We start from the raw sequence: 137,857 nt of genomic DNA, 5'->3' as shown, positions 1-137,857 counted from the left end.
CGAATGCCTCTTACCTGTGTCAGCAATGCCAATGTCGATGACAGGTGCCTTGTGCTTTTTAGGGAAGTCCTCTGGGGTGGCTGTAAAGGTGTATCCCCCATCCTCCCTCTTGGTCATCTTGAAGACACGGAGGGTGTCCCCGTTGGCCAGCCAGACAATGAAGGCTCTAGAGACAGGTAGCAGACAAGTCACTCTCTCACTGGACAAAGAGGCTCTGTGTTCCAGGTCCTATGCTGGATTCTGGGGGAAGTCAATATCTCCCCTCATGCCCCACAGTCTAGCCTTACAACTTAAACCCTCAGTTCAAAATCTCATAAAACTACTCAAAGGGTAAGATTCCCATAGCTTTGACTCCTGCAGTTTCTCTCTAGGGTTTAGAAACCAAGGCTCATCTGGAAGCCAGGCCACGGTATTTCCGGGTAGGAAGAGACCTCCCCATTTCCTTGCTGTGTAGCAATACAGACCTCCAGGAGCCCCAGGTAGCACTCCAACTATGTGGATGCTCTTTCTGGTACCCCAGCAGAGCCCCTGGATCTGGGTTCCTCCTCGCTACCTCAAAGCAGATATGGGAGGGTCAAAGACTGGGGCTGGGCCTCTGCAGGCAAACCTGAGGCTCCGTCCTGTCCCACCTGCAGTCAGGGCTGAAGCGCACCAAGGTGGCGTGGTCCAGCTCCACATTGGCTCTCATGCTGCGGTGCTCCCGCTGTAGGAAGTCCTTGGTGCTCCAGATGCGGATGGTGCGATCATCTGCACAGGTGGCCAGGTATTTGCCATTGCTGCTAAAGTCCATGCAAGATATGTTCCCGCTGTGGCTCTGGGGGAAGGGTGGCAGGAAGTGTGAATGGGAGCTCCTTGGGGAGATGGTACCCCAAACCTGGAGCCGAGACTCTGGGGCCCTTTTGCCTGGATGAACAGTAAGCTGAGGTGGGGCTGCGAGGAGAGGGGACAAAATTGGGCATCCCCGCCGATTCTGATCAGAGGCAGAGGGTTCTGTAACATGCATGGAATACAACAGAGGAAAAGTCTGTGGGGCTGAGTCTCAAGACGCATGCTGTGCCGGATACCGCACGTACCTTCAGTGCTGCAGCCAGGAGGCGGTGGGTGAAGTTGTGTTGTTGAGGCTTCTCCTTGCGAATCCGCTGTTGCTGTTTCTGCTTCTTGGATCCTGAGGATTTGTCGGATGGAAATCCATTTGCTTTTTGGCCTATAGGGAAGGGCCATGTCGTTCATACAGTCACTCACTGAGAAGAACTTACTGCCCACCTGTGATTAGCCAAGCATTGAGGAGAACAGCAGATGAACCAGATATGGCCCTTGTCTTCGGAGAAGAGTGAGTGTGATATGGGCAAAAACAGAGGCTTTGGCTGGCCAGGTACGGTGGCTCATGCCTGTAATCCCAACACTTTGGGAAGCTGAGGCAGGAGGATCACGGAGCCCAGGAGTTTGAGGCTGCAGTGAGGTATGATCACAACACTACTGCACTCCAGCCTGAATGACAGAGCGAGACCCAGTCTCAAAAACAAACAAACAAACGAACAAACAAACAGAAAACAGAAACGAAACAGAGGCTTTGGTATCAGACCTGGGTTTGGATTCTGTCTCCTCTACCACTGACTGATTTTGAGGAGGCTGTTTACAGTAAGTCCACAGAGCACCTCCATGTGAAATGGAAAAGGCGCACTCTCTGAGTGGGGTGGTGCTGCTGAGTGCGTACACAGCATGGCCAGTGGAGTGTGGATCCTTGGCCAGATATCCCTACATAGGGAGTAATGTGCACAATTGATCTGGTGGCCCTGCTTTGGGTAAGTCAGTGAATTGCTCTGGACTTTTTTTTCCCCCATTTCTTTATTTCTGTCCTTTTTTTGGTGGGGGGAGACAGAGTCTTCTACGTCGCCCAGGCTGGAGTGCCATGGGGTCATCTCCACTCACTGCAACCTCTGCCTCCTGGGTTCAATTCTTGTGCCTCAGCCTCTCAAGTAGCTGGGACTACAGGTGTGTACCACCATGCCTGGCTAAATTTTTTTTTTTTGTTTGAGAAGGGAGTCTTGCCCTGTCACCCAGGCTGGAGTGCAATGGCATGATGTTGGCTCACTGCAACCTCCCCTTCTCAGTTCAAACGATTCTCCTGCCTCAGCCTCCTGAGTAGCTGAGATTACAGGCATGTACCACCATGCTTGGCTAATTTTTTGTATTTTTAGTAGAGATGGGGTTTCACCATGTTGGTCAGGCTGATCTGGAACTCCTGACCTTGTGATCCACCCATCTCAGCCTCCCAAAGTGCTGGGATTACAGGCATGAGCCTGGCCTTTTTTTGTTTTTTTTCAGTAGAGATGTGGTTTCACCATGTTGGCCAGGCTGGTCTCCAACTCCTGACTTAAAGGGATCCACCCACCTTGACCTCTCCAAGTGCTGGGATTATAGGTATGAGCCACCGTACCTGGCCCGACCTTGTTTTTCTTAAAAAGAGGTTGAGAACAGGGCATGGTGGCTCATGCCTGTGATCCCAGCACTTTGGGAGGCTGAGGAGGGAGGACTGCTTAAGCTCTGGAGTTCAAGACCAGCCTGGGTAATATAGTGAGACCCTGTCTCTACAGAAAACTTTTTTAAATTAGCTGGGCATGGAGGTATGGGCTTGTGGTCCCAGCTATTCGGGGGGCCGAGGAGGGAAAATTAATTGAGCCCAGGAGTTCGACTGCAGTGAGCTGTGATAGCGCCACTGCACTCCAGCCTGGGTGACAGAGCCAGATTCTGTCTCAAAAAAATAAAAATAAAAATAAGGGAGATTGAGCTGGATGAAATATCTACAAAGTGAAAAGCAAATGTACCAAACACAACCATTAAAGGCTCTACGGAGACCCGGTGCATTGGGTCACGCCTGTAATCCCAGGAATTTGGGAGGCTGAGGCAGGCGGATCATCTTGAGATCAGGAGTTTGAGACCAGCCTGGCCAGCATAGGGAAACTCTGTCTCTATTAAAAATACAAAGATTAGCTGGGCCTGGTGGCAGGTACCTGTAATCCCAGCTACTTGGGAGGCTGAGGCAGGAGAATTGCTTGAATTCTCCACCAGGAGGTAGAGGCTGCAGTGAGCTGAGATCACGCCACTATACTCCAGTACCTGAATCAGGAACTCAGGGATGAGAAGTCAACATGTGTTGAGCCCTGTGCTGGGGAGTGGAGCCAGCACTTTTGCATAAGATACTTAATGGAGTCACAAAGCTGCCATATGTTAAGTGACTGCAGATGCTCCCCAATTCCAACAGGAAAAAAGCTCATGAGCCCTGCACACAAACAGAGCCGTATAAACAGAGACACAAATAGAACCACACAGAGCCACACAAACAGAACCAAACAGAACCACACAGAGCCACACAAACAGAGCCACAATCTGTCTTCTGCTTCCTTCTCTCCAAGCTTATCTAACAAGTCCTCTCCTTACACTTAAGTCATACCAAATGCTGTTTGGGGACTCCTTGCCTTCCTGGGTATTGCCATTGGCAGGAATGTCTTTTTTCCTTGGCTGCCTGGCAAATTCTTCTTCTAGAACCATCCTTTGAGACCCTACACCACCTTATGTGTCCCTTCTCAGTAATGATTTCCCTAACAACCACCTCCCCCATCAAAGAGCAGGGCTGACCACTCTCCTCTCTAGTGTTTCCCGTTTCTAGTACTAATCTCTTCTATGAAACTTTTTTCAGAGACAGGCTCTCGCTCTGTCACCCAGGCTGGAGTGCAGTAGCACGATCGATCACAGCTCACTCCAGCCTTGAACTCCTGGACTCACACCCTCCTCCTGCCTCGGCCTCCTGTGTAGCTGGGATCACACCCTGATAATTTCTCGTAGAGATGGGGTCTTGCTATGTTGCCCAGGCTGGTCTCAAGCTCCTGGGCTCAAGCGATCTCCAAGCCTCGGCCTCCCAAAGTGCCGGGATTACAGGCACGAGCCACCGCGCCTTGCTTCAATGAAACTTATTTCACTGTGTTTTTCGCTCATATGTTTAGGTGGTCATAATCCAGATGTACTTCTCCTTTACTGGACTCCTTACAGAAAAAGACCCCAAAGCCTATCACAGGGTCCCAGATGCCCAGCAAAAGCTGCTGCACATCGCAAAACTGGTGCTTTTTCTGAGATCGCGGCCACAGAGGAGGTTGAAGAGTTTACGGTGCTCTCCTGGCCACCCCGGGGACGGCCTGGCCTCGGCCACCAAGAAAGCCGAAGCGCGGAGCCCAGGTTCGAGCCAGTTTCGCCCCAGGGGGTGCACCCAGCCCGGCCCGGCGTGGCGAGCCCCCGTCCCTGGAAGCGAAGCTCACTTCACCAGAGGAGAAACTGAAGCCCAGGGAGTCGCCGGGCCCCACAAGCCGCTGGCCCAAGCCGCGGGTCGGACCACGAGGAGGCCAGGAGCCGGAACCCCACGGGCCGCCCCCAACCGCCCCCGGCCCCACTTACAGGCGGGCCGGCCGCTCCTCTCCTCCGCGCGCAGCCACCCCCGCGCTACCGCCGCAGTCGCTATCAGGGCCAGCAGCCCAAGCAACAGCGACAATCCCAGGAGTTCCGGCATCTGCGAGAACTCCATGTTGGCGGAGTCGCTGCCACCTCAGCCAGTGACTACGCGGGCGTCCGCACGGCTCGGCGGGGCCGCGTACGCACGTGAGGGCGGGGCCTGGCCGTCGGGACGCCTCGAGCGGCGGCGCCTGGCAGTTAGAGCGCAGGGAAGCGGAGCCCGGTTGCTACAGCGCCTTGAAGGCGGGGCCAGGCCGTTAGAGCCTCTCAAGGGGCGGGACCCGGCTGTGAGAGAGCCTCGAGGGGCGGGGCCTGGCTGTGAAAGTGCCTCCAGGGGCGATGCCTGGCTGTGAGAGCTCCTTGAGGGGCGGGGCTTGGTGTTAGAGCGCCTCGAGGGGCGGAGCCTGGGTTAGAGCGTCTCGAGGGGCGGGGCCGGGTTGTTAGAACGTTTCCAGGGGCGGGGCCTAGAGTTAAAGCCTCTCGAGGGGCGGGACCTGGTTGTTGGAGCGCCTGGAGGGACAGAGCCTGGGTTAGAGCGTCTCGAGGGGTGGGGCCTGGAGTTAGAACGTTTCCAGGGGCGGGGCCTAGAGTTAAAGCCTCTCGAGGGGCGGAGCCGGGTTATTAGAGCACCTCGAGGGGCGGAGCTGGGTAGTTAGAGAGTCTCGAGGGGCAGTACCCAAAGATAGAGCGTCTCGAAGGGCGGGGCTGGGTTGTTAGAGCGTCTTGAAAGGCAGAACCCGGCGGTAGAGCGCCTCGAGGGGCAGGTGGCTTGGCGGCTGGGATTGCGTCGCGGTGGAGGGAGGAGGAAGGTGGGATTCGCAACCCCTGTTCATTCCTCCTCTTGAAGAGCTCACAGATAATCGTTTATCAAAGGCATTATTCCAGCGATCACCACACTGGATCCTTTCAAGGAAGAGGGGCAGGGATTATTATTCCCATTTAACGGTTAGGAAACATCAGCGGAAATTCAGATGGGCTTTTACTTTTTACTGCTGGTGGAGAAGGGGAAGAGTAGGCCGGGCGCGGGGTGTGGAACAGCCCCCGCAAAGACCTGAGCAGCTGGAATGTCGAAAATGGCTTAAAAGGTCTGCGGAAAGTTGAGCTCTGGCTCCATCCAACAAGCTGCTCATTACAGGGCGGGGTGGGGCAAAAGCTGTGTCTGAGAATTCAGACCTTTGGATGGACCTTTGTGTGAAAAGACCAAAGACAGAAAACCAGCAGTGGCTCTAAGGACACGAGAGGGAGGTGATGAGGGCCTGGATTTGGGGATGGCCTGGCAAGTGGAAAATTGAAAGAATTTTTAATAAATAGCTTCTTCTATTTATTTATTTATTATTTACTTTTGAGACGGAGTATCACTCTATTGCCCAGGCTGGAGTGCAGTGGCGCGTCCTGGCTCACTGCAACCTCCGCCTCTCGGGTACAAGTGATTTTCCTGCTTCAGCCTCCTAAGTAGCTGGGATTACAAACGTGCGCCACTACACCCAGCTAGTTTTTGTATTTTTTATAGAGACGGAGTTTCGCCATGTTTAGTCCAGGAGCTTCACACCAGCCTGCGCAACATAGTGAAACCCTGTCTAATAATAATACAAAAAGGCTGGGTATGGTGTAATCCCAGCACTTTGGGAAGCCAAGGTAGGCGGATCACCTGAGGCCAGGAGATCCGAGATTAGCCTGGCCAACATAGTGAAACCCCATCTGTACTGAAAATACAAAAATTAGCCGGGCATGTTGGTCCATGCCATGCCCGGTGGCGACAGAGTGAGATTCCATCTCAAAAAAAAAAAAAAAAAAAAAAATACAAAAAATTAGCCAGACATGGTGACACATACCTCTAGTCTCAGCTACCTGGCAGGATGAGGTGGCCGAATCACCTGAATCTAAGGCTGCAGTGAGCTGTGATCGTGCCATCGCACTCCAGCCTAAGCAACAAAGTGAGACCCTGTCTCAAAAAAAAAGGCTGGGCGCAGTGGCTCACATCTGTAATCCCAGCACTTTGGGAGGCCGAGGCAGGCAGATCATGAGGTCAGGAGATCGAGACCATCCTGGCCAACATAGTGAAACCCCATCTCTACCTAAATACAAAAAAATTGGCTAGGAGTGGTGGCATGTGCCTGTAGTCCCAGCTACTCAGGATGTTGAGGGAGGAGAATCGCTTCAACCTGGGAGGCAGAGATTGCAGTGAGCTGAGATCGAGCCACTGCACTCCACCCTGGTGACACAGCAAGACTCCATCTAAAAAAAAAAAAAAAGAAAGATCCACTGGGGTTCGAAAAAGTGAACAAGAAGATCCCATGGACTCTTCCTCTCAGTTTCCCCCAATAGTAACATCTTGCATAACTACAGTGCAATATCAAAACCAGGAACTTGACATTGATGCTATCTACAGAACTTAATTCAGATTCCACCAACAAGGAGACAATCTGAAAGACTTATTGGTAGAATTTGGATTGAACAGGCATGCTCCACGGGTGTCCCATCCTGAAGCCCAGAGCGAGTTGAAGTACGAGGGTTGGAGATTCCAGTTGCAAATGTTTCCATCCCCACCCGGGAGGCTGCCTTCCTGACAGTCCAGGCCCTCCAGCAATTAGAAGGACCCTCTGAGAAGAGCAGCTGCTGCAGAGGCTGGATGACAGACAGACACACCCGCAATCTTGGGGGAGGAAACAGATACAGTCGGAGAGTAAATGGAGCTCAAAAAAAAGGCTCATTTCCTTCCCTTTTGTGCTTTGCGGGAAACTGGCATGGACTCAGCTGTGGGCAGTGGGGTAGGGAGGGGTGCAGGGGGTGTCTAGAGCATCCTGAGGCTTTCCCTCCCTATATTGCTACTTAGAATTGTGGGCCCAGCCATAAACCACTTTTTCTACCATCTAGAGGCAAAACTACACTTTAAAAATTTTTTATTTATTTATTTTGAGACAGTCTCACTGGGTCACCCATGGTGGAATGCAATGGTATGATCTCAGCTCACTGCAACTTCTACCTCCCAGGCTGAAGTGATCCTTTTGCCTCAATCAATCCTATTGTCTCAGCCTCCCAAGTAGCTGGGACTACAGGCATGTCGCACCACACCCAGCTAATTGTGTGTCTGTGTGTGTGTCTGTGTGTGTATTTTATAGAGACAAGGTTTACAAGGTTTCACCATGTTGCTCATGCTGGTCTCCAACTCTGAACTCAAGTACTCCTCCCGCCTCGACCTCCCAAAGTGCTGGGATTACAGGTGTGAGCCACGAAGCCTGGCCAAAGATGTACTTTATTTTTTCTTTCTGAGATGGAGTCTTGCTCTGTCACCCAGGCTGCAGTGCAGTGGCGCCATCTTGGCTTACTGCAACCTCTGCCACCTGCGTTCAAGCAATTCTCCTGCCTCAACCTCCCTAGTAGCTGGGATTACAAGCACCTGCCACTGTGCCTGGATATTGTTTTTGTATTTTTAGTAGAGATGGGGTTTCACCATCTTGGTCAGGCTGCTCTTGAACTCCTGACTTCCTGATCCACCTGCCTCGGCCTCCCTAAGTGCTGGGATTACAGGTGTGAACCATCATGCCCAGCCAAAGATGCACTTTTAAGAGGAATTTCATTTACCAAGCATTTTGCATGTGACATTTATTGATCCAGGAGCATTTTTTTTTTTGAGACAGTTTCACTCTTGTTGCCCAGGCTGGAGTGCAATGACACGATCTCGGCTCACTGCAACCTCTGCCTCCTGGGTTCAAGTGATTCTCCTCCCTCCGGCCCCTGAGTAGCTGTGACTACAGGCATGCACCACCATGCCTGGCTAATATTGTATTTTTAGTAGAGACAGGGTTTTTCCATGTTGGTCAGGCTGGTCTTGAACTCCTGACTTTAGATGATCTGCAGGCCTTGGCCTCCCAAAGTGCTGGGATGAGGAGATTGATGCTCTAGGAAGTTAAGTGACTTTCCCAAGGTCACACAGGTGGAGAGTGAGCCTGGGGACAAATACACATCCTGTCTGGCCGCAATCTGTGGATGTGAGGCAAGAGGAAGGGACAGTAGCCTCTCTGTACAGCTCAGTTGAGGCTACCAAGTTCTTTCACATCCTTGAATTCAATTGGCCTTTAAGACAGGTCATGTTATAACTTTAATTTTTTTTTTTTTTAGACAGAGTTTCCCTCTGTTGCCCGGGATGGAGTGCAGTGGTGTCATCTCGACTTGCTGCAACCTCCACCTCCCGGGTTCAAGCAATTCTCCTGCCTCAGCCTCCCAAGTAGCTTGGACTACAGGCATGTGCCACCATGCCCAGCTAATTTTTTGTATTTTTAGTAGAAACGGGGTTTCACCATGTTAGTCAGGATGGTCTTGATCTCCTGACCTTGTGATCTGCCTGCCTCGGCCTCCCAAAGTGCTGACATTACAGGCGTGAGCCACTGTACCCGACTTACAACTTTTATTTTTAACCAGATGGAGAGAAACACTAGGCTCACAAAATAATTTGCCCAAGGTCAATAAGGAAGCAAGGGAAATAACCCAGAGTCGAAGCCAGGATCCATACTCAGGCAGGGCACTGTGGCTCATGCTGATAATCCCAGCGCTTTGGGAGGCCAAGGCAGGAGAATCACTTGAGACCAGGAATTTGAGACCAGCCTGGGCAACATAGTGAGACCCCATGTCTACAAAATAATAATAAAAAAAAATTAGGTGTGGTGGTGCACACCTGTGGTCCCAGCTACTCAGGAGGCTGAGGTAGGAAGATTGCTTGAGCCTAGGAGTTTGAAGCTGCAGTGAGCCATGATTGTGCCACTGCACTCCAACCTGTGCCACAGAGTGAGACCCTGTATCAAAAAAAGAAAAAATATCCATGCTCCTCCCAGCAAGCAACTCTGGCTGTGCTGTGGCCTTGCTCTTACTCTTAGGTTTTATGTACCCCAGTTGGAAGGTAAGATGGATATATGGAAGGACAACTGAGGACCCACAGAGGGACTCAGGAAAGCTGAGTGGATCAGGCAGCGGGAACTTGCCAGTGGATCCTGAGGGGCAGTGAGAGTTGGCTGTAGCTTCAGGGGTGGGCATTTAGACAGGTGAAGCAGAGAGCACGAGGGAGTGCTAGATGGGAAGCAAGAACCAGCCAAGGTACAGAGGTAGACGTAACTGATTCTGGCCAGATACGGTGTATCAAAAAAGTACCTGTAATCCCAGCACTTTGGGAGACCGAGCTGGGTGGATCATCTGAGGTCAGGGTTCAAGACCAGCCTGATCAATATGATGAAACCCCATCTCTACTAAAAATACAAAAATTAGCCAGGCGTGGTGGTGCACACCTATAGTCCCAGGTACTTGGGAGGCTCAGGCAGGAGAATCGTTTGAACCTAGGACGCAGAGGTTTCAATGAGCTGAGATCGCACCACTGCACTCCAGCCTGGGCAAGACTCCGTCTCAAAAAAAGTAGTAACTGATTCCTGGGCAGAACAGTGACTGACTAGGCCAGCCTGTGTGGGTGAGTGCTGCCTGAGGAAAGGAGACAGGAGGCCAGGCACAGCAGCTAATGCCTATAATTGCAGCCTTTGAGAGGCTGAGGCAGGAGGATCACTTGAGGCCAGGAGTTCGAGACCAGCCTGGGCAACTGTTGGAAACAGATGCTTGGTGCCAAAAAGAAAAATCAGCACTGAGACAAAGGATCTCTCAGCAAACAATTTTTACTTCCTGGACTGCAGGAATGGTACCCTCACTAGCCATCTTGCCATAGGAGTGCAATGAATAAAGGAAAAGCAGACATAGTTATCCCTTACGCATTTGGGGTTGTCCTTACTGCTGTTTCTGATCTCTGTTGGCTGGAGCCAGACCTCACAATCTAAACTAAAACCCGATTGGCTAACAAAACTTCTTTAAACAGATAAGGGGCATAGGTTGCGAGCTGGGACGTGCCTGTGAGCACGTCCAGCACAGATATCTTGGTTAAAGTACAAGGACGTAGAATATACTACGTGCCTGTAAGCATGGCATGTCTCACAGCTACATAGGATAGGGCTTAACAAAGAGTTATTAGCACACTTGTGATTTATTCTCTAACAGGAAATTTTGAAGAGGAACTTCTACTTCTCACTGCAACGTAGCAAGACTGCATTCCTATTAAAAAAAGAAATTAGCCAGGCGTGGTGGTGCACAGCTCTAGCCCCAGCTACTCAGGAGGCTAAAGCAGGAGGAAGATTGCTTGAGCCCAGGAGTTCAAGGCTGTGGTAAGCTGTGATCATGCCACTGCACTCCACCCAGGCAACAGAGGTGTCTCAAAAAGAAAAAAGAGAATTGAGAGTCTGAGGCAGGCGGGTCACCTAAGATCAGGAGTTTGAGACCAGCCTGGCCAACATGGTGAAACCCCATCTCTACTAAAAATATGAAAATTAGCCAGGCGAGGTGGTGCACATCTGTAATCCCAGCTACTCAGGAGGCTGAGGCAGGAGAATCGCTTGAACCCTGGAGGCAGAGGTTGCAGTGAGGTGACATCATGTCACTGCACTCCAGCCTGGGGGACAGGGGGAGACTCTTGTCTCAAAAAAAAAAAAAAAGAGAGAAAAAAGCAAACAGAAAAGAAAGGGAGACAGGAAACCCTAGGCTTGCCTCCCTCATGGGTTGATAACATCTTTTATTTTTATTTATTTATTTATTTTTTAGACTCGTGCTCTGTCGCCCAGGCTGGAGTGTAGCGGCCCGATCTCACCTCTGTAACCTCTGCCTCCCGGGTTCAAGCGATTCTCCTGCCTCAGCTCCCCGAGTAGCTGGGATTACAGGCACACACCACCATGCCCAGCTAATTTTTTTTTTTTTGTATCTTTAGTAGAGACGAGGTTTCACCATGTTGGCTAGGATGGTCTTGATCTCTTGTGATCCTCCCCCCTCAGCCTCCCACGGTGCTGGGATTACAGGCACAAGCCAGCAAGCCCGGCTGATCACACCTTTCAAGAGCAAAGCAAGATGGGTCCCAGGTACCGCTGGAGATTGAAGACTTTTGGGGATGTGAGGGGAGGGAGGCCATGAAAATGAGGCCAGAGGGATAGCAGGGTTCGATCACAAAGCACCTTGAACATCTGCTCTGAAGCCTGACCTTGTCAGAGCACAGGAGCTCCAACTTGCTTTGTCTGAAGTCCCCCCTACCTCTGGCCTCTCTACATTAGACAAAATGGTAACTTTCCACTTTGTTTAAGCAGTGGTTCTCCAAGTGGGGTCCCTGGACCAGCAGCACTAGGAATGCAAATTCTTTTTTTGAGACAGGGTCTTATCCTGTGGCCCAGGCTGGAATGCAGTGGTGCAATCACAGCTCACTGCAGCCTTGAACCCCTGGGCTTAAGTGATCTTCCTGCCTCGGCCTCCTGAGTAGCTGGGACTACAGGAATGCAAATTATTAAACTCCATCCCCAACCTGCTACTCGGTCAGAAATTCTGAAGGTGGGGCCCAGCAAACCGTATCTTTTTTTTTTTTTGGAGACAGAGGCTTGCTCTGTTGCCTGGGCTGGGAGTCCATTGGTGCAACCTCGGCTCACTCCAACCTCCGACTCCCAGGTTCAAGCAATTCTCCTGCCTCAGCCTCCCAAGTAGCTGGGACTACAGGCGTGCACCACCACACCTGGCTAATTTTTGTATTTGCTTTTTTTTTTTTTTTTTTGAGACAGAGTTTTGTTCTGTCACCCCGGCTGGAGTGCAATGGCGCCATCTCGCTCACTGCAACCTCCCACTCCTGAGTTCGAGTGATTCTCCTGCCTCAGCCTCCTGAGTAGCTTAGATTACAGGCGCACGCCACCATGCCCAGCTAATTTTTGTATAGTTAGTAGAGACGGGGTTTCACCATGCTGACCAAGCTGGTCTTGAACTCCCGACCTCAGGTGATCCATCCACCTTGGCCTCCCAAAGTGCTGGGATTACAGGCGTGAGCCACTGTGCCCGGCCCCAATTTTTGTATTTTTAGAGACAGAATTTCACCATGTTGGCCAGGTTGGTCTTGAACCCTTGACCTCAGGTGATCAGCCTGCTGCAGCCTCCCAAAGTGTTGGGATTACAGGTGTGCGCCACCATACCCAGCCCTCTAGCCGAACCTTGACAAGCCCTCTAGCTGATCCTGATGCAGGGTTCCGTTTAAGAAGCACTGATTTAAACTCATTTGAGCCCCCAGATGTAATTTGCAGCTCAAAGTCTCTATTTCAGTGGTTCTTAACCTTGGCTCCATATTGGAATCACTTTTAAAATGCTGATGTCTAAAAATACTGGCTGAGCATGGGGACTCATGTCTGTAATCACAGCACTTTGGGAGGCAGAGGTGGGAGGATCGCCTGAGGCCAGGAGTTTGAGCCAGCCTGGGCAACATGGTGAAACCCCATCTCTACTAACTATACAAAGTTTCCCTTTCTCTCTATAAGGAAAGCATAATAAAATAGACATCACACCCAAGGATTCTGATTTAAGTGGTCCAGATTGGACTGGCTCAAGAAGATTTTTTAAACCATACAAAGCCATGTACAGTGGCTCACACCTGTAATTCCAGCACTCTGGGAGGTGGAGGTGGGAGGATTGCTTGAGGCCAGAAGTTTGAGACCAGCCTCGGCAATATAGCAAGACAAAAAAAAAAAAAAAAGTCTATATAGTCCCTACGAAAAATTTAAAAACTAGCCAGGCCTGGTGGTGCATGCCTGTGGTCCCAGCTACTTGAGGGGCTGAAGTGGGAGGATTGCTTGACCCTGAGAGGTCAAGGCTGCAGTGAACTGTGATTGCACCACTGCACTCTGGTCTGGGTGACAGAGTGAGACCCTATCTCAAAAAAAAGAGTACGGCCACCCGGTTTGTTAATAATTAATGCACGTTTAAGTTCGAGAAGCTGCTCACTGTAAGGTACACAGGAGGCTAATGCACATGTAAGGAAAAAGCCATGTCCTGTTGGACCAGGGCGGTGGCTATGAAGAGAGATGTTCAATTGGCCAGGCTTCCGTCCTCAGTGACAGCTAGCACAGGGCAGCAGGATGTGGGGAGGCGCTGAAGATGATGGTTTCCAGCTTGCACAAGTGTCTGCGTGGTGGTGCCTGGTCAGGGGATGAGGCTCCCTGGGAGGACCAGGTTTGAGTGGGAAGATTGTGGAAGTGGAGTCCTGTGTTGGCTCTGTCAGTGTTCAGGGAGCTGCGGAACGTTCAGAGGGGGAAGTCAGGGTGGCAGTCAGACGTATATAGCTCTCGGGAGTCAGCGAGGCAGATACAGAGTCGTGGTCCTCGGCAGGGAGGCTGAAGGGGATGAGATGGCCCAGGGCTTGCCAGAGAGCAAGAAGGGAATAGCCAAGGAAAGGATGGGCTTAGGAAGAGGCTCCCACAGCAGGACCAGGGAGGGCACTGGAAGGAAGGAGGAAGGAGAGCCTGGTAAGAATTCTGTTTTGGTTTTTGTATTTTTGAGACAGCGTCTTGCTCTGTTGCCCAGGCTGGAGTGCAATGGCACAATCATAGCTCACTGCAGCCTTGAACTCCTGAGGTCAGCCTCCCGAGTAGCTGGGGGAACAGGCCCATGGCACCACACCCAGTTAATTTTTCTGTAGAGACAGTGTCTCACTATGTTGCTCAGGCTGGTCTCTAACTCCTGGCCTCAAGCGATCCTCCCACCTTCGCCTCCCAAAGTGCTCGGATTTCAGGTGTGAGCCACTGAGCCTGGCTGAGAATTCTGGACTCCCAGGGAAAGAGTGGGTTAAGACAGAGGCCCAAGGGCCGGGGGAAAAACTAGCAGAGCACTGTGAAGCGGGCGCTGGATTTCGCAAGGAGTGGGTCAGTCAGAGGTGAGCTCAGTGACAGCAGAGTCAGCGCAGGGGGGAGGCTGGGGTGTGAGGGTGTGTGGGGGCGCTGAAAGAGGAGAGGGAGGGAAAGAGGGAGAGTAGTTGACGCTTTCAAGGGAAGAAGCCATCTGGAAGGGACATGGGGTCAAGGCAATGTTTGATGAGGAACTTCTGGCTGCATGAGAGTGAAAACAGCGGCGTATACACAACTGGGACCCTTCTTTGCAGCGAGCCACGGCCAGCCTGTCTGCGGCAGCAAAGAGCATGCATGCGAGGCTGGGTGCACCTGCCGAGGTCGCTGTGCAGAAGCGGCCAACAGCAGACGCAGGCAGTCGGGTGGGCACCGCTGGGCTGCTCACCAGCCGAGCAAGCTTGAGGCAAGGAACCAAACCTGTTTGTGTCTTAGTTTTTCACCCGTAAAGTAGGGATGCTGATAATTATCACAACTCATTCTCACTCTTACATAGTGTTATATATTTATAATATATATTATGTATAATGCATATGATTATATAATATATATAATGCCCTGTCGCTTCCACACCCTGGTCCCAGCTCTGCCTTCTTCCAACTCTGAATAATAATGATATATTTGTAATATATGATTATATATTATAATATTTATATGTACACAATATAGTTATAATATAGAATCATATATTATGAATATATACTATATTATACATATTTATATAACAATATATAATTACATTATTAATTGTAGCATATAATAAATTATATATTATATATACATTATACATTATAAACAATTTATTTGTTAAAGCATTATAAATATAAATGTATATTTGATTTATAGTTTATATATAATCTTTATTATAATATATATTTTGTATATTTATATTTATAATATATAGTCATATATTTCCATAAATATATTACTATATATAGTAAATATAAAATACATATATTATTACATATAAAGATTATAGCAATTATAATATATAAATTAATATAATTAATATATATTCTATATATAAAGATTATATAGATAATATAAACATATAATCTATATAATCTTTATATATACTATATACAAAAATTCTATATAATCTCTATATATAGAATATTTATTAATCTTCATATACATAATATATAAAGATTATATATAAAAAATAAATTAAATATAATGTATGTTATATATTAAATATATAAACATATTTATATATTATGTGTAATATATATTATATAAATATATACTATATGAAATTTATATATGATACATAAAATATACTTATATTTTTATAATATATAATATATATATTTTATGTATCATATAATTTTATATAGTATATATTTTATGTACCATATATAAATTTTATATAGTATATGTTTACATATTAGATGTAATATATATTATATAAATATAAAAATATATATTTATATTTATATAAAATATATTTATAATATATAAAGATTATATATTAAATATAAAGATTATATTTACATATAGAATATATATAATTATCCCTATTTTACAGATTTAGAAATATATATATAAATCTGTAAATCTCTATATGTGTGTATTTACCCTTTTAGGTCCTCACAGCAAGCCTATGAGGTAGGTGTTGGGAGGACTGAGTTGATATATATAAAGTGGCCAGGTGTAGTGGTTCATGCCTGTAATCTCAGCACTTTGGGAGGCCAAGGCAGGAGGATCTCTTGAGCTCAGGAGTTCAAGACCAGCCTGGGCAACTTAGTGAGAATTTGTCTCTACTAAAAATAAGAATAACAAAAAAAATCTGAAGTGCTTCTAAGAGTGCTCAGCACATCATCCACACTAGTTCTGTGTGCAACGAGTCTCCTTCTGCATGAACGAGGGAAACTAAAAACCCATGGAAGATTCTTTAGGCTGTTTCAATCCTGCAAATGGGCCAGGCACGGTGGCTGTCACCTGTAATCCCAGCACTTCAGGAAGCCAAGGCCAAAGTGGGAGGATCGCTTGAGGCCGGGAGTTTGAGAGCAGCCTGGGCAACATAGCAAGACCCTGTCTCTACGAAAAATAAACATAAATCAATCAATCCTGCAAATGTCTGCAGAAGGTCTGAAATGTAAGAGGCTTCGACATGCCCGTCTGGAATGTCAGCTCCATGAAGAGAGAGAGACTGTAGTGAACAGCATCTGCAGAGCCGAGACCATGGTCGGCATGGCCTGGCTCGTAGCAGGCCCTCAGTAAATATTTGTTGGGCGGATAAACAGAAGGATGGGTGCATTATTGGGGCCGCTGACGCCTTCTACTCTAGCCCTATCTGAAGGATCCGGTTTTTTTTTTTTTTTTTTTTTTTTTTTGTAGGAAGGAAGATGCCAGTTTTATTTAAACACAAAACGTGCACATAAGCTGTCTACTCATTTTCTTCGCTGCGCAGCCTGGCATTGGGGTTGGTGACTCTGATGGCCAGCTGGGCAGCTCTTTCCACGATGGCTTTGCGGTTCTTGGAGGAAACATTGTGAGCAGTCTCAGCACAGTAAGATTTGTTGCACATCAGCAGCACTTCCAGCTCCTTGACGTTGTGGACCAGGAACTTCCGGAAGCCACTGGACAGCACGTGCTTTGTTTTCTTGTTGCTCCCATAACCAATGTTAGGCATCAAGATCTGGCCCTTGAACCTTCTACGAACCCTGTTGTCAATACCTCTGGGTTTCCGCCAGTTACGCTTAATTTTGACATATCGGTCTGACTGGTGCCGGATGAACTTCTTGGTTCTCTTTTTGACGATCTTGGGTTTCACAAGGGGTCTAAGGGCGGCCATGATGCCGAGGAGGAGATCGCTGCTACCTGCGTAGGCAGCGCCAAGGAAGAGGATCCGGTTTTTTAATTGTTCCTTTTTTTTTCTTTTGAGACGAAGTCTTGCTCTGTCACCCGAGGTGGAGTGTAGTAGCGAGGTCTCAGTTCACTGCAACCTCCGCCTCCCAGATTCAAGGGATTCTCCTGCCTCAGTCTCCTGAGTAGCTGGAATTACAGGCACCTGCCACTATGCCTGGCTAATTTTTTTGTATTTTTAGTAGAGATTGGGTTCACCATGTTGGTCAGGCTGGTCTCCAACTCCTGACCTCAGGTGATCCACCGGCCTCGGCCTCCCAAAGCCTCCCAAAGTGCTGGGATTACAGGTGTGAGCCGCCGCACCAGCCAGTATCAGTTTTTTTCTAACACATCCCAACTAAGCGGCCATCCACTCTCTGCTTGCATACCTCTCATGATAGGGAGATCACTACCCTCCCCACCTGCCCCACCTGCCCCACCAAGGGAGCATATTCTCCTTCTGGGTGGTTCCAGTGGATGCCCTGTCCAGTGGCCCTCCTTGGTCCCAGCTCTGCCTTATTCCAGCTCTGAAGGTGGCGAGCCTCTCCAGACCGTCTCCTGTGTACTCTCAACTCAGCACCTAGAGGGTTCCTGTAAAAAAGTTACCTCTGGCCAGACACTGTGGCTTATGCCTGTAATCTCAGCACTTCGGGAGGCCAAGGCAGGAGCATTGCTTTAACCCAAAAGTTCAAGACCAGCCTGGGCAACATTGCAAGACCCCGACTCTATTATTTTATTCTTTTTTTTTTTTTTTGAGATGGAGTCTTGCTCTGTCACCCAGGCTGAAGTGCAGTGGCATGATCTCGGCTCACAGCAACCCCCATTTCCCGGGTTCAAGTGATTCTCCTGCCTCAGCCTCCCAAGTAGCTGGGATTACAGGCATGCGCCACCATGCCCAGCTAATTTTTGTATTTTTAGTAGAGACGGGATTTTGCTGTTAGCTAGGCTGGTCTTGAATACCTCACCTCAGGTGATCTGCCTGCATCAGGCTCCCAAAATGCTGGGATTACAGGTGTGAGCCACTGCACTTGGCCACTGACTCTATTCTTGTAAAAATAAATTTTTTTTAAACTTACATCTGATCTTTTATTTATTTTTGTCTTTTGTATTATTGAGATAAGGTCTATGATCCTCCTGCCTTGGCCTCCCAGGGTGCTGGGATTACAGGTGTGAGCCACCGTGCCCAGACTTTTTTTTAGTTATTTGAAACAGGGTCTCACTCTGTTGCCAGCCTAGAGTGCAGTGGTGTGATCACAGCTCCCTGCAGCCTCGAACTCCTGGGCTCAAGCGATCCTCCCGCCTCAGCCTCCCAAGTAGCTGGGACTACAGGCGCTTGCCACCCACACATCTGATCTTGTCCCACCTCCACTCAAAGTCCTCCAGCTGCTGCCAGCTCAGAGTAAACCTCCAGGCCCTTTCCTGGCCCACAGGGCCATCTGGAAAGCCACCTCCCACCACCAGCGCGCTCTCTCTCCATCCCAGTGTGAGTGAGACACATCGACCATCACACCGACATGCCTGCAGACAGTTTTTGCTTTTATTGGTCAAGAATTCTTTACAAAACCCACACACACACATCCACACACACATGATGCCTGCCCTGCTGTTGTCACTCTGGCCCTGGTCTCTCCTGGGATCAGACCCTCCTGGCCTCTTCCAGGGGGAGCCATCCTGCAGACCCTCTGGGTCAGCAGTGAAGGAGCAGAGAGGGGGAACCTTCTTTTCTGCTTCTCTGCTCATGAATAGAGGTCCGTGACCCACCTGTGGGGGAGCTGGTGGAGGGGACAGAGAAACAGCCTCCTCTTCTTCCCACCGTTGAGCCCCCGGAGTTGCCAGCCTAGGCCCCCAATGTCACAGCTGCCAAGGCCTGGAGCTCATCTGCTGATTGAACCTTCCCCACCCCCATTTTGCAGATTGAAACAAAGAGGTCCAAAGACAGGGGACGAGTCTCCCAAGGTCATGGTGCTGGAGCACAGTGGCAGAGCAGGGACAGGGGCTCGGCTCTTGTTGGCCTCCAGGAGGTGGGAAGCATGAAACCTGGACCCTGTTCGACCCCCCAGGGAAGGGCAGAGCCAGGGCCTGGGGCAGGGAGGGAGTGCCCAGAGATTATCCCTGGAGCCCGTGCCCCAGGGCAGCTGAGTGAGCAGCAGGGTGTGGCCAGGACTATAAGGGTTTGCCAAGGGTGCCCTCTGTGACTGCACGTGTGGCTTGCTCAGGGATGCGCCCCGGGTCAGTCAGGATACTGGTTGATGTGCCCAGCTGGCGTAGAGAGTTCAGGACAGCTGGGAGGGAGACAGAGAGAGAGACACCTCCTGGGGTCAGGGCCCTCCCCTTGGACACTGGAACCAAAGGGACGGGGAGGTCCCAGCTGGCAAGACTGTCACCCCCTCCTAGAACCTCTGTGCAGGCATCTGGTGGATGGAGGAGCATCTGGGGTACAGGTGGTGGCTACAACCCCAGGCTGTGTTGAAGGCAAGCTGGATGTGGGGGTCTAAGCACGGCAGAACGCCACCCCACCCCTGAGGCTGGGACCCTCTAGCAGGCAGGGAGATGGCTCACGTACTTGGCCGGAGAGCAGGCAGAGAGCAGTACTGGTCCAGCCAGGCCAGCGAGGTCTGGCGGAGGGTGTGCACGCTTGCCGTGGACACCATCCCGTTGAAGGACTCGAACAGAGGCCGGATGAGGATGCTGAACTGGGCCCAGGTCAAGAAGCTGCCTGTGATCCAGCTGGTACCCCCACCCCATGTGGAGCCCTAATGCCCAGTTCAAACCCGGGGAAGAAAGGGCCTGCTAACACCGTCTAACCTTGAACCCCAGGGAGTCTTGCTGCAGCCCCTACTTCTTCTTTCTTTCTTTTTTTTTGAGACGGAGTTTCACTCTTGTTGCCCAGGCTGGAGTGAAGTGGCCTGATCTCAGCTCACTGCAACCTCCGCCTTTGGGATTCAAGCGATTCTCTTGCCTCAGCCTCCCAAGTAGCTGGGATTACAGGCATGCACCACCACGACTGGCTAATTTTGTATTTTTAGTAGAAACAAGGTTTCTCCATGTTGGTCAGGCTGGTCTGGAACTCCTGACCTCAGGTGATCCACCCACCTCAGCCTCCTAAAATGCTAGGATTACCCCAGCTCTCTGGCTCTCAGTCCCCTCCTCCTTGCCCCTCCTCAGCTCCTCCTCTGGGCTGAACCATCCCCCATCCCTGAGCTCCCTTCCCTGGCTCAGTCAAGAACTTGGTCCCTGAGCCAGGTCAGGGATTGGATTCCTAGTCTTCTCTAGGGCTCAATCTAGAGTTCAGGTTCTCCCAAACTGCCCTTGGGACTCCTGAAGTCAGGGCCGAGGCTCCCCTTACCCAAAGACTCCTTCCTCAGTTTCCCTCTCTGCTCCCAGCTTTCCATCCCGGGGCAATTCTGCAGCCCAAGATGGCCAGGGCATGGAAGCAGGGGGCAGAACAAGAGCCCGTCCCCTGGGAGCAGCTCTGAGCTGGCCCGGCCTGGAGAGCTAGGCCTACATCCCCGCACAGCCTCGTCTCATCCCACCACAGCCCCTGCAGCCCCCAGGCCATGCGCTCGAGGGAGGATACCACCCAGAACTTCCAGTTGTGCAGCGTACGGGTTCGGACGTAGTCATCAAACATGTCTCGCATCTGGTCAAAACGCTGGTGGGTGATGGGTACCCCTGTGGCGGGCAGCTGCTGCTGGCATAGGCTGGGGGCAGGGCGGGGGTCAGGGGCTGAGGGTCAGGCGGCATGTCCCCCTGGTCCCAGCACCTGCCTGGACCCTGCCTACTTAATGGCGGCGTTGAGCTCCTCGATCTCGTCCCGCAGCTGCTGGGCCTCCTCCTGCAAGCTCGCGCGCTCCTGCTGTAGCATGAGGATGTACTCGGCGGTCTTCTGCAGCGTGGTAGCTTTGCTCACCTGCAGACGCCACCAGGGGGGCTCAGGCAGGTGCTGGAGGCTGCACCCTGGGACCCACTGAGGCACTAGGATGGGAGGAGGCAGGAGTGTCTGGATCGCTCCCCTGTGATTGGGTCTTGGGTGGGGGGGATCCAGAAGGGGGCCCTATGGTTTTGGGGGTGCCAGCCTGGGTCTGGGGCTCACCTTGAGGCTGGGCTGCGCACTGAGTGTGCTCACAAGCCCATGAAGAGTGTCAAACCCCAGCTTGATGTTAAAGCGCCGCTTCTGCTCCGCGGAGATGTGTGTGATGCGCCGGTTCTCGGTCTCGGGGAGCAGAGAGGCGGGGGGCTGAGCCTGGGAAGGAGCCCGGGAGGGACTGGGGGAGGCAAACCGATCTTGGGGTTGGGGGTGGTGCCCACCTTGTTGCTGTCTGGACGGCCCCGGCTGAGGATGGGTTGCGGGGGAGAGACGCGGATGCTCAGAGTCCCAGGGCCTGGCATGGAGCTGAGGTCCCCTGACAGCCGCCGCTCACTGCCTGTAGGAGGGACAGACAGACCCAGAGAAAGACGGACCCAGGGGAAAGGTCCCCATCACCCCCTTCCTCTCATCCTGGCCCCAGACCCAGTCCCCTTCCTCCTCTTCCCCCCATCCCCTAGACTCCCCCAATCCCTACAACCCCTCTCTTTACCGCTGGGCACTGGGGGCGAGAGCCGCTCCACTTTGGGGACAAGCAGGGGCCTGGAAGGGACCAGCGTGGCCGGGCCTGGAGGTGGCCGGGGCGGTGTAGGGGCCGGGGTCGGGGGAAGGAATGTGCAGGGGAATTCAGGGACCTTCTCCTGCTGGGGTGGAGAAGGGCGGAGAGTCGTGGTGAAGCCCGTGGGCAGTGGCCCACCGCCCAGTGCCTGAGATCTTACCGGGGATCCTGGGGACTGGAGGAGGGTGCTGGCCACAGGAGGTGGCTCCAGGGATTGCTCTGGTTTGGCTGTGCAGGGCAGGACCGTGAGGCTGCTTGGGCTGGCCCACCCGAGGCCTCTCTCAAGACCCCAGCCTGCCCCTCCCAAGAGCCCACACCCCTTTTAGGTATGGGACCCACGTCCCTCATTCCTCAATGCTTTGTCCCTCGAACTGAACCTGCCCCTTCGCCTTCAGCTTCTGCCATAACCCCCGTCCTCCCCACCCCCTGACCTCCCTCCCTGGGCTTGCCTCTCCCCGTTGCTGGCCCTCCCATCTCACCTGCAGTGAGCAGCTGTGTGAGGCAGGGATTGCTGCTCCCTGCCGTGCTGGGGGGGCTGGCAGTGGCAGGGGCCAAGGTAGGGGGGCTGGCTTTCTGCCCCCTAGGGGATGGGGTGGGGGGCTTGCCTCTGGGGATCGAGAAGCAAGGCCCAAAGGCAGGCTCTGGATACCCCGAGGGCAGAAGCTCTATGGGGAAGGGGGTGGGGGCTGGGCTGGGCACAGGCTGCGGGGTGGATGGGAAGGCTGCAGGAGCAGGCAGCAGGGACACTCCCGGGGCAGGAGGGACAGTGGGGAAGGGAAACCTGGGAGAGAAGAGAGGCTCTTCCTGCAGCAAAGCAGCAGGTGGTGTCATGGGATGGAAGGGAGGTGGGGGGCAGGGCTCAAGGCCTGGCACCTTGGCAGGGTGAGGGTAATGCATCAGAGGTGGGGGTGCAGGAAGGGGTGGGAGCCTGGGCTTGGGGTCTTCAGGAAGGAGGAAATCAGAACTCAGGAAGGTACTGGAGTCCAAGGGGCCAGGGCAGCTGTTCCGAGCCTGGTTGTGGGGACAGACAGACACTTAGAGGGCAGGGGAGAGAGCCGACCCTGGCAGCCATCCAGGCTTCCCCTGCCCTGCCTTGGCTGAGCTCTGGACTGGGCACTGGGGAGAGATAGGAGAAATAAGTCCCACCTTCCGACACACACAGGAGTGTGTACACACACACGGAGCAGGGAAATTATGAGAGGAGGGAGTAGAATATATTTATGCACAACGCAGGCACAGCAGAGCATCAGTCTTCCTGCCCATCCATTTGTCTCCTGAATAACTTATCCATCCATTCAGTAACTTGTTCACCAGTGTATCCACCAACCCACCCATCCATTCATCATCCATCCAACCATCCAGTCATCATCCATCCATCCACTAACTTGTCCACCAATCCATCCACTAACCAACCCACCCATCCATTCATCATCCACCCATCCACTAACTTGTCACAAATCCATCCACCAACCACCCCTCCCATCCAGTCATCATCCATCCATCCACTAATTTATCCACTGATCATCCGCTAACCAACCCACCCATCCAGTCATCATCCATCCATCCACTAACTTGTCCACCAATCCATCCACTAACCAACCCACCCATCCATTCATCATCCACCCATCCACTAACTTGTCACCAATCCATCCACCAACCACCCCTCTCATCCAGTCATCATCCATCCATCCACTAATTTATCCACTGATCATCCACTAACCCACCCACTCATCCAGTCATTATCCTTCCATCCACTAACTTGCCCACAATCCATCCACCAACTCACCCACTCATCTTTTAATCATCTATTCATCCACTAACTGTCCACCAATCCATCCACTAGCCAATCCACCCATCTTTTCATCATCCATCCATCCACAACTTGTCCACCAGTCCACCCAACAACTAACCCACCCATCCATTCATCATCTATCCATCCACTAACTTGTCCACCAATCCATCCACCAACCAACCCTCCCATCCAGTCATCAATTGTCCATCTACTAATTCATCCGCCAATCTCTCCATCCACGCATCTTCCATTTATTCACCTACCTATTTATCAATCTATGAACTAGCTCATCTACCACTCTCTCCACCAGCCCACCAGATATTAACACATTAACTAACCCATCCAACCATCTATGCTTCCTTCATTCATCCACCAACCCATCCATAATCCATCCATCCACGATCTATACATTTACAAGCCACTTAACCACCTACCAGCCCATTCACTGATGCATTGAACTACTCATCTGTGTATCCATCCACCAGGCCATCCATCCAACGAACCACTGACCCACCCATATATCCACCGACCCACACGTGCCTCCACCACTGTCTAAGATGCATCTATCAATTTACCAACACACCCATTCATATGCACACTCATGCATTCATTCAGTCACTGACTGACTCATTGGGCAACCATTCACTGAGTGCTGTTATGTGCCTGAGCTGCATTAGGTATAGAAAATGCAGTGGTCAGCAAAACATAGTCCTTCCAGTCAGGAGCTCACTGTCTGGTGAAGGAGAGACACCCCTCAACAACCAACTACAATTAGCACTTGAAAAGTCTGATGATGGAGGGGGAGGCCTATAACCAAGCAGCAGGAAGCAACATCTGAATTGCACCTGGGGACCAGGCGTGGTGGCTCATTCCTGTAATCCCAGCACTGTGGGAGGCCAAGGTGGTCGGACTCCTGAGGTCAAGAGTTCGAGACCAGCCTGGCCAACATGGTGAAACCCCATCTCTACTAAAAATATAAAAATAAGCTGGAAAAAGCTTGAACACAGGAGGTGGAGGTTGCAGTGAGCAGAGATTGTGCCACTGCACTCAATCCTAGGTGACAGAGTGAGACTCTGTCTCAAATAATAATAATAATAATAATAGCACCGGGAATTCATGAACCAAAATGGTAGATTCACTGTTTCCTAAACATCCATGCTCAGCTTTCTTCCTCAATGCTTTTGTTCCTGCTGTTCTCCCATCTGGCTTGCCCTCGGCCAGTCTCCTCTGTTCAAAGCTGACCTATTCTCTAAGGCCCAGAAACCCACCTCCTCCAGGAAGCCTTCTAGAAGCAACCGGCCTTGGTGGAGCTTACACTGTGGTCCCCACGCCCTTAGCTTTTTCCCACAACCCCTTTGTCCAGTTCTGCTTCACGGGGTCCCTCCCAGGGGATGGAGATGGGGCCTTTCTTCCCCTCTAGTCTCCAAGCAGAAGACCACACACTCAGGGAGTCCAGTACCTCCTGGATATAAGCAGGGCAGGACTAACTCTGGAGTGAGCCAGACAGGGCTGGATGGGCTGGGGTGAGCTTACCTGCAGACGGCTGTGTCCGGAGAGGTGGGTTATGCCCATGGAAGCTGGGGGCACCTCCGGGCCCAGGGTCGCACTGCTGAAGAGGGAGTCAGCCACGGGGCTGAAGCTGGGGGGCTCTGGGAAGTTTGAAGTCATGGGCGTCTGTGGGGGGCGGGAGTTGGTAAAGAAATCTGTAATTCAGACACACAGGGCGACAGCAGTTAGGGCCAGGGCTATGGCTGGGAAACAGCTGGGAGGAGAGTGGCCTGTCCCCAGCCTTGGCGGGTGGGGACCTGGGGGCCAGCAGGCGGTGGGTGGGGGTCCCTTCCACAGGAGATTGTGAAACTGGAAGGGTTTCTGTCTCAATCAGGGGAAGCAGCAACCGTCTTGGGTGGATTGAGCCGAGTGGGAGATAGCGGGGGACTGTGGGTGTGAACAGGGACCCTAGGAACAGCCCCTCCCTCCCCAGCCCCAGGTTTAGCTCAGGGAGTCCCCTCCCCATCACCTGGTGGCTCCCCTTCCCTGATCTGCTGGCGGTCCAGAAAGGGGGTGCCCAGAGACAGTACCAGGGTGGGAAAGGGGTGCAGTTGGTGCAAGGGGAGGAGGTCTGGGATGGGAGGGGCCCCAGGGTGGCAGAAGTTCAAGGGGTGAGTTGGAGATGAGAGGGGACACGAGGTCATTGGTTCCAGCAGTTTGGTTTGTTGGAAGGTCAATAGGTGAAGCCTAGGAGTGGGGTGAAAAGTGTAATGGGGCTAGAGGGCCTAGGGGTGGGCTCCAAGTGGGGTGGGCAGGAGAAGGCTTAAGGGTGGGCTCCGAGTGTGGTGGGGGAGAGAGGGGCCTAAGGGTGGGCTCCGAGTGGGGTGGGGGAGGGGGGGCCTAAGGGTGGGCCCCGAGTGGGGTGGGCGGGAGGGGGCCTAAGGGCGGGCCCCGAGTGGGGTGGGAGAGAGGGGGGCCTAAGGGTGGGCTCAAGTGGGGTGGGGGAGAGGGGACCTAAGGGTGGGCTCGAGTGGGGTGGGGGAGAGGGGGCCGAAGGATGGGCTCCGAGTGGGGTGGGCGGGAGGGGGCCTAAGGGTGGGCTCCGAGTGGGGTGGGGGAGAGGGGGGCCTAAGGGTGGGCTCGAGTGGGGTGGGGGAGAGGGGGGCCCAAGGGTGGGCTCGAGTGGGGTGGGGGAGAGGGGGCCTAAGGGTGGCCTCGAGTGGGGTGGGGGAGAGGGGGGCCTAAGGGTGGCCTCGAGTGGGGTGGGGGAGAGGGGACCTAAGGGTGGGCTCGAGTGGGGTGGGGGAGAGGGGGCCGAAGGATGGGCCTGAGTGGGGTGGGCGGGAGGGGGCCTAAGGGTGGGCTCCAAGTGGGGTGGGAGAGAGGGGGGCCTAAGGGTGGCCTCGAGTGGGGTGGGGGAGAGGGGGACCTAAGGGTGGCCTCCGAGTGGGATGGGGAGAGGGGGGCCTAAGGGTGGGCCCCGAGTGGGGTGGGCGGGAGGGGGCCTAAGTGTGGGCTCCGAGTGGGGTGGGGGAGAGTGGGGACTAAGAGTGAGCTCCGAGTGGGGTTGGGGGAGAAGAGGGGTGGGGGAGAGGGGGCCTAAGGGTGGGCTCCGGGTGGGGTGGGGGAGAGGGGGGACTAAGGGTGGGCTCCGGGTGGGGTGGGGGAGAGGGGGGACTAAGGGTGGACTCCGAGTGGGGTGGGGGAGAGGGGGGCCTAAGGGTGGGCTCCGGGTGGGGTGGGGGAGAGGGGGGACTAAGGGTGGACTCCGAGTGGGGTGGGGGAGGGGGGCCTAAGGGTGGGCTCCGGGTGGGGTGGGGGAGAGGGGGGACTAAGGGTAGCTCAAATGGGGTGGGGGAGAGGGGGGACTAAGGGTGGGCTCGAGTGGGGTGGGGGAGAGGGGGACTGGAAAGCCCACAAGAGCTGAGGGAGGCAGCAGGCGGATTGTTTGGGGTGCGGGTTGTGTAAGTCCTGGGCTATTCTGGTTTTGGGAAGCAGCTACCCATGGCCTGACCACATCCCCGGCCTGGGCGCCTCCCGCCCACCCGCTCCCTTCCGGGCACCTTTCTCTGACCCTGACCAGCCTGTGGTCCGTGCCAGCTCCCGAGGCCTCCCAGTCTGGGCAGATCTGACCCCACCGTGCCAGCTCCCTACAGGCTTGGGTGGGCCCCAGCTCCCCGCTTTTCCCCTCCAGCACCCCTGCCAGGAGAGCTGCTCAAGTCTGCCTCCTAGGAGCCACCTCCAAGGAGACCAGGATAAAGTCACCAAGGAGCTCCTAGATAAGGTCACCCAAACCCAGAACCCACTGGGGGGGTCAAGTGTGTGTGTGTGTATGTGTGTGTGTGTGTGTGTGTCTCCCCGCCAACCCCAACCCCAATCCCCAGAGACAGAGTTATACTATGTTGCCTAGGCTGGTCTGAAACTCCCGGTCTCAAGCCATCCTCCTGCTTCAGCCTCCCAAAGTGTTGGGATTATAATGAGCCTGAGTGGGAGATGGCACGGGACTCTGGATGTGAACAGGGACCCCAGGAAGTAGTACCCTCCCCTGCCCAGTCCCAGGCTTAGCTCAGAAGTCCCCCTCCCTATCCGCTGGTGACTCCCATTTCCTGATCTGGTGGTACAGAAAGGGGGTGCCCAGAGTGTTGGGGCGGGAAAGGGGTGCAGGACCAGTGGAGGAGGTCAGCCACTGTGCCCTGCTGTCGCCCAGGCTGAAGTGCAGTGGCACTATCTCAGCTCACTGCAACCTCTGCCTCCCGGGTTCAAAGGATTCTCATGCCTTGGCCTCCCAAGTAGCTGGGATTACAGGCATTCGCCACCACAGTTATTTTTTGTATTTTTTAGCAAAAATGGGTTTTGCCATGTTGCCCAGGCTGATCTCAAACTCCTGAGCTCAAGCCATCCTCCCGCCTTAGCCTCCCAAAGTGCTGGGATGACAGGTGTGAGCCACCGCGCGTGGCCCTATATGTCACAAGTGGCTCTGCTTTTTGGGAGTGTGCGGGGCCTGTGTGGTGCAGTGGCTGAACCCTGGAGTCTCAGCTCCATCTGACGCCACGTGAACCTGTCCTGCCATGACAACCCGGAGCATGCACGTCTGCTCTGTGCCTGTCCGCGTGTCTAACCCCATGGTGAGAAGGTTGCTCTCCCGCTGCCTTTCTTTCTTTTTTAAGACAGAGTCTCGCTCTGTTGCCCAGACTGGAGTGCGGTGGTGTGATCTATGCTCACTGCAACTTCTGCCTCCCGGGTTCAAGCAATCCTCCTGCCTCGGCCCCTGAGAAGCTGGGACTACCTGTGCCCCTCCTGCCTTTCTTTAAAAGGGGGACCAGGCTGGGTGGGGTGGTTCATGTCTGTAATCCCAGCATTTTGGGAGGCCCTTGTGGGCGGATTAGGAGGTCAGGAGTTCGAGACCAGCCTGGACAACATGGTGAAACCCTGTCTTTACTGAAAATACAAAAAATTAGCCAGGCATGGTGGTGAGTGCCTGTAATTCCAGCTACTCGGGGAGCTGAGGCAGGAGAAACGCTAGAACCCAGGAGGCGGAGGTTGCCGTGAGCAAAGATTGTGCCATTGCACTCCAGCCTGCGCGATAGAGCAAGACTCATTCTCAAGAACAAAAAACAGAAAATAAAATAAACATAAATAAATAAATACAAAAATTAGCCAGGTGTGGTGATGGGCGCCTGTAGTCCCAGCTACTCAGGAGGCTGACACGAGAGAATCACACAAACCCGGGAGGTGGAGGTTGCAGTGAGCCGAGATCATGCCACTGCACTCAGCCTGGGCAACAGAGCAAGACTCTGTCTCAAAAAAACAAAAGTGGGGGGACCACCAGGTGACAGATGGAGAGTGGTCACTGCTGCTCTCCACCTTCCAGGGTCCATAGGGCCTATCACTAGGCCCCCGAGGTCCTGGCTCTAGAATCAGCCTCATGCTGGGCCAGCCTCCAGGCCGCTGAGGGCCGAGGGCCCCTCCCTGCTCACAGCTACGGCCCACTCCCTGGGGCCTGGGCAAGAGTTACGGGGCAGCAGGCCCCTCTCATCCCTTCCTCGCCAGCCACCCCTTCCTCGCCTGAGCTGCTCACCAGGCCCCAAGTCCCTCCCTAGCCTCTGTCCCCTCCACAAATGTGACCTGCCATCCCCTCCCTGAGCTTCTCTGCCTCTGGCTGCCTCCCTGACCACCCCCTCCCCCCACCACCAGGGCCGCTGCCTCCGTACAGTTTCCGTCCCCTCCCTGGGTTTCCAGCTGGACCTCCCCAGTGGGAGGCTCTTGGGGACAATGAGGGCTGCTGTGCGCTCTGCCCTCTGGATGCAGGGAGTGTTTGATATGGGAGGGCCACACGAGCCACCTCCTCTGTGTGGGCCACATTTGTCCCCCCACGCCCCAGCAGCCACCCGCGCTTGCCAGACGTTGCCTTCTAGCCCCAGTCCCTTCTGGTCTTGCCCAGACCCCAGGAGGGGGTGGCTGGGCTCCTACCTGTGGCGGGGGGCTGTGTGCCCAGATAGGGCTGCTGCCCTCCCAGGCTGGGCTGCTCCCAGGGCACTGCCATGCACACTTCTGCCCCGGGGCAGCCCCTACCCCCGCCCAGGGCTGGAGCAGGGCTGGGGGTGGTTCCTCATTCCCTAGTCCCCGCCCCATAGGCCTCCACCTCTTGACTGACAGGCCCAGGACCCCGTGGGGAAGGAGTTAGGAGGTCACTAAGCCTTTTTTCTTTCTTTTTTTTGAGACAGGGTCTCAAACTCTCGCCTAGTCTGGAGTGCAATGGCATGATCTGAGCTCACTGCAAACTCCACCTCCCAGGTTCAAGTGATTCTCCTGCCTCAGCCTCCCCAGTAGCTGGGATTACAGGAGCATGCCGCCACACCTAGCTAATTTTTATTTTTAGTAGAGACGGGGTTTCGCCATGTTGGCCAGGCTGGTCTCAAACCGCTGACCTGAGGTGATCCAGTGGCCTCGGCCTCCCAAAGTGCTGGGTTTATAGGTGTGAGCCACTGCACCCAGCAGGAGGTCACTAGGACTAAGCCTTTATCCCAGGGACCCTCTTTCTGTCCCCGGGGGCTTGGATGAGACGGGCTGAGCCTAGATATCTACCTGGCCTGCACATGGCTCTGGGAGCCCCTAAATGTGTGGCTATTGGGAATAGCCTGCAAGACCTAATGGTGAAATGAAGGCCACCTGGGAGATCTGTTGTGAAAACAGAGGCATTTGTCCACAGGTGCTTTTACTGACAGGAGCACCTCTGGGAGGACCATGAGGAATCAGGAACTTGGTGGCTCTGGGGTCAGGAGAGGGAGGTAGGGACATTCATGACTTGCAAAAAAATGCTTTAGGCCAGGCGCGGTGGCTCATGCCCATAATCCCAGCACTTTGGGAAGCCCTGGTAAGTGGATCACTTGAGGTCAGGAGTTCGAGACCAGCCTGGCCAACATAGTAAGATCCCATCTCTACTAAAAATACAAAAATTAGCTGGGTGTGGTGGCGCATGCCTGTAATCCCAGAGGCTCAGGATGCTGAGGCAGGAGACTTGCTTGACCCAGAAGGCGGAGGCTGCAGTGAGCTAAGATCAAGCCACTGCACTCCAGCCTGGGCAACAGAGTGAGACTCTATCTCAAAAAAAAAAAAAAAGCCTTACAAGATATAATGGCTGTAATTTTCTTTAAAATAATAGACTGGGCACCTGTGATCCCCGCGCTTTGGAAGGTTGAGGTGGGAGGATCTCTTGAGACCAGGAGTTGTAGACCAGCCTGGGCAATATAGGGAGGTCCCATCTCTTCAAAAAAAAAAAAAAAAAAAAAAAATTAGCCAGGCATAGAGGCGCGGGCCTGTGGTCCCAGCTACTTGGGAGGCTGAGATGGGAGGATCACTTGAGCCTGAGAGGTTGAGGCTGCAGTGAGCTGTGACTGTGCTACTGTACTCCAGCCTGGGCAACAGAGTGAGATCCTGTCTCAAAAATAAAATAAAACAAAACGTAAGAGAAGAGAAGGAATGTGGTCTAGATGAAAGAAGACTGGCCCAGAGTGGTAAGTCAATCAGTGACACTGACCTGGGAGTTTGCTGAACTGCGCTTTCTCTACTAGTGTGTGCATGCTTGAAATGTTCTCTAGTAGTTTAATTTTTAATTTTTATTTTTTTGCGACGGAATCTTTGTTGCCCAGGCTGGAGTGCAATGGCACAATCTCAGCTCACTGCAACCTCTGCCTCCCGGGTTCAAGTGATTCTCCCACCTCGGCCTCCCGAGTAACTGGCATCACAGGCGCCCGCCACCATGCCTGGCTAATTTTTGTATTTTTAGTAGAGATGGGGCTTCCCCATGTTGGCCAGGCTGGTCTTGAACTCCCGACCTCAGGTGATCTGCTCAACTTGGCCCCACCAAAAGTACTGGGTAACAGGCATGAGCCACTCCGCCCAGCCTAGTAAATAGTTTTAAAATGCATTGTGTGAATAATAAATAAACCCAAATAAATGAAAGTTCCCCTCTCCCCTGAGAGAGTCCCAGCATTCACTGCTTTCCTGGGAGCCCCTGGTTCCCTGTCCAGGTAATCTCTCTGTTCCTGCCTTCATTGGAGGCCACATCAGCTGGACAAAAGGAGACCAGGAAGATCCCTCAGAAACCACCCAGACGTGCCAGGCACAGTGGCTCACACCTGTAATCCCAGCAGTTTGGGGGGCCAAGGCGGGAGGATCGCTTGAGCTCAGGAGTTTGAGACCAGCCTGGGCAACATGGTGAAACCCCGTCTCTACCAAAAATACAAAAAAAAAAAAAAAAAAAAAAAAAAGTCAGGCATGGTGGCTCACGCCTGTAATCTCAGCACTTTGGGAAGCTGAGTTGGGCGGATCACCTGAGCTCAGGAGTTCAAGACCAGCCTGGCCAATATGGTGAAACCCTGTCTAAAAAAAAAAAAAATTGGCTGGGTGTGGTGGTGCCTGCCTGTATTCCAGCTACTTGGGAAGCTGAGGTGGGAGGATCACTTAAGCCTGGGAGGCAGAGGTTGCTGTGAGCCAAGATGGCACCACTGCACTCCAAGCTGAGTGACAGAGTGAGACCCCATCTCAAAAAAAAAAAAGAAGAAGAAGAAGAAAAGAAACCACTCAGACCATCAGCTCTCCCAGAGGGGCCTTCGATGGGCTCATCGGCCTTCCTGACATGGACCCTGTCCGTTCACCCAAGCCCGGGAGGGGCTTGCCCCACCTGAGACGTCCATGAAGTCATCCAGGCTTGGCTGCAGTGGCGTCAGGTCCGGCTGGATCATGTCAGCATTGCCGACGTAGGCTGGAGGCAGCAGTGGCAACATCAGCAGCAGCAGGCAGAGAGGAGCGGGGTCCCCGCCCCAACCCCCAGCCATTCCTCCCTTGGCCTCCTGGAATCTCACAGGCCTTCACCCCTCTCCCCTGCCCCTTCCCAGACCCTCACCATCCTCAGGCGGCAGCTGCAGGGGTGAAGGGCTGGGCTGAGTCATGGTGAAGAGCGTGTCCGAGATGTCGGACAAAAAGCAGTCGAGGTCCAGGAGCTGCCGCCCACCCGGCTCCTGCTCTGGGTCTCCCAGCAGCACGGGGACCACACTGGAGAAGAGCTGTTTGCACCATTGCTCCGGTGGCGGCCACTCACCTTCCGACTAGGGAGACAGAGCCGTCAGCAGCCACTGAAGCACTCCCACTGCCCCGACCGTCCATTTCACCCCTGCCCGGGGTAAAATGGTCAGCAGGATGGAAGGTCTGTCTGTGCACGCCTCTCTCACCTTTCCCTCGTGGACCTGGCTTGCTGCTTGAAAGACCAGATCACTCCACTGGCCTCTAAGAACTTCCCCCAGGAGATAGACCAGGATGCAGATACAGGAGTCCCCTTCCTGCCCTTTGGATTTTTTCCTGTCCGGGACCTCAGTTCTTTGGTCCCTCTTTTTAACATGGAATCTCACTCTGTTGCCCAGGCTAGAGGGCAGTGGTGCAATCTCAGCTCACTGCAAACTTCGCCTCCCAGTTTCAAGTGATTCTCCTGCCTCAGCCTCCTGAGTAAACAGGCATGCGCCACCACAGCCAGCTAATTTTTGTATTTTTAGTAGAGATGGGGTTTCACCATGTTGGCCAGGCTGGTCTCAAACGTCTGACCTCGTGATCCACTGGCCTCGGACTCCCAAAGTGCTGGCATTACAAGTGTGAGCAACTGTGCCCGTCCTGATTTTTGTATTTTTAGTAGAGATGGGTTTTCACCATGTTGGCCAGGCTGGTCTTGAACGCCTGACCTCAGGTGATCCACCTGCCTCGGCCTCCCAAGTGCTGGGATTACAGGCGTGAGCCACCGAGACTGACCTGGTCCCTCTGTTCTCCCATCTCCCACCACTTGCCTAATGACCTGGGGTCTTCTCACCACTGCACTACTACACCCCAAGAAGAGAAGAGCTTGACGGATCAACCACAGGATGGCAGTCACGTCCCATATCCCACCCTCACGCCCAGCCACTGTCCTGCCCACGCAGGAGGAAGCTGTCAACTCTCTACCTCCCACCTACTTGTGGGGGAAGAGATGCCCTTCCCTGCTGGACTCACAGAGCACCCACCTGCTTAGGGGCCAGGAGGTCCTCTTCCCTGCTGGACTTACGGAGCTGCAGGGACACACAGAGTTGGATGCCGGATCCCTTGCCCCATCCTTCATCACTTTCCCCACAAAACCTCCCCTGCTCACAAGCGATGAGATCCCCCATTTCCCATCAGGAGCTCCCCCACCTCCAAGGAAGGAGGCTGCTAGGTCCTGTGGCCACACGGTGGCGCTGTCGGCCCGGGACTGAACGGAGGGCCCAAAGGGGACAGGCTTGGTGGGGATCAGGATCCCCTTTCCAGGGATCTTCCGAGGCGGGAGGTGGCCGGCAGCCGCAGGGGAAAGCTCTGGGGCCTCCCCGGGCCCCCCACTGACCCGCTTCTTGTAGTAGATGCGCCACTTGTGGTATTCCCGCATCACCACCTCGATGCGCCGCTTCCAGTAGTTCCCCTCCAGGACTACGGCCTGGTGGAGGGTCCGGGGGGAGGGCGATCAGTAGGGAGGGGAGCACCGCACACCCATCTCCCACCCCTCACCCCATCCCTGTCTGCCCAGCGCAAGGCTAAAGGAGGCAGGGGCTGGTCTTGGTGGGCGGGCAGGTGGGCAGGTGGACAGGTGGGCAGATGGGCAGGCAGTCCAGAACCCAGCTACCTCCGGCTTCCGGTGCGCATCAGCCTCAGGCCCCTGCAGGGGGGTCACGAAGCCACACACGGGGCTCTTCCTCCGTTCCACATCTGAGAGAAGGGGGCCAGGTCAGGGGCACCCAGCTTCCTCATTCCCCACCTCATCCCAGGGGACTGGGACTCAAGTGACACCCTAAGAAATCCTGCTTGGACTCACGTTCAGATTAAGTGCCCATGCTGCCCCCTCCAGGAAGCTTTCCTGGATGCTTTAGCCTCCTAAATCTTCCTTTTTTTTTTTTTTTTTTTGTTCTTGTCACCCACCTTGGAGTGCAATGGCTCCATCTCGGCTCACTGCAACCTCCACCTCTCTGGTTCAAGCCATTCTCCAGCCTCAGGCTCCCGAGTAGCTGGGATTACAGGTGCCAGCCACCACCCCAGGCTAAGTTTTTTGTATTTTTAGTAGAGATGGGATTTCACCATGTTAGTCAAGCTGGTCTTGAACTCCTTACCTTGTGATCCGCCTACCTCATCCTCCCAAAGCGCTTGGATTACAAGTGCGAGCCACTGTGCCCAGTCTTTTTTTTTTTGAGACGAACTTTCGTCTGTGTTCCTAGGTTGGAGTGCAATGGCTCGACCTCGGCTCTCTGTAACCTCCACCTCCCAGGTTCAAGCAATTCTCCGAGTAGCTGGGATTACAGGCGTCCACCACCACGCCTGGCCAATTTTTTGTATTTTTAGTAGAGACGGGATTTCACCACGTTGGCCATGCTGGTCTCAAACTTCTGACCTCAGGTGATCCACCCGCCTCAGCCTCCCAAAGTTCTGGGACTACAGGCATGAGCCACCGCGCCTGGCCTGATCTTCCTCTTCTGCGGGACACTGTGAATCCAACCTCCCACACCTTCTTTGGGTCCCTCCGGAGCCTAGCAGGTTCACCGGCAAAGATTGCTGAATGGATTGTGGGGCCACAGGAGTGAGCTGCCTCCAGAAAGTCCTGGTTAGACCGGCAGGCCAGGAGCTTAGAGCCTTTGGATCCCCTGCCTCAGGAGCCCTGGCACTACCCACTTTCATTGCAGAGAACCACCGTTGGTCCACTTCCGGCCAACCTGCGGCCTCCTCCAGGCCTCTGCCTCCCCTGACCTCTCCTAGGCTCTTCCCCTTGACCCCAGCACACATTCCAGGCTTTTTCGTTTTTGTTGTGTTTTTGAAACAGGGCCTTGCTCTGTTGCCCAGGCCAGAGTGCAGTGGCGCAATTGTAGCTCACTGAAGCCTTGACCTCCTGGACTCAACTGATCCTCCCGCCTCAGCCTCTGGCATATGCCACCATGTCTGGCTAATTTTTAAAGTTTTGGGAGAAACAGGGTCTCCTTGTGTTGCCCAGGCTGGTCTCGAACTCCTGAGCTCAGGGAAACCTCCTTCCTTGGCCTCCCAAGGCGTTGGGATTACAGGCATGAGCCTCTGTGCCTAACCTCTTCTTTTTAATTATTATTATTTTAAATTTTTTGGTAGAGACAGGATCCCACCATGTTGCCCGGACTGGCCTAAAATTCCTGGGCTCACCAGGCTGTTCTATACCTCCCGGCTTCCCTGGTCACTTTGCTTGTTTGTTTTCTCTCTTGTTGCCCAGGCTGGAGTGCAGTCGCGCGATCTCGGCTCACCACAACCTCCGCCTCCCAGGTTCAAGCGATTCTCCTTCCTCAGCCTCCCGAGTAGCTGGGATTACAGGCACGTGCCACCATGCTGGCTAATTTTTGTATTTTCAGTAGAGACAGGGTTTCACCATGTTGGTCAGGCTGGTCTCAAACTCCTGACCGCAAATGATCCACCCACTTCAGACTCGCAAAGTGCTGGAATTACAGGTATGAGCCACCGCGCCCGGTCCTGGCCGTGTTGTTTTGTTTCTGTGCATGTGTGTTTTTTAGAGACAAAGACTGAATCTGTCGCTTGGGCTGGAGGGCAGGGGCAGCGATCTTGGCTCACTTCAGTCTCCACCTTCTGGGCTCAGGTGATCCTTCCACCTCAGCCTCCAGAGTAGCTGGGAGTACAAGCGTATGCTACTGCACCCAGCTAATTTTTGAATTCTTTCAAAATTCAACATGGTTTTACCATGTTGCCCAAGCTGTCCTCAAACTCCTGGGCTCAAGTGATCCGACTGCCTCAGCCTCCCAACGTGCTGGGATGGCAGGCATGAGCCACCGCGCCCAGCCCCTGACTACTTTCACTGACTCCTTTGCAGCACCCACCTGGCTGCCTCTCACTCTGGCCCTTTCTGGCTCTAGCCCCATATCCAGCTGCCTGGGGATACTCCCAAGGACGCCCCAAAACTTGCCAGAAAAACCCTTCTGAGTCCCAGCATTCCAGGTCTGATTGTTATATTCCAGATCTAACAGAGACAAAAAAATCTCAGTCTCATAGGGTCTGTGGCATTCTTCCACTGTCCCCTCCCTTCTATCCTCTGTCTCACTGTGTCACCCTCTGGGCTGGTGTCATTTCTTACAGGGACCTCCCTGACTCCAGCTTTACCCTCTAAGCTCATCTTCCAGTTGTTGCCAGGTCAATTCTTCCTAAAGCGCAGTTCAGGTCTAGAACCCTCCATGGCTCCCTACTAACCTCTGGGACAAAGTCCACACTTCTTGGCTTGGCTTCCAAGCCCCTCCCCGTCCTCATGATTGGGCCACCACTTGCTTCTCTCAGCTCCCTGTCTCCTTTTTTTTTTTTTTTTTCCTCGAGACGGAGTTTCGCTGTTGTTACCCAGGCTGGAGTGCAATGGCGCGATCTCGGCTCACCGCAACCTCCGCCTCCTGGGTTCAGGCAATTCTCCTGCCTCAGCCTCCTGAGTAGCGGGGATTACAGGCACGCGCCACCATGCCCAGCTAATTTTTTGTATTTTTAGTAGAGACGGGGTTTCACTATGTTGACCAGGATGGTCTCGATCTCTTGACCTCGTGATCCACCCGCCTTGGCCTCCCAAAGTGCTGGGATTACAGGCATGAGCCACCGTGCCCGGCCTCCCTGTCTCCATTTTTTTTGAGACAGGTCTCACTCTTGTCACCCAAGTAGGAGAGCAGTGGTACAGTGGTATGGCCTTGGCTCACTGGAGCCTCCACCTCCCAGGCTCAAGTGATCCTCCCACCTCAGCCTCCCAAGTAGCTGGGACTACAGGCATGTGCTACCATGCCCGGCTGGTTTTTTGTATTTTGGTTTCACCATGTTTCCCAGGCTGGTCTCAAACTCCTGAGCTCAGGCAATCCACCTGCCTTGGCCTCCCAAAGTGCTGCAATTACAGGCATGAGCCACCATGCTGGGCCTCCCTGTCTTCTTTATACACCCCACCTTGAAACCACACAGTCCACCTTCTGGCCTCATTCTACAGGGAAGCCCCTCTTACCTTCCCTCCTCTGCCCACAATTCAGGATGGTGCCTCCTCCAGGAAGCCTTCCTGCCTCCCGAAGCCCACAGCGCTGCCCACCTCCCCTCCACCCTGCCTTGCCAGGACTTTACCTGCTCAGCTTGCTACGGGGAGTAAAAGCAGCTCCTGCCTTTGGCACAGAGCTTGACACACAGCAGGTCTACTTAGAGGCAACCTGAGACTCTTCCTGGCTGCTCTGACAAAGAGGACAACCGCTGACCCTTCCTGCCCCAGCCAACTTCTTCTGGGACAAACGAGGACACAGAGGAAGGGGAACCATCACAACATGAAATTTACTAGGGCTTTTAAGCATCACTTACAAAGCTCTGTCCTCAAGTGCATTCTCCAAAATCTGCTGGGTGCAGTGGCTCACACCTATAATCCCAGCACTTCGAGGGGGCTGAGGTGGGCGGATCACTTGAGTCCAGCAGTTCAAGATCAGCCTGGGGAACATAGTGAGACCCCATCTCTACTAAAAATGCAAAAATTAGCCAGGTGTGGTGGCACATGCCTGTAATCCCAGCTACTCAGGGGGCTGACACATGAGAATTGCTTGAACCCAGGAGGCGGAGGTTGCAGTGAGCCAAGATCGCGCCACTGCACTCCAGCCTGGGTGACATAGCAAGACTGTCTCAAAAAAAAAAAAAAAAAAAATATATATATATATATATATTTTTTTTTTTTTTCCATAAGATTGAAGATGGGGCTTTGTCCTGGTTTCTGAGCCCAGCTTGGTCAGAAAACAAAGCCTGGGCCCTTGGATGTGTGGACTCCCGGGGGACTAGACGAGCAAGGAGGGTCTCAAAGCACGTCTGCCCCTGGCTTTCCAGATGAGGAAATGAACACCAGCAAAGATTAAGTTTGTCCTGGTATGGCATGGTTGGGAGTTTCAGACCAGCCTGACCAACATGGAGAAACTGCGTCTCTATTAAAAATACAATATTAGCCAGGCTTGGTGGTGCATGCCTGTAATCCCAGCTACTCGGGAGGTTGAGGCAGGAGAATCGCTTGAACCCGGGAGGCAGAGACTGGGGGGTAAGCCGAAATCGTGCCACTGCACTCCAACCTGGACAACTAGAGCAAAACTCCGTCTCAGAAAAAATAAATTAATAATAATAATAATAAAGTTTGTCCAGGGCTCCTAGAGAGTCAGGGCCGAGTGGCTCTCTCCTCCCCAGCCCAGAGATCCCATGCTCTGAACTGTTTCCCATGGAAAGGCTGTAGTAACAGCGCGGCTCCTGGGGGCTGGGCAGGCCTTGTTAACACTGATAAGCTCATGGCTTCATTCAGCCGCCTAACCCTTTGCACCTATGCTGGGACAGATACTGGGAGGGGACACATGGATGAATCAGGCAGGGAGCCCACAGCTTAGCGGGAGAGATAAGGGAAGTAAACAGACAACACGAGACAATGCAAAGTGGAAAGTCCTTCTTGCCCAGGTGCAAAGTGCCCGGGAGCTCCCAGGAAACCAAGACCGTTTCAGAGTGTGGGAGGATGACTGTCAATCAGAAAAGGAAGGATCTTAGAGACTAGGACCCCGCAGTGGGTGGCAGAGCCCTTCCTGCTTGAGCCTAAGATGGGACATTAGAGGCCTCCAGCCAAGCAGCCCCTCTCCTCCCCACTTCTGTGAAGCCCACCTTGTTTGTTTTTTTTTTGAGATGGGGTTTCACCATGTTGGCTAGGTTGGTCTCCAACTCCCGACCTCAAGTGATCCACCCACCTTGGCCTCCCAAAGTGCTGGGATTACAGGCGTGAGCCCTCGAGCCCAGCCTAAAGCCCACCTTCAAATCTTTGGTGTTTAGGGAGGAAAAGGGGTCTTGACATTTGTTACACGTGTCTCACGTGCTGCTCTGAGTACGACTGAGATACGAATGATCTCACTGAAAACTCAGTGAACCTCAAAAATAGGAGCTATTGGCCGGGCGCGGTGGCTCATGCCTGTAATCCTAGCACTTTGGGAGGCTGAGGTGGGCGGATCACGAGGTTAGGAGTTCGAGACCAGCCTGGCCAACATGGTGAAACCCTGTCTCTACTAAAAATACAAAAGAATCAGCTGGGCATGGTGGTGCGTGCCTGTAATCGCAGCTACTTGGGAGGCTGAGGCAGGAGAATCGCTTGAACATGGGAGACAGACGTTGCAGTGAGCCAAGATCACGCCATTATACTCCAGCCTGGGTGACAGAGTGAGACTCTATCTCAAAAAAGAAAAAAAGATTAAAATGATAATAATAATAATGTCATTCTCCAAAATCTAAAAAAAGAAAAAAAAAGAAAGAAAGAAAAGAGAAAAGAGAAAAGAAAACCAAGAAAAAAAATCAATCCCATTTTCACAAATAGCAAGCTTCGGCTCCGGGAGGCTAGAGACTTTCCCAAGCCCACACAGTCGGAGTGTGCTAGGGCTTGACTGAAACCTCGCTGTGTCCGATTCAGAACCTGGGGTCCTTCCAGCAACTTGTGCAATCACTGGAGACCAGTGTCTCTGCGTGAGGACCCCAGGCGACATCATGCCTCAGCTGTCAGCAGAAATTGCTTCTGCAGGCCGGGTGTGGTGGCTCACACCTGTAATCACAGCACTTGGGGAGGCCGGGATGGGCAGATCACCTGAGGTCAGGAGGTTGAGACCAAACTGGCCAACAGAGTGAAACTCTGGCTGTACTAAAAATACAAAATGTGGCGGGTGTCTGTAACCCCAGCTACTTGGGAGGCTGAGGCAGGAGACTCTCTTAAACCCGGGAGGCGGAGGTTGCAGTGAGCTGAGATTACTGCACTGCACCCACCTATCAAAAAAACAAAACAAAACAAAACCACAATTAGGAGTTGGGGGGCTGTGGATTTCCAGCCGGGCCAGCTCTGCCTCTTTTACGCTCCGTGAACCTGGACAAGTCACTTCCCTTCTGGGCCTCAGCTGCTCATCCATAAAACGGCGCTCATCATACCTATCTCCCTGGGTTGCTAGAAAGCCTTAAATAAGGTGATTTATGAAAGCGCCTGGCATGTAGACAAATGGAAACCAGAAAACACACCCTCTCCTGCTTGGATGAAATCCAGTGGGGCCAGGACAGAGAATGCTATGTGTGGTCTCTCCTGGACTTTTCGTTCCCAGCTCAGAGCAGCCTTTGATCCTATAGCAGAACCTGAGCTGGATGAGGTCCCAACACAGGGCTGGCCAGTCCAAGTCCTCTCTGCCTCTGCTGCCCGGCCACGGGTGTCCCCAGAATGAATGTGATCTCCTTAAGGGTACATCAGGTATTGGACACCAGGTCACTGCCAACATCCTTGAATACCTGTTGTCCCCATACCAACCATGAAAAGTAGGACTACTGGCCTCTTTTCTTTTCTTTCTTTCTTTCTTTTTTTTTTTAGAGATGAGTCTTGCTCTATCACCAGACTGGAGTGCAGTGGTGCGATCTCAGCTCACTGCAACCTCCACCTCCCGGGTTCAAGTGATTCTCCTGCCTCAACCTCCTGAGTAGCTGGGACTACAGGCGCCCACCATGCCTGGCTAATTATTTGTATTTTTAGTAGAGACGGGGTTTCACTATGTTGGCCAGGCTGGTTTTGAACACCTAACCTCATGATCCACCTGCCTTGGCCTCCCAAAGTGCTGGGATTACAGGTGTGAGCCACCGTGCCCAACCTGTTGGCCTCATTTTTATAGATAAGGAAGCAGGTTCAGAGAGCCTAGGCAAATAGCCTGAAGTCACACAGCCAGCAAGGGGCAGAGACGGGGTGGAGGAACCAGCTCTGGGCGACTCTAAGTCCAGAGTTGCTTCCACGAGAAGGCATGGCCTCTCTGGGTCCCCTCTGCCCAATTCTCCACGTGGGCACCCACTGGATGTTCAGCAAGGACTTCAATGAAACACTGGTGGAGACCCATGCAGGACCCTCAGTTTCTCCATTCACAAAGTGATGCAGTTGGCCTAGCTACTGTCTAATGACCCTTTTTACCCTGGCATTTAAGGCACTGGACTACCTTAATGGGATGCAAAATGGGCTTTGAACTGTACCCTAAATCTCAGCCTACCCTAGTGCTTCTGAGGGGTGACCTCTGCTCTGCCCAGCTTCACAGTGGAAAGCACCCTTTAGGACACATTCCTTAAGACCCCCTGGGGCCTGGTCTCCCCTTAAAAGGCCATCAGGGCCAGGTGTGACGGCTTATGCCTGTAATCCCAGCACTTTGGGAGGCTGAGGTAGGTGGATCACTTGAGGTCAGGAGTTCGAGACCAACCTGGCCAACATGGAGAAACCCCGTCTCTACTAAAAATACAAAAAATAGCAGGGTGTGGTGGTGGGTGCCTGTATTCCCAGCTACTTGGGAGGCTGACGCAGGAGAATCGCTTGAACCTGAGAGGCGGAGGTTGCAGTGAGCCGAGATGGTACCACTGCACTCCAGCCTGGGCGACAGAGCAAGACTCTGTCTCAAAAAAAAAAGAGGCTGGCAGAACTCTGCTAGTGCTGGCTGTGAGGGTCCCAGGGTTTTTCCCGCGCAGCCCCCGTGTAGAACTGTCTGGCAGGAGGGTTGGAGGGGGAGGTCCCTCCTGGCTGGGGAGGCTGGTGGTACCCACCACTCACACTGGATATACCAGGCCCTCCAGATGGCGTTGTTCAGGCGGATCTTGTCTCTGCAGAGCAGCTTGAGGCCTTTGAAATTCTTCCACTTGGGAGACACCAGCTTGCCACTGTCAAAGGGGAGAGGAGTGGGTTAGGGAGACCCAGTGCCGCCGAGGGGCTGCTCCCCATCTTCCCCAACACGAGGCATCCATCTGTGGTTGGCATTCGAGGGACCCTCCACATCCGCCCCACCCCAATCCAACCTGCCTGAAATTCCAACTCAGAGAGTCAGACCCTCAAAAATCCTTTCCCAGACTCCCATCAGCAGCCCCTTTGTTCCCGGGGGAGACCTGTTTGTCTATCTACTACAGAAAAAAGCCGCTGAAACCTGTTGACCAGCTTGGCCCTGGACACAACAATGTCCAGTGTCCTCACCGGCAGGACTTGGAGGCTGGTTGGGGAGACTGCTTAGGCCCATTCCTTACTAATGACCTTCCTGGACTGTGGGCGGTAGCCTGTAGTCCCAGAAATTTGGGAGGCCGAGGAGGGTGGATCACCTGAGGTCAGGAGATTGAGACCAGCCTAATCCAACATAGTGAAACGCCGTCTTTAGTAAAAATACAGAATTAGATGGGCATGGTAGTACCCACCTATAATCCCAGCTACTCAGGAGGCTGAGGCAGGAGAATCACTTGAGCCTGGGAGGAGGAGGTTGCAGTGAGCTGAGATCACACCCCTGCACTCCAGCCTGGCTCATGCCTGTAATCCCAGCACTTTGGGAGGCCGAGGAGGGTGGATCACCTGAGGTCAGGAGTTTGAGACCAGCTTGACCAACATGGAGAAACCCCATCTCTACTAAAAATACAAAATTAGCTGGGCGTGGTGGCGCATGCCTGTAATCCCAGCTACTCGGGAGGCTGAGGCAGGAAAATCGCTTGAACCCAGGAGGAGGAGGTTGCAGTGAGCTGAGATTGTGCCATTGCACTCCAGCCTGGGCAATGAGAACAAAACTCTGTCTCAAAAAAAAAAAAAAAAAAGAGTGAAACTCCATCTCAAAAAAAAAAAAAAAAAAATGACCTTCCTGAGGGTCAGGGAGTTTTCAAAAAGGGGCAGGTCCAAGGTCATATGTTGGGGACTCCCTCAGGCCTCCTTAGGCCCAGGAAAGGCAAAGGAGATGGCCATGTGGCCATGGTCTACCTGGTAGAGAGGGAGCCTCTGTCTGTATCTTTTTTTTTTTTTTTGAGATAGAGTCTTGCTCTGTCACCCAGCCTGGATAGCAGTGGCGCAATTTTGGCTCACCGTAACCTCCATCTCCCAGATTCAAACAATTCTCCTGCCTCAGCCTCCCGAGTAGCTGGGATTACAGGTGCATGCCACCATGCTCAGCTAAATATTTTTGTATTTTTAGTAAGACAGGGTTTCACCATGCTGGCCAGGCTGGTCTCAAACTCCAGATCTCAAGTGATCTGGCCACCTTGGACTCCCAAAGTGCTGGGATTACAGTCGTGAGCCACTGTGCTGGGACAAGGGGCTCTCTTTACAAACAGTGGCAGTCACTGCCTTCAGCACACAGCCCTTTCGGTGTCTGCCATGCCCCGAATCCCAGGATGGCAACCTGGACTCAGAGAGAAAGTGTTTCCCTTCTCAGGGGTCTGCAGAAGGCAACAAACCATCAGAGCCCAAAGGAAGGCAGCTAGGATGGGGGAATGGTATTCACGGAGACAGAGCACCCTCACTCTAACCCTAGCCGTCTATCAGATCCACAGGATGGACTGAGCACGGTGGCTCATTCCTGTAATCCCAACACTTTGGGAGGCCAAGGTGGGAGGATCGCTTGAGCCCAGGAGTTTGAGACAAGCCTGGGCAGCATAGCAAGACCCCATCTCTACAAAAATTTTTTAAAATTAGCCAGATATGGTGCCATGCAGCTGCAGTCCTAGCTACTAGGGAGGCAGAGGTGGGAGGATCTCTTCAGCCCGGGAGTTTGAGGCTGCAGTGAGCTATGACCACGCCAGTGCACTCCAGCCTGGGTGACAGAGCAAGATCCTGTCTTGAAAAAAAAAAAGAAAAAACATTGGATGGAAGAGCTCTACGCTGGTGAGGGGCTTGACTCTCAGGGTCCTGCTAGGCACAGGCCAAGCCTGCTGCCTCCGGGAAGCTGACCCAGGAAGCCAAGACATTCAGGGTCTTAGATCCCCGACAGTCTCCCCGTCCCTCTCTCCTCTCCATCCACAAGCCAGGGTTGTGTACCAGTCCCTCTAGCCCACCTTCTCCATCCCTTGCTCAGATGGGAAGGCTGAGGCCCCGAGTCTCAGCCCTTTTTTTTGAGATGGAGCCTCATTCTATTGCCCAGATTGGAGTGCAGTGGCACGATCTTGGCTCACTGCAATTTCCATCTCCCAGGTTCAAGAGATTCTCGTGCCTCAGCCCGCAGCTGGGATTACAGGCGTATGCCATGACTCCTGGCTAATTTTGTTTTTTCTTTTTTAAGACGGAGTCTTGCTGTGTTGCCCAGGCTGGAGTGCAAAGGCATGATCTCGGCTCACTGCAAACTCTGCCTCCCGGGTTCAAGCGATTCTCCTGCCTCAGCCTCCTGAGTAGCTGGGATTACAGGAGCCCATCCACCACACCAGCTAATTTTTTTATTTTCAGTAGAGACGGGGTTTCTCCATGTTGGCCAGGCTGGTCTGGAACTCCTGACCTCCAGTGATCTGTCCACTTTGGTCTCCCAAAGTGCTGGGATTACAGTCATGAGCCACCACGCCTGGCTCCTACGTCTTAGTCTTTCAGAAAACCATGCCTGCTTCTTTCGGGGGTCTTCCCTGCATTCTGGGGGTGAAACATGGGTGGGTGCTGATCTGACTCCGCAGCCTCTCTCCTCATAGCAGCCCCTTGAGTGCCTTGATCATTGGGTCTCCTCTCTTCCTTGGTCGCCAAGCTCCTGTGTTTGCTTTGGGATGGGGGTGGGAGACTGCCTCCCCCCACCGGAGACAACAGGCCTCATTACCCAAATAAGATACACAGCCCAGCGCCCTGGCCCACTGGCTGGTCCCCTCCCTCCAGGAGCTGGATAAACACCATCTGTTTGGGAGGGAGACATAGGGGTGGGGGGGTGGAGACTCTGCTACCTCCTGGGTCAGCTTCTTCTGTGGCACCTGGTGGGGGACTCCTGAGTCTGTTGTCCCTGCCTGTATCCCAGCAACCTCCCAGCCCATTCTGATCACCCCGTGTCCCACTCTTGACCTGCCTGCCTTCCCTCTCTCTTCCATGCTAAGGTTATGACATTCAGAGCCCAGGCAGGGTTGAGGGAGATGTGACAGTGACAATATCCAAACCCAGGAGGAAGCAAAGGATTTGGGGCTGTCAGGGAAGGGACCCAGTCTGGAGCAAGAGCCTAACACCAGGGTTCAAGAACTTTTATGACTGGCTGGGCATGGCTCACACCTGTAATCCCAGCACTTTGGAAGACCGAGGCAGAAGGATTGTTGGAAGCCAGGAATTTGAGATCAGCCTGGGCAACGTAGTGAGACCCTGTTTCTACAGTTAAAAAGTGAGCTGGGGCCAGGCCTAGTGGCTCATGCCTGTAATCCCAGCACTTTGGGATGCCGAGGCAGGTAGATCACCTGAGGTCAGGAGTTTGAGATAAGCCTGGCCAATGTGGTGAAACCTCATTTCTATTAAAAATACAAGTATTAGGCCAGGCACTCAGTGGCTCACACCTGTAATCCCAGCACTTTGGGAGGCAGAAGTGGGTAGATCACGAGGTCAGGAGTTTGAGACCACGCTGGCCAATATGGTGAAACCTCATCTCTACTAAAAATACAAAAACTAGCTGGGTGTGGTGGTGTGTGCCTATTGTCCCAGCTACTTGGGAGGCTGAGGCAGGAGAATCGCTTGAATCCGGGAAGTGGAGGTTGTAGTGAGCCAAGATCATGCCACTGCACTCCAGCCTGGGCAACAGAGCAAGACTTCGTCTCAAAAAAAAAAAAAAAAAAATTAGCAGTGTGGTGGCGGGCACTTGTAATCCTAGCTACTTGGAGGCTGAGGCAGGGAGAATTGCTTGAACACAGGAGGTGGAGGTTGCAGTGAGCCAAGTTGGTGCCATTGCACTCCAGCCTGGGTGACAGAGCAAGACACTGTCTCAAAAAAAAAAAAAAAAAAAGTTAGCTGGGCATGGTGGTGCACACTTGTAGTCCCAGCTACTCAGGAGGCTGCAGTGGGAAGATTGCTTGAACCCAGGAGTTCAAGGGTAAAGTGAGCTGTCATCACGCCACTGTACTCCAGCCTGGGTAACATAGTGAAAACCTGACTCACAACAAACAAACAATTTCTTATGACCAACAGAAAAATCTGATGGGCGCAGTGGCTCAGACCTGTAATCCCAGCACTTTGGGAGGCTGATGTGAGAGGATTGCCTGAACCCAGGAGTTCAAGACCAGCTGGGCAGCACAGTGAAACCTCACCTCTATTTAGAACTATTAAAAGGGCCAAGCGCGGTGGCTCGTGCCTGTAATCCCAGCACTTTGGGAGGCTGAGGCAGGTGGATGACCTCAGGTCAGGAGTTCGAGACCAGCCTGACCAACATGGTGAAATCCTGTCTCTACTGAAAATACAAAAATTAGCTGGGCATGGTGGTGCAAGACTGTAACCTTGGCTACTCTGGAGGCTGAGGCAAGAGAATCCCTTGAACTCGGGGATAGAGGTTGCAGTGGACAGAGATCATGCCACTGCACTCCAGCCTGGGCGACAGAGACTCTGTCTCAAATAAAAGAAGGAGGAGGGGGAGGGGGAGAGACAACTCTGAGACTCAGAGAGGGGTGGAGAAAACCTTAGAACTCCAAGTTCAGCTGTCCACCTCCCACCTTGCAGGAATTCCCTTTAGACTGCCCCCTAGCCAGGTCCTGTTTGCTCCCCTGCACCCTCGATGCCACCCTTCCTAAAGCTAGCCAGCTCTGACCATGAACAAGTGCATCCTTGAAGCTTCCAGAAACTGCCTCCCTGGGACTTCCACCCACAGAGCCACGGAACACGGCCTCCTTGATCCTCCCTCTGCCTGCCCTGCCCTGCGGAGGGTGAAACCCTGCCAGGCCTCTGCAGGCTGGGCCCTGGGTCAAGCTGGCCGTTCTTCCCACCACCTTCTGAACTCTCCGCCTTACTGTCCCTTCCCATACAGTCACTCCTCTGGGACACTCAGCCCCTGCAATCTGCTCCCCTGCAAGGAACCCCTGGAACTGGGGGTCTTTGAGGATTAAAACACTGTCCGCAGTTCAAGTCTCAGGGCTTTTCCTTCACCAAATGGGGAAATCTAGAAGCTTTCCTGGTACTGAGCCAACCCTCCATCTCTTTTCTTTTTCTCCTCCCTTTCCTTCCCCTCCTGCCCTCCCTCCCTCCTTCTCTTCCCCTCCCTTTTCCTTCCTTCCTTCCCTCCTTTCTCTCTCATTCCCTCCCTCCCTTCCTTCTTTCCTTCCTTCCCTCCTTTCTCTCTCATTCCCTCCCTCCCTTCCTTTCTCCCTTTCTCTCTCTCATTCCCTCCCTCCCTTCTTTCCTTCCTTACCTCCTTTCTCTCTCATTCCCTCCCTCCCTTCCTTTCTCCCTTTCTCTCTCTCATTCCCTCCCTCCCTTCCTTCTTTCCTTCCTTCCCTCCTTTCTCTCTCATTCCCTCCCTCCCTTCCTTTCTCCCTTTGTCGCTCTCATTCCCTCCCTCCCTTCCTTCTTTCCTTCCTTCCCTCCTTTCTCTCTCATTCCCTCCCTCCCTTCCTTTCTCCCTTTCTCTCTCTCATTCCCTCTCTCCCTTCCTTTCTTCCTTTCTTTGTCTCTCTCATTCCCTCCCTCCCTCCCTTCCTTCCAAGGGTCTCACTCTTTGTCTCTCTCATTCCGTCTCTCATTCCCTTCCTTCCTTCCCTCCTTTCTCTCTCTCATTCCCTCTCTCCCTTCCTTTCTTCCTTTCTTTGTCTCTCTCATTCCCTCCCTCCCTCCCTCCCTTCCTTCCAAGGGTCTCACTCTGTCACCCAGAGTGCAGTGGCAAGATCATGTCTCACTGGAGCCTCGACCTCCTGGGCTGAAGCAATCCTCCCACCTCAGCCTCCCGAGTAGCTGGGACTAGGAATGGGCCATCACGCCTGGCTAATCAAAAAAATTTTTTTTGGCCAGGCGAGGTGGCTCACTTTGGGAGGCTGAGGCAGGCAGATCACCTGAATTCAGGAGTTCAAGAGCAGTGTGGCCAACATGGTGAAACCCTGTCTTTACTAAAAATACAAAAAAATTAGCTGGACATACTGGCGGATGCCTCTAATCCCAGCTACTCAGGAGGCTGAGGCAGGAGAATTGCTTGAACCTGGGAGATGGAGGTTGCAGTGAACCCAGATTGTGCCATTGCACTCTAGCCTGGGCAATGAGTGAAACTCTGTCTCAAAAAAAATTTTTTTTTTTTTTGGTAGAGATGGGTCCTCACTATGTTGCCCAGGCTGGTCTACAACTCCTGGGCTCAAGCAATCCTCCCATCTTGGCCTCCTCAAGTGCTGGGTTTACAGGCATGAGCCACTGTGACCGGCCAGAGAGATTTACTATTAATATTTGGGTATTGGGAAGAAAACACAGTCCTCTCTACCCCAGTTGTCTCTGACTGGGGTTACATCAGCCTTGAGTCAGCAGCCTTTTTAGTGGGGGGCAGTTTTGGGGTGTGCTCTGTCCCTTACTTGGCCAGCTCCCCAGAACCTCTCCTCTTTGGTCACCTCTCCCATGGTCAGGGTAGGGGTTGGAAGTGAGGACCCCCAAGTGGAGTGATGTGTAGTATATAACTAGAAGCCAAAGTTGGGGGTGGGTGGGAAATGGGAGACTCTTAGGAGGAGTGCCGGCATCCGGTGTACCAGGACCTTAGATGCCCCGTCCCAGGCAGTCGCGTGACATTTGGAGAGGGAGGGAGAAGGGACGGGAATTTGAACTTTCCACACGGGTCTGATGCCCCGGCCGATCGGGTTGCAACAGGACCTGGGCCCGGGGCCAGAGCTTGTGGGCCAAGGTTACTCTGCCTCCAGCCAATGGGGTCGCAGCTGGGCAGCAGCGGTTGGGGACAGGCGACACTCCCCCCACAGTCCCCACCCCAGCTCCCGATCCCCTGCAGGGCGGCAGGTGCCGGAGTGTAGCCATCGGTTCTCAGAACAGGAGGAGGCGCCGCGGAGGAAGAGGAATATTTGCACAGAGAAAAGATCAAGGCCGGCCGATCCCCCTTTCTCCCCTACGGGTTTTCGGTTTATAATTTATCCCGGCCCCTCCGCTCCGGGGAACTTTGCTCCAGGGCACTGGGCCAGGCCCCAGGTTCGCGCCCTCCTCTGGGACGCGGGGCGTGGAGAGGAAGCCGGGCGCGGCCGGTGCGCTCTCGGAGGCTCTGACCTGGGGTCCCAGGCAGCGACAGGCGCTCAGCCTAGTGCGGTGACACGGGTAGGCGAGCCCAGGCCTCCCTCCCGGGCACCGGCGTAACCTCTGAGAGCTGCGCCTCTTAGACATTTATGGGACACTCTCCTTTCTCTCTCTGACGTAGCAGATCAAGAAGAGGTGCCTCGGCAATTGCGGGGAGGTGGACGAGAGACTGGGCCAGTTTCAGTCCACTTTGGTTATGTATTGGGACAGCCAGGGGCGCGGAGAATATCTCAGGGCGCAGGAACAGGGCGGGCCTGGGCCGGCGCTGCTGGGGAGAAGGCCGAAGCCTGCAGGGGGTCGGGTGGAGTGGCTTCAGAGTGGACAGTGGGGATGGGCGCAGGTGGCTAGGGACCTGGGACGCCTGGCATTTTGGAGGGGCAGAGGAGCCACCAGAGAGAGGGGCCCCGGAGGTCCAGGTGGAGGTGGGGCGCAGGCGGTCTGCGCCCGGGGGAGAAGGAGATGGGGGAAGAACGGGAATCAGAACTGCGCAGGTCCGTTGGGGGCCAGCGGGCTGGGCCGCGGTCAGAGGACCCCGGGGCTGGGGGAAAGGGGTTGTCCAGGGCGTGATCAGAGCCTCCGGGAGCTGCAGGGCTGGGCTCGGGTGGGGTGCTGAGGACCTCAGCGCGCAGTCCTGCCCCGGACCCCCCCTCCCCACCCTCCTCGGCCCTCGATGGCCGGGCCCGTCGGGTCCCGGAGCCGCCCTCACCTGTAGGCCAGGCTCAAGCACTCGAAGAGGCGAGTGAGTGTGGGGTCAATGCTGCGCGGCCCGAAGTCGGAGAGCCCCACGGAGCCCTCCTGGTCGCGCCGCCGAGGCAGCGAGTCGCTGTGTGGCGACGACACCATGAAGTGACCGCTGTGGATCACCTGCGAGCGGAGCAAGCCGCCCGCGCCGCGCCGGAGGCTCGGGTCCTCCGAGTCCGTGTCCGAGTCCGAGTCTGGGCTGGGCGCGACCCGCGGGACCTGCAAGCCCGCGGCCAGGCCTGCCAGCGCCCCGGCCATGGCTGTCACCGCCGCCACCGCCTGGTCCGAGCTCCGCGCAGCGCGGGGATCAGCTCGTGGCCAGACTGGCCTCATTAACATAGCCCCGCCCCTGCCTCATAAGCTGATTGGCTGGACGGGGCCTGGGGCGGGGCGGGGCTTTTATTAGCATAATCTGTGCGCCAGGTGAGAACCCGCGGCCCTGGAGCTCCAGCGAGTTGGGCTTATCTCCCCTTCGCCTGTCCTGGGAGTCCTGATAGAACCGCCCCTACTTTGGTCCAAAGGGATCTTAAGGGTCAGGCCGGGCGCCAGGGGCTCATGCCTGTAATCCTAGTACTTTAGGAGGCCAACCGGGAGGATGGCTTAAGGCCAGGAGTTCGAGACTAGACTCGGCGATATGGCAAGACCATCCCCCATCTCTACAAAAAGAAAATGCAAAAATTAGCTGGGCGCAGTGGAGAGAGGCTGTAATCCCAGCTACTGGGGAGGCTGAGGTGGGAGGATCCCTTGAGCCCAGGTGTTCGACAACGTGGCAAAACCCTGTCTCTACAACACATACAAAAATTATCTGGGCATGGTGGCGTGCACCTGTAGTCCCACGAACTCGGAAGGCTGAAGTGGGAGGATCGCTTGAGACCAAGAGGTCGAGGCTGCAGTGAGCGGAGATCTGCACTCCAGCCTGGATGACAGAGTGAGACCCTGTCTTAACAACAAGAGGGCCCCCTGTCACACCTGAGCCTGAAGGCACCTCAGGACCTGGGGTTTGTGCTTTCGGGGACACCCTCGTGTGAGTCCAGAGGTCACCATCTCCCCTCACCTAACTCCTGCCTTCCGCCTACCCCCCCATATGAGCGCTGGGTCCTCCACACAGCTGGAAGCCCTCACCTGTCAGGCGTCTTGTGTGGTGGGTACGAGGCAACGCCCCTGAAGGGCCTGGCCCGCGGGAGATTGTTAATACCTTTAGTTAACACCGTGGCCGGGTGCGGTGGCTCACACCTGCAATCCCAGCACTTTGGGAGGCCAAGGCAGGAGGATTGCTTGAGGCCAGGAGCTCGAGACCAGCCTGGCCAACATGGTCAAACCCCATCTCTACTAAAAATACAAAAATTAGCCAGGTGTGGTGGTGTGTGCTTGTTATCCCAGCTACTTGGGAGGCTGAGGTGGGAGAATCACAAGTCTGGGAGGCAGAGGTTGCAATGAGCTGAGATCTTGCATTACTGCACTCCAGCCTGGGCCATAGAGTGAGACCCTGTCACAAAAACTAAAATAAAATACTTTAGAAAAAATATCTATTAAAAAAAATTGTGATCATTACTTCACCTGCGCAGAGAGGCCCAAGGGGATTACCTGAGCCTCTAGGGATCATTACCAGTGGGGACAGGTGGCTCACTGGAAGGTGGGCATCCCCCAGGCAGGCATCTACCCAGGAACTCTGTGTTCCTTCTCTCACTGACACCGAAGTCCACTTTTTGTTCCTGCTTATTTATTTATTTATTTATTTATTTATTTATTTATTTTGAGACGGAGGCTCATTCTCTTGCCCAGGCTGGCCCACCACACCCAGCCTATTTATATATTTTTAGACACAGGGTCTCTCTGTCACCCCAGCTGGAGTGTAGTGGCACGGTCATAGCTCACTGCAGCCTCAAACTCCTGGGCCAAAGCAATCCTCCCACCTAAGCCTCCCCAGTAGCTGGGACTACAAGCTCATGCCACCATACCTGACTAATTTTTTGTTTGGTAGAGATGAAATCTGTTGCTTAGCCTGGTCTCGAACTCTTGGCTTCAAGTGATCCTCCCACTTCAGCCTCCCAAACTATTGGGATTACAAGTGTGAGCCACCACATATGGCCTGTTTCTGCTTCTGAAGACCCTTTTCTTCCCTTGAGGACAGAAACCAGACTGAGGCATTCACACTTGACACCTCTCTGGAGCCTTTAACTAACAGCCTCAAAGATGGATTCAGAAGCACAGGAGAGCAAAAACACACCCAAGCATCTCTGAGGGGCAGTGGCGAAGCCTGGTCTAGTAAATTTCCAGACTTCCCTGAAAGGATGTCCCTAGTGGGTGGGGACAGGACAGAGTTGTAGGCAGATGCTAAGCTCCCCTGGCTTTTCAACAGGTACCGTACATGTGGTAACATTAGGGAAAGGGGAGGAGGTGGCCACCCATGTACTGCAGCCATGGAATAGGTTGACACATACCACTTATTTTTTTTTGAGATGGAGTCTCGCTCTGTCACCCAGGCTGGAGTGCAGTGGCGCAATCTCAGCTCACTGCAATCTCTGCTCCCCAAGGTTGAAGGGATTATCCTGCCTCAGCCTCCTGAGTAGCTGGGACTATAGGCACGTGCCACCACGCCCAGATTATTTTTGTATTTTTAGTAGAGACGGGGATTCACCATGTTGGTCAGGCTGGACTCGAACTCCTGACCTCATGATCTGTCTGCCTCGGCCTCCCAAAGTACTGGTATTACAGGTGTGAGCCACCATGCCCGGCTGTCAGGTGGCTGTTAACTATCTTTTGAGATCCTTGGTACAGAGGCTGACAGGATCATTACTTATCCCGATGTGCTTGTCTGACTGCTCCCCCCATTCCCCCACTGAGGCAAGACTGTGTCCTAGCATCTCTGAACTCCCACACTGGGTCCCCGGAGACTTGGGGGATACCTGAAGAACAAGGCATGAGGGTAAGAGGAGCTGGTGGGCTGCTGTGGGGGTGTTGGATAGGAAGTGTCAGCTTCGCCCTCTCCTCTCTCTTGGGACCTCCTGGCTCCGGGGACCCTGGCTCAGGTGAAGACCCGAACTGATCTTTGCTCTAATTCCATGAATAGAACTGATCTTTGCTGCTAATTCCGTGAATAACCCTGGGCAAATCTCTGTCTTACCGGGGATCTGCCTCACTACCTGTAAAATGGAGAGGCTGAACTCAGTGTTTTCTTTGTTTCTTCCTCTCTTTGCTGTTGTAAAGATGGGGTCTCACTATATTGCCCAGGCTGGTCTTGAACACCTGGGCTCAAGAGATCCACCCGCCTTGGCCTCCCAGAGTGCTGAGACTACAGGTGTGAGCCGCCACACCTGACCTGAATTCAACGATTTGTTGGGGGTCCTGTAATCTTGGTTCCAAGTCTCTGCTGGCTGTGCCTCCAGATCACCCCGTTATGCTCTCCCATGCTCTGAAACATCAGAGTTATCTCCCGCGGTTTCAGAGACGTTCCTCTGAGCTGGATCTGAGTGGCCTGGGAGGATTAGGAGTGAATTCTCTCCTTCCCCCAACATCCCTCCTTCCCCAGCCATGAATTGCCCCTCAACAGGCATCTGTCTCTCACTTCTGCCCTCCCCCAGGGGCTACTAGCACCTCTAGAAGCCTGACTGCTGAAAAGACAAATCCTGCCTGTGTTATGCAAAACGACCAAGCACTACAGTATCCAATAAATGCAAGGACGTCTACAAAGTCTCATTTCTCCCATGTTTAGAGTCAGGGTCTTGCTCTGTCACCCAGGCTGCAGTGCACGATCGTAGCTCACTGCAGCCTCAAACCCCTGGGCCAAAGCGATCCTCCCACTGCAGCCTCCCAAAGTGCTGGGATTAGAAGTGTGAGTCACTTGTAATGGGACCACAGCTAACAGCCCCTGTTCAGGGCACCCTGGCCCAGATGATAGCACAGCCATGGTGTAAGCTGGCCTGCTCATCTTCTTGCTCCCTCTCCTGGCCGCTGTTACTATCACCAGGAGTTTATAGCCTCTGTACAAACAAATCTTGTTCACGCTCCATGGAGGTGCAAGGCAAAGTCCTAACTGGTGTGAATACCTGGCTGCCCCCAGCGGTCACACCTGACATCATGTCCTCCCTGCCTCCCAGTCTTGCTCCTCCAGACTCTTCACCTAGACTGCCCTTCCTGGTTGGGAAAGCCCACCTGCCCCTGCAGCCCCACCTCTGACATCTTCCCCAAGTTCTTCAGGTTAGTACTTCTGAGTCCCCACTACGCTTGTTCTAATACAACTCTAACTTCATTCGGCTTTGCGTTCACAGTGAGTGATGCACATGCTTTTCCTCCCCACTAGATGGCAAATTCCTTGAGAGCAAAAATCACTGCTGGGTGTGGTGGCTCACCACCTGTAACCCCAATACTTTGGGAGGTCAAGGCAAGAGGATCACTAGACCCCAGGTTGAAACCAGCCTGGGTAACATGACGAAAACCTGTCTCCACAAAAAATGTCAAAAATTAGCCACCATGCCAGGTTAATTTTAATTTTAATTTTTTTTTGGTAGAGATGAGATCTTGCTATGTTGTAAAGATCCTGCAGACCTGCTTCATAAACGTTAGCTTCTTTTCTTTTTCCTTTCTTTTTTTTTTGAGATGGAGTCTCACTCTGTCACCCAGGCTGGAGTACAGTGGTGCAATCTCAGCTCACTGCAACCTCCGCCTCCTAAGTTTGAGCCATTCTCCTGCCTCAGCCTCCCGAGTAGCTGGGATTACAGGCGCATGCCACCACGCCCAGCTAATTTTTATATTTTTAGTAGAAACAGGGTTTCACCATGTTGGCCAGGATGGTCTCAATCTCTTGATCTTGTGATCCACCTGCATGGGCTTCCCAACGTGCTGGAATTCCAGGCGTGAGCCACCGTGTGCGGCCAATGTTAGCTTGAGCCCGGGAGTTGGAGGCTGCAGTGAGCTATAAACATACCCACCTCAGCCTCCCAACGTGCTGAGATTCCAGGTGTGAGCCATGGTTCCTGACTGACAGTCTGGGATTTGATGGTGCCCTAAATGGCCTGAGCACCTTAAAGTCAGGAACATGCCTCTGCCTCTTTTCACTGACCCCTCAGCTCCTCTTACCAGGCTAGATACTCAGGAAGCCACTGCCATGGCTAGGGGCAGTTTGGCATCTAGGTGCGGGGAGGAGGGAGATGATGCATCAGGCCTATGGGAGGACTTGCCAAGGGGAAAGCTAACTGAGTGAGAAGAGGGTGGAGAAGCAGACAAGGGTGAGAGAGATGAGTCTCTGTGTCTTTAACTGGTGGCAAGTTAGGAAGTCACTTCCCCTGTCTGGACCTCAGTTTCTGTGTCTGTAAAACAGGTGAACAAACCATGAAGGAAAATTGGATAAATATGACTACATCAAAGTGAAGAAGTTGGACCAAATTCATTTTCATATCAGAAGTACACCAGTTGTTCTACCGAAAATTATGTTTGCCGGGAGCAGTGGCTCATGCCCGTAATCCAAAGTACTTTGAGAGGCTGAGATGGGAGGATCTCTTGAGATCAGGAGTTCAGGACCAGCCTGGGTGACAGAGCGAGATCTCATCTCAAAAATTATTTGTTTGTTTATTTATTTATTTGAGACAGAGTCTTGCTCTGTCACCCAGGCTGGAGTGCAGTGGCTTGATCTTGGCTCACTGCAACCACCACCTTCCAGGTTCAAGCGATTCTCCTGTCTCAGCCTCCCATGTAGCTGGGATTACAGGCGTGTGCCACCAGGCTTGGCTAAGTTTTGTATTTTTAGTAGAGATGGGGTTTTACCATGTTGACAAGGCTGGTGTCGAACTCCTGACCTCAGATGATCTGCCTGCCTTGGGCTCCCAAAGTGCTGGGATTACAGGTGTGAGCCACCATATCCGGGCCATATTTATGTTTAATGATAATATAAATATCAGTCATATTGCTCATACGTTTCTAAATTATGCAAATACCAAGTCCTGTGTGGGACAAAAAGTCTTGTGTAGATAACCTCTGGTCCCAACTAAGAATCACTGATCTTTGTGTTCTGAGGCTGTAAGTGGAAGAGGTAGAGGAATAGGAGAAGAAGATGAGGAAGGACAGCAAGGTAGAGATCAAGTGAATATCTAGTCATCTGTCCATCCAGTTATTTACCTATTAATTCATCTATACCCTAATAGTCAATCTATCCACCCATCTGTCTGTTCCTCTACACGTCTACTCATTTACAATCTGTCCATTCACCTTACTATTCACCCATCTCTTATTTCATCCATCCAACTCTTCTTTTATCTATCTATCCACCCATCCATCCATTCACCCATCTCTCCATCCATCCATTCATCTATCTATCCATCTATCCATCTCTCCATCCATCCATCTCTTCATCCACCCATCTCTCCATCCATCCACCCATCTCTCCATCCATCCATTCATCTATCTATCCATCTCTCCATCCATCCATCTCTTCATCCACCCATCTCTCCATCCATCCACCCATCTCTCCATCTATCTATTCATCTATCTATCCATCTATCCATCTCTCCATCCACCCATCTCTTCATCCACCCATCTCTCCATCCATACACCCATCTCTCCATCCATCCATTCATCCATCTATCCAACCATCCATCTCTTCATCCACCCATCTCTCCATCCATCCATCCATCTCTTCATCCACCCATCCAACCGTCTCTCCGTCCATCCATCCATCCATCTCTCCATCCATCCATCTCTCTATCCACCCATCCAACCATCTTTCCATCCATCCATCCATCCACTCATCATCCACCCATCTCTCCATCCATCCATCCACCCATCTCTCCATCCCCCCATCTCTCCATCCATCCATCCACTCATCATCCATCCATCTCTTCATCCACCCATTTCTCCATCCATCCATCCATTCATCATCCATCCATCTCTTCATCCACCCATCCGTCCATCCATCCACCTCTCTTATCTATCCATTTTTTCTTCCATCAATCCATTCATCTACCAGTCTACTACCAGAAAATCTATCTGTCCATCCATCATTCCATGTATATACCTATCTAAATTTCTATCTATTCATCCAACCACCCACTCAAATACCCACTCTGCCCACACAGTATACATATTAACTGCCGGTTGATATCAGGCTCTCTGTTAAGGAAGGAGTGAGGGGATGATCAGATGCTTGTAACATGGCTCCGGCCTTCACGCAGCTCAGCATGCAGTGAGGCATGCATCCAGCCACTAGAGGGGGCCATAAATAGTTCCTGGGACTGGAAATTCAGTTAAGGAAGGCCTGACTTGCAGCCCCAGGGATCAGGGAAGGCTCCCTAGAAGAAACTATGCTTGAGGTGGACCTCAAAAGACAAAGTGGGGGCCAGACACTGTGGTCACACTTGTAATCTCAACACTTTGGGAGGCCGAGGTGGGTGGATCACTAGAGGCCAGGAGTTCAAGATTAGCCTCACCAATATGGCAAAACCCCATCTCTACTAAAAATAGAAAAATTAGCCAGGTGTGGTGGCAGGCACCTGTAGTCCTAGCTACTCGGGAGGCTGAGGCATGAGAATTGTTTGAACCCGGGAGGTAGAGGTTTCCATGAGCTGGGATTGAGCCAATGCACTTCAGGCTGGGTGACAGACTGAGACTCTGTCTCAAAAAAAAAAAATACGAAATGGGAATTAGTCACACAGGGAGGGCAGAAGGTGTTTTGGGACGGAACAGCTGGGGAAGCAAAGGCGGGGGCTGGAGAATCAGAATGATGAGTCATTCAATTGGCTGGGGTGCCAGCAGCCTACATAGCTGCCATGTCCCCGCTCCCTTGGAGCACAGGCAGCCACCCTATGACCCCACTGCTAGGCTTGGCTCCAGTGGGCACCAAGTATCTGTGCTTCTCAGAGAGTAGTTCATGGACCACTGCCAGGCTGGGGATTCTGCTAAGAGTTTGCAACAAGATAAACACAAAAATTCAGAGTGTCACCGGGCACGGTGGCATGTGCCTGTAGTCCCAGCTACTTGGGACGCTGAGGTGGGAGGATCGCTTGAGCCCAGCAGTTCTGGGCTGTAGTGCGCTATGCCGATCGGATGTCCGCGCTAAGTTTGGCATCAATACGGTGACCTTCCGGGAGCAGGGGACCACCAGGTTGCCTAAGGAGGGGTGAACTGGCCCAGGTCGGACACAGAACAGGTCAAAACTCCCGTGCTGTTCAGTACTGGGATTGCGCCTGTGAATAGCACTGCACTCCAGCCTGGGCAACATAGCGAGACCCTGTCTCTTAAAAAAAAAAAAATTCAGAGTGTCTAGAAGCACTTATATCAACTAAAAAAAATTTTGCCGGGTGCGGTGGCTCACGCCTGTAATCCCAGCACTTTGGGAGGCCAAGGTGAGAGGATCACTTGAGGTCAGGAGACCGAGACCAGCCTGGCCAACGTGGTGAAACTCCATCTCTATTAAATACAAAAATTAGCTGGTCATAGTGGCACATACTTGTAATCCCAGCTACTCGGGAGGCTGAGGCTGGAGAACTGCTTGAACTTGGGAGGTGAAGGTTGCAGTGAGCTGAGATCATACCATTGCACTCCAGCCTGGGCAACAGAGTGAGACTCCGTCTCAGGAAAAAAAAAAAAAAAAAAGCAAAAATGGGCCTTTTAATCAGTTTGAGAAGTGCTGATGTACAGGACAGCTTACGCTCATATGTTCTTTGCCAATGTGGCTTCATGGCCATTATCTCATTATAAGCCAGGCAGAGCAAGGACCACAGTTTCTATTGCCCCAGGTATAGGATACCTGGCCCAAGGTTCTTGCTGATGGTGGATGGCAGGGCTGAGATTTGAACCCACAGCTGTTCCCCATCAGACAGCAGCTTCCTGTCAGCTCATGTTCCAGGCCAGGCCGAGCTGGGGCATGGGGCAGGAGGACACAGGAGAGAAAGAGAGAAGTAGTCGGAAAAAGAATGCCAGACAGGGTGGGAGGTTGGGTCCAGGGCCTGCCCTTTATGATAAGGGCACTGAGGGAGGTCAATGTGGGCTTCCCAAGATGGCCCTAGAAGGACCAGGCAAGTCCCCTGGGCTCTCTGTGGGGGCACACGCCGTGGGACCACTGCCAGGCTCAGCCCGTCTCAGTCCTCTATGTTCTTCCCTCCCCTCTTCCTTCAGCCTCCCCACTAACCAACCCCCGAGCTTCCCATGGCCTGGGGCTCGTCCCATGCATCTGGACACCCAAAGCCAGCCCAACCTTCCTTCAGCCAACAAAACCACCAGTCTCTGCCTGGCCCCTGGCAGGAACCACAGCACCCTCCAACACCGTTTTCTCCTCCTGTCCCCGGGGGAGACTAGAGGAACTGGGGTTTTGACCACTCCACGTCACTGATGAGGGAACAGGCTCAGAGAAGCTAAGTCACTTGCTTGAGGTACCAGAACAAGTCATCTAAGGCTTTCTATTTATTTTTTTAGGTGGAGTCTCACTCCGTCACCCAGGCTGGAGTGCGGTGGTGCAATCTCGGCTGACTGTAACCTCTACCTCCTGGGTTCAAGCGATTTTCCTGCCTCAGCCTCCTGAGTAGCTAGGATTACAGGCATGTGCCACCACGCCCAGCAAATTTTTGCATTTTTAGTGGAGACAGGGTTTTGCCACTTTGGCCAGGCTGGTCTCGAACTCCTGATGTCATGTCATCCACCCAACTTGGCCTCCCAATATGCTAGGATTACAGGCCTGAACTAAGGTTTTAATTCCCAACCCACTACTCTTTTTGTTTGTCTTTTTGAGAAACAGTCTCACTCTGTTGCCCAGGCTGGAGGGCAGTGGTGCAATCTCAGCTCACTGAAACCTCAATCTCCTAGGTTCAAGTGATTGTCCTGCTTCAGCCTCCCTAGCAGCTAGGATTACAGGCATTCGCCAACATGCCCAGCTAATTTTTGTATTTTTAGTAGAGACAGGATTTCGCCATGTTGGCCAGGCTGGTCTCAAACTTCTGACCTCAAGTGATCTGCCCACCTTGACCTCCTAAAGTGCTGGGATTACAGGCATGAGCCACCACACCTGGCCTCATCTAAGGCTTTAATTCCCAACCCAGCATTTTTTTTTGAGCGGAGGGGAGGACAGAGTTTCGCTCTTGTTGCCCAGGCTGGAGTACAATGGCGTGATCTTAGCTCACTGCAACCTCTGCCTCCTGGGTCAAGCAATTCTCCTGCCTCATCCCTCCATGCCTGGGATTACAGGCACATGCCACCACACCAGCTGATTTTGTATTTTTAGTAGAGACGGGGTTTCTCCATGTTTGTCAGGCTGGTCTCGAGTTCAGGGGATCCACCCACCTTGGCCTCCCAATGTGCTTGGATTACAGGCGTGAGCTGCTGCGCCCCATGTACTTTTTGACTAGTAAGGTTATACAGTAAATAGGAGAAAATGAAAATAGTAGAGGAGAGGGAAGCCCTTCCCGTAGTGCCCTGGGCTGCAGCCTGTGGGAAGGCTGAGGACGAGGGGAAGCGGGGGAGGAGGAACACAGTGGCACAATGTTATTTGCTCAGAAACTTCCCCTTCTGAACCACTTTGCTGCTTCCTGGGGAGACTTAAAACCCCACCCCAGGCCAGGAAGAAGCAAGAATGCCAGGGGAGGCCAACAGGCCTTTTCCCTAATCTGTCGTTGACAGGTAACATGGGACTGTATTTTGGAAAAAAATCTATTAAACCAAAAATGTTGGTACTTTTTGACCCATCAAACTCACTTCTAGGAATTTGTGCTATAAAATATTTCTGGCTGGGCGTGGTGGCTCACTCCTGTGATCCCAACACTTTGGGAGGCTGAGGCAGGTGGATCACAAGGTCAGGAGATTGAGACCATCCTGGCCAAGGTGGTGAAACCCTGTCTCTACAAAACTACAAAAATTGGCCAGATGTGGTGGCAGGTGCCTGTAATTCCAGTTACTTGGGAAGCTGAGGCAGGAGAATCGCTTAAACCCAGGAGGCAGAGGTTGCAGTGAGCCGAGATTACGTCACTGCACTCCAGCCTGGTGACAGAGACTGTGTCTCAAAAAAAAAAATTTCCAGAAGTGTGCAAAGATGAACAAAGATATTCCTCACAGCACTGTTTATAATAGTGAAAAACAGCATGGTTGGATACATTTTGATAAGTTCCTACAGGGAAATACCATGCAGGTGTTAACAGAACCTCATCTGTGAAATGGAGATAGCCAGATGCGGTGGCTTGAGCCAGTAATCCCAGCTACTCAGGAGGCTGAGGCAGGAGGATCATTTGAGCTCAGGAGTTCAAAACCAGCCTGGGCAACACAGTGAGACCCTATCTAGAAAAAAAAAATGGAGATACTAATCTTACTGTTTTTATGAGGATAAAATGAATTAATATCTGCAAAGTGCTTAGATAGTAAATGCTAGCTCTCATGATCATTATACATGTAGAAATAGGGAAAGATGGCTAAGATGCAATGCTAATTTAGAAAGAAAGTTATGGGCTGGGCGCGGTGGCTTGCGCCTGTAATCTCAGCATTTTGGGAGGCGGAAGCAGGAGGATCACTTGAGTTCAAGAGTTCCAGACCTGCCTGGGCAACACAGCAAAACCATGTCTCTAAAAAAATTATAAAATTAGCCGGGCGTGGTGGCAGGCACCTGTAGTCCCAGTTACTTGGGGTGCTGGGTGGGACGATCACTTGAGCCCAGGAGGTGGAGTCTACAGTGACCCAAGTTTGCACTACTGCACTCCAGCCTGGGTGACAGAGCAAGGCCTTGTCTCAAAAAAAAAAAAGTTATGGGCAATGTATGAAGTGTGATGCCATTTAAGTAAAAATTAATCATAAATACTCATATGTGAACGGAGAAGAAAAGTCTGAACTTACAGTTACTAAACTATGACTCCGCTGTTCTTTGTGTGTGGGGAGGGAGTGGGATAACAGAGACATTCACTTTTTAAATTTCTATAGATTTTAGTGTTATACAAGACCTGTGTATTACTTTTGAAATGGGGGGAACCCTAAAAAAAAATAAAACCAGAAGAGGCAGTAGAATAGATGACGGCAGCCAGGCGCGGTGGCTCACGCCTGTAATCCCAGCACTTTGGGAGGCCAAGGTGTGCGGATCACTTGAGGTCAGGAGTTCGAGACCAGCCTGGCCAACATGATGAAACCCTGTCTCTACTAAAAATACAAAAATTAGCCAGGTGTGGTGCTGCACACCTGTAATCCCAGCTACTCAGGAGGCTGAGGCAGGAGAATTGCTTGAACACAGAAGGCAGAGGTTGCAGTGGGCCAAGATTGTGCCACTGCACTCCAGCCATGAGACTCTATCTCTAAATAAATAAATAGAACAGATGATGGCATGGGAACCCCCTTCCTCTTCTTGAGGACCCCAAAGTCCAGAGATTAATGTTCTTCAAGCAATAGAAAAAGGCTCCCTTTTTGGTTGCCCAAACCAGGGTCTATCCCTGAGCAGATACTGAGAACACAGAGGCACAGATTCCCACTCACAGTCTCATTCTGAGAGGCCTTGAAGATCTATAAGGGGCCGGGCACAGTGACTCACACCTGTAATCCCGGCACTTCGGGAGGCCGAGGCAGGAGGATCACTTGAGCCCATGAGTTCCAGACCAGCCTGGGCAACATGGTAAAATCCTGTCTCTACCAAAAATTAGCCAGGTGTAGTGGTGAGTGCCTGTAGTCCCAGTTAGCAGGGAAGCTAAGGCAGGAGGATTGCTTGAGCTGGGAGGGAGTGAGGCTGCAGTGAGCCTTGATTAAAAAAAAAAGACCCTACAAGGGATTTTCTTCTTTCCTCAGGAGGCTGGCTCACTGGGGACCCATGGGTCACCTCAGGCAAGATGTTTGTCCTCTCTGGGCCTCGCTTGCCCGCCCTGTAACATGGGAGGAAGCACCCTAGCCTCTCAGGTATGTTGTGAAGAGCCAGGGGAGGACCATGTGCTACCAGCATCATAACAGTGCAGGGCATGAAGGGCAACCCGGAGGTGGTGTTTCACCAAGATGAGCCACTGTGCCAATGGTCTGTCCATCTGCAAAAATTCCGACAGCTGGCCAGGCGCGGTGGCTCATGCCTGTAATCCCAGCACTTTGGGAGGCCGAGGCAGGCGGATCATGAGGTCAAGAGATCGAGACAATCCTGACCAACATGGTGAAACCCTGTCTCCACTACAAATACAAAAATTAGCTGGGCGTGGTGATGCATACCTGTAGTCCCAGCTACTCGAGAGGCTGAAGCAGAAGAATCACTTGAACCGGGGAGGCGGAGGTTGCAGTGAAGTGAGATTGCGCCACTGTACTCCAGCCTGGCAACAGAGCAAGACTCTGTCTCAAAAAAAAAAAAAAAATCCAATAGCCACTCTATACCAGTGAATAGTGTTAACTCACACTTCTGACACCATTTCTCCAATTCTCTGACACTGTAATTCCATTCAGTTCTGACACTATTTACCGGGAGTTAGCATATGAGTTCACAAGTTATGGGCTTATTCCCACAAGCCTGCCTCTACTTCAGATGGCAGTCATAAGTCCTAGCTTACCACTTGAACTTCTGATTGACCATCTATAAATCAGAGGTTCCCATGACCTTCTCCTCAATGTCAATAATTTGCTAGAAGGACTCACAGAACTCAGTAAACCATTTTACTTACATTTAGCAGTTTGTTATCAATGATACAACTCAGGAACAGCCAAATGGAAGAGCTGCATGGGCTGGAGCACGGCGTGGTGCAGGGAGGTTCCACGCCCTCTCTGGGAGCACCACCCCCCTAGCTCCTTGATGTGCTCACAAACTCAGAAGCTCCACGAAACCCAACATTTAGGGGTTTTTATGGACGTTATTTATTTATTTATTTAGTGTGACAGTCTCACTCTGTCACCCAGCCTGGAGTACAGTGGCGTAATCTTGGCTCACTGCAACCTCCGTCTCCCAGGTTCAAGAGATTCTCCTGCCTCAGCCTCCTGAGTAGCTGGGACTACAGGCTTGTGTCACCACACCTGGCTAATTTATTTTTGTAATTTTAGTAGAGATGGGGTTTCACCACCTTGGCCAGGCTGGTCTCGAACTTCTGATCTCAGATGATCCACTCACCTCAGCCTCCCAAAGTGCTGGGATTACAGGCATGAGCCACCGTGCCCAGTCTTTTTTTTTTTTTTTTTTTTTTTTAAATAAGACAGGGTCTTGCCATGTTGACCAGGCTGGTTTCGAACTTCTGGGTTGAAGCATTTCTTCCACCTCAGCCTCCCAAAGTTTTGGAATTACAGGCGTGAGCCACCACTCGTGGCCACTGGAAGTTTCATTACATAGATGTGATTGATTAAATCACTGACCATTGGTGATTGAACACAATCTTCACTCTCTCTCCTCCCCAAAGTTCGGGGATGGGTTTGAACACAATCTTCACTCTCTCTCCTCCCCAAAGTTCGGGGGTGGGGCAGGGAGCTGAAAGCTCCAATCCTCTAATCATGCTTCGGTCTTTCAAGTGAGCAGCCCCCATCCTGAAACTCTCTAGGGGCCTCCAGCCGCCAGTCCTCTTAATAGCTTACAAAAGACACTCTTAGCATTCTGGAGATTCCAAGGGTTGTAGGAGCTGTGTGCCAGGAGCCAGAGTCAAAGACCACAAATATATTTCCCCCTGCACCACAGCCAGGCATTCCAGTGGGCTGCCTGGCTCTGTATACTTGCTACTGAGTCTAATCAATCTGCCCAAGCAGCCTGTTGCTCCGGTCTGTGGGTCCCTACTGTAAACAGCACATCAAGGTTCAGAGACTGAAGATGGGGTGACAACCTCCTCCAGGGGACTCAGGGATGGAAAAAGCTCCTCAGACTGTTGCAGCAGGTGACGGTCATTTTCTGCTCCGCCCAGAATCTCCTGGTCTCTCCCCTGCTGCATAACTGGCCCCATGCCAGCCTCATTAGGACATTGAGCCTCTGGACTGAGAGGGAAAGGGGATTCTAGGAAGCATATCTCTCACCCAGAGTCACACTGCTGATGGGGCTGACTGTGGGACAAGATCTTTTGTGACTACCAGAGCCAGCTAGCATGGGGAGGAGGCCTGAGATTCTGGGTAGAGCAGTTTTTTTTTTTTTTAGAGAGAGGGGAGCCTCTCTATGTTGCCCAGGCTGGAGTGCAGTGATGCCATCATAGCTCACTGTAGCCTCAAACTCCTGGGCTCAAGTGATCATCCTGCATCAGCCAGCTGAGTGGCTACTAGTATATGCGTGTGCCACCATGCCTGGCTAATTATTTTTTTTGTTTGAAACAGAGTCTCACTCTGCTGCCAGGCTGGAGTGCAGTGGCTCGATCTTGGTTCACTGCAACCTCCGCCTCCTGGGTTCAAGCCATTCTCCTGCCTCAGCCTCCTGAAAAGCTGGGACTACAGGCGCGCGCCACCATGCCCAACTAATCTTTGTATTTTTTAGCAGAGACGGGGTTTCACCATGTTGGCGGGGATGATCTTAACCTCTTGACCTCGTGATCCACCAGCCTCGGCCTCCCAAAGTGCTGGGATTACAGGCATGAGCCACTGTGTCTGGCACATTTTGTAATTTTTGCAGAGACCCAGGTCTTTCTATGCTGCCCAGGCTGGTCTCGAACTCCTGGCCTCAAGCAATCCTCCCGCTTCAGCTTCCCAAAGTGCTGCGATTACAGGTGTGAGCCACTGCCTCTGGTCCTAGGGCAGTAGTCACCTGTCTGTTATTTATCAGTGCCAGGACCTACCCTGGGAATATTCTGTTCACTCTTCCCTTGTTGGGGCTCCTTTCTCCAAGGTCAGCTTAGCTAACTAACTTCAAAGAGGAAAGACAGATAGAGCCACCTTGCCCCTGAGTTTCAGGAGCAGGAAAGATGGGTGGGGAGGGGGATGAGGTGGGCAAGGTGGACACGAGACACGTGGACACCCGTGAGCTGACCTGGGAGGTTGGGGGGCAGCCAACCCCCTCGTGTGCTTCTCCCCGAATGCAGAGAACCCACCACTCATGGCTGCTTCCAGACCTCTTCCCAGCCCTTCCCAACAGTTCAGGCGAGCCCGTTTAACCCCAGGTTACAAGTGTGGAGAGTGAAGCCCAGAAGAGGACATGGCTTGCCAAGGTCCCTGACAATCGTGGGAACAGAAACCAGGGCTTTGGAGCCAAATTTCTTGGGTTTGAATATCATCAGCCTTGCCACTCCCAGGCTGTGTGACCTTGAGCCAGAGCCTTGACCTCTCTGAGCCTCTGTTTCCTCATCTGTAAAATGGAGATCCTTTCCTTCTCTGGTTATCAGGAAGAAGGAAACAGTGCCAGAAAAGCTTGTGCAGTGTCTGCCTTGCAGTAAATGCTTGGCAAATGCCAGTTTCTCTTCCTCCTCCCCTATCTGAACAGCAATCCTAAGCCTGCACCTTCCCTCGCTCCTCCCTCCTCAGCCCCACATCTGGAGCCAAAACCTTTTCTTTGGCCCTCACCAGGGAGTGAGGACTGCACTCATGATGCCCTCTCCCAGCCCCAACATATGTGTAAGCTTGCATTTACCCACACAGGGCTGGCATTTACCCACACAGGGCTGGCAGCACAGCCAAAGACAGCCCCAGGGAGGGGACCGAGGGAGGGTGGCTGCCTGAAGGCATTAGAGACTCAGCAGGTGTGGCTGCAGGAGCCTCCGAGACATGACCTCTCCCACTTCCACGCTTCCAGGCCACTCTTCCCTCCCACTCGGTACCCTGCAGAAGCTCATATGCCTGCCCTCCACTTCAGCTGGCAAAGATCACCTCCACCAGAGCCACCCCCATACTGGCCAGATGATTTCAATCACAGGATTCCAAGACCCCAGGCGGATAGGTCCCGGACCCTGGCTCTGAGCTGCCCTCCCACGTGGTCCCCAGGCTGAGTCCCAACGCCAGCCTGTGCCCCATCCCGATTCTAAACCAAGCGCTGGCCTGGCTCAGCCAGTAGGCTGTGTCCTCAGAGGGGAATCGGGGAGAAGTGAGTTGGGTCATCTTCTCAAGATAGGGGAGTTCCTGGCTACTACAGCTCAGACCTCTTCTGGTATTACAGAGTCTTCCTCCTCTTCCAGAAGCTACCAGAGGCTGAGGAGCTGAGCTTCCCTGGGGTGGACCTGAGATTCCCAGACCCATATTCTGAGCCTTTCCCTGTATCTGAGCACCCGGGCAGGACATGGGGCAGGGCAGTTGCTGACAGTAAGAGAAGTTCTTGGGCAAAGTGGAGCGCAGCTCAGATCACATAGGTTCCTGATCCCCCCGAACTCCCTGAGCAGCTGACCCTGTAACACCATCCCCCTTGTGAGGGACCAGAGAGACTTGGTTGGAGTGGGCCCCCTGTCCCCCAAATCAACCTGGTGTCCCATTTTATTCTGTCCCCATCTCCACACAAGTGGCCCGGGAACAATAAACCTTCCCATGTCCCGGTGGGAGAGCCAGGCTCAGAGATGGAAAGTCAGGCGCCCAAGGTCACACAGCCAGATGCAGAGAAGAACCCAAAGCTCTGAAACCCAGCCCAGGGGTGGGGGCTGGGTGGCTGAAAGCTGGGAAGAAGCCTGGCCTTCTGGGGACAGAGCAGTGGGAGTGCCGGCCACCACGTCTCTAGCCCCATACTCCACCCTGCCATTTGCTTCTTCCTGCCCCAGCCAGGGGCAGCTTTGATACCCCTGATCCCAGGGCCCACCTGGGCAGGGTTTCTCCACTGGCTTGTCACCTGCCCAGGACAGGGAGAGCCAGAGGGAGGAAGGCCCTCCCTCCTCCCTCCCTGGGCCCCCTCTCGGCTCCTGGGAGAACCTCCCAGACCACGAGGGAAACCCAGCCCAGCGCAGCCCACGGGAGACACGGGGCTTCCAGCACCCGCGGGCACCTCACTTTCCAGCAGGATGGACTCTTGGATTCCTGATCCGGAGTCCTCCCTGGGGTACGAGTTTGCCTCCTTCCTCCTGGCAGCTGAGGCTGAGCGAGGAGGCCACCCAACTGAGCCGGAGACGCGCGCCCCTACGGGCCGAGGGGAAACTGAGGTCGGGCCCGGGGAGACGCCAGTTCCCCTCGGGCGAGGCCCCTGCACTCACCTGAAGAGGCGGGGGCTCCACGCGCTCACCAGGAATCCGCTGGACCTGCAGAAGGGCGCGGCGCGGCCAGGCCGGGGGTCCCGCGGGCGGCGGGGCGGGGATGCTCGGGGCCGCCCGGCCGCGCTCTGGGCGCCTTCCCCGCGCGGGCGGCAGAGGGCTCCGTGCGCTGCGCCGCGGGCCGGGCTTTTGGCCGCGGGTGTGGCCGCGGGCGCCCCCGCCCCGCGCCGAGGCGTCCTTTGCCCCTTGATCCGGAGCCGCCTTCTCTGCCTAGCACGTGGGCGGCAGCCGCTCCGCCGCTCGGAGGCCTGTGGGGCGGCCATGGCCCGGGCCCTGCGCCCCGGCGCCTGCCAATCCCCGGCGGCCGCCCGCTCGTGCCCGCTCACCTTTAACCCCTCTCCCCTCCGGGGGCTGGGCGGGGAGGGAGGAGCCGCCGGTGGGGGCCACCCCCGGTGGGCAGAGGAACAGGCTGGGACCGCCCCGCGCCGGCCTCGAACCTCCTCCTAGTCCGGAGTCCCCCCTCAGCTCGCTCTCTCACTTCTCTCTCCTCCCTCTTTCCCTCTTCCCCTCGCTCTCCTCTCCCTCTCTCTCCCTCACTTTCTCCCTTTCTCTCCCCCCTCTTCTCTCTCTTTCTCTCATTGTCCCCCAACTTCCACCCACCCGCCTCTCACTCTGTCTCTGTCCCCCTCTCTCGCTTTCTCTCATTCTCTCTCTGTCCCCCTCTTCATTTGTCCCCCTCCTCTCTCTTTCTCTCTCTCCCTCTCTCACGCCCTTTCCCCTCTCCCTCTGTCTTCTCTCTTTCCCTCTCTCCTCTCTCCCTCTATCCCTCCCTCCCTCCTCTCTCTCTCTCCCACCCTTCTTCTCTCCCTCACTTTCTCTCTACCCCCTCCTATCTCTCCCTCCCTCTCTCCAACTTTATCTCTCCCCACTCCTCTCTCTCTTTCTCTATCATTCTTCCCCCTTTCCCTCTCTCTCTGTCTCTGTCTCCTCTCTCCTCTCACTTTCTCTCTATCCTTCTCTTTATCTCTCCTCCCTCTCTTCTCTCTCATTCTCCCCCTCCTCTTTCTCTCTCTCTCCCTCTCTCTTTCCCCCTCTATCTCCCTCTGTCTTCTCTTTCTCTCTCTACCCTCTCCCCTTTCTCCCTGCTCTTCTCTCTCATTCTCCCCTTTGTCTTTCTTTCTCTCTCCCTCTCTCCCTGTCTCTCTCTCCCTTTCTCCCCTTCCCTCTCTCTCTGTCTCTCCCCCTTCTTTCCCTCTCTTTTTCTCCTTCTCCTTTCTTTCCCTCTCCATCTCTCCCTCTGTCTCTGTCTCACTGTCTCTCTCCTGTCTCTCTCTCATCTGGCTCACTGAGCCCCATTCATTCCCTCCTCCACCAGCTTCATCCCGTGCTCCCTCTGAGTCCCTCGTCAACCCTCCTCCTCTCCCTACCCACAACATCATATCCCCTCCCTAAAGCCCATTCTCCTTCCCTGAGGCCCCTCCTGCCTCCCAGAGCCCACTGACTTCCACTCTCCTGCTCTTAGTGCTGCGTCCTCTCCAACCAAAGCCATGGGTGAGCCAGGCGCAGTGGCTCATGCCTGTAATCCCAGCACTTTGGGAGGCTGAGGTGGTTGGATCGCCTGAGGTCAGGAGTTTGAGACCAGCCTGGCCAACATAGTGAAACCCCATCTCTACTAAAAATACAAAAAATAAGCTGGGTGTGGTGGCAGGTGCCTGTAATCCCAGCTACTTGGGAGGCTGAGGCAGGAGAATTGCTAGAACCTGGGAGGTGGAGGTTGCAGTGAGCTGAGATCACACCACTGCACTCCAGCCTGGGTAACAAGAGTGAAACTCCATCTCAAAAAAAAAAAAAGAAAGAAAGAAAAGTGATGGCTTCTCACTATGTTGCCCAGGTTGGTTTCTATCTCCTGGTCTCAAGCAGTCCTCCCACCTCGACCTCCCAAAGTGCTGAGATCACAGGTGCAAGCCACCTCGCCTGAGCAGGACTCTTATTATTTTTTTTTTAGATGAAGTCTTGCTCTGTCACCATGCTGGAGTGCAGTGGTGCGATCTCAGCTCACTCTAACCTCTGCCTCCCAGGTTCTCCTGCCTCAGCCTCCCAAGTAGCTGGAACTACAGGTGCCCACCACCACGCCGGGCTATTTTTTGTATTTTTATTTATTTATTTATTTATTGATATGGAGTTTTGCTCTTGTTGCCCAGGCTGAAGTGCAATGGCACGATCTCAGCTCACCGCAACCTCCATCTCCCGGGTTCAAGTGATTCTCCTGCCTCAGCCTCCAGAGTAAAACTCTCTCCAGGCATGGTGGTATGTGCTGAGATTACAGGCACACACCACTATGCCCGGCTAATTTTGTATCTTTACTAGAGACAGAGTTTCTCCGTCTTGGTCAGGCTGGTCTCGAACTTCCGACCTCAGGTGATCTGCCCGCCTCGGCCTCCCAAAGTGCTGGGATTACAGGCATGGCCCATCGTGCCTGGCTAATTTTTGTATTTTTAGTAGAGACAGGGTTTCACTATGTTGGCCAGGATGGTCTCTATCCCTTGACCTCAGGTGATCCACCTGCCTCAGCCTCCCAAATTGCTGGGATTATAGGCGTGAGCCACTGCACCTGGTCCGGCCTCTTACATTCACTCCACAGACATCCGTAAGCACCCTCAGGGTAGCAGCCCAGCGAGAGAATGGGATAGGCCAGCAGTGATATCAGATTCAAAGTCCATGATGGAGGCCTCCAAGTCCTCAGAGGCCCTGTGGAATAGGCGCCATCCGGGAGCGGGGCATTCAGGGCCCCAGCTTGCCTGCCGGCTTCAAGGGGCTGTGTGGGGTAGAGGGAAGGACCCCCACCCCGGCCACCGCTTGGCCAGGAGCGGGCAGTGTGGGATGGACAGAAAAAAGGGCTTTCACAGCTGGGCACGGTGGCTCATGCCTGTGGGAGGCTGAGGCAGGTGGATCACAAGGTCAGGAGTTCGAGACCAGCCTGGCCAACACAGTGAAACCCCATCTCTACTAAAAATACAACAAATTATTTGGGCGTGCCTGTAATCCCAGCTACACGGGAGGCTGAGGCAGGAGAACTGCTTGAACCCAGAAGGTGGAGGATGCAGTGAACCGAGATATCGCCACCGCACTCCAGCCTGGGTGACAGAGCAAGACTCCGTCTTGGGGGTGAAAAAGGGCTTTCACAGCAGCACTACCCAGCAATGAGGCAGCTTCCTCGTGGCCCATGGGCTTCCTTCCTTCCTTCTATGGTTTGCGGTGGGCAGCAGAGGCAGAAGGGATCCTGCCAACGATGCCCCCCGAGTCCCTGATGAGGGCAGGAGGTGGAGGGGAGCGGGAAGCCGGGGGGCGTGCCGGAGGATGCGACTGAGCCCAGAAGAGGCCCTGAGTGGATCAGATTCTGCCCACACACCATTTGTTTGTTGGTTGGTTTGTTTGTTTTGAGACAAGGTCTTCTTCTGTCTCCCAGACTGGAGTGCAATGGTGAGATATTAGCTCACTGCAACCTCCACCTCCCAGGTGCAAGCGATTCTCCTGCCTCAGCCTCCCAAGTAGTTGAGACTGCAGGTGCGTGACACCAAGCCTGGCTAATTTTTTTGTACTTTTAGTAAAGATGGGGTTTTGCCATGTTGGCCAGGCTGGTCTTGAACTCCTGGCCTCAAGTGATCTGCCTGCCTTAGCCTCCCAAAGTGCTGAAATTACAGGCGTGAGCCACTGCACCCGGCCCCACACCCCATTTGGAATTCACTCTGCCCGGAGGGTGGGCGGTGGTGGGGGGGTGTGCATCTTGAGAAGGAAGCAGATGAAGATACCTCCTGCTTCTTCCACTCCCCTCACACGTCCTGGTGGGTCAGCTTGGCCTTCTCTGCCCACTTCTTCCTGTCCTGCATGAGTTTCATGTCACGTGATCTCCTACTGGTGGGTTTCAGTCTGCTACCTTGGACAGACACCTTTTCATAGCCAGAGCCAGGACCCAGAGTCAGCGCGTGTGTGTGTGTGTGTGTGTGTGTGTATACTGGAAGCGAGGCTTGAGCCACCATCACATTGACTGGCTCTGCAACTGGGCTCGATACTGATACTCTGGCTCCCAGGGCCTCAGTTTCCCCATACGTGGGGTTGATTGATTTCGCAAATAAAAATCCAGGATGCCCCATTAAATTTGAATTTCAGATACACAATGCTTTTTTTAGTGTAAGTATGTCTCATGCCATATTTGTGGCATACTTCTACTAAGAGACTATTCATAATGCTTATCTAAAACTCGAATTTAACTGGGCATCCTGGATTGACCCTGCCCATATGTAAAACAGGAGAGGCTGGGAGGTGTGAATACGATGGTCTCAGCTGGGCGTGGTGGTTCATGCCTCTGACTCCAGCGCTTTGGGATGCTGAGGCAGGAGGATCACTTGAGGCCAGGAGTTCGAGACCATCCTGGACAACAACATAGTGAGACCCTGTCTCTAAAAAATAAAAATAAGAAAGATGTTCTCTCTCATGAACCCTCTTATCTCCAGCTGCACCCTGTGAAAAACCTCAGCTCTACCTGCAAGTGTTCTAGAGGTGTTTGTCTGCATTCCTTGCAGAGGAAGAGGAGAGCAGGGGGCAGGTGGGAAGTAGGCTGCAGGACTCAGCTGTGGTCACACGGCATCAGAGAGGAGGCAGAAGGAAGAAGTTCCTAGAGGTAGTGTAATCCTGGAGGGCTTTCTGAAGGAGGAAGATTTTCCTGGTTACTTTGATGTTGGGATTAGGGGCCTCTGGTGGAGTGCTCCCTCCCCTTAATGGAGCTGGAGAGGCATGGAGGGTCTCCTCTTTTTTTTTTTTTTTTTTTTTTGAGAGACTTTTACTTCATAGTCTGGGCTGGAGCAAAGTGGCTTTATCATGGCTCACTGCAACCTTGAACTCCTGGCTTCAAGTGGTCCTTCTGCTTTAGTCTCTTGAGTAACTGGGACCACTAGCAGGCACCAACATGCCCAGCTAATTTTTGTGTGTTTTTGTAGAGACAGGGTATCACCATGTTGTCCAGGCTGGCCTTGAACCCCTGTGTTCAAGCAATCCTCCTGGCTGGGTCTCCCAAAGTGCTAGGATTACAGGTGTGAGCCGCTATGCCTGTCTGTGAAGATCGACATAAACTATCTTCCCCTTCATATGAAGAGTCTCTATACCTAGGGCAGGGTCTCTCCTCACCCCAACAAGTTATTATCACTTTTTTTTTTTTTTTTTTGAGATAGAGTTTCGCTTTTGTCGCCCAGGATAGAGTGCAGTGATCTCCGCTTACTGCAACCTCCGCCTCCCGGGTTCAAGCAATTCTCCTGCCTCAGCCTCCTGAGTAGCTGGGCCTACAGGCGCCCACCACCACGCCCAGCTAATTTTTGTATTTTTAGTAGAGACAGGGTTTCACCATGTTGGCCAGGTTGATCTTCAACTCTTGACTCTGGTGATCCACCTGCCTCAGCTTCCCTAAGTTAAATGTGTGAGCCACCGCACCCAGTCCCGGTATCACTTCTAATGTTTATCAAACTCATACTACTTGCCAGGGTCCCGCCCACACCTGCCAAGTCATTTATATGGGTTAATCATTTAATCCCTTCCACAACCAGATGAAGTGAGTGTGTTCTCCCCATTTTACAGATGCAGAGACAGAGGCACAGAGAGGTTGGGTCATTTGTCTGAGGCTCACACTGGCGCTAAGTGGCGGAGCTGGAATTTGAGCCCCGGTGTCCTGGCTCTCTGTTCCTGCTGTGTGATAGATCCTGGGCTGGAGACTGGAACTGGAGAAATGACACAAATGCTGTCCCTGCTCTGAGGACCTCTGGTCTAACAGTCGTGACGGGTTTGTCTCTGAGAATTCCAGTACAGGGCAGGCTGGCATCAGAACGGTGAGAGAGTATGCCAGAGAAGGACTGATTCTGTGTGTGCATGAGGGGAAGTGGAGGCTAGTATGAGAAGAATGAGTCAGTTCTTCAAAAACCTTCAGCTGGCTGGGTGCAGTGGCTCACGCCTGTAATCCCAGCACTTTGGGAGGCCGAGTCGGGCAGATCATGAGGTCAGGAGTTCGAGATCAGCCTGACCAATATGGTGAAACCGTATCTCTCTATTAAAAAAATAAACAAAAAATCCTTCAGCTTTAGGATCAGACATTGGGAGGAATAATAACATTCCCCCCACTTTTTTTTTTTTTTTAGATGGAGTCTTACTCTGTTGCCCAGGCTGGAGTGCAGTGGTGCGATCTTGGCTCACTGCAACCTCCGCCTCCCAGGTTCAAGCGATTCTCCTGCCTTAGCCTCCGGAGTAGCTGGGATTAAAGATGGGCACCACCACCCAGCTAATTTTAGTATTTTTAGTAGAGACAGGGTTTCTCCATGTTAGCCAGGCTGGTTTTGAACTCGGCCCGGCTCGGCCAGAAGGAAGAACATTCCAGGTGAAGCTACATCTTTAGCTAAGGCAGAAAGGTGTGGAAATGCAGCATATGACTGGGGAGTAGGCTGAGCACAGTGGCTCATGCCTGTAATCCCAGCACTTCGGGAGGCTGACATGGGAGTATCACTTGAGCCCAGGAATCAAGACCAGCCTGGGCAACATAGTGGGATTATACCTCTATAAAAAATAAAAATAAATAAAGTAGCCAGGCATGGTGGTGCATGCCAGTAGTCCCAGCTACATGGGAGGCTGAGGCGGGAGGATGGCTTGAGCCTAGGAGGTCAAGGCTGCAGCGAGTTGTGACTTTGCCACTGCACTCCTGCCTTGGTGACAGAGTGAGACCCTGGCTTGAAATGATAATAATAATAATAATTCTGAGTAAAAAAGCCCCCCCAGTAAAGTATGTACTACATGATTCATTTACATATAAGTCCAGAAAATATAGGGTAACCTGTAGTGACACAAAGCAGAATAGAAGTTATCTGGGGCCGAGCGCGGTGGCTCATGAGTGCTGGTGGTAATCCCAGCACTTTGGGAGGTCAAGGCGGGCAGATCACTTGAGGTCAGGGGTTTGAGAGCAGCCTGGGCAGCACAGCAAAATCCTGTCTCTACTAAAAATACAAAAAAAAAGTTATCCGAGCATGGTGGTGCATACCCGCGGTTTCAGCTACACAGGAGGCTGAGGTATGAGGATTGCTTGAACTCTGGAGCCGGACGTTGCCCTGAGCCACTGCACTCCAGCCTGGGTGACAGAGCAAGACTCCGTCTTAAAAAAAATGTTATCTGGGGATGGATTAAGGTATGAGGGGAGAGGCTGGAGGGAGGGATTACAAAGGAATTTAAAGGAATTTGGGGGTAAAATGGGAAGAAATTATTGCCTTAATGTTGGTGATGGTTTCACAGGAATGTAACTATGCCAACACTCACCAAATTCTACACTTTAAATATGTGGCATGCATTGTGCATCAATTATGCTTCAATACAGATGTTTTTTATTTTTTGAGACAGGGTCTTAGTCTGTCACCCAGGCTGGAGTGTGGTGGTGCCATCTCGGCTCACTATAGACTTTCCGGGCTCAAGCGATCTTCCAACTTCAGCCTCCCAAGGAGCTGGGACTACAGGCACAGCATCATGCGTTGCTAATTTTTGGTATTTTTATAGAGCTATGTTGCCCAGGCTGACCTTGAACTCCTTGGCTCAAGCAATCCTCCTGCCTTGGTCTCCCAAAGTGCTGGGTTACATGAGCCACCACTGGCCTACAGGCATTTTTTAAGTGCAAGAGAATGATAAACTCCAAATTCAGGAGTGTGGCTACCTCGGCTTGGGGGCTGGCAAGGGCACAAGCTTGGGCAGGAGCACCTGGGTAGATGTAAATTATTGTGTCAACAGAAATTTACAGTTCCAGTTCAATTTACTTCTGTCCCAGTTCTGAAATTGGGTGGTGGATTCACTGATGCTCATTATAAAGTAATAAACACACAAATAAACAAAATAAAAGCACAAATATTCAGACCCAAGATGAGAATGTATTAAAAAGCACACTCATGAATTGGGATTAATCTGTTTCTGTGTACCTGAGATCCAGATTTTAAAAGAGGGCTTGTGCTGGGACAAGGGGATAGCCACATGCAAAAGTATGAGAGTGGATCCCTACCTCACATCACATACAAAAATTAGCTCAAAATGGATTGTTGTTGATGCTAAATGTAAGAGCTAAAACTATAAATGTCTTAGAAGAAAATGTAAGAGTAAATCTTTGTGGGCCAGGTGTGGTGGCTCACACCTGTAATCCCAGCTCTTTGGGAGGCAGAGGTGCATGGATGACATGAGGTCAGGAGTTCAAGACCAGCCTGGCCAATATGGTGAAATCCCATCTCTACTAAAAATACAAAAAATTAGCCAGGCGTAGTGGCGGGTGCATGTAATCCCAGTTACTTGGGAGGCTGAGGCAGGAGAATTGCTAGAACCTAGAAGGCAGAGGTTGCCGTGAGCCGAGATAGCACCATTGCACTCCAGCCTGGGTGACAGAGCTAGATTCTGTCTCAAAAAAAAAAAAAAAGTCCAGGCACAGTGGCTCATAACTGTAATCCCAGCACTTTGGGAGGCTGAGGTGGGCAGATCACAAGGTCAAGAGATCAAGACCATCCTGGCCAACATGGTGAAACCCCATCTCTACTAAAAATACAAAAATTAGCCAGGCATGGTGGCAGATGCCTGTAGTCCCAGCTACTCGGGAGGCTGAGGTAGGAGAATCACTTGAACCCAGGGGGTGGAGGTTGCAATGAGCCAAGATCGTACCACTGCACTCTAGCATGGCGACAGAGCAAGATTCCATCTCAAAAAAAAAAAAAAAAAGAGTAAATCTTTGTGGGTCAGGTGCAGTGGCTTACACCTACAGGTCTCCCAGAACTTTGGGAGGCTGAGGTGGGTGGATCACCTGAGGTCAGGAGTTCGAGACCAGCCTGGCCCATCTCTACTAAAAATACAAAAATTAGCCAGGCATGGTGGCAGACACCTGTTATCCCAGCTACTTGGGAGACTGAGGCAGGAGAATCAGTTGAACCCAGGAGGTGGAGGTTGCAGGGAGCCGAGATCGCACCACTACACTCCAGCCTGGGTGACAGAGCGAGACTGTGTCTCAAAAAAAGAGTAAATCTTTGCGACTTTGATTTAGGAAATGTTATTTTAGATAGAACACTAAAGTAAAACCAAGAGAAGAAAAAATAGATACAATAGATTTCACCAAATAAAATAAAACTTCTGTGCTTCAAAGAACATCATCAAGAGAATGAAGACAACCTACAGAGGGGGAAAAAGCTGCAAATCATATATCTGATAAAGGACTAGTTTCCTAAAAATATAAAGAACTCTTACAATATAAACGTAGCCCAATCAAAACACGAGCAAATCATACGATCCTCACAGTGCTATTTACAATAACAAAGACATGGAATCAACCCAGGTGCCCATCAATGGTGGATTGGATAAAGAAAACGTGGTACATATGGAATACTACAAAGCCATGAAAAGGCGGAAAAATCGTGTCCTTTGCTGCAGCATGAATGCAGTTGAAAGCCATTATCCTAAGCAAACTAACACAGAAACAGGAAATCAAATACTGCATGTTCTCACGTATAAGTCGGAGCTAAACACTGGGTATATATGAACACAAACCTGGTGTGTCCGTTTTCACGCTGCTGGTAAGACATAGCCAAGACTGAGTAATTTATACAGGAGAAAAGGTTTAATGGACTTACACTTCCAAGTGGCTAGGGAGGCCTCACAACCATGGAGGAAGGCAAGGAGGAGCAAGTCCCATCTTAGGTGGATGGCAGCAGGCAAAGAGAGCTTGTTCAGGGAAACTGCTATTTTTTTTTCTGAGACAGTCTGGCTCTGTCGCCAGGCACCAGGCTGGAGTGCAGTGGCACAATCTCAGCTCACTGCAACCTCTGCCCCCCAGGTTCAAGCAATTCTCCTGCCTCAGCCTCCCAAGTAGCTGGGACTACAGGCACGTGCCACCATGCCCAGCTAATTTTTGCATTTTTTAGTAGAGACAGGGTTTCACCATCCTGGCCAGGATGGTCTCGATCTCTTGACCTCATGATTCACCCACCTCAGCCTCCCAAAGTGCTGGGATTACAGGCATGAGCCACTGGGCCCAGCCTGGAAACTGCTATTTTAAAAACCATCGGATCTCATGAGACTTACTCACTGTCATAAGAACGGCAGGGGAAAGACCTGCCCCTCAGATTCAATTACCTCCCACAGGTCCGTCCCACACAGGTGGGAATTCAAGATGAGATTTGGGTGGGGACACAGGCAAAACATATCAGATGGCAACAACAGACACCGGGGCCCATAAAGAGAAGACAGAGGGAGACAGGAGCAGAAACACTGCCTACTGGGTACTATGCTCAGTACCTGAGTTCAGTCCTACTTCAAACCTCAGCACCATGCAATGTACCTTGTAACAAACCTGCACATGTACCTTCTGATTCTAAAAGAAAGGTTGGGCGCAGTGGCTCATGCCTGTAATCCCAGCACTTTGGGGGGCCAGCCCTTTGGGAGGCTGATGTGGGAGGATCGCTTGAGGCCAGGAGTTTGAGCCTAACCTGGGCAACATAGTAAGACCCCATATCCAAAAAAAAAAAAAAAAATTAGTCAGGCGTGATGGTATGCAGAAGGCTGAGGCGGGAGGATCACTTGAGCCCAGAATATTGAAACTGCAGTGAGCCACAATCACACCACTGCACTCCAGCCTGGGGTACAGAGAGAGAGATCCTGTCTCAAAAATGAAATGAAATGAAATAAAATAAAGAAATTAGAAGCTTCGTGCATCGCTAGTGTAAATGTAAAATGGTACAGCTGCTTTGGAAAGCAGTCTGGCCTTTCCTCAAAAAGCTAAAGATAGAGTTATCATGTATTCACTTTTCAGTATATACCCAAGAGAAATAAAAACATATGTCACACAAAGATTTATATGTGAATGTTCACAGCATTATGTATAATAGCCCCGAAGTGGAAAAAACCCCAGTGTTCACCAACTGATGAGTGGGTAAACAACTTATGCTGCGTTCACATAATGGAATATTATTCAGCCGTAAAAAGCACAACAGACACAAAATACTATTCAGTCTTAAAAAGGAATGAAGGGGCCGGGCGCGGTGGCTCACACCTGTAATCCCAGCACTTTGGGAGGCCGAGGCGGGTGGATCACAAGGTCAAGAGATCGAGACCATCCTGGTCAACATGGTGAAACCCCGTCTCTACTAATACAAAAAAATTAGCTGGGCATGGTGGTGCGTGCCTGTAATCCCAGCTACTCAGGAGGCTGAGGCAGGAGAATTGCCTGAACCCAGGAGGCGGAGGTTGTGGTGAGCCGAGATTGCATCATTGCACTCCAGCCTGGGTAACAAGAGCAAAACTCTGTCTCAAAAAAAAAGGAATGAAGTTGGCTCAGGCCTGTCATCCCAGCACTTTGGGAGGTCAAGGCATGTGGATCACTTGAGGTCAGGAGTTGGAGACCAGCCTGGCCAACATGGTGAAACCCCAGTCTCTACTAAAAATACAAAAATTAGCTGGGTGTGGTGGCACATGCCTGTAATCCCAGCTACTTGGGAGGCTGAGGCTGGAGAATCACTTGAACCTGGGAGGAGGAGATTGCAGTGAGCCGAGATCTCACCACTGCACTCCAGCCTGGGTGACAAAGCAATACTGTGTTTCAAAATAAAATAAATAAATAAATAAAATAAATTAGCCAGGCATGGTAGCATGTCTGTGGTCCCAGCGACTCGGGAAGCTGAGGCAGGAGGATTGCTTGAGCCCGGGAATTTGAGGCTGCAGTGAGCTATGACTGACATTGTACTCCAGCCTGGATGACAGAGCAAGATCCTGTCTCAGAAAAAAAGAACACATGGATACAGGGAGGGAAACATCACACACCGGGCCTGTTGGGGGGTGGGGGGCTAGGGGAAGGATAACAGAGGGTAGGGGGATTGGGGAGGGATAACATCAGGAGAAATACCTAATGTAGGTGATAGGGGGATGGATGCAGCAAACCACCATGGCATGTGTATACTTATGTAACAATCCTGCATGATCTGCACATGTACCCCAGAACTTAAAGTAAAAAAAAAAAAAAGAAGAAGAAGAAGCGAGACTCTGTCTCAAGAAAAAAAAAAAAAGAATAAAGAAAAAAAGAGGCCAGGCACAGTGGCTCACGCCTGTAATTCCAGCACTTTGGGAGGCCAAGGGTGGTGGATCACGAGGTCAGGAGTTTGAGACCAGCCTGACCAACCTGGTGAAACCCCGTCTCTACTAAAAATACAAAAATTAGCCTGGTGTGGTGGTGGGCACCTGTAATCCCAGCTACTCGGGAGGCTGAGGCAGGAGTTCGAGACCAGCAGAGCCAACATGGTGAAACCCCTGTCTCTACTAAAAATACAAAAATTAGCTGGGCATGGTGGCACATGAGAATCGTGGGGAGGCAGATATTGCAGTGAGCTGAGATCACGCCACTGCACTCCAGCCTGGGTGACAGAGCAAGACTCTGTCTTAAGGGAAAAAAAAAAGGAAAGGAATGAGGTTCTGAGGCATGCTATATTTCATGAATGAACCTTGAAAATTATACTGAATGCAATAATCCAGTCAGAAAAGAAAACATACTGCATAAGTCCATTAATATGAGGTATCTGGAGTCATCAAATTCAGAGAGACAGAAGGTAGAATGGTGAGTGGCAGGGGCGGTGGGGAAGAGGAATGAGGAGTGAGTGTTTCATGGGGATGGAGTTTCAGTTTGAGAAGGTGAGGAGAAAGTTCTGGAAGTGGATGATGGTGATGGTTGCACAACAATGTGAATACACTTAATGCTACTGAGCTACACATTTAAGTGGTTAAAATGATAAATTTTATGTTATATATATTTTACCACAATAAAAAAAATCAAAAGGAATTAGGTATTCATAAATGCTGCAATGTGAATAATCTTGAAAGCCTTATGCAGAATAAAAGAAGCCAGTCACAAAAGATCATATATCACATGATTCCATTTATAGGAAATGTCCAGGATAGGCCAGTCTATAGAGAAACAAAGATTTGTGGTCGCCAGGGGCTGGGTGAGCGGGCTTGGGGACAAATACAGAGTCACTGTTGAGATCTTGGCTCACTGCAACCTCCGCCTCCCAGGTTCAAGCCATTCTCCTGTCTCAGCCTCCAGAGTAGCTGGAAATACAAGCACGCACCACCATGCCAGGCTAATTTTTGTATTTTTAGTAGAGATGGGGTTTTACCAAGTTGGCCAGGCTGGTCTCAGACTCCTGACCTCAGGTGATCCGTCCATCTTGGCCTCTCAAAGTGTGAGCTGCCATAGTACGGGATTGCTTTTGAGGGAGCTGAAAATGTTTTACCATGGATTGTGCCAACTGAGTGCCGTGGCTCATGCCTGTAATCCCAGCACTTTAGGAGGCTGAGTGGGGAGGACCGCTTGAGCCTCAGAGTTCAAGACCAGGCTGGCCAACATAGTGAGACCCTGTCTCTAAGAAGAAAAAAATCAAACCATCAATGCCGTTAACGTTTCCAGAGTGTCTCTGCCAACTCCAAAGCCCTTCTTCCAGACAGCTACACTCCTGAATTTCATGTTTACTGTTTCCAAACTTTCACTCTATATGGATCTCCAAGCAATAGAGTTTTGCCCCTTTCCGCCCCTTTCCTTTCCTTTTCTTTTCCTTTCTTTTCTGACAGGGTCTCACTCTGTCACCCAGGCTGGAGTGCAGTGGCAGGATCATAGCTCACTGCAGCCTCGACCTTTTTGGTTTGAATAATCCTCCTGCTTCAGCCTCCCAAAGTGTTGGGATTACAGGCGTGAGCCACTAGACAGGGCAGTTTTGCCTGTTTCTAAACTTGATATAAATGGTAGTATCCTGAAGATATTTTTCTGCTGCTTCTCCTTTTCACTCAATGTTGTTTGAGATTCATTCAAATTCACATGCATGGATGTAGTTTTCTCATTTTTGTTGCTGTATGGTACGAAGTACTGCATTGTATAAAGGCGCGCTGGTGTCTTCGCCATTGTCCTATGGTTAGACATTTGCGTTGTTTCCAGGGTTTTTTTTGTTGTGGTGGTTATTACAAATAATACTGGCAGGGTGTCGTGGCTCACCCCTGTCATCCCAGCATTTTGGGAGGCTGAGGTGGGCAGATCACCTGAGATCAGGAGTTGGAGACCAGCCTGGCTAAGATGGGGAAACCCTATCTCTGCTAAAAATACAAAAATTAGCCAGGCGTGGTGGCACATGCCTGTAATCCCAGCTACTAGGGAAGCTGAGGCATGAGAATTGCTTGAACCTGGGAGGTGAAGGTTGCAGTGAGCCGAGATCATGCCACCACACTCCAGTCTGGGCAACAGAGCGAAACACTGTCTCAAAAACTAAAAAATTAATATAGTAAAATAATACAAATTCCTGTCCCTTTCTCCTAGTCCAGGAGGGGAAAATTTTGTAGAAGTTTGTATTCATTTCCTATTGCCACTGTAACAAATGAACACAAAAGCAGTGGCTTTAGACAGCTTAAGTGTATTACCTTATAGTTCTGGATGTCAGGAACCCAAAATGGTTGTTTGTTTGTTTTGAGACAGAGTCTCACTCTGTCGCCCAGTGGCACAATCTTGGTTCACTGCAACCTCCACCTCCCGGGTTCAAGCCATTCTTGTGCCTCAGCCTTTTAAGTAGCTGGGATTATAGGTGTGTGCCACCACATCCAGCTAATTTTTATATTTTCAGTAGAGATGGGGTCTTACCATGTTGCCCAGGCTGGTCTCCAACTCCTGAGCTCAAGGGGTCCGCCCGACTCAGCCTCCCAAAGTGCTGGGATTACAGGCATGAACCACCTTGCCCTGCCCTAAATGGGCTTTATTGGGCTGAAATCAAGGTGTCCTCCTGGAGTCCCCAGGGGAGATTCCACTCCCTTACCTTTTTCTGCTTCCAGAGGTTGTCTGCATTCCTTCGCTTGTGGCCTCTTCCTTCATCTTCAAAGCCAGCAAGGGAGCGTCTTCCAATTTCTCTGTGACTCTGACCCTCTGCTTCCACTATCACATTTCCTTCTCTTCTGACCCTCCTTCCTCCCTCTTAGAAGAACCCTTGTGATTACACTGGGCCCAACTTGGTGATCTAGGATGCTTGCTGCGTCTCAAGAGTCTTTTTTTTTTTTTTTTTTTTTGAGTCAGGGTCTTGCTCTGTTTGCCCAGGCTGGAGTGCAGTGGCACTATCATAGCTCACTGCAGCGTCTACCTCCTGAAATCAAGTGATCCTTCTGCCTCAGCCTCCTGAGTAGCTGGCACTACAGGTTTGCACCACCATATCTGGCTCATTTAAAAAAATGTTTTTATGTAGAGATGGGGGTTTCGCTGTGTTGTCCTCAGGCTGGCCTTGAAATCCTGCGCTCAGGAGATCCTTCTGCCTCAGCCTCTCAAAGTGTTGGAATTATAGGCATAGACACCAAGCCTGGCTCGTCTCAAGATTCTTTTTTTTTTTTTTTTTTTTTTTTTTTTTAGAGAAGGAGTCTTGCTCTGTTGTCCGGGCTGGAGTACAGTGGTGCAATTTCAGCTCACTGTAAGCTCCCTTGTTCAAGCATTTCTCCTGCTTCAGCCTCTCAACCATCTCAAGATTCTTAACTTGGCAGGGTGCAGTGGTCAGGAGTTCAAGACCAGCCTGGCCAACAGGGTGGAAACCTATCTCTATTAAAAATACAAAAAATTAACCAGATGTGGTGGTGAGCGACTGTAATCCCAGCTACTTGGGAGGCTGAGGCAGAGAAGCGCTTCAATCCAGGACGTGGAGGTTGCAGTGAGCTGAGATTATGCCACTGCACTCTAGCCTGGGTAACAGTGTGAGACTCCACCTCAAAAAAAAAAAAAGATTCTTAATTGCATTTGTAGAGTCCCTTTTGACATGTAAGCTAACATATTTACAGGTTCCAGGGTTAGGGTGGGGACGCCTTTTGGGGTAAGGGGGAATTATTGGATCTACCACAGAACAACTGAGTTGGTGTGATATGAACATCTGAACATCTTTGAGTTACCCAGTTTGTTAAAGTGTTCTCCAAAGTGAACTGATTCTGTCTTCTGATAACAGTGCATGAGAGTTCCTGGTGCTCCCCTTCCTCACCAACACTTGATGTTATTGGGCTTTTTAATTTACACCAACCTGACAGCTATGAAATGTCTGAGCTCTGATTTCTATGTGATCAAGAAAAGAAAGGTGGTCCATGGTATTGAATGTGAAAAATCAGGGCTCTAGCAATAAGAAAGTCGTTGGTAACCTTGAGTAGAGGGATGCACTTGAAATGCTGGGAGGGAATGAAATCAGACTGAGTCACAGAACAAGGGGGAGCAGTGAGAAAATGGACAGAGGAAGTGAAGGGTGTAGAGGGTACTTTCAAAATATTGGGTGGGGAAAGATAAGGAAGTCTAAAGGCAGAAATTACAGGTGAAACACACACACACACACACACACACACACACAAAGATTAATTACTGGTGTAGTGGAACAAGGCATCTTTTTTTTTTTTTTTTTTTTTTTGAGGAGATAGAGTCTCACTCTGTCACCCAGGCTAGAGCAACATGGTGCAATCTTGGCTCACTGCAACCTCTGCTTCCTGAGTTCAAGCAGTTCTCCTGCCTCAGCCTCTTGAGTAACTAGGAATACAGGCGTGCACCACCATGCCTAGCAAATTTTTGTAGTTTTAGTAGAGACCGGGTTTCACCGTGTTGACCAGGCTGGTTTTGAACTCCTGACCTCAGGTGATTATCCCCCCTTGGCCTCCCAAAGTCCTGAAATTATAGGCGTGAGCCACGATGCCCAGCCCAAGGCATCTGAAAGGAGTAAAGGAGATAGGTGAAAGTGAGACCCACAGCAGGGGTACCTGGATTGGCTTTGGAATGAAGAGAGGTTGCCCCTCCTGGAGGCAGGAGGGAAGGAAGGGTTCTGGAAAGAGGCAAAGAACATGCAGCCGACTGGGTGGCTCACACCTGTAATCCCAGCACTTTGGGAGGCTGAGGACAGTGGATCACGAGGTCAGGAGTTGGAGACCAGCCTGACCAACATGGTGATGCCCCGTCTCTACCAAAACTAAAAATATTAGCTGGGTGTGGTGGCGGGCACTTGTAGTCCCAGCTACTTGGGAGGCTGAGGCAGAAGAATCGCTTGAATCCGGGAGACGGAGGTTGCAGTGATAACACCACTGCACTCCAGCTCGGGGGACAGAACAAGACTCCTTCTCAAAAAACAAAACAACAACAAAAACAAAAACATGCAAAGGTCAGGTCCAGTGGCTCTCACCTGCAATCCTGTAATCCCAGCACTTCGGGAGGCCATGGTGCAAGGATCACTTGAGTCTGGGAGTTCAAGACCAGCCTGGACAATATAGCAAGACCATATTCCTACAAAAAAAGTACAACATTAGCTGGCACAGTGGCACATGTCTGTAGTCACAGCTACTGGGGAGGCTGAGGTGGAAGGATCCTTTGAGCCCAGGAGTTCGAGGCTACAGTGAGCTATGAACAAGCCACTGCATTCTTGCCGGGACAACACAGTGAGACTCTGTCTCAAAACAAAAAGAAAAAAACAGGCTCACGCCTGTAATCCCAACACTCTAGGAGGCCGAGGCGGGCGGATCACAAGGTCAAGAGATGGAGACCATCCTGGGCAGCATGGTGAAACCTCATCTCTACTAAAATACAAAAATTAGCTGGGCGTGGTGGCTCAGCCCTGTAGCCCCAGCTACTCAGAAGGCTGAGGCAGGACAATTTTTTGAACCTGGGAGGGGGAGCTTGCAGTGAGCTGAGATCGCGCCACTGCACTCCAGCCTGGCGACAGAGTAAGACTCTCTGTCTCAAAAAAAAAAAGCAAAGATGTGGAGACAGAAACTGGCAGAAAGTTCTCTATATGATGCGCAGGACAGTTATCTGCTGAGGGGCAGAAGTGGGCTTGGGTGTCTGGGGAGTTTGGGGGAGGTTTGCAGGGGCATTGTTGTGGGGTATTGGGGCGGAACAAAGGGAGGTCAGTGAGAAAGAGGGGGCAAGCTGAGGCAGGAGCCTCCCGTTAGAGCTGACCGCTGCCTTTTAGGTTGAAGAAGACTGGTAAAAGAGTGGGAGGGGCCAAGGGAGAGCTGATAGACAGAGTATCTAGGAGACCCCTGAACACTTAGTGAACACAATGAGTCCTGAGGAGGCAGAGCAAACCGGGGAGCTCAGAAAGGCTTACCAGAGGAGGTGACACTTAAGCTGGGTTTCAAAGGTTGAATAGGAGTTCTGAAGTTGATGCAGAAAGTAACGGAACCAAAGGGAAGTCCACAAGGCAAGGCATAAGAGATAAAAGAAATGGTGAAGGGGACCGGGCTTGGTGGCTCACACCTGTAATCACAACACTTTGGGAGGCTGAGGTCGGTGGATCACTTGAGGTCAGGTGTTCGAGACTAACCTGGTCAACATGGTGAAACCCTCTCTGTACTAAAAAATAAAAAAAAATTATCCAGGCATGGTGGTGCATGCCTGTAATCCCAGCTACTCAGGAGGCTGAGGCAGGAGAGTTATTTGAACCGGGGTGGCAGAGATTACAGTAAATTGAGATTGCGTGACTGATTCCAGCCTGGGTGACAGAGCGGAAACTCTGACTAAAAAGAACAAAGAAACAGTGAAGGGACTGTGTGAGTCCAGAGAAGAAGGGACTAACATCCTATCCTGGGAAGGTGGAGAGGGCTTCCTGGAGGTGGTGCTATTCCAGATGAGTCTTGAAGGGGAAAGCCAATATTGGTTATCATAAATATGTGGAAGTGTGGCCGGGTGCAATGGGCCCTGAGGAAGCAGAGCAAACCGGGGAGCTCAGAAAGGCTTACCAGAGGAGGTGACATTTGAGCTGGGTTTCAAAGGTTGAATAGGAGTTCTGAAGTTGAAGGAGAAAAGAATGGAACCAAAGAGAAGTCCACAAGGGAAGGCATAAGGGCTTAAAGAAATGAAGGGGGCCGGGCGTGGTGGATCACACCTGTAATCTTAACACTTTGAGAGGCCGACGTGGGTGGATCACTTGAGGTCAGGAGTTCCAGACCAACCTGGCCAACATGGTGAAACCCAATCTCTACTAAAAATACAAAAATTGGCCAGGCGTGGTGGCGCATGCCTGTAATCTCAGCTACTCAGGAGGCCCAGGCAATAGAATCGCTTGAACCTGGGAGGCAGAGGTTGTGGTGAGCCGAGATCTCGCCATTGCACTCCAGCCTGGGAAACAAGAGCGAGACACCGGTTCAAAACAAAAACGTAGAAGTGTTACCTTCATAGTCTGTCAACAAGCCTGTCCCGCCTTCTCTCCCAGACATTGGCACCATGCCCACCCACCGTGCTATGGCTGGATGGGGAGAGTCCTTGCACAGCTCTTCCTGCCCCTGTGCCTTGGCTTATGGATTTCTGTTTGCTTCCATTATTTTCTCCTTCGACTTCAGAACTATTCAACCTTCGAAACCCAGCTCAAATGCCACCTCCACTGGTAAGCCTTCCTGATTGCCCTCTGTACTTCTGTGGCAGTGTATTAAGGTGGAACAAGCCCAGTTGTCATTTTTGTTTTTGTTTTTGAGATGGGGTCTCACTCTGTTTCCCAGGCTGGAGTGCAGTGGCAAAATCATAGGTCACTACAGCCTCAACCTTCTGGGTCCAAGTGATCCTCCCACCTCAGCCTCCTGAGAAGCTGGGGCTACAGGCATGAGCCACCATGGCCAGCTAATTTATTTTTTAGTTTTTGGCAGAGACGGGGGTCTCACCCTGTTGCCCATGCTGGGTCACTCATTGTCTGACTTCTAATTTCTGAGTGTCTAGTTCCTGAGATGAGGACAATGGCTAAGCCTACTTGTAAGGACAAGGTACAGGACAAATCAAGCATCACATGGAAGCACAAAGCCATCATGGGGTGACACCTGCCATTTGTCTTATACTAGAGTTAGTCCATGAACTCCCTGAGGGCAGGGACAGCGTCCCCACAGGGCTGCTCGAGCCAGCAGTCGCGTGCAGAGCGGTATCACATGCTCTGTGGACACTCGCAGATGAGAAGAAATGGGACTGTATTACTTACCTGTAATGTGACTTTAGGGAGGTGACATTATCTCTGTGATGTATTTTTTTCTTTTTTTTGAGATGAAGTACAGAGTCTAGCTCTGTCGCTCAGGCTGGAGTGCAGCCGTGCCATCTCGGCTCACTGCAACCACCGCTTCCCAGGTTCAAGTGATTCTCCTGCCTCAGCCTCCCGAATAGCTGGGATTACAGGTGCCTGCCACCATGCCCGGCTAATTTTTGTTTGCCAGGCTGGTCTCAGACTCCTGATCTCAAGTGATCCACCTGACTCGAACTCCCAAAGTGCTGGGATTACAGGCATGAGCGTCCACGCCCTGCCTCTGTGATGTTTCTGCACCTGTAAAATAACAACGCATAGTGGGTATTGACCTACTACATATATTCACTATACCATCACTAACCATATCACTATCCCTCAGCATTTTAATTTTATTTTTATAGAGATGGGATCTTGCTGTGTTGCCCAGGCTGGTCTCAAAACTGAGTTTGAGCGATCTCCCACCTCTACCTCCCGAGCAGCTTGGACTACAGACACATGCCACCATATGCTGATACTTTTGTTTGTATTTTCGGTAGACGCTGGGTTTCATGTTGGCTAGGCTGGTCTCGATCTCCTGATCTCGTGACTCACCTGCCTTGGCCTCCCAAAGTGCTGGGGTTACAGACGTGAGCCACTGCACCTGTCCTGTCCAGATAGATACTTTTTTAAAACATTTTAATACTTCTTTAAATTTTTCTTTTCACTCTTTTGACAAATTTTTAATTTTTTTTATATGCATGGGGTCTTACTATGTTGTCCCGGCTGGTCTAAAACTCCTGGCCTCAAGCGATCCTCCATTCTCAGCCTCCCAAATCGCTGGGATTCCAGGCGTGAGCCACCGCTCCCGGCCAGCAGGCAGCGCTCGCCATCTCCAATCCCATTTTACAGAAGAGAAAAATGAGGCATGGGGAGGGCGGCAAGGCAAGAGCTCCTGGCGTCTGGCCAAAGTCAGAGAATTGTTGCTGCCATCCGTGGGGAAAATATGCACGGGCCCTGCAAATTGTAACCGCCCGGTGTGGGAGAGTCCGTGCCTGGGGGCGTGGTGAGCCAGGGCCCCATGCTGGGGCGCGGAGCAGGGCGGCTCAGATTCCAGGAGGGGCGGGGAGACCGGGCTGCAGGGCGATCCTGGGGTGCGTGAGGCGCGGCCAGGGCGGGGAGGGGTGCGGCCCGCCCCCTCCCAGCCCCACCCCCAGCCCCGGCGCGGCGGCTCCTTTAAGAGCGGGCGGGGCGCCCCCTGGCGGCGGAGCGGCGCGTGCGGCCGGAGCCGGAGCGGATCCCGGAGCCGGAGCGGAGCGGAGCGGAGCCGGGGCGGAGCGGGCCGAGCCGGCCGAGCCAGCAGCCGAGCTGGGGGCGCGGGCGGGCGGCATGTACCGGGCCCGGGCGGCGCGGGCGGGGCCGGAGCCCGGCAGCCCGGGGCGCTTTGGGATCCTCAGCACCGGGCAGCTCCGGGACCTGCTTCAGGATGAGCCCAAGCTGGACCGGATCGTGCGGCTCAGCAGGAAGGTAGCGCGGGGGGCGCGGGCGGGGGGCGCGGGGGACAGGCAGCGGCCTGCGGGACCTGCCGCCCGAGTGAAGGGCCGCGCGGGCCGGGCCGCGGGGCCGCCCGTGGGCGCGGAGCCTGGCACGTACGAGTGGGCCCCGCGGAGCCACCCCCGGGGGAGGGGGCGCTTGGAGCTGGCCTGGGGCGGGTGAGGCGCTGGGGACCGGGGGGAGGCGCCCGTGCACCCCCGGGATGGCCGCGAGGCGTGTCCTACAGCGGATGCTCCGGGGAGCTGTGTTCCGGGGGGCTGTGTTGTGGGGGGCCCTGGCTCGCACACCCACGTTCTGTAAGGGCCAGAAAGAGGAGGCGCCTTCCACGGGGAGAACTAGGGGCCTGTTTGACACCTGGAGGGGCCGTTATGGGGGTCCACGCATTCTGAGGGCGCAAGAGGGGGCTTTGTGCCTGGCGTTGGGGAGGGGTGCTGGAAGCTGCCGTGTGTATTGCATAGGCCACCGTAAGAGAAAGTTGTATATTTCACGGGAGATAGGCCCGGGCTGGGTGTCTGTGGGGGGCAGGAAGGGAAAGTGTGTGTTGGAAGCAGGCAGGCGAGGAGGGGCTTATGCATCCCACAGGGGACAGATGGAGGGGAGTGCGTTCTCCAGGGGCAGGGAGGGGAGGCTGGGCCCTGCTAGAGACAAGGAAGAAGCCTTCTCCAGGGCCAGGGAGGAAAAGGGGGTGTGTATTCCTTGGGGTGTGAGGATTCCACTGGAGGGCAGAGGAGGGGGTGGGAAGGGAGAGAGGGTGACCCGTGGGGGTGCTGTGAGGGGACGGGGTGCGGACATCCCTCTGGAGAGGACGAGCAGGGGGTGGGAGTGTTTTCAGTGCAAACACCTGAGGAGGAAACAGACAAAGGCCTGGAGTGAGAAGGAAGCTGTCCATGCGTGGAAAATGGGGCAGAGGAGGGAGGGGCACTCCTCCGGGACCTGAGCAGACATATTAATTGAAAAATTAAAAATTAACTAACATTTGTAGAAGCCTTTATAGTTTTCCTCACTTAAGTCTCGCAACAACCCGGTAAGTGGATGTTTTTAACTCGATTTATAAAAGAGGAAACTGAGGCCAGAGAGGGAGCTCAGGGTCCCCCTGAGTTACTCTGGGTGTCTGGTCCCTGCCTGTCGCCGTCCCTTCACCTGTTGGGTTCGCCACTGTGGAGGCTGGGGCCTGAAAGGTGCCTCTGGCCAGGCCGGAAGGCACGGTCGCCCAGCGTGGCAGTGGGGTGGATGGGGCAGAGCCCCTGAGTGAGCCTCTTAGCTCCTCTCTGCCCGCAGTTCCAGGGCCTGCAGCTGGAGCGTGAGGCCTGCCTGGCCTCCAACTACGCGCTGGCCAAGGAGAACCTGGCCCTGCGGCCCCGCCTGGAGATGGGCCGGGCTGCCCTGGCCATCAAATACCAGGAGCTTCGCGAGGTGGCCGAGAATTGCGCTGACAAGCTGCAGCGACTGGGTGAGGGCATGTCTGGGAGAGCCGCCTGGGGCTGGCGGGGGCAGTGGGCCCTCCGGCGGGTTGGCCTTGGAAAGTGCCAGGCTCCGATGAATGGGACCTGGGTGGACCTGCTCCTGGCCTCCTGGGCAGTAGAGTTGAGGAAGTGAGAGGGAGTGAGGAGGGTTGGGTGGGAGAAAGGGGACCCAATACCCAGGGGTCCCTTTGAGTTGTTCTGGGGACAAAGCCTCCACTGTCTCTTTTGCAATAGGACAAGGGGCAGAAACTTGGTAGGGGTGGGATCCACAAAGCGGTCATATGGGCACCATACAGATGAGGAAACTAAGGTTCTAGGCCAGGGGGAAGGGGAATGTAGAATCACATGGGGTCGGTGGGAGCGTGCAAACCCGGGGCCCTGGCCTGTCTGTCACCCTGTCCCTCTGTGGTCCTCAGAGGAGAGCATGCATCGCTGGAGTCCCCACTGTGCACTGGGCTGGCTGCAGGCTGAGCTAGAAGAGGCGGAGCAGGAGGCAGAGGTGAGGGGAGGGGTGGCTGGGCCTGGGGGCCAGGAGGGAGACTCATCCTACACCACTCCCAGGCTCATTTCTTACACCGAAGGCTAGGGAGCCCCTCCTCCAGGAAGCCCACCCTGAATGCCTGGCCCATAGGAGAGGCTAGCATTGCTGTCCGCCAGTACTGGACAGCCAGCGGGGCTCACTTTCCTACCTGTGACTTTTTTCGGGGTCCCCTGTGACTGTGCCAGGGCAGCGTGGATCTGGGGCTGTAGAGGAGCGGGGACAGACTTTGTGCTGGGTCGGGAGGGCAGCGCTCAGTGAGCTGAAGGTGGTGGGCCCCAGAAGGCCACGTGAACTCCGTACCTCATGTGTCCCTGCCTCTGCTCCTGCCTCATCTCTGACCTAGCAGGTCTGGTGATGGCATCCTTATTTTAGAAGTTAGGACCGGGCACGGTGGCTCACGCCTGTAATCCCTGCACTTTGGGAGACCGAGGCAGGCAGATCACCTGAGGTCAGGAGTTCAAGACCAGCCTGACCAACAGGGCGAAACCCCATCTTTACTAAAAATTAAAAAAAAAAAAAAAATAGCTGGGGTGGTGGTGCATGCCTGTTATCTCAGTTACTTGGGAGGCTGAGGCAGGAGAATTGCTTAAACTTGGGAGGCGGAGGTTGCAGTGAGCTGAGATCGTGCCACTGCACTCCAGCCTGGGTGACAGTGAGACTCTTGTCTCAAAAAAAAAAAAAAAAAAAAAAGGAGGATATTTGTCCGCAGTTCACTCAGCAAGTAGTCAGAGGCAGGCCCAGGCTGGAATGCAGGTGCCCTGTCCCCCAGCTGAGGGGTGATCCCTATGGGGAGGACCTCGGGGTGGGGGGTGGGAGTGAGGACCAGCTTCCAGTCTGTGGTCGTGACCCTCCCAAGCCCTCCCTTCCCTCCTGGCCCAGGAGCAGATGGAGCAGCTGCTGCTGGGGGAGCAAAGCCTGGAGGCCTTCCTGCCTGCCTTCCAGCGTGGCCGTGCCCTGGCCCACCTGAGGCGGACGCAGGCGGAGAAGCTGCAGGAGCTGCTGCGGCGTCGGGAGCGCTCTGCCCAGTCGGCCCCCGCCTCGGCTGCCGATCCCCCCAAATCCTTCCCGGCTGCAGCTGTCCTGCCCACTGGGGCTGCCCGGGGGCCACCAGCAGTGCCCCGGAGCCTGCCCCCCTTGGACTCCCGCCCAGTGCCCCCACTGAAGGGCTCCCCCGGGTGCCCCCTCGGCCCGGCCCCTCTGCTGAGCCCTCGGCCCTCGCAGCCAGAGCCCCCCCACCGGTAGGATCCAGGGTGTGGCCCCCCAGTGGGGGGTCCTAGACAAACTTGATGCGTGGCTCCTCCTCCTCCCCCACTGCCTGGGTGGGGGGAGGGGCAGGCCCCTCCCCCTGGCCTCAGGCAGGCCCTGGCCCTGGAGGCTGAGCTGGGGAGGAGGGTCGCCTGGACCAGGCCTGAGAGGGGGCTGGGTGGGGGTGGGCAGGGGGCTATGCCTCTGGCGCTGAAGACACCCTGCCTTTTTTGTTTCCCTGGCCCGGGGCCTCCAGGGTGGTGGACCAGCCCCATAAAAGAACTTGACTCACCTATGGGGGCCTGAGAAGATGCCTGCGCCCCCCAGGGGCCCTGCCAAGGGGACCTTCGCACCCCGCCACTCCACTGGGCTCGCACAACGCCAAGCCAAGGCCGCCAGGAGTGTTTTACATCATGTCCTGAGCCTACCTTTCCTCCAAATTCTGGGGCCCACGGCCTAGGTGCCAGGTGGTCAGGCCTTGGCTGTGGGACCAGGGACACGGTGGCCCTGGGGCTACTATGTGCCCTGCACATGCTCCAGACCCTGGGGCCAAGGTAGACCAGGGGCTTCTGACCTGCGCAGGTGAGAGTGGGCCATCCCCAGGAAAGACCATTCTGTATTTTTCTGTCCCTGTCTCCTTAGAATGGAAGCTTTTTGAGGGCAGGTCCTTGTCTTTGTACGTTCTGTCCCCAGCCCCGCCTCTTAGGGGCCGTCAATAAATGTGATGATGAGGATGACATGCTGCTGGACTGCTCTCTGCTGTTGCAGCCTCCACGGCTCAGCTCCTGCGCTTCCACTTCCTACTTTTGAGATGCTCTCCCCTTCTTTCTGCCCATGCAAAGCCCAGCTGTCCGGGTCCGACACCGCTGCCGCCTCTTCTGTGAAGCCTTCTCTGATTACCAACCCATGAGAGCCTTTCCTAAATCTTAACTTCCCAGCACTTCTGGTCAGAAGCGCACACTGCTCCATCTTGGTTTTCCAATTGCCTCACCTGTACGCACCTTCTTTTCCTGGGTCGATCGTAAGCCCAATCGGGATGGTACCTGGTCCTTCTCTGGCCTGCCAAATGACGGTCTCCATGGAGTGATGGAGGGTGTCCTGCAGGACTGATAGAATCTGTCCTCAGCCAGGGGGAACACTGGGTGCCAGCTTGGCCAATGAGTGTGGGACAAGGAGATGGGATATGCCCTGGGTCAGCTCAGGTCAAGTCCAATGACATGACATTTGGCAGGGAGGCATGGAAGTTCTTGCAAACCAAATAGGACAGTCACGGTTTCGTGGAAACCTACAAAGCTAATTTGGTCTTGGTCCATGTTAATAAGGACATAACTATCTGGAAAGACAGAGGTGTTGAGTTTACTTTTCACTTAAGTTTTATATTGGAAGAGGGATACCCCCACCCCTGCACCGAATGGCACCTTTGGAAAAATAAGGATGAGAAAGAGGAACGGTTTCAGTGAGGAACAGTTGAGGGAGCTGTTTGAAATGTGTGTTTGTGTGTCATCTTGAGACTTTGAATCTCTAAAGGGCTGGGTCACCTAGAGCCAGAGGTCAGAGTCAAGACCAGTGGGTGGAAACCACAGAGAGACAGATCTAGGCTCCATTTGAGGCCCTTAAGTTAGGGATGAGGCCAGGCGCGGTGGCTCACACCTGTAATCCCAGCACTTTGGGAGGCTGAGGTGGGCAGATCACCTGAGGTCAGCAGTTCAAGACCAGCTTGGCCAACATGGTGAAACCCCCATCTCTACTAAAAATACAAAAATTAGCTGGGTGTGGTTGTGGGCACTTGTGATCCCAGCTACTCAGGAGGCTGAGGCAGGAGAATTGCTTGAACCTGGGGAGGGCGGAGATCGCAGTGAGTGGAGATCGTACCACTGTACTCCAGCCCGGGTGACAAAAGCAAAACTCTGTCTCAAAAAAAAAAAAAAAAAAAAAAAGGAAGTTAGAGGTGCTCTGTGAGATGGATGGCCCCCATCCCTGATGATATAGGGCAGCGACTGCTTGATGGGCTTTTTAGGGATGTAGACTGTAGCTAGAGGGATGGCACTGTGGGCGCCTTAGAGCCTTCAGGCCTAGTACGGTCACAGTTCAAGCGCTGAAAGTGTCCACTTCAGAACCTCCATCCCACCTTGGTCTTGGTTCCACTGTCCTCTGCTGGCACTTCAGCTGCTGGAGGCCGAGGGACACCAGAACCACTGAGTTCCTGCTGATTTGACAGAAGAAGGAGCAGCCTTGGAAGGCCTCTCCTCTGGCTCTCTTTCTCAGAACAGTCTGCGGCAGGCTTGGCCCCTCCTGCCCTGGCTTCCGGTTCCTGGTCCAAGCTTCCAGAGTGCAAAGCAGTCCATTCCCATGAAAAAGTACTCTGGCCTCCATTTTATTTTCTTCTGAAAATGCATGGTCCCATTGCAGTTTCTTTTTTTTTTGGCTTTCCTTCATGATGGACATGGAGTAGAATTTGCAACCAAAAGGGAAAAGGGGGCAAATATTGGGCAGATATGAGACTTTTTCCACTATCATGAATTGGGAAGCAGCCTTTAGAAGGCAGCGGTTGGCCAGGCGTGGTGGCTCACACCTGTAATCCCAGCACTTTGGGAGGCTGAGGCGGGTAGATCACGAGGTCAGAAGTTCAAGACCAGTCTGGCCAACATGGTGAAACCCCATCTCTACTAAAAATACAAAAATTAGCCGGGTGTGGTGGTGGGCAGCCTGTCATCCCAGCTACTTGGGAGGCTGAGACAGGAGAATAGCTTGAACCCTGGATGCAGAGGTTGTGGTGAGCTGAGATCATACCACGGCACTCCAGCCTGGGCAACAAGAGCAAGACTCCATCTTAAAAAAAAAAAAATAGAAGGCAGCGGCTACCAGGTTCAGCCTCCCCTCCCGAGGGCAGGTAAGAAGTAGAGAAAGTTGAGACTTGGATAAGAGAGGGACTGGGAAGAAGTGTTACCATGGGAACCAGATGGGGGTCCTTCAGAAGGCCTCCCACACACCTCATCTTGCATAGAGCTGATTCTGCTTTTGAGGGGCAGGGAGTGGGACCCCTCTGTGTTGAGCTCCATCCTGAAAATGACCAGAGGCAGGTGAGGATGGATACCCCCAGAGTGGTGTGGGTCCAGTTCTGGGTGGGCCACAGTAAGGCTTAAAGTTGGACAGTTTAAAAAAAATCATTCACCCCTTTTGCTTGAAGGTACATAGACTGTTCTGGAAGGTTCTGGAATGTTCTGGAAAGTGCAGTACTCTGGGCCCTTCCTTTTGCCTAAAACCTTCTGGAACTTGCTGCTTCCAGATTCTGGGGCCCCCAGGAATGTTCCTGACTATGATCTTCTGTGAGAGAGAACAAACTTGAGGGTCTGCATCTGGGGGCTCGTGAGAAAGGTCCTACCTATTAGATACCACCTTGCTTTTACAAAACAAAAAGAAATCTCCAAATAAAACTCCCATCCCTTTTTGACAAAAACAGAGCTCCCTGTTCCTTGAGAAAGTCTGTTATGTACACCTCCTCGTTTGCGAATCACTAGCTTCTGCACATTTTCTAACCTTCCCCCTCTTGGTTTCCAAATATGAAACATAGTAACATTAAATGTGCTTTTTCTTTCTCTTAACCAATCAAGGCTCACTGAGCTAAGCAGGCTCCAACCAGTGTGGGCTCAAAGCTTCCCCACTGAATCGTGTAGTTCCTGCAAAGCTATGGTTAAGAGCTTGCCCCTGACCTCTAAGGCTAGAGAATCGAATGGTTTCTAAGAGACCCAGTTGGACTTGCTGCGGTTTATCCCAGTGTATACAAGGATTTTTAGACAAAAGATGGAGTGAAGGAACTGGGGTTACTGTACCAAAAGGCCTCTGGTCGTGTCTAAGAGCTTATCATTGCTGTAGACTTCTGGAGAGATTCTCCTTGTCCCACGTGAAAATAAGATTTCACTCAACCTCCCTGTATAAAGTGCAGGCTCTTGCAGCAACAGACGATGTAGAAATTTGCAAACTCAAATGCCTCCAGGGGCCAGGAAGGTGACACAGAGATGCCAAGCAGTCCCTTTCCAGCAAGAAGTGCCTCCTGTCCCTATTTTTCTGAAATTACATGGTCCCTTTTTACTTTTTTGCTTTCTCTCTTGATGGATGTGGGGTACAGAAATGTTTTTCTGCTATGGGAAAAATGGTGCCAGTGGACAAAAGGTCTTTTACACTTCACCTCTGTTGGAGGAAGAGTAGCAAACTGTGGAGCAATGTCTCATCTACATGGACAAAATTTTTTGTCTTTTTTTTTTTTTTTTGAGACAGGGTCTTGCTCTGTCACCTAGGCTGGAGTGCAGTGATGTGATCATAGCTTACTTGCAATCTCAACCTCCTGGCCTCAAGCCATCCTCCCACCTCAGCTTCTCAAGTAGCTGGGACTACTGCCTGGCTAATTTTTGTATTTTTTTTAGAGATGAGGTTTTTTTTTTTTTTTTTGAGATGAAGTCTCACTCTGTTGCCCAAGCTAGAGTGCAGTGGCACAATCCCAGCTCACTGCAACCTCCACCTCCCAGGTTCAAGCGATCCTCCTGCCTCAGCCTCCCAAGTAACTGGGACCACAGGTGTGTGCCACCATGCCTGGCTTTCCCTCGTTATCTTGCCCATGGGCAGGTGGCAGTGTGTGACTTCATCACAGTGCTGAGGAACTGAGAGGAGGAAAGTTCAGGACAGGGCCAACTTTTCTAGAGCACTGAATTCCAGAGTGTGGACTGAGGTAGCACCACCACTTACCAGCCGTCCCTCTCTTGGCCTGTTTGCATGGGGTCTGGTGGCCTTCCAGGAAGCCCAACGGCTGGAAACACAGACCTCTCCCATTTCCAAAAAAGGGAGTGTTGTTGGCCACTCTTAAGTCAATCATGACCCAGTAGGACAGCTCTGAGGCCTAAGCTAAGCTATTCCTAATCAACTTGGCTCATACAGAGGTGCAACCAATGAATGAAATGCCGGAACCTCAGAAGGAAGTGGGAGGAACCCTACTCCTTCAACTCTGGGATCTGTAAACGGTCATCTCATCCAGCAATAAATAAAGGGCAACATGGCCGGGCGCGGTGGCTCATGCCTGTAATCCCAGCACTTTGGGAGGCCGAGGCGGGCAGATCATGAGGTCAAGAGATCGAGACCATCCTGGCCAACATGGTGACACCCCCATCTCTACTAAAAATACAAAAATTAGCTCGGTGTAGTGGCGCATGCCTGTGGTCCCAACTACTTGGGAGGCTGAGGCAGAAGAATCGTTTGAACCCAGGAGGCGGAGGTTGCAGTGAGCTGAGATAGGGCCACTGCACTCCAGCCTGGCAACAGAGCAAGACTCCATCTCTAAATAAATAAATAAATAAATAAAGGGCAACAGATGGGGAAAAAGCAGTTTGGCTCAGGAGAAATAAAGTCCCAGTCAAGCTCAAAGACAATACAATTGCCTGGACGTGTGCACCTTTGGTTCCTGTCTTGTGGCCTCTCTCTCCCATTCAGGACCCATGCCTGCTGCTCACTCAGCCTCCTGCAACACTTGCACCCGCCTCCCCACCCCACTGAGCACAGCCTGGGCCCCTTTGCCATCCTAGGATGGGCCCCTGCTCTCCCATCCTAGGTCCAAACTTCTAGGGAGTTTTGTTTTAGTTTGTGAAAAACAAAGAAAAAGGACTAATGCTGGGCATGTCTGAGCCATCCTCCATGACCAGGAATTGAGGAATAGCCCCTAGAAGGCAGGGGCTAAGGTCATGGTCAAGTTCGGACTCCACTTGCCGGGAAGCAGCAGAGAAAGGAAAGACTCAAAGGAAAGACTCAAGCCAATCTGAGTGAGTGGGAGAGCAATGTTTCCATGGAAACCTGTTGGGGGTCCTTCAAAAAGCCTTCCACAGATTTCCCTTTCCATGAAGAGCACAGGCTCAGTTTCAGGGCCGGCAGGGAGAGGTTAGCTCTGGCCTACAAAACCCTGAGCACCCAGGAATGGCTTATTATGAATGGAGTGGGCCTTGTTCGGGGCCATGGGAGAGGCTGAGGGTTGGATGATGGTTAGTAAACCTTACAGAATACTTTGCTTACAGTTCCATGGAATGCCCCATAAGTTTATTTCAGTCTGGATGCACCCCCAGTCTGAAACCTTCTGGAACTTTCTATCTACTCCAGATTCTGGGGCCTGCAGGGAATGTTCTTGGCTGGGATCTTCAGTGAGAAAACAAACTTCTATCTCAAGGAGCCTATGCTAGTAGACCACTAGTGCTTTACAAACCCACACCGAAAACTTTTTTTTTGAGACACAGCCTTGCTCTGTTGCCCAGGCTGGAGTGCAAAGGTGCGATTTCAGCTCACTGGAACCTCCACCTTCTGGGTTCAACCAGTTCTCCTGCCTCAGCCTCCCAAGTAGCTGGGATTACAGGCACATGCCACCATGCCTGTGTAATTTTTATACTTTTAGTAGAGATGAGGTTTCACCATGTTGGCCAGGCTGGTCTTGAACTCCTGACCTCACGTAATCCACTCTCCTGAGCCTGAAGTACTGGGATTCCTGGCCTGAGCCACCATGGCCGACCACCCACGCCTGACCACACCCGACCTCTTTTCATAGAAACAAAACGCCCTTGCCCCACTTCAGAACATTTTGCTACACTCAGCTTTGTGCAGTTTGTTTTTCCAAAAAAGACTCTGTCCTGTTTTCCAAATATGAAACATAGTAACATTAAATGTTCTTTTAAAAAGTACACATCCCCTCCCCCCAAGTCCAGGCTGACTGAACCAAACAGGTCTGAACCAGACTGGGCTCAAATCTTTTTTTTTTTTTTTTTTTGTCACCCAGGCTTTTTTTTTTTTTTTTTTTTGTCACCCAGGCTTTTTTTTTTTTTTTTTTTTTTGTCGCCCAGGCTGGAACGCAGCAGCAGGATCGCAGCTCACTGCAACCTTGGCCTCCCAGGCTCAAGCCATCTTCCCACCTTAGCCTCCTGAGTAGCTGGGACTAACTACCACACCTGGCATTTGCCACCACACCTGGCTAATTTTTGTAGAGATAGGGTTTTGCTGTGTTGCCCAGGCTGGTCTCCCTACTCCTGAGGTCAAGCAATTCATCTGCCTCGGCCTCCCAAAGTGTTTAGATTACAGGCGTGAGCCACTATGCCAGGCCCCAGATCTTCATTACTGAATCATATGGTGACTGCAAAGCCCTGACTAGGAGTACACCCCAACTCTCCAAGGCAAGAGACAATCAAATATATATATATATTTTTCCTTTTCACCTTTTCAGGATAGACTGGCACAATGATGGAATGGTTTTCAAGAGGCTAAGCAGGACAGGCTGTGGGTTCATCCCATTTTACATAAGGATTTTACACAACACATTGAGTACAGGGATTGCACGCAATTATTGCCCTCAGTAATACACCAAACCACTCCTGGCTTTGTTTAGACCCTAGACTTGGGCCCTCATCCATCTCATAGACCGCTTGCGAGGATTTTCCCCTTTTACAGATTTACACTCAGTCCTGTGCGTAAACACTCGAGCACCTACAATCTCACAGCCAACTCACTGCCAATGTCCAGTGACTCACAGTTAAGAGAGCTAAGCAGCAGCTCTGACCAAATGATGAGCAACTACTTAACATGAAACAGAGGGGAGAGAAACCACACCTTTAGTCAGCTCTGCATAAAGAACCAAGTCGCCACCTTGAACAGCAAGTCCCCCATCCCTCCGTAGTCCTGTCTACTCCCAAAGTCCCAGTTTACCCCAGCATCAAGCAGCCTTGTTTCAAACATTCACGTAGGGCCTGTGATAAGCACTGCAAGTTAAACAGGAGCAGGAGACTCAAGCACTGAGTTTGGCATTCCATTTCTGGGAGGGGATGGGCTGCACAGTGTGCAATGGGGTTGGCTGGTAAAAGGAGGGCCAGGTGACAGCCACGCTGTCTCAAGGATGAACATGGCCCTGCTAGTGTCATGCTGTAATCCCCATAGAATAGAACTGTGGATAATAGGCTAGGCAAGGTGGCTCAGGCCTGCAATCCCAGCACTTTAGGAAGCCAAAGCGGGCAGATCACCTGAGGTCAGGAGTTGAAGACCATCCTGGCCAACATGGTGAAATCTCCTCTCTACTAAAAATCCAAAAACTAGCTGGATATAGTGGCAGGCACCTGTAATCCCAGCTACTCAGGAGGCTGAGGCAGGAGACTAGCTTGAACCCAGGAGGCAGAGGTTGCAGTGAGCCGAGATTGCACCACTGCACTCCATCCTGGGCAACAAAGTGAGACCCCGTCTGAAAAACAAAAACAAACAAACAATGTCAAATGATTTTCTCCTCTGCTGTCATGCTCACAGAGTAACTGCTCCAAGGTCACACATTAATACGGGCCCAGGAACACTCATTCCTTATGCTCAGTGACCTTGTATTCTCACTCCCACATGCTATCAACAGAAAGGGGAGTGCCCCAGGGGGCTGACTTCAGAGGGAGGAATGGCAGGCTGTCCACAGACCCCATTCTTACCCTGGACCAGGTCTCACCTGCCGCTTGGGGAACTCACAGAAAGACAAGTTTGGTACAACCCCAGACATTTTCTTTTGGCAGCCAACAAATGGTCACATTGCACATTTCAAGGTTACAGAAGAGCCCCACCGTACACATGCGGGGCAGGAGCAGATAAATCTTGCTCGGGGCTTTACAATAAAGCTACAGCGAGTGCTACAGAAGTTAACCACATCTGGAAGCAGGAAGGCAACCTCTGGAAGAAGCACCCTAGAGACTCCAGGAACCCTTCACTCGTGAGCTCTTGGGACTCTTTAGCGTGGGGCCTCTTTCTTAGGCATCTAAAGGCCTCCTTTTCTGGACCATAGGGAAGGGATGTGCAGGTCATCGGCTATGTTGGGTGGGTCCGGGAGGGGGAGCACAGTTCCTTCGGATCCCAGCTGAGGTAGGCTATCAATAGCCAAGACTTCAGGGGCGGGGGAAAAAAAGGCCGTTTTCTGGGGGCTGGCTGGGGACGCTCCCCTTCCTTCCTCTCTCCCACTAAATATAAAAGCCAATGATGATGATAATGATGAAGATTCCGAAGAGGAAGAAAATGACACCCGTGTCTCGGATCTCCTCCCAGGGACGGCTGTTCAGGGCCAGATACTCCCGTCGTTTGCGAAGAGCCTCCCGCCGGGCCCTCAGGCGCCGTTCCCGCTCCAGCTGTTCCCCGTAGTGGGCCTGGTAGAAGGCGTCAAAGTTGAACTTCGTGCGGTTGGCGTCGGAGGCGGTCCAAGAACCGTCGTGGGTCCGAGAGGTGGGCGGCGAGGGACGCGGCGAGTCGGAGTCGGCTGCGGGCGTCCTGGAGGGCCGGACGCCGGGTCCGCGCAGGTCCTCGTCGCTGAGCAGGCCGCGATCATACTTGCGACGGAGGGTGGCACTGCCCAGCACCACGTAGGCCTCGGAGATGCGGGTGAAGCGCTCGGCAGCCTCGGCGTTCCCGGAGTTGCGGTCCGGGTGGTAGAGAAAGCACTGACGGTAGTAAGCCGCCTTGATTTGGGCCTGCGTGGCTGTGGAGGGGATGCCAAGCAGATCATAGAGCGCTGTGCGCGAGTACGAGGAGTCGCCCCGGGAATAAGTCTTCGCTCCTAGGCCCAGGCCGGGTGCAGAACGTTGTGGAAAGCCACGGGCCCGCAGCAACCTCCACGCTAACAGTCGTGGAAACCACAACCCGCACTTGGCTGCCATCTTGAATTGATTCGGCAGGCGGTGCAAGAGAAACTGGCCAATGGGAGGCGCCGGTTGGTCGCCCTGTAGCCAATCACGTAAAGAGGACGTCGGGAGGGGGAGTGGAGCATGCGTATTATTAGGCGGGCGCCGGCTGATGCCATAAAAGCCGCGCTCAGGGAAACGCCATTCGCAGGCGGCACGCTGAGGAGTGAGGATGGCGTTTAGTGGGCACCGCCCAGAGCACGGCGGACCCCCGGAGCTGGTAAGTTCCGGGGTCAGCGGGCACCCGTCTCCCCATTTCTACGGCCGCGGCGTCTGAATTCTTCCTTCACCTGTCATTTCTTTTTCTCTTTTTTCCCAGTTTTATGACGAGAAAGAAGCCAGGAAATACGTTTGCAAGTGAGGGGAGCCCGAGTACTGCGCGGCGTCCGGGGGTCGGGAAGCGGCAAGTTAGGGGCGTTGCTCGGAAAGCCCGTAGAATTTGGGGGTGCGGGGAGGGAAGGACCCGGATGGGTGTCATTTCTGGGCCTCGGTACCTCAGTGTTGAGGTAGAGGTAATCACACCTGCTTTCCGTGGGTGGTTTTCAAAGTCGAGTGTGACAGCTTATCCTAAACATGTGGTAAAAGAGGCGCTGGGCGGTGGGTACTGGCGAAGTAATGTCCATAGGAAGTAATAATGTCCAAAGGAAGTAATGTCCATAGGATGCTTACCCGGGCTCCACCGCAGCCGTTGGCGTGGTACTGTCTGAATTTCTTAGAGGGTAGTTTGTATAGCTGCAGAGTTGAGGGCAGGTAGGATGGCTCACGCCTGTAATCCCAGCGCTTTGGGAGGCTGAGGAGGGAGGATTGCTTCAGCTCGGGTTTGAGACCAAGCTGGGTAACGCAGCAAGACCCGCCTCCCCCACCCCGTCTCTGCAAAAAATAAATTAGTCGGGCGTGGTGGCCCCCCCTGGGCCTCCCCAGTAGCTGGGACCGCAGGCGTTCACCACCACTCCTGGCTTATTATTATTAGAATATTTTGAGACGAAGTTTCGCTCTCGTTGCCCAGGCTGGAGTGCAATGGTGCGATCTCGGCTCACCGCAACCTCCACCTCCCGGGTTCAAGCGATTCTCCTTCCTCAGCCTCCTGAGTAGCTGGGATTACAGGCACACGCCATCATGCCCAGCTACTTTTGTATTTCTGGTAGAGATGGGATTTCTCCATGTTGGTCAGGCTGGTCTCAAAGTCCCGACCTCAGGTGAATCCACCCGCCTAGGCCTCCCAAAGTGCTGGGATTATAGGCATTAGCCACAGCACCCGGCCTCTTTTTTAAATTTTTTAAATTGAAACGGGGTCTCTCGTTCTTCGCCCAAGTTGGAGTGCAGTGGCACGATATCAGCTCGCTGCAACCTCCGTCTCCCGGGTTCAAGTGATTCTCCTGCCTCAGCCTCCCTAGTAGCCGGGAATAAAGGTGCATGCCACCACACCTGGCTAATTTTTTGTATTTTTAGTAGGGACTGGGTTTCGCCGTGTTAGCCAGGATGGTCTCAATATTCTGACCTCATGATCCACCCAATGATTTTTATTTTTTGTAGTGACAGGGTCTCCCTGTGTTGCCCAAGGTGGTTCAACCCCAGGGCTGAAGCGATTCTCTTCGGCTTCAGTCTCCCGAGCTGTTAGGATTGCAGGCGTGAGCCATTGCACCGGTCTCTTAAAAAAACAAAAAAAGGAAAGGTTTGGGGGCTGGTGTGGTGGTTCACACCTGTAATCCTAGCACTTTGAGAGGCTGAGGTGGGCGGATCACGAGGTAAGGAGTTTGAGACCAGCATGGCCAACATGGTGAAACCCTGTCTCTACTAAAAATACAAAAAATAGCCGGGCGTGATGGCGGGCGTCTGTAATCCCAGCTATTCCTGGGGCTGAGGCAGGAGAATCGCTTGAGCCCGGGAGGGGAGGTTGCACTGAGCTGAGATCTAGCCACTGCACTTCAGCTTGGGCAACAGAGCGAGCCTCCATCTCAAAAAAAAAAAAAAAAAAATGTGGTTTTTCCATATTATTTTCACTGAGAGACTAGCCGTATTTCAGTAAATGGCTATTGGTCGGGCGCAGTGGCTCACGCCTGTAATCTCAGCACTTTGAGAGGCGGAGGCAGACAGATCATCTGAGGTTAGAAATTCTGAGACCAGTCAGGCCAACACGGTGAAACCCCGTCTCTACAAAAAATACAAAAATTAGCCGGGCGTGGTGGCAGGCGCCTATGGTCCCAGCTACTCAGGAGGCTGAGGCAGCAGAATCACTTGAGCGCGGAGGCGGAGGTTGCAGTGAGCCGAGATCGCGCCGTTGCACTCCAGCCTGGGCAACGGAGTGAGACCTTGCTTCAGTAAATAAATAGCTATTGGATGACTTTTCTTTTTTTAGGGACAGGGTCTCTCCGTCAGCCAGGCTGGAGTGCCATGGCGTGATCCCGCTGACTGCAGCCTCCAGCCGTCCTCCCGAGTAGCCGGAACTAGAGGCACTGGTCACCACAACGGCTGAGATAATCTTGATAATTTTTTTTGTGTGAGACAGGGGTCTGATTCTTTCGCCCAGGCTGGAGTGCTGCAGCACTACACCCTCACCTCCTGAGTAGTTGGAACTACAGGCGCGCCACCACGCTCTTGGCTAGCTTGGGTGATTTTTTTTGTAGAGGGGGTTTAGCTATGTTGCCCAGGGATCTGGTAAGTTGCTCACAGGATCCAGCTGCCTAGGCCTCCCAAAGTACTGGGATTACAGGTGTGAGCCACCAGGCGCGGTCCTTACTGATGACTTTCTATGTCGATTATATGTTGAAGTGGTATTTGGAACGTGTAATGGGTTAAAGAAATATATGGGGTTAACGATATGACTCCAGTTTATTTTACCTGTTTCTTTATGTTTCTTTTTGACTGGCTATTGAAAAGCCTTATGTGGCTTGCATTCTATTCTTGTGGCCAGTGCTGCTGTAGGTTTCTGTGGATTGTTGATTGTTCTAGATGAGAAACTGTGGAGAATAATTCTTGCAGAAAATGTTTTCAACAAGTGCTAGAGCAGCAGAGCCTAATAGAGTTGCAGATACCCAATGTTTGTTTATTAGCTAAGTGATTTGCTTTTACACATCAGCTTGGCAGCTGGTACAGTGAAAATTTGTTATCACAAAATAACATGGTCCTGAATTACGTGGAATTTTGGGGTCACTTTTAAATAGTTGAATTTGTTGATCCGAACTTAAAAGGAGTCAGAAAAGGGTACCTCAGAATGATTGATCCTTTTTTTTTTTTTAACTTGGCTTTTTTTTTTTTTTGGTTCCGGGGGAAGTATTCACCCAGAACTCCTTTACCATGTGCACTTGTGTTTCTGCCTTCCCAGCTCCCGGATGATTGATATCCAGACCCGGATGGCTGGGCGAGCACTGGAGCTGCTCTGTCTGCCGCAAAATAAGCCCTGTTACCTGCTGGATATTGGGTGAGACTCTGGGGCCTGGTTCAGATTGTCTAAGGTGGTGAAGTCAGTCTTTGCAGACTGACCCTGAGTCTCGATCATGTCTTCCAGCTGTGGCACTGGGCTGAGTGGAAGTTACCTCTCAGGTGAAGGGCACTATTGGGTGGGCCTGGATATCAGCCCCGCCATGCTGGGTAAGTGTGTCCTGTCCGGCACCAGGGCGGATTATCCTGATGGGTGTAGAGAAGCCATGGATATTGTCTCTCTCTCTGACTGCCTTTTTTCTGATGTAGATGAGGCCGTGGACCGAGAGGTAGAGGGAGACCTGCTTCTGGGGGACATGGGCCAGGGCATCCCTTTCAAGCCGGGCACATTCGATGGTTGTATCAGGTGAGGGTATTCACTTCCTGCTTTTATTTATTTATTTAGAGACAGGGTCTCACTCTGTCGCTTAGGCTGTATTGCACTGTCTGTAATTATGGCTCACACTGCAGTCTCTACCTTCTGGGTGCAGCTGATCTGCCCACCTCAGCCTCCTGAGTATCTGGGACTACTACTGCTCATACCTAGCTAATTTTTTTTGTATTTGTTGTAGAGATGGGTTTTTGCCGTGTTGTCCAGGTGATCTACCTGCTTGGGCCTCCTAAAATGCTGGGATTACAGGCATGAGCCGTCCCAGCCGCTTCCTGCTTTTAGTCCTGCAGCCCAGTGCCTCCCAAACCTGGCTGTGCAGCAGAGTCATGCAGGATATTTACAGATACACATCTCATGGGATTTTCAGATTTACAAGGTCAGAGCAAGGCCGAAGAGTGCATTCTTTTTGTATTCTAAAACTTGATAGCCTGGTCAACATGGTGAAATCCTGTCTCTACTAAAAGCCAGGCTTGGTGATGGGCACCTGTAGTCCCAGCTAGCTACTCAGGAGGCTGAGACAGAAGAATTGCTTGAACCCAGGAAGTGGAGGTTTCAGTGAGCCAAGACCATGCCACAGCACTTCCAGCCTGGGCGACAGGGCGCGAGACTCCATCTCAAAAATAAAACTTGTCTACTATTGTGATTATTTTGCATTGCCGTGTTCAGGCACCACTGGTACATATTCTTTGTGGGCTTTGTTTTTCTTGTGGGGGAGGGGAGGTGGTCTTTGAGCCTCTGGCAGCCATTTTGTGGGCCCCATTAGCCATCTTGAGGCCCCAACAGCCAGCCATCTTATTTTATTTGCCAACAAAGAACTGTGGTGGAGAGCAGCTGGGCTTGTCTAATCTCTTCAGTGCTCCAGAGTCGTTTCTCCGTAATCAGGGTCGGGTTGAGCATCTGCATAGCACTTCAGTAACAGATCTTAGAATGCTGATCTGTGTGTATGTAAGTAGTCTAAAGCCTGTTTCCTTGGATTGGTGGAAGGGAACAAGGAGTGTGTGTGCAGACAGCCTTGACACAGGGAGAATTTTCAACTTGAGATGCAGATGGAAACAAGGTTGAGAAAAGGTTTCTTGGGACTGACTTAGGGACATAAATTCTGTCCTTCTGTATGTCCTATTTTTCCAGTGTTACAGAGTCATGACTTGCAGTGAACCTGCACTTTTTTTCTTTGTCTTAAAATTTTCAAATTTAAAAAATACTTTTAAGTAGAGATGGGGTCTTGCTATGTTGCCCAGGGTGGTCTTGAACTGGCCTCAGGCAATTCTGTCTTGGCCTCAGAAAGTGCTGGGATTACAGGATGTGAGCCGCTGGACCTGGCCTGGACCTGCACTTTCTAAGAAGGGAAGCTGTGGGAGAAGGGTTTCTCTTGGAGATCCAGGACGGATGTCAAGAGGCTTGAAGCAGGATGGGTTGGCGGGGAGCAATGTGGATTGGTCCTTGCCTGACTAGGTCCCTTCCTTTTTAGCATTTCTGCTGTGCAGTGGCTCTGTAATGCTAACAAGAAGTCTGAAAACCCCGCCAAGCGCCTGTACTGCTTTTTTGCTTCTCTTTTTTCTGTTCTTGTGAGTATGAGATGTTCTCCCCATCTGGGTTTGCTGCCTGTCCCTCCCTAGTCCTGCAGGTAGAGTGAGGAAGTTGAGGTGTCCCATGATGGGTGAGCTACTTGTATGGGACCGCATGGGGTGGCAGGGCCTTACTGTGGTTGCTTCTGTCCAGATCCTCAGCCTAAATGGAAGTCCAAGCTCAGTGGACTGATAAACTCTAATCGAACCCAGAAGTCACTGATGTCAAAATCGGAGGCCAATTTGTTAACTTATAAGAGGGCCTACTTCTGTTGATCGTAATTCCTATGCCTGTTAAACTGAACTTTAGTCAGAAGTTGGTTGAGGGGCGCGGACTGACCAGAGTGAGGACAGAGATGATATGTCCAGACCATCCAGAGGGGTACCTTCCAAAGCGCCCACATCCTTCTGACTCCTCACTTCTCCCGCCTCCTAGTGCTGACACTTTTCCTCAGATGGGGAACAGGATAGTTATTTACCATAGAGAGAGCCTTTTAGCTTTATCTTGTCTTTTAACTAATGATGTTAATTTCAGTTTACTAGGATTAGCTGATAGTCTGAGATTTTAAGTCCAAAAAATGAGTTCTTTTTAAATTTTATTTATTTTTTGAGACAGACTTGCTCTGTTGCCTGGGATAGAGTGCAATGGTGTGATCGTAGCTCACTGCAGCCTCGAACTCTTGGGTTCAAGTGATCCTCCTGCCTCAGCCTCTCAAGTAGCTTGGACTACAGGCACATGCCACCATGCTGGGCTAATTTTTTACCTTTTTTTTTTTTTTTTAAGAGATGGGGTCTAGCTATGTTGCCCAGGCTGGCATTAAGCTCTTGGCTTCAACCAATCCTCCCACGTCAGCCTTCCGAAGTGATGGGATTATAGGCATTTGCCACTGTCCCCAGCTTAAAAATGATTCCATTTTGAAGGATCTGGGTGGTTTATTTTTTTGAGAAAAATAAAAAATTTCCTACTCAGAATGAGTTGTCTACCCTACTAAAACGTGAGCTCCAAAGTTCAGGGTGATCTCTTATTCATGACTGTATCCCCAGCCCTAACAGTACCTCACATGTAACAGAAACTCAGGAAATATTCAGTGAATGAAGGAAGGGAAGGGTGTCCAGACCCTAAGCTCATGTGGTCATTTGTAAGACAGTGACGTTTGTTTCTTTCAGGTCCGGGGATCCCGAGCTGTCCTGCAGCTGTACCCTGAGAACTCAGAGCAGGTGAGTCCCTTGGCTACTGGGTGTGCAGGGGAGCGGGGGGACTCAACAGGTGAGCTGTCCTGGGGAAGTGACAAAGAAACTTACGCAGGTTGGTGGGAAAAGGAGGGAACATGCACCCTAACCCTAGTGTGGCCCCTGATGGCACATTTGGTGACCGGATATCCTAAGGGGTTGGCATCTGTGGAGGTGGGGTGGGATGTTTGTCTTCTCTTGGCAGATGACATGTATTACAGATAAGGTGATATGACTGATATTTCTATAACAAAATAAGTAAAGGGCATTTAGGAGGGGTGAGAGGGCACAGTCTGCTGTGTGATACATAAGGAATGGTGTAGTAGGATGTAGATATTGAAAGATGAGTGAAGAGCCGTTCCTGACTAATAACGTGAATGAGACTGGCTTCCAATTGTTGGCCATTTCCTTCTTGAACTTGAGTGGGGGGCTGGGTCCCTGGGCTGGAAGCGAGAATGAGGGGAGCCGCTTTGTTCGGTAACTCTCCCAAGGGAGGTGTGTGCCATGCCGGGTTCCAGCCTGCACTTTTCTCTACATGGCTTATGGCAACCTTAAGCTCTCCCAGGTAGGATTTGTCCTGGAGCAGACTGGCTTCTGAAGGAGGGGAGGGAGGTGAAGCTGTCTGCTCCTCCCACCTCCCCTGCCTGACCCAATGCCTTTCTTTCCTCAGTTGGAGCTGATCACAACCCAGGCCATAAGGGCGGGCTTCTCCGGTGGCATGGTGGTGGACTACCCCAACAGTGCCAAAGCAAAGAAGTGAGCGCTGGGATCCAGTGTGCTGCCTGAGCTGCGGGAGGGAGGGTAGTGGCATAACCCTCTCAGGTCACTCATTGGACCAGGGGAGTGCTGGGGTGTGGGTCACTAGGGTCCTGGCAGGCAGGAGTAGGGGGCGAGGACTTGTCTCCCTGTGGGGCTTTCTTTGCCCAGCCCTCACTTTGCACTTCTTCATTGCAGGTTTTACCTCTGCTTGTTTTCTGGGCCTTCGACGTTTATCCCAGAGGTGAGAGACACTGGGTTTGCAGGCCTCTGTCTTTGGACTTCCAGGCAGTGGGGCTCAGCCTGCAGAGCCTGCTAGGAGAACACTGGTGGGAAGCCGGGCCCAGCCCCAGAGGCCTGCAGTGCTCACATCTTCTGGAATCTGGAGGCAGAGACCTCTGCTCTTCAGGTCCCAAAAAGGTCCAGAAAGTCTCGTGAGACTGGACCTCGTGCCTGTTGGAAGGGCTCAGGCCTGGGTGGCCGGGCTTCTGGAGTGGGGCAGATGGGTTTGAGAACTCTCCACGGTGACCTAAGTGCACTTTGGTTCCTGCAGGGGCTGAGTGAAAAGCAGGGTGAAGATGAGCCTATGGAGTCCGTGTTCACCAATGAGAGGTAATAAAGCAACTGTTGAACCCTGTCTCAGCTGCAGGGGGTGCTGCTGTGTTTGTTAGATGTGGATTTTCTCTCTGCTCTTGCCCAAGCCTTTCAGGTCACATGTAGCAGGGACACCAGGGTGGCAGTAGAAATGTCAGGTCCCATTTGGACTGTGCCTGTTTGGGGCTAGGGGTTTGGGGTCCTGGATGTCTCTGGGAAGCCATGCAGCCTGGACTATCTTTGTGAGCTTGCATGTGTCCCTTCCTCTTGCCAGGCCTGGCAGGCTGTCTCCTTCCTCCCTTATGCTACCTTGCACCTGCATCCGGGACCCCTCCCTTGGCTGCCATGGCTCTCCCTTCCCTCCTGCATCCTCAGCTTTACTCTCCTGGTCATTCCTGTCAGCACACAGACATCATGCTGCACAATTTCTCCTGTTCTAGAAAAGTTCTTCCCTTAATTAACCCCGTAACAGCTCCTCTGCTTCCCTTCATAGCAGCACTCGAACTTGCCTTTTTCTTTCCCTCCTGCCATTCTTTCAGCCCACTTCTCAGGCAGACAGTTCTGTCTCATCACAAATTGTTTTGTTAAGGCCACCACCGTTTCCATCAAGCCAAGTCCGGTCACTTCTGTCTCTTTTTTTTTTTTAATGTCTTTACATTAACATGCCTGCTTGATAGGGTCTGAAACAGCAGTGCACCCACCCCTCCTTGACGCTTCCTTCTCTTGGCCTTCACCCAATGACCTCGTTTCCTCACCCTAGCTGGCTGGTCCTCCTCAGTCTGCTGCTGCCTCCTCCTCGCGTCCTGGGCCCAGCCCGGATTGGATCCCTTCTTTATTTGTGGTGCTGTAAATGCCAACCGGAAGTTCCTAACTCCCAAATGTGTATATATCTCCAGTTTCGGCCACCTGGAGTTTCCCAGTGCCTCCTCAGTGTCCATACCTGCCTTTCCACAGGCATCTCAAACGAAGTAGCTCTTGGTTTTCTGCCTTTTTTTTTCCTTTGTACACACCTGGCAGCAATAATTTAAGTGAGAACAGCTCTTGGTTTTCATACCCTAAACGTTCTCTCTTTTTTTCTTTTTTGAGTCAGGGTCTCACTCTGTCACCCAGGCTAGAGTGCAGTGGTGCAGTCTTAGCTCACTGCAGCCTCGAACCCCTGGGCTCAAACGATCTCCTGCTTCAGCCTCCCAGGTAGCTGAGACTACAGGTGCATACCACTATGCCTGGTTAATTTTTTAAGTTTTTGGTAGAGAGGGGGTCTTGCTATGTTGCTCAGGCTGGTCTTGAACTCCTGGCCTCAAGCGATCCCCCTATCTCAGCCTCCCAAAGTTCTGGGATGACTGGTGTGAACTACCGTGCCTGGCCATCCTCCATTCTTGATGGTTCCTGTCTTTCCCTACATCTCACATCCCATCAGCCTGTCATCGAGCCCTGTTGTCCTTCCCTCAGCGTGTATTCTGTGCTGACCCTCCTGCTTCCAGCCTACGCCAGCACCGCCCCTAGCCTGGATTGCTGAACAGCTGTCCACCTTGTCTCCCTGCCTTTGCAGTCTTTGCCTCTTTCAGATTATTTTCTGCATAGCAGCAAGACTGGTCTTTTTCTTTTTTCTAAAATATAAATTATATCTTGTCATCGCTCTTTCAGTGTCTTCAATTCAGTTCCATTCCCCACTTAGGTTTATTTTCCTTAACACCCTTCACTGCTCTAAGTCACACATACCAGTTTACTTGGTTATTATTTGTATATCCAGCTAGAATGAAAACTTGGTGGGGACTGGTATTATCTCCCTGACATTAAGAATAGTGTCTTGTTAGTAAAAAGTGCTCCGTATTTTTCTGAATGAATAACTGATTATAAGGTAGTGAAGAGGGAGGATATTTCTGAGTTCCGGCTGACATGAGGGAAAGGTCTTCAGACTTTTAAGACATTTAAGAGGAAAAATGGGCCCCAAATGCATGCGTTTGGAAGGCCCACAACTGGGCACAGTCACATGTGTTCCTCACGTCCACCATAGGCTTATGCTGCCTGACCCCTTGGACCTTTGGTCATTTCTCTTAGCTTCCCTAGCCCATTCCCCATGGGGAGCTGGGGGCCCTTCCAGAATGCCCCTTCTCTCAGGTGCCCATCTTTTGCTCCCAGAGAGCACCCCCATCTCCTCCCTCACAGGGAAAGTACACATTGTCTCAGCTCCTCCATGCACCGTAGGATCCCTCTTGTCCTCATACTGGTGTCTTCAGACGACATGTCCTAAAAGTAAACGTGGGTAAGTTGAATGACGTGAGCCTCCATTCCTCAGCCATCTGAAAAGCAGGGATAGTGCCACCCATCTTAGCAGTGTGGAGAGTGCAGAGCCTGTTGGCTGGGACTCACCGTGCCCAGCATGTACCTTGCCATCCTCGTTCTGTGGGCTCATACTTTGAGTTCCTCAGATGAGGTAGAGGGCAGGGGAGGGGTTCCTCTTACTGTCACCTCAGTCTGACCACATTCAGGACACTTGCTATAAGTACATAGGTGAATGAAGAATAAGTCTTTTAAGCCTTTACCTGATCAGTCTCCAGGCTGTATATTTTTGGCCTGTTCTTCCCTTCCTCCTGGCCTCCACCCTCCCATGCCTCTCATGTGCCCCTGGAGGAATGGGCCCCCACTTCTCCCTTGGGAACCTGTGCTTTGGGGCACTCTGTCTTCACCTTCTCCCTGTATCTCCCTTGATGACTTTCTCTCTCTGCTTCTCCCATGGCTCACCTTTTGCCCCATTTGCCATTCTGCCCCCACTTTGTACTAGAATCTTGAGGTGAGTCCTCCTGTCTCTCCAGCCCTGCTCTGCAGCTGCTCCTGCTTTGTGCTGGCCCATCAGGTTCAGGTGTCCTGCTGGCAGCTCCTTGGCTCACCCAGTCTCTGGTTTCTCCTGATGGTCGCAGGGGTCTTTGGGGTTACTCCAATCCTCTTTCCTTCTTCCCTCACATCCCTCAGTCCTGCCTTTTCAGCTCATCCTTTCTGTCCCGGTTTTCTGCCCCCAAGCTGTGGACCCTGAACTCCTGCTGTGAACTGTGGCCTGTGCACTTGAAGTCCAGGTGGTGATGCATCACTGCATGAGCAGAAAGTGGCTTGCTTACTGCTGCTTAGCTGCTTCCCAAAGAGGGAACAGGCTGCTCGCTGGCCTTTAGATCTCCATGCCTGGCCCGGCCTGCCCTCCCTTCCCATTAACTGCCATGGCCCTGGTGGATGTCAAGTGGGGACTTGTAGTAGGGAAGGTGGAGCCTTTGAGGGAAGGGGCATCCGAGGCCACCAGACTCAGAGGGAAGCTTGCCATGGATTCACGTGGGGGCCAGCCGGGCAGCGTCATCAATTAGCTCATAGCTGCGTCTCCACCGCAGGGTCCCATTCAGGTTGTTGAGGCGGGCAATGGTGAGGAAGAGCCGGGCATGGGTGCTGGAGAAGAAGGAGCGGCACAGGCGCCAGGGCAGGTGAGTGCCAGACTGGGAACTGGAAGGGTGGGATGGTGGGCTAGAGGTGGGGGTGGAGGCCTGTTGCCACTAAGAGTTCCCTTGCATTTGAAGAGCCCAGGGCTGCTTTGATCTTTTTTCTGAGACTGTCCTGTTCGTTTTCTGCACAGGGAAGTCAGACCTGATACCCGGTACACCGGCCGCAAGCGCAAGCCCCGCTTCTAAGTCAGCACGCGGTTCTGGACAGGCGCTTGCCTCTGCAGTTTTCTATACTGAAGTGTTCCGCTGACAAAGTAGTATTTTAGAAAAGTTCTAAAAATGTTTCCTGCAGTAAAAAAAGTTCTCTGGGCTGGGCGTGGTGGCTCACGCCTGTAATCCCAGCACCTTGGGAGGCTGAGGCGGGAGGATCATTTGAGGCCAGGAGTTTTAGACCTGCCTGGGCAACATAGTGAGACCTCGTTTCCAGGGGCAAAAAAAAAAAAAAAAAAAAAAAGCTCTTTGTTTAAAAGCAAGAAGTAAAAAATTCCTTTGTGAAACTCCGTCTCCCAGCTCTGCTTCTCACCAAACTTGGGTTCCTCTGTTGGGCTACTGCACCACTCCTCAGGCAGTTATTAGGTTTAAAAAACTTCCATGCATGAAAACATTCTTTGAATTTGCAAGGAACACAGAGTCCTTTAATTTGGGATTTACGTGACTATATCATCTCACACTAAGCAAAGTGGGGAAGAGGGCCCGGATGAAATGTTAGTGGTGCCTGCTGGCCAGTCTCTGGTTTCCCTTGCTGCAAAGGCCTTGCCAGTCCAGCGACCCCAGCCTCACCTGTGGCACTGAGCTGCACAGTCAGTGCCAACTAGTCTAGCGCTTGGATGTCTTGGGCTGATCTCTTGTCCCATTGCTAGTGGTTGGAAACGGCTGGTCCTGCTCTGGGGTAGTGTGAGACCATCCAGCAGGCTGTGATAGAAGAGGTCTACTGCTTGCTTGAGCGTTTTGGGCCATGTGGGAAGAAGGGCAAGATCCATCCTGGGCGTTGCGGTACAGAAGTGGATCAGGGCTTCAGTGACTTAAGACACTTAGGAGTGGATGCGGGGGCCAGAGGGGCTGGGTGTCTGGGAGAGGGATGAGGCTTGGGGCATCAGGATCTAAGCCCCGCACTGGGGTCTCCTGCAGGTGTCAGATTCCAGGCCTTGAGCATGGCCTCTGGGCCTGTTTTCATGGACTAAGGCCTGGATGGTCTCCACTGCAAGGCCAGAGACAGGTCTGAGGAAGTTGAAGGCCCTGGGTGGGGTTGAGGCCAAGTTGGGACCCTTTGCTTCTGAGGCCTTCCTCTTAGAGCCACATCCATGCATCCTCAAGTTCTAAGACCGTGACACTGCAGATGGCAAGAAGTCCAGAGCAGCCAGGCCAGGCTCTGTGGTCCCAGCTCTGAGAGGCCAGCTTGGGCAATAGCAAGAACCCTCCTAGGGTTTCCCCCGAGAAGACCTGGGGAAAAAACCTAGAACGGAGGCCTGGTACAGATACAAATGTTTATTCTACATAAAAATTTCACAAAATGGGCAGCTGGTTGTACCAAGACCTTTGGTGAAGGGGTTCGGGGGAATCGCTGTTGAAGGCAACACGGACAGTGGTCACAGTCACTGGGCAGGAGTAAAGCTGAGGGAGGGCGGGGCACACGGACACAGCCCCATCCCCTGCTGCATGCACTCGCATGCATCTCCCTGCCTGTCCACAAGGGAGGGGGTCCTGGGGTGGGGGCACATTTCCCATGAGAAGCCCCAAGGTGGTGAGGAGGAAGAGATAGCCCTCCCCGGCTGGCTGCTGAATACTGCATCCCGGACACCTGACACCCACGTGGTACACTGATGGGGGACGGCAAGGGCAGGATGAGACTGCAGGCCTGAAATGACATCTGACTTCCCAGAGCGCAAGATAGCAGGGGCCACCATCCCAACATGCAACGCTGGCTCAAGGACCTGACTGCAGCCTGCTCTGCCTCCCTAGCTGCTGGGGTGGCTTCCAGAGGGACACCTTGGGTCAGGCCCAACCCAAGGGGTTGCTCCTGGGGCTGGAGGAATGTGGGAAGGGAAGCGGAGACCCCGGACCCGATGGACTTTGCCCCTCGGCAGGGGAGGGAGCCTGGAGCCACGGCAGCCTGAGCCTCCCTGGCAGTGATCAACAATTGAGGCTAGGAGCTGGGCTATCCCTCAGGGCCACCTCTCCCCTAACCTGAAAAGCAGCACCATGTGGCCAGCTGGTCCCCACCCCTCGGGGCTCTGCTTGGGACAGCTGGAGAGGCCAGAGGACAGGGAGGGTGAGTTGGAGGCAAGGTTAGGTCCCCAGGGAAGAGCGGACCCTTGGAGCCACTGAGTCACTAAAGGCAAGGAAGGGTGGCCTGTGTCACCCTGGCGGCCCTGCCTGGGTCTGCCCCTCACTGCGCACACTGCACCACGCCCCGCTGGCTGCCTCCCTCTGCCTCTTCCATACAGACACACTCACAGAGATCATGCACACAACACGGGGCGGGGATGGAGGACCCATGGCAGAGAAGGGAGCATGGGGGCTGGGAGGGAGGGTGCTCTGAGCCAGAGGCGGGGGTGGGGAGGGCAGCCCAGCCAGGCGGCAGCAGCCAGGGCCTCCTCAGAGTGGCCCACCCGGAGTGGAGTGGCAGTTTGGGTGGCTTCTAGGCGAAGATGCCCCCGACCGTGGAGGCGATGACGATGCCCAGGATCACACAGCAGATGATGATCATGATTTTCTTCTGCGTAGGGGGCAGGCAAGAGGGGCCTCAGACAGAGGTGGCGGCAGGTGGAGAGGGACTATGGCGAAGGCTGAGGCCTGGAGAGTTGGGGGGATCCAAGTGGGGGAAGGTGATGGCCTGGGAGGGGGCTGTCATGGGGAGCTCCCGAGAGTGGGAGGAGAGGTGGGATGGGGAGAGATGTGGGATGGTTGGGGATCCCTGATGAGTGCTGGGGTGTGGCTTGGGTAGGGCTGTGCTACTGACCCGGCGTGCCTTGCTCTGGTACTTGACGGCCTTCTTGGTGTCAGACACAGCCCTCTCCACATAGTCCACTGCGTGCTCCACATTGTACTCGATCCTGTCAATCATTTCCCCCTGCGGGGCCGGAAGTACCCCTCCTCAGGGTTGGGTCAGGGCTCGGGGCAGGACTTCAGGAAAGCATCCTGAGGCTAGAGAGAAAAAGGGGCATGAGGCGGACGGGGTACAGCTGCTCATATGGACCAGGCACCCTGGGCAGGCTATAGAGGGCCAGGCAGGCTCCCCAAGGCAGCTCCCACATCTCCCCACAGAGCAGCAATCCTGGGGGTGGAGCTGGCCATGCAGTCTCAGCCGAGGGTTGGGGACCATGCAGAGAACACTCAGCGGGGGACTGACCCCATGACAGGTGTTAGAGAGGTGGCCGTGCCAGGCAGAGGAAGGTGGGGGCAGGAGTGGGTGTGCTGGAGTCTGGGCTGCCCTGGCCATAGCTCCTGAGGTGACCACAGGTGAGCCTCCCCACGCCCCCATTGATCGTCAGGCATGATGGCTCCATCTAGCTGTCTGCCGTCTGGGGTCTTCAATCGTTAGGAACCCCCTTCCCAGCCCAACAGCCCTCTTAAGCCCTGTGATCTGGTCCCCTGCTGCCCCTAGAGGTCAATCTGACCGTTACCATGCCCCACAAAACTAGGGCGTGTCTCCCTCTCCAAGTCCATCCATCGCTTTCACTGGCATCCACGTCACCATGGTCTGTTTTTCACCAGATGGTGGCAGCAGCAGCCTCCTCACGGCCTCCCTACATCCTAACCAAGGTCACGTCACTCCTATACTTAAAACATTCCAACTTGGCCAGGTGCTGTGGCTCACATCTATGATCCCAGCACTTTGGGAGGCTCAGGTGGGAGGATCACTTTGAGCCCAGGAGTTTGAGACGAGCCTGGGCAACACAGCAAGATCCTGTGTTTTGCTAAAATAAAAAACAAACCTCTCAAACCCCCTCCAGTCTAGGAGAGACTGCAAATTCCCCAGCACTGCCTGCCAAGGCTCCGTCCACCTCGTCTCCGGCTTCATCTCAGCTCCGACCCCTCCTTGTGCCCTCGAGGCATGGACCTCCTTTTTCTGTTCCTGAAATAAGTCTGAGTCTTGCTGGGCTTGGGACCTTAGTGTTGCTGGGGCCAGCTCTTCATCTTCCCCTGGGAAGTCTTCACAGCTGGCTCCTTTTCACTCTTTTTTCACTGTCAGCTCAAATACCTCCTCCTGAGAGGCCTTCCTTGACCACTCACTGCAACCAGGGTGGCCACCCCATCACGGTTGTGGTGTTACTCCAAGTGTAACTGGATCTGTAGCGGCAGCGGTGTCACCCTTGAGCCTGTCAGAGAGGCACCTTCGGGGGCCTCCACCTCAACTGCCAGCCTCTGCGACAGGGACCTGGAAACCTACCATAAGCCCTCCAGGTGGCTCATTCAGGTGTGAGCCCCAGTGGAGAACCTTCCATTTGTTCTTAGGCAATCCTTTTGCCCAATAGGCATTCACTCCAGGAAGCAGGTCCCTCGGCTGTCCTGGTCACTGCTATGCCTTCAGTCCCTGGGGAAATGCCTGGCCCACAGTGACCCCATGAGGAAACAGTAGGGGAAGGAGAGACAGCGGGGTGTGGGGGGTGGGGCCATGCAGTGCCTGGGGTCCTTGAAGGCCAAGCAGAGCCATGCAGAAGACAAGGGCCTTCCTGGGGGCAGGGCCCTGGTGGCAGTTTCAACAGCGGGCGAGTGGTTACCTGAGAATTTGGTCCCTCCCCGGCAGGGCAGCGTGTTGGGCAGAAAGGGCGAGGTTAGGGTAGCCCCAGGTGCTGCTGTGGGCTGGAGTGGAGGACAGGGGGGCCCAGCGCTCACCTGGCTCTCCACAAGCATGGCCATGTCCATGAACATGTCATGCAGCTCACGGATGCTGTTCTCCAGCTTAATGATCTCACTGTGCCGCGTCTCAATCTCGCTCAGAGCCTGCTTCGAGATGCTGGAGTCCATGATGATCTGTGGGTGGGAGCAGGGGGCTGGGACCCAGAGGCCTGCTGAGGGGCAGGGCAGAGGGCCAAGGGCGAGGGTGGCTGGCATGGGCAGAGCTACTCCTGAAGGGGGCCCGAGGCTTCTTCCTGAGCCACTGTCCTCCCCGCCTTGCTATCTGGCTCTGCCACCTGCTAGCTGTTACCTAATTTCTCTGCGACTCAATCTCCTACTGGTAACCTGGGGCCAGTGACACTCTCCGCCTGTGCTGGCCAGAGAGCAAGTGCTCAGTGACAGTCCTTATCACCAGCGTTTTGCAGAGCCCAAGTTGACTGCCCCGTGGACCCAGGCCTAGAACCTTTTTTCTCTCATCCCTTCCCTGTCCCTTCCCCAACACTGAATGTGCTGCCTCTCCTCTCTCTTCTGGAACTCACAGCTCCAAACCTGCCTCGAACACCTGTGTGCCACCTCCTTCAGGGAGCATCCCTGCTCGGCTTCACGTGAACGCAGTGATGGCCAAATGTCCTCCAGGAGGGGAAAGGGCCCAAGGATAAGAGGAGGAGCCCTTGGCTGCTGGCGAAAGGAAGTGGATGCAATTGGGAGGCATTAGGAGACAGGGGTCTTGAGTCCACCTTTGCCACCGACATTTATGTGACCTCAGCCTGGTGTTTTCCCCTCTCTGGGACTCCTCCTTCCCTAAAACTTGCCTTACAAAGGGTCTGTGTCCAAATACTGTCCAGACCCAACACTAGGGGACATCATCGTGGGGAACATGGTGTGGGGGTCATGGCAGGAGGGGTGGGGCCCACACTCACACCAGAGGCAAAGATGGCGGGGTTCCCACTCTCCAGCATGTCCTCCAGCTCCTCACTGGTCGTGGTCCTGCCGGCTGCAAGCGAGCGGGGTCACACTGAGCCCAGCCCTCTCCAGGGAGCTCAGTAGCACCACTGGGCCCCGCCCCCTCCAGTCCCAGGCCCGGGCCCCCCCCAGCCGCAGCCTCGGGCCTCGCCCCCCCGCCCCTAACTTAGCAGCTACCTCCGGCCCCGCCCCTCGGGCCCCGAACTCAGCAGCAGCCTCGGGCCCAGCCCCTCCGGCCCTTAACTCAGCAGCTGCCTCGGGCCCCACCATCCAGGCTCCTAACTCAGCAGCAGCCTCGGCTCCGCCCCTCTAGTCCCTAACTCAGCAGCAGCCTCGGCCCCGCCCTTTCGGCCCCTAACTCAGTAGCTGCCTAGGGCCCCGCCCCTCTAGTCCCTAACTCAGCAGCAGCCTCGGCCCCGCCCCTTCAGCCCCTAACTCAGTAGCGGCCCCGCCCCTCCAGGCCCCTAACTCAGCCCAGCCTCGGGCCCCGCCCCCAAGCCCTGGGCCCCGCCCCCAGCTCACTGATCTCCAGTTGCCTCTGGATGCGGCCCTTGCAGCGCTCGCGGTAGTCGGACTGCGTGGCGTTGTACTCCGACATGACCTCCACAAACTTTCTGGATAGCGTGGAGTGCTGGGGGCCCGAGATGGAGGTACAGGTGTCAGGCCCTGCAGGGACCGACCCAGAAACTCAGGTGCCCGCCCACCCTAGACTCCTGGGCCGCACCTGTGTCTTCCGGATCCTCAGGTCAGCGGAGGAGCGGTTCAGGCCTTCCTCCTGCTCGATGGACTGCTCGATGCCTGCGGGCATAGGTGGCTGCTCAGTCACAACCAGGCCCCTTCACCCTCGACCCCGACCCGCACACCCAGCATCTATCCACCTCCTGACCCCCCCGGGGTGTGTGTGTGGCCTGTGGCTGGTGGGGTCAGTGCCAGGCACTGAGGGAGGAGGGGCCTACAAAGGCCCTTCCAGCTGTGACGCGGTGTGGTGTGTGCACGTGTGTAAATGCACACCTACTCCAAGCTCTGCATGTGCATGATGTCTGGTAGCTCTGGCCACCCTGTGCCTTGGTACCGCCCCCTTTCTGCTCAGAGAGGCTGGCTGTGTAGGAGGGGCCATGTCCACAGTGGGGAGAGCCAAGGGGGGGCCCTCCTGCAGGGCGTGGGGTGTGCGGGTCTGGGTTCACCCAGCATAAGGGGCTTCTGCATGAGACCAGGAAGTGCTGGCCACTTCTTTAACCCTTTTTAGCAGAAGTGAGGGGCAGTGCCCACCCAGAGTGGAGTACTCCCTCCACAAAGCCTCGGGCGGGTGTGTCCCTTGGCCCAGCCCAGAGCCTGGCACCAATGGGCCTTGCCAAGTAGCTGTTGAGTGAATGGGCACATGACACCACCCTCAGAAAGGAAAGCAAGATCCGGTGCACCCCCTCAAGGCGAGCAAAACCCCATGGGCTACCCAGAGGAAGCAGGCCTAGAATACCCCCCACCCACCCCAGACAAGCCTGACTCACTCTTTAACTTGGATCGGACTTTGTTCGCTGTCTTCTTTATGTCTGACATGAGTTCTTCCAGCTCCTCCTTTGTCTCTGGGGAGGTAGAAAGGGTGGGGGTAGACCCCCTAGGCTCCCCCAAGGACTGATGTTCAGTCTCAGCCTCCGGCACAGGGGACCCAATGAGGGGCTCTCGGCAGATCCCAGTTCTCCCCTGTTCCTCTGGCTAGGGCTCTGCCTGTCCCCCCCAATTCTGGACCAGGGCCACACCAGCTGCAGCTTCACCCTCTCTTGTGCTGTCTTCGGAGGAGCCTCCCTTCCTCCTTCGCCGGCGCCCCCACCCCCTGGAGATAACAGATGGGTCTAAATTTAAGGCAGAAATAATTGTGGAGCAGCTGGCGATGCTGGAGTTGGCGCAAGGAACAGGGACTTGATGCTTGTTGGAGTTGAAGGTGGGGGGTTCGGGCTCACCTGGTGTTACCTAATGGCTCAGGAGGGCACACAGCCCAGCCAGTGGGCTGACAGGGGACTAGGGGTGGCAGAAAGCCTCCCCCACCTCCCACTTCCTGAGTTGCAGGCTCAAACACTCTGGGTGGGGCAGACAGCTATTTCCACAAAGCTGTGCCTCCCTGGGTGCTATGTGCCCAGCAGGTGGAAGCAGACAAGAGGCGGATGGCCTGGGTGGACGCTGATGTGGGCCCTCAGGTTCAAAGAGGTGGGCACAGTCGGCCCTGGCCGTGGCAGGTAGCTGGGGCCCTGGTGAAGCTGGAGGAGGGTGGGTAGTGTTGTGTGGCCCTTGTTCCAGCTAGAACCATCTCCCTAAAGCTGGCAGAGGCCATGGGGGTGCCCAGCTCGCCCCCTCCCTGAGAGGAGCTGGCTGGAAAAATGGGGCAAGACAGCTGCCTCCCCTGGGGGTGCTCCTGGCAACACCTCAGTCTCAGGACACCCCCAGGACTCCGCCCTGGGAGAAGCCGGGACTGAGCTCCGGCTGTCACCTTCCCACCCGCCCCTCCGCCTGCCTCTGGGGCTGGGCTTTGTCCTAGAGGGACGGGGAGGGGTGCTGACAGAGGTCTATGAGGAAGGCCACGGATGGGGTCACCTCTCAAGTGGAATGCGATGGGGTGGAGCACAGAAGAGGGGGGTTCCGAGGCGCGGAGGAGGGCGCCTCATCCGTAGGAACAAAGGAAAACTCGGTTACCAGCTGCTCTGACGTCTCAGCCTCTTTTGCTCAGACCCAAAATAGCCCAGGCCGGATGGCAGCCCCGAGGAGGCAGAGCCTGCCTTGCCTGGGAGAGCCCCCCACTCACTGCCGTCTTTCCTCGAGACTTCTCCTTAAGTCTGCGCCGCCTGTGCCCTAGAACCCCCAACATGAGCCCCCTCCCCTTGGCGAGAGCCTGGGACTCCACCAGGTCTCAACTGCTCAGCTCATGGGTGGTGACTCAGAACCAGTCCCTGTGACTGTGCTTGGCACCGAGATGGGAGACGGTGCAGGAGGCGGCCTGCAGGAACCCGAGGTATGGAGCAGACAGCTCTGTTGCCCCACGCCCACCCCACCTGCCCGCAGTGACAAGCCCACTCCCCTGCTCTTTAGAGCCCTCTGTCCCCACCCCACAATCAGCCACCTCCTGACCCTGAGCAGGAGCAGCCCCACACAGGGACACACACATACAGTGACCCAGATACCTCCAGACGCACAGGGATCCGTCTCATGCTGCCATCCAACAAATCTCTCGGGCAAGGAGCGCAGCGTGGTGAGCCCTGGGCGTCCCTCTCTCCCTCCTGGCCTTACTGAGGCAATCCACCCTGCTCCCACCTGACCTATTTTGCCTTTCGAGGGCGGGGCACTGGCTTGATTGGTGTGACCTCGACCTCAGTTCATGCACTGTGGAAAGATTTACTCCAGGTTCTTGAAGATGCCCAAGTGGGCTTGGGGCTGAGAGGGCATGGATGGAGAGGCCGTGCTAGAGGTGAGAACATTTGAGCCCGGGCACCTGGGTGGCCACGGCCTTCCTCCCTCAAACACCTGACTGCTGCATCCCTGGGACTCCGGGTGAGCCCCCCTCCAGAGGAGGGGAACCAGGCAGGCCTGCACCTATGCCATCAGCCTGGCATCTCTCAGGAGAGTGACCAACATCACAACAGGAATGAGCGGGCCAGGTCAGGGGGACCCGTCTGGGGGCAGAGTGTAAGCCTGACCCACACAGGCTCCCAGCCCGGATGGAGAGGGGTGACTTCCTGGAGCCCTGAGAATGCCCGCCCCCGGGGTGCCACGTGGCCAGGGGCCAGGGCTGCCAGCTCTTTCCGGAAGCTCTGCCTGCTTGGCCAGCTTGCCCTCCCACAGCGCTGACGCCTCAGAGCTGCCATCTGCTCCCCTGGGAGTCGAGGGGAGGGGCGGGGCTGGGCTGAGAGGGTTCCTATTGATCACAGACAGCTCCCTCCTACCCTCCCTCGCTCCCAGAAGCCTAGGGCTGTAGCCAGCCTGGTTGCCTTAGAAAAAAGCCAGTTCACCTGGGAAGGGTGGGGCTGATTGCCTCTCTCACCACCCAAGTCTTCGTGGAGACCTGGTCTGGCTGGCCTGGGATGCTGGGTACTGACCCCCCAATTCCAGGCCGGGGACAGCAGCATTTCCCAAAGCTTCTCATGAAACCCTTCCGACCCTGGCCAGCCCAGGCACACCTAAGCCCACCAGCCATGAAGGCTGCTGAGGTCCTGTGAGGCCTCCCTGGCAGCAGCCCCTTCAGGAGACGTGTGAGGCCTGAAACCTGTCCCCGACCCCACACTCACTCTCATCGGGATTGGGGGAGGCCAGAATGGCGCTGTGCTTCCGCTTCACCTCCTCCACGTTCTCTGCGATCTTGTCAATGAAGCCTCGAATCTCCTCCACCTGCAGACCAAGGCTGGGTGGTCAGGAGGAGGAAATTGGGGGAGGAGGCTTCTGGGGCCCAGGGCTGGCCCAGAGTAGGGCTGCAGTCAGGGCTCAGGGACAGGACGGGCAGGCTTCAGGTGCCGGGGTGTGGGGGGTGTGTCCTTCCAGACCCAGACAAGGAGGAGTGCGATCCCAGATTTAGCTCTGCTCTGAGCTTCCATCTAACCACCCTCAAAATGGTTCATTCATTGGCACCCCAGAGCTGCTGAGCTGGATGCAGGTGTGTAAGAGGCCCCCCGAGGTCTGCCAGTGTGCGGGGCGGGTGGGGTGTGCTGGCTCCCACCTGCTCGAAGAACTCATCCATGAAGCGGTCTCGGTCCACGGTGACAGCGACATCGTCATCATCATCGCTGTCCTTGGCCTGTGCGGGGTTGTGTACACATGAACGGATGTGTGTATAGGACCCACCTGTACACAGGCAGGTGCCCAGGGTGCAGTGCTGGAGCCCCACCCCTCCCCCTCTCCCTGGAGGCCTCTGGGCAGGGACAAGAACAGGCCTGGCTGTGCCCTCCACTCAGCCACAGGATGACCTGGAGGACCACTGGGGGCTGGGCAGAAAGAGAGGAACCTTCCCTGGCACACTGGTGTCAAGGCCAAGACTCAGCCTCTGGGCCAGGGATTCCCTCCCTCGCCTATCCCCCCGCCCTCTCCGTGCAGCTGGGGAGGCAATCGAGCCTGGGGCCGGCCCCTCTGTCTGGGCCCTCTGGGTCCCCTAGGCCCTTGGGACAGCTGCCTGGAAAGAGCATTCTCTACTCTCCTGGCCAGTGGTTTATACACACGTGTGTGCGCACGCATGCACACACACCCCCACACCCCCACACACACTTTTTAGAGTGGAGGTCTTGCTGTGTCACCCAGGCTGGAGTGCAGGGGTGCAGTCACAGCTCACTGCAGCCTTGAACACCTGGGCCTAATTGATCCTCCCACCTCAGCCTCCCAAGTAGCTGGAATTATAGGTGTGCACAACCACACGTGGCCCCAGTGGTTTTAATTCAGGTGGAGCCCAGAGGTCCCAAGCTCCCTTTCCAGAGTGGGGCGTGTAATGAGAAGGAAGCCTGCCCACTCCGTCCCAGGCCTGGGCACCATTAAACCCCAGCCCAGATGTGGGATGGCTCAGAAGATCTCTTAAGAATCTCTTGTCCGTCTTTTTGTAAAACCATTTTTAAATTTAATTTTCATTTTTGTAGAGACGGTGGCTGGGGGGGGGTCTCACTATGTTGCCCAGGCTGGTCTTGAACTCCTGGCCTCAAGTGATCCTCCTGCCTCAGCCTTCCAGAGTGCTGGGATTATAGGTGTGAGCCACTACACCTGGCCTCCCTGTCAATCTTGACATTGGACCTCATTCTACCTCCTTCCAGCCCCAGACCTGGGCCCAGCAGGCATGAGGGGCCAGTCATGTTGCCACTTGGCTCGAGTCCTGCCTTAGGCCTCAGCCACAGGTACAGGCCCCACCCCACCGCCCAGGAGCCGCTGTACAAAAGCCACCCCCATCATGGGGAGAGGGTAATTATACTTCTGACTTGCCAGCATGCTGGACATGGTCATTACTGTCTACCTCACACCATGAGTCGGCCAGGGTCAGCCCATCCTGCTGGCAAGGCCAGCGTCTCTGCAGCCAAGGCAAGGCTATCCGGGGTGGCCATTCTGGGTCAGGGACTGACGTCTCTCAGCCTGGGGCTCAGGGCTTGTTCCCACCTCATTTTTTTTTTTTTTTGAAAGAGAGTCACTCTGTTGCCCAGGCTGGAGTGCAGTGTTATGATCTCGGCTCACTACAATCTCTGCCTCCTGGGTTCAAGCAATTCTCCTGCCTTAGCTTCCTGAGAGAGTAGCTGGGACTACAGGCCTGCGCCACCACGCCCGGCTAATTTTTGTATTTTTAGTAGAGATGGGATTGCACCATGTTGGCCAGGCTGGTCTCGAACTCCTGACCTCGTGATCTGCCCGCCTTGGCTTCCCAAGTGCTGGGACTATAGGCATGAGCCACCGCGCTCGGCCCTAATTTTTATATTTTTAGTAGAGATGGGGTTTCACCTTGTTGGCAGGCTGGTCTCGAACTCCTGATCTCAAGTGATCCACCTGCCTCGGCCTCCCAAAGTGCTGGGATTACAGGCATGAGCCACCTTGCCTGGTCTTGTTCCCACCTCATTTCTGACTGCCTCACAGGAGAGGCCACTGCCTGGCCCAGCACCGACTCCACCTTGGTGCTCTCTTGTCAGGATGGAGGCAGGTGAGGCTGAGGGGCTGAGAGTGAGGGGGCTCATCAGGCTGGGCCTCGACCCCTCTGGCTGTTTGCTCTTCTGTGCAATGGGGACAGTGACACCTGGCTGCACGGAGGGAGGGATGAGGAAGAGTGGGGAAGTAGGGCATGTTTGTTTGTTTGATTGATTGATTGATTGAGACAGGCTCTTGCTCTGTCGCCCAGACTGGAGTGCAGTGGCACAATCACAACTCACTGCAGCCTCGACCTCCCAGGCTCAAGATATCCTTTCCCCTCAGCCTCCCAAGCAGCTGGGACTGTAGGTGCATGCCACCACACCCAGCTAATTATTTTATTTTTTTTGTAGAGACAGGGTCCAACTGTGTTGCCCAGTCTGGTCTCGAACTCTTGGGCTCAAGTGATCTTCCCACCAAAGTGCTGGGAGTACAGGTGTGAGCCACCACGCCCAGCCTGAACATGTCCTGTGAGGGGCTGTGCCCCTGGGGCTCACAGCTCCAATCACACCAGCAAAGTGGGGGGACTCATTGGGAGAGGGGGTGGGTGGGAGCTTTGACAGTGGCGGCTCACAGGGGCCTCCTCTCTTCAAGGTATCACACCACCTCCCCAGCAGCTAAAATAAATCTTCGTTCCTGCTCCCACCAAGTGCCTGTGGCTGTCACCAGGTGGCACCCCTCCCCCACCAGGCCCCCTCACAAATCCAGGAGCCTTTTTCATGTTTTAGACTGTGACAGGCCCAGGAGTTGAGTCAGAGGAGCCCTCCCTAGGGAAACCGAGGCAGAGCACAGCCAGGAGGAGCCCAGTTCCTCCTCCTGGGCAGCCTGCCAGGTTAGGAAGGGGCCCCAGGAGTTCCTGCTGTTCCGCATCCTGCCCTCTCTTCCCTGGCGCTCAGAGGATGAAGGTAGATGACAAAGGGTGGAAGGAGTTTGCCAGCTCCTTTCCTGTGGCCAGAGACAAGAGTTACTGCCAGCCCCACCAAACCCCTGTCCTGCCCTCAGAGACCCCTGGCATCTGGCTGGTGCCTCTCTTGACCTCAGCTTGCCCATCTGTGTAGTGGGGGCGTATCTTCTCCAGGCATCTGGACAGCTCTGACTTGCTACCTCCCAAAAGGCTGAAGACTGAACGAGGAAGCTTCTCTGACAGAAGGGCTGGCAGGAGAGATGCCCACACCCTCCTCTGGCCCCTTCGTCTATGGGGGTAGGGTCTGATGGGGGCACCCAGGTCAGGTCTACCCTGGAGGTGGCACTGAGATTGGCCCCTAAGCCAGCTGGAGGGCTGAGGGCCTGACCTCTCAGCCAGGGTCAAACCAGCCACGGCTCCAAGCATAACCTAGAGGGGACGGGCCAAGGGGACCCTTCCTCCCCAGGTCTCCTCCTTCTTCGTTCTTGGGAATTTTCATCCCCAGCTTTGCTCTTTATCCCGCTGCCCTAGCCTGGGATCAGACCCCGCCACACCACACCTACAACCGGTTCCTGGCCCTATAATCCCCCCTCTGTCCCCCAAGCTTCCCCCAGGCACATCCCTCTGCCCGGGATTCTGATTCCACAAAGGTGACAGTCCTCTCTTCCTCATATGCCACCTCCTTCCAGAAGCCTCCCTGTACCCCCAAATCAGTATCTTCTACCTCGTTCTTCCACACACTATTCACATTCCTATTGGAGCCATGGCCAAAGCCTCTCAGGCTCTAAGGGACCTGAAAAATCCCCTTGGCTTTAGCTTCAAGCCTCAGCTTACATACCTCCTGTGACGGTGAGCTCACTAGCTTTCCCAAACAGCCCGGCCCATCTCCGGCAGCCCCAACTGTTACAGTCCTTCTCTTTCCTGTGGTTTGGTTCCAGGCCATAAAGAACTTGTGGGTGCCCTCTCCCTGGGGTGCCCCTGCTATAGATCTGAAGGCGGCAGGCATCCACAGCCTCCCTAGATTTTTCTTCTCAAGTTAAGTATTCCTTCCTTTTCACATCCTTCCCAGGGACCCCTGCCCAAGACTTGTTGGACTGTGCTTCAGTCTCCTACAGTATAGCACACAAACTGAATCTGCTGCTGACTGTGGTCTGGCCAATGCCAAAGAGCTGGCCCATCCCCTCCCTCTTTCTATATGGTCTAACCTCTATTACTACAGCCAGAGGTCAGATAAGTGATCACGTAGCACTTCCTGTCAAGGAAAGCCCCAAGCCCTTCCCAACCACTGTCTGTGGAGTGGATTTGGGGTTCAAGTGAAGGACCTTTTTTCTGTTTCATTTCTTCATTTGTTCTGATGCTTGTTTCCGATTGTGGGATTCTGATGGCTCCCAACTCTGTTGTCCCCTGCACCCTCATCCACATCCAAGCCAGAGCCCGGTGGCAACATTCTAGAGATGTCCTCCAGATTAACTCAGACATGTAATCGGCTCTCGCTGGGCGAGGTGGCTCACACCTGTAATCTCAGCACTTTGGGAGGCTGAGGCAGGTGGATCACCTGAGGTGAGGGGTTCGGGACTAGCCTGGCCAATATAATAATATTTTTAGTCTCTACTAAAAATACAAAAATTAGCCGGGCGTGAGTGGTGCCTGCCTGTAATCCTAGCTATTCGGGAGGCTGAGGCAGGAGAATCGCTTGAATCTGGGAGGCAGAGATTGCAGTGAGCTGAGATCATGCCACTGCACTCCAGCCTGGATGACAGAGTGAGACGCCGTCTCTAAATAAATACATAAATGAAAAGTAATCAGTTCTCATTGGACCCAGAATAAACTGACAAGGACGTGGGATGGCAGAGCCCCATTGCCACCCTCACCTCCTCTATTTCCCAGCCCAGATGCACTCTTGACCAAAATGGAACTAGGTAACATGGCTAGCCTGGCATGCTGTCTTCCTGATGTGTTGGGCTGGCCTGGGTGGGCATTGTATGCATAAAGTGGCCGGGCATGATGGCTCATGCCAGTAATCCCAGCACTTTGGGAGGCTGAGGTGGGAGGATCACTTGAGTCCAGAAGTTTGAGACCAGCCAGGGCAACATAGCAAGACGCCGTCTCTACCAAAAAAATAGCAAAATTAGCTGGGTGTGGTGGCATGCCTCTCCAATTACAGCTACTCAGGAGGCTGGAGTGGGAGGATTGCTTGAGCCGTCGAGATCGAGGCTGCAGTGAGCTATGATTGTGCCATTGCACTCCACCATAGGTGACAGAGCAAGACCCTGTCTCAAAAAAACAAAAGTAAACACCCAGATTTCTATGGAATAATTAGGGCCCAGCTCCCTTGGGAGTCTACCAAGGCTTTCTGAGCGGCAGTCACAGCTCTGGAGAGGGGCTGGATTGCAGTTGGGGACTTGGAACCCTTTGGTGTGCAGGTGGCAGCTGGAACTGTGGGGCGCAAACGCAAAGGCCCAAATGTCTTATGGGCGGATGTGCCCAGATATCATACGGGCACCTTGCCTGCCTCCTGGCCAAAACCAGGCTCCACTTCTTCCTCCGGAGCCCCCTTCTCTGAACTGCCCACCCCAAGGTGCTCCAGGGTTCCCAAGCCAGAAACCTAGGGCATCTGCCATCTTCCTCCTCTTCTCTCATCCAACCAGCATCCAATTTGTCCTGGAACTTTTTTCTTATTTATCTATTTATTTTTGAGACAGAGTCTTGCTCTGTCACCCAGGCCGGAGTGCAGTGGCACGCGATCTCAGCTCACTGCAACTCCCAGGTTCAGTTCAAGTGATTCTCCTGCCTCCGCCTCCCGAGTAGCTGGAATTACAGGTGCCCGCCACCACGCCTGGCTAATTTTTGTATTTTTAGTAGAGACGAGATTTTGCCGTGTTGGCCAGGCTGGTCTTGAATTCCTGACCTCAGGTGATCCACCTGCCTCGGCCTCCCAAAGTGCTGCATGAGCCACCACACGTGGCCCTTATATTTTTTAGAGACAGGATCTCGTTTTTGTTGTCCAAACTGGAGTCTAGTGGCAACATCATAGCTCACTACAACCTTCACCTCCCAGGCTCAAGCGATCCTCCAGCCTCAGAGTAGCTGGGACTGCAGGCACCTGCCACCACACCTGGCTAATTTTAAATTTTTGTAGAGATGGTGGTCTCACTATGTTGCTCAGGCTAGTCTCAAACTCCTGGGCTCAAGCAGTCTTCCTGACTCAGCCTCCCAAGTAGTCGGGACTACAGGCGTGAACCCCCAAGCCCAGCTAACATCCTGGTGTTTTATTGTGCCGCATTCAGTGGTTCTCAAAGCTGGCCAAGTACCAGAATCCTTATGGGGAAATTTAAAAAAACCCGGCTTCCAGGGATCCACCCCAAAGAGATGGAATCAGAATTTATAGGGGTGGCTGGGTGCAGTGGCTCATGCCTGTAATCCCAGCACTTTGGGAGGCTGAAGCAGGCATATCACAAGATCAGGAGTTCAAGACCAGCTTGCCCAATATGGTGAAACCTGTCTCTACTAACAATACAAAAAATTAGCCAGGCATGGTGGCAGGTGCCTGTAATCCCAGCTACTCAGGAGGCTGAGGCAGGAGAATAGCTTGAACCCGGGAGGCAGAGGTTACAGTGAGCTGAGATCATGCCACTGCACTCCAGCCTGGGTGACAGAGAAAGACTGTCTCGAAAAAAAAAAAAATTAGCCGGGCATGGTGGTGTGCACGTGTAATCCCAGCTACTCAGGAGGGTGAGGCAGGAGAATCACTTGAACCCAGGAGGCAGAGGTTACAGTGAGCCGAGATCGTGCCACTGCACTCCAGCCTGGGCAACAGAGCAAGACTCCATCTCAAAATAATAAAAAATTTTAAAAAATCACCACCTCCAACCAGGAATGAAAGTTGGGAGGGCCAGGAGGGAGTGCTTGCCTACCTCCCTACCATGGAGTGCTAGGAAGAGCAGACCCTGGTGGAAGCACAGTGTGCCGGATGTCCTGGGCTTCCCCTGGCGGAGGCGGGGCATCCCTGGTGGTCTCTCCTAGCAGAGACTCCCAGATTCCAGGACACCTTCCTGGATGCAACTGTCTGACTCCTCCAAGCGGAGCAGAGGCCAGGCAGCCTCCAGGCCTGTCCCAGGGGAGGGAATCAGGCTGGCAACATTGATTCATCACTGCTGAGCACAGTGGCTGTTGTCTGCCTTGAGGGCTATTTTTTTCCCTTCTTCTTTTAAGTGACTAATCAAAGTCAATATCACTAGTGTAGAGAGGCCTGGAGCTGAGTCAGGGGTGTGCAAGAGGCCAAGCTGGGTCTCCAGGAAAGAGGGCTGTGCAATCCGAGCCTCCTCACCCTGTCCCCACCCTCCGGGTCTGTGGACACCAGGTCCCTGCCCTGCAGAGCCTTCCCCTTCACAGGGCCCCAGCGCAGCTCAGGGAAGCAGCTTCAGGCCGTGGAAAGGGGCCAGGCTCTGCCCCTACATGCTGCGTGACCTCGGAAAAATACCTGGCCCTTTCCGGACCTGTGTTCTGATCTGTAAGATAGGAGGCTGGACTAGATGGTCCAGCCTCTGTAAGATATCTGTAAGATAGGAGGCCGTTCCATCTGCATCCCAGATGAAAATGTGCCCAAATGCATCGCTCATGCTGGGAAAGCTCCGGGAGGTAATGGGAGGAAGGATGGGGGGAGCCCTGTCCAGCCTCTGTTCTTACACCCTCGTGCCTGCTACTCTTCGAGGTGGGTAACACTGGCTCCGTGCTGCAGATGAGGAAGTGAGCAGAGGGAGATTCAGGATGAACCTGCCCAGTGTTGCCTCCCAACCACCAGACTCTTCCCAGCAACAGGAGAGAGAAGGGGAACTGGTAGGCAAAGCAGGGCACTGGGTCTCCTCATCCAGGCCTGCCTTTGCTGCTCCGGTGAGTTAGGCCCCAGTCTAGACCTCAAGGCACTTCAGGGGGCCCCAGACACCAGCAGTCAGGACCACCTGCTATTCTCTCCTGGTTGGTCATTCCAATCTCTCTGCTGTCACTAAGCTGTGCCCTCTTTTGGATCACTCTCCTCCTATTCAAATCCTGCTCCTGGGCTATCCCAGGGTCTCTTCTTCTAGGAAGCCTTCCAGGATTATGCTGCTCCAACTCTCCCTCCTTGCTACGTCCTCAGCCTCCTGCAACAGGCCCCATGCATCTGTCCCCCATAGCCTGGCACGCAGACAACAAGCACTGTTCTGGGCCTAGGGAGGGATAGGTCAGCTCTGCAAAGTCCCCAGGAAGAGAATCAGGGAGTCTCTGAGTTGAGGGGAGGAGGCAGCTCATGCCAGGGTGGGGGTCCCTGGCTGTGTGACCCTGGCCCTGGGGTTGGTCTCTTTTGCTACCTGTACCCTGAGAGTGGCCTTTCTGATCTCTGAGGGCCTGTAACAGTGTTGAGGCCTCGTAGCTAGTCCCCAGTGACCCCCTTCGCTCCCCATCTGCAGAGGGAGAGGTGGGAGCTGGAGAAGGATGGAGGGCTGGGCCGGGCCTGCAGCGTGAGGAAACGCGCCAGCTCCTTCCCCAAGTGTGACTTTTATAAATAAGCTCCCTTCGCCTCCTTCCAAATGTGGTGGCGTTGGGTGGGGGAGAAGGAGAAAGAAGGAGGAGGAGGAGGAAGAGGGAGGGAGGGAGGGAGGGCTGGGAGCAGTGCACAGCCGCTGTCCCCAGCACCATCTCTGTCCAGCCGAGCCCAGCCCAGTCCAGCCCAGTCCAGCCCAGTCCAGCCCAGTCCAGCTCAGCCAGTGCCAGCTTCTTCCTGGGGATTCTGTGCTGAAAATTCTGACTCCTGGGGTTTCAGGCCTCCTGAAAAAGTGCATCTGGAGCCAGGAAACCCGTGGCCCCCCATCTCATCCTGAGAAATGGGATTCTAGGTTTTCCTGTCCCCATTTCACAGATGGGAACCCCAGGTCCAGAGGGAAAGCAGCTTGTGGGAATGGTGGTCCCACCAAGACTGACTGTCCCACCCCACCCCACATGGGCTCCTGCCAGCCACCCTCCAGGCTGCTAGAAACCCCTCCCTGGGCAGGGCCACCCAGCAATGGGTACAGACTCCCTGGGCTCTGAATGCCTTGTGTGGGGAGGGTGGGGGTGTCTGGAGCGGAAGCCTCAGACCATTCAAAGCAAAGCCTGCCTTCACCATCTAATCAGGGGGCGAGGAGGTAGTAACAGAGGCAGACAACACAGCAAAAAGATCTGGGTTCGGCCGGGCGCGGTGGCTCATGCCTGTCATCCCAGCACTTAGGGAGGCCAAGGCAGGCAGATCACGAGGTCAGGAGTTCGAGACCAGCCTGAACAACATGGTGAAACCCTGTCTCTGCTAAAAATACAAATAATTAGCCAGGAGTGGTGGGCGCCTGTCATCCCAGCTACTAGGGAGGTTAGGCAGAAGAACTGCTTGAACCTGGGAGGTGGAGGTTGCAGTGAGCCGAGATCGTGCCACTGCACTCCAGCCTGGGTGACAGAGGGAGACTCTGTCTCAAAAAAAAAAAAAAAAAAAAAAAGTCAAGAAAAGATGCTTCACAAAAAACGCTTCACAACCCCAGCTCCACTGGGGGTCCTCCAGTGTCAGCCAGGCCTGCGTCTGACTATCTTCAGGGACGAGGCAAAGCCCTTTTCTACTACCCTTCCCTCTAGCAGGCAAGCCACATCTGTGCCTCAGTTTCCCCTTCAGCTAGGGGGATGAAGGCTGATACACCAGAGGCTGTTACCCAACATCCACGTTGCCGCTGACCACTTGGTTCGCACACACATACTCAGGAAACCTACCAGGCGCCCAAACATCAGCAAATACACCACACAGCCATCCATCACCAGGAAAACACTCGTTCTGACTCGATGGGGCTCAGGAAACTTGAGGGCAACCACAGGGGCCGCAGGGGAAGTGTTTAGAGCCCATATGTGACTTGAGGGACCATCTTCTTCCTTTGAAACCTCATGGGGTTTACCCCGGGGGCCGGGCGCTCAGCCAGGAATGACAGATCTGGAGGCAAAGTGGAGGCTGCGGTGCCAGAGCAAGTGGGGGAGAGGAAGGCAGGAGAGCCCAGGTCCGGCTCCAGGATGCCCAGGAGACAAGATTGACATAATGGGGCAGACAGGCTTCAACTCAGGGAGGCTCTGGGTGGAGAAGACAAGCCATGTAGTCAAATGCCCAGAGGACACTTGACATTTTCCATAGGAGGGAACCTTAGGTTTTTGGTTCCTAGCCCAGGTGGAGGGTGGGGGGGGGGGGATGTCCCAGGGATCAGTAGGCAGGGCTGCCAGCCAGGTGACCAGCCAGGGCACAAGATGACCAGATGAGAATTAATCTACTCTTGAGCTCTGATCCCCCAACAACACACCCAGGGAGACTTCATTTCCTTCACCGTCCCCTACTCCCGGTCACCATCCTCCTGGGCTCCTCATCCCTAAGGGCAGAGGCCAGGGAAAGGGGACCCAGGCAGGCTGCAGGGGTCTCTGGGCTGGGAAGGGCTGGGCTCTGACTCAGAATGTTTGTGCATCCTCCCACTCCCCTAAAACCCCGCCCCAGGAGCCACACCCCAGCGGCTCCTGAGATACAGGTGGAAAAATAGATCCAACTCGTAGGGAAGGCTGAAGGGTCTGGAAACGCCAGCCAAGGCTTCCCGGAAGCCCGAAGGTGGACAGGTGGACCGGGGGTGGGTGTGACCCCTCCCAGACCTGGGGCGGGCAGCGGATCCCTACTGTGACCAGCGGAGGGGGAGCCACAGGTGATGGGAGCCACAGGTGACAGGGACGGCGCCCAGGAGGCCGCCCCCACCCGACGGCCGGGTTTCCGCAGCGCGCCCCGCAGCGGGGCCCGCCCCCAGCCCATTGAGGTCCCCTGGTCTGTCCACACCGAGGGGGTTTCCACCGTGGTCCGTTGTCTGTCTACACTGAGCGGGGTCGGGAGGTCAGCGATTAGGGACAGTGCGGGGGGTGCCAGAGACAGGGTCTGTTCTGCGAGAGGGGGAAGAGGTCCCGCCACCAGAACCCTATCATTACCCTCCGAACCCCCCAAATCAAGGGGACCCCGAAAAGTTTATCTAGGACCCCGGACTCCAGCCTCCCGTCCGCGTGTCAGCGCGGTCGAGCTCACGCAAGCCCGTGACCCCGAGTGGGTCTGAGGGGCGGAACCCGGAGGAGGGTCGGGGTCCCCGGCTCGCCCCGGTGCCTCCAGCCCCGGCTAGGGACTCAGGAGCGGCCGCTCTCCGGGCTGCGGGGGCCGGGCGGGGAGTGTCCGGGGCGTTGGCACGGGCAGCGGGCGGCCGCGCGCGGGGGCCGGACTCACCGTGCGGAGCTCCTGGGTTCGGTCCTTCATGCTCCCGGGAGTGGCAGCGGCTCCAGCCGCAGCCTTGTGAGCCCCGCATGCGCGACGGCCGCCCCGCGGCTGCGCAGCGCCAGCCCGGCCCCGCCCCGGCCCCCGGGACCCCGGCCCCGCCCCTCCCCGCCCTAGCCCCACCCCTCCGCGCCCGGGCCCCGCCCAGACCCCGCCCCGCCCCCGCCGCGCCCCGCACAAGCATCCCCTAGGGGGTGGAAGCCCTGGATCTCATCCTAGACGTTCCGCGCGTGATCGCTCCCTGGGATGGGTCCTGCTGCCTCCTCTGCCCCAGCCCCGTCTCAGTTTTTATGTATTATTTTTGGAGACAGGGTTTCGCTCTGTCGCCCAGGCTGGAGTGCAGTGGCGTAATCATAGCTCACTGCAGCCTTGAGCTCCTGGGCTCAGGTGATCCTCCCGCCTCAGCCTCCGAGGTGGCTGGGGCTACAGGTGCTCGCCACTACTCCTTAATAATCTTCAAATATTTTGTAGAGACAGGGTCTTGCTATGGTACTCAGGCTGATCTCGAACTCCTGCCCTCAAGAGATCCTCCCTCCTCCCAAAGCTCTGGGATTACAGGCGTGAGCCACCGTGCCTGGCTTTCAGCCTCCTCCTGGCCCAGCCGCTCAGCATCCCTGTCCCGGAATCCGGTCCTCATCCCCAGATCCCTTCATTTCCCCAGGATTTGCTGGAGGTTGTTAACTATCTGCTCTTGGGACCTCCAGAACTCCCTTCTGTCCCCCCAGGCAAAAACCTCCCGGAGAGTTTCAGCCTGGGAGCCTCTACCCTTCCCCCTTGCTTCCATCATCCAATTGGGACTCAGGAACTGGCCCTTTCTTTCCCCAGGATTTCTCAGTTCACAGCTCTGATGCTGGGTGACCCGCCCCTTTTTCCTGCAGGATTCAAGAACTTCTCTTTCTTTCTTTCTTATTTATTTATTTAGAGATGGAGTTTCACTCTTGTTACCCAGGCTGAAGTATAGCGGCTTCAGCTCTGGAGCACAATCTCGGCTCACTGCAACCTCTGCCTCCTGGGTTCAAGCAATTCTCCTGCCTCAGCCTCCAGAGTAGCTGGGATTACAGGTGCCTGCCATCACGCCCAACTAATTTTTTGTATTTTTAGTAGGGCTGGGGTTTCGCCATGTTGGGCAGACTGGTCTTGAACTCCTGACCTCAGGTGATCCGCCCACCTCAGCCTCCCAAAGTGCTGGGATTACAGGTATGAGCCACCGCGCCGGCCTATTTTATTTTATTTTTTATTTTTTGAGACAGAGTCATGCTCTGTCGCCCAGGCTGGAGTACAGTGGCACTATCTCGGCTCACTGCAACTTCTGCCTCCCGGGTTCAAGCAATTCTCCTGCCTCAGCCTCCCGAGTAGCTGAGATTACAGGGACCCGAAACCATGGCTGGCTAATTTTTTTGTATTTTTTAGTAGAGAGGGTTTCACCATGTTGGCCAGGCTGGTTTCAAACTCCTGACCTCAAGTGATCCACCTGTGTCGGCTTCCCAAAGTGCTAGGATTACAGGCGTGAGCCACTGCACCTGGCCAGGAACTTTTCTATCTTTTGAAAAGAGATTTAAGTTATAGCTCCCTCTCTGTCCCCTTTCCCTGCATCCCCAATCTTGATCTCTGGCCCTAGGCCTGAGGTTCTATTTTCTTTTTTTTTTCCTTTTTTGTAGAGACGGGGGTCTCCTCATGTTGCCCAGACTGGTCTCGAAGTCCTGGCCTCCAGCGATCCTCCTGCCTTGGCCTTCCAAAGCACTGGGATTACACTTGGCCAATATAGGTTCTGTTTTCTATCTAGAAGCCTGGGGCCTGGCTGCCTCTAGGACTTATGGGAAGACCTGTGGAAGAGTGGGAGTTGGCGAGGGCGGGGGAGGTCAGTCAACAGCAGATGTTCTTTTGAAGGTCCCTGCCAGCATCTTGTTGCAACAGCGGTCTTTGCACACACACCCATAAGTCCGCTGTGCCCCCCACCACCCCCAGCTGTTGTGTATGTAGCCCACA

General features: G+C 53.3%; 7 protein-coding genes across 13 annotated transcripts in view; 2 read left to right on the top strand and 5 right to left on the bottom strand.

Moving 5' to 3' along the window:
* TBL2 (transducin beta like 2) overlaps window positions 1-4,573 on the bottom strand; it is a 10,234-nt gene extending 5,661 nt beyond the window's left edge. Inside the window, exons 1-4 of one of the 2 annotated variants that reach the window (XM_012449045.3) lie at window positions 4,447-4,573; window positions 1,074-1,204; window positions 630-814; window positions 15-166 (exon numbers count right to left, since the gene is read on the bottom strand). In XM_012449045.3, the coding sequence (XP_012304468.2) occupies window positions 15-166; window positions 630-814; window positions 1,074-1,204; window positions 4,447-4,573 (595 nt within the window). Of the gene's footprint in view, window positions 1-14; window positions 167-629; window positions 815-1,073; window positions 1,205-4,446 lie in introns of those variants that run through there. The other variant, XM_064375667.1, reaches the window with a different exon arrangement.
* An 11,970-nt stretch (window positions 4,574-16,543) lies between these two features.
* On the bottom strand, window positions 16,544-17,063 carry LOC105715035 (large ribosomal subunit protein eL32-like). The gene has a single exon (XM_064375331.1). The coding sequence runs from the start codon at window positions 17,014-17,016 to the stop codon at window positions 16,609-16,611; it is 408 nt and encodes a 135-aa protein (XP_064231401.1). The 5' UTR covers window positions 17,017-17,063; the 3' UTR covers window positions 16,544-16,608.
* Window positions 17,064-18,581: 1,518 nt separating this feature from the next.
* On the bottom strand, window positions 18,582-68,248 carry MLXIPL (MLX interacting protein like). 5 transcript variants are annotated; one of them, XM_012449048.3, is made up of 17 exons: window positions 50,219-50,511; window positions 42,118-42,224; window positions 34,165-34,247; window positions 33,889-33,978; window positions 33,536-33,580; window positions 32,395-32,596; window positions 32,173-32,253; window positions 25,035-25,204; window positions 22,189-22,720; window positions 21,870-21,937; window positions 21,644-21,794; window positions 21,375-21,490; window positions 21,160-21,279; window positions 20,849-20,976; window positions 20,644-20,767; window positions 19,630-19,759; window positions 18,582-19,348 (listed from the first exon to the last, which is right to left on the bottom strand). In XM_012449048.3, the coding sequence occupies exons 1-17, from the start codon at window positions 50,509-50,511 to the stop codon at window positions 19,230-19,232; spliced, it is 2,559 nt and encodes an 852-aa protein (XP_012304471.2). In that variant the 3' UTR covers window positions 18,582-19,229. The 5 variants fall into 5 exon arrangements, with proteins under 5 accessions (XP_012304471.2, XP_064231733.1, XP_064231735.1 ...); XM_064375663.1 differs by having other exon boundaries at window positions 21,644-21,791; XM_064375665.1 differs by lacking the exon at window positions 50,219-50,511 and adding an exon at window positions 68,229-68,248 and having other exon boundaries at window positions 21,644-21,937.
* Window positions 68,249-89,530: 21,282 nt separating this feature from the next.
* Window positions 89,531-93,801, top strand: VPS37D (VPS37D subunit of ESCRT-I). The gene is made up of 4 exons (XM_021672707.2): window positions 89,531-89,791; window positions 91,097-91,268; window positions 91,698-91,780; window positions 92,702-93,801. The coding sequence occupies exons 1-4, from the start codon at window positions 89,654-89,656 to the stop codon at window positions 93,062-93,064; spliced, it is 756 nt and encodes a 251-aa protein (XP_021528382.2). The 5' UTR covers window positions 89,531-89,653; the 3' UTR covers window positions 93,065-93,801.
* Window positions 93,802-100,271: 6,470 nt separating this feature from the next.
* On the bottom strand, window positions 100,272-102,797 carry DNAJC30 (DnaJ heat shock protein family (Hsp40) member C30). The gene has a single exon (XM_012449053.2). The coding sequence runs from the start codon at window positions 102,751-102,753 to the stop codon at window positions 102,064-102,066; it is 690 nt and encodes a 229-aa protein (XP_012304476.1). The 5' UTR covers window positions 102,754-102,797; the 3' UTR covers window positions 100,272-102,063.
* Window positions 102,798-102,833: 36 nt separating this feature from the next.
* BUD23 (BUD23 rRNA methyltransferase and ribosome maturation factor) lies at window positions 102,834-114,681 on the top strand. The gene is made up of 12 exons (XM_012449052.3): window positions 102,834-102,997; window positions 103,097-103,134; window positions 106,100-106,195; window positions 106,283-106,365; window positions 106,465-106,561; window positions 108,054-108,150; window positions 109,318-109,368; window positions 110,051-110,136; window positions 110,335-110,380; window positions 110,690-110,748; window positions 114,105-114,194; window positions 114,344-114,681. Exons 1-12 carry the CDS (start codon window positions 102,950-102,952, stop codon window positions 114,396-114,398), a joined length of 846 nt encoding a protein of 281 aa, XP_012304475.2. The 5' UTR covers window positions 102,834-102,949; the 3' UTR covers window positions 114,399-114,681.
* Window positions 114,682-115,677: 996 nt separating this feature from the next.
* Window positions 115,678-135,896, bottom strand: STX1A (syntaxin 1A). 2 transcript variants are annotated; one of them, XM_064375660.1, is made up of 10 exons: window positions 135,824-135,896; window positions 124,708-124,785; window positions 124,283-124,382; window positions 121,520-121,594; window positions 120,739-120,812; window positions 120,537-120,645; window positions 119,972-120,045; window positions 119,049-119,186; window positions 117,172-117,282; window positions 115,678-116,928 (listed from the first exon to the last, which is right to left on the bottom strand). In XM_064375660.1, exons 1-10 carry the CDS (start codon window positions 135,851-135,853, stop codon window positions 116,851-116,853), a joined length of 867 nt encoding a protein of 288 aa, XP_064231730.1. In that variant the 5' UTR covers window positions 135,854-135,896; the 3' UTR covers window positions 115,678-116,850. The 2 variants fall into 2 exon arrangements, with proteins under 2 accessions (XP_064231730.1, XP_064231731.1); XM_064375661.1 differs by lacking the exon at window positions 115,678-116,928 and having other exon boundaries at window positions 117,172-117,356.
* Window positions 135,897-137,857: the final 1,961 nt, after the last annotated feature.

This window comes from Aotus nancymaae, unplaced genomic scaffold (assembly GCF_030222135.1).
Source record: "Aotus nancymaae isolate 86718 unplaced genomic scaffold, 86718_ANA_hifiasm-v0.15.2.pri h1tg000012l, whole genome shotgun sequence".
Classification (NCBI taxonomy): Eukaryota; Metazoa; Chordata; class Mammalia; order Primates; family Aotidae; genus Aotus; species Aotus nancymaae.
Note: the sequence above shows the minus strand (reverse complement) of the source record. Positions and strands in the feature narration are given on the sequence as shown.

Bases quoted from the DNA above. Each gene is read 5' to 3' on its own strand.
- DNAJC30 (XM_012449053.2), bottom strand. From the start codon at position 102,753: ATGGCAGCCAAGTGCGGGTTGTGGTTTCCACGACTGTTAGCGTGGAGG.
- LOC105715035 (XM_064375331.1), bottom strand. From the start codon at position 17,016: ATGGCCGCCCTTAGACCCCTTGTGAAACCCAAGATCGTCAAAAAGAGA.
- BUD23 (XM_012449052.3), top strand. From the start codon at position 102,950: ATGGCGTTTAGTGGGCACCGCCCAGAGCACGGCGGACCCCCGGAGCTG. The intron at 108,151-109,317 runs GTGAGTATGAGA...TGTTTCTTTCAG, and splicing joins CTTCTCTTTTTTCTGTTCTT to GTCCGGGGATCCCGAGCTGT. The intron at 109,369-110,050 runs GTGAGTCCCTTG...TTCTTTCCTCAG, and splicing joins ACCCTGAGAACTCAGAGCAG to TTGGAGCTGATCACAACCCA.
- VPS37D (XM_021672707.2), top strand. From the start codon at position 89,654: ATGTACCGGGCCCGGGCGGCGCGGGCGGGGCCGGAGCCCGGCAGCCCG. The intron at 91,269-91,697 runs GTGAGGGCATGT...TGTGGTCCTCAG, and splicing joins TGACAAGCTGCAGCGACTGG to AGGAGAGCATGCATCGCTGG. The intron at 91,781-92,701 runs GTGAGGGGAGGG...CTCCTGGCCCAG, and splicing joins AGGCGGAGCAGGAGGCAGAG to GAGCAGATGGAGCAGCTGCT.
- STX1A (XM_064375660.1), bottom strand. From the start codon at position 135,853: ATGAAGGACCGAACCCAGGAGCTCCGCACG. The intron at 124,383-124,707 runs GTGGGAGCCAGC...CTTGGTCTGCAG, and splicing joins TGGATGAGTTCTTCGAGCAG to GTGGAGGAGATTCGAGGCTT. The intron at 119,187-119,971 runs GTGAGTGTGGGC...TCCCACCCACAG, and splicing joins CCGCCATCTTTGCCTCTGGT to ATCATCATGGACTCCAGCAT.
- MLXIPL (XM_064375662.1), bottom strand. From the start codon at position 50,511: ATGGCCGGGGCGCTGGCAGGCCTGGCCGCGGGCTTGCAGGTCCCGCGG. The intron at 32,597-33,535 runs GTGGGTGCTCTG...CTGTCTCCCTAG, and splicing joins ACCTCCTGGCCCCTAAGCAG to TCGGAAGGTGAGTGGCCGCC. The intron at 21,280-21,374 runs GTGGGCACCACC...CTGCTCCCCGAG, and splicing joins GCCGTCCAGACAGCAACAAG to ACCGAGAACCGGCGCATCAC.